Raw genomic sequence first — 120,996 nt, 5'->3', positions numbered from 1 at the left:
CGAGAGATATAATCTCTCCAGCGTGTCCTGGGTCTGCCCCGGGGCCTCCTCCCGGTGGGACATGCCTGGAACACCTCACCCAGGAGGCGCCCAGGGGGCATCCTTGTCAGATGCCCGAACCACCTCAGCTGGCTCCTTTCGATGTGGAGCAGCAGCTGCTCTACTCTGAGCCCCTCCCGGATGGCCGAACTTCTCACCCTATCTCTAAGGGAGAGGCCAGCCACCCTTCGGAGGAAGCTCATTTCTGCCGCTTGTATCCGCGATCTCGTTCTTTCGGTCACTACCCACAGCTCGTGGCCATAGGTGAGGGTAGGGACGTAGATCGACCGGTAAATTGAGAGCTTCGCTTTTACACTCAGCTCCCTCTTCACCATGACGGACCGGTGCAGCGTCCGCCTTACTGCAGCTGCAGCCCCAATCCGTCTGTCGATCTCCGGCTCCCTTCTCCCATCACTCGCGAACAAGACCCCGAGATACTTGAACTCCTCCACTTGGGGCAGGAACTCATCCCCGACCCGGAGTGGGCACTCCACCCTTTTCCGGCTGAGAACCATGGCCTCAGATTTGGAGGTGCTGATCCTCATTCCCGCTGCTTCACACTCGGCTGCGAACCATTCCAGTGCGAGCTGGAGGCCCTCACCCGATGAAGCCAACAGAACCACATCATCTGCAAAAATCAGAGATGAGATTCTGAGGCCACCAAAGTGAAAGCACTCCGCCACTTGGCTGCGCCTAGAAATCCTGTCCATAAAAATTATGAACAGAACCGGAGACAAAGGGCAGCCCTGGCGGAGCCCATCACCCACCGGGAACGAGTCCGACTTATTGCCGGCAATGCGAACCAAGCTCTTGCAACGGTTGTATAGGGATCGAATGGCCCGTAGCAATGGGCCAGACACCCCATATTCCCGCAACACCTCCCACAGGACACCCCGAGGGACACGGTCGAATGCCTTCTCCAAGTCCACAAAACACATGTAGACTGGTTGGGCAAACTCCCATGCACCCTCAAGTATCCTGGAGAGGATAAAGAGCTGGTCCAGTGTTCCGCGACCAGGACGAAAACCGCATTGTTCCTCCTGTATCCGAGGTTCGACTAACGGACGAACTCTCCTTTCCAGAACCCTGGCATAGACTTTCCCAGGGAGGCTGAGGAGTGTGATCCCCCTGTAGTTGGAACACACCCTCCGGTCCCCTTTCTTAAAGATGGGGACCACCACCCCGGTCTGCCAGTCCACAGGTACTGCCCCTGATCTCCACGCAACATTGCAGAGGCGTGTCAACCAGGACAGCCCTACAACGTCCAGAGCCTTCAGGAACTCGGGGCGGACCTCATCAACACCAGGGGCTCTGCCACCAAGGAGTTGTTTAACTGCCTCAGTGACCTCGCCCCCGGAAATTGGCGGGTCATTCCCCTCATCCCCAGACTCTGCTTCCTCCTCGGAAGACGTGTCAGTGGGATTAAGGAGGTCCTTGAAGTATTCCTTCCACCGCCTGACAATTTTCTCAGTCGACGTCAGCAGCGCTCCGCCAGCACTATACACAGTGCAGGTAGAGCACCGCTTTCCCCTCCTGAGACGTCTGACGGTTTGCCAGAATCTCTTCGAGGCAGTCCGAAAGTCTTTTTCCATGGCCTCTCCGAACTCCTCCCACACCCGAGTTTTTGCTTCAGCCACTGCCCGAGCCGCATTCCGCTTGGCCTGTCGATACCTGTCGGCTGCCTCCGGAGTCCCACGGGCTAACCAAGCCCGATAGGACTCCTTCTTCAGCCTAGTGGCTCCCTTCACCTCTGGTGTCCACCATTTGGTTCGGGGATTACCACCACGGCAGGCACCAACCACCTTGCGGCCGCAGCTCAATGCAGCAGCTTCGGCAATGGAGACGCTGAACATGGTCCATTCGGACTCAATGTCCCCAGTCTCCCTCGGAATGCTGTTGAAGCTCTGCCGGAGGTGTGCATTGAAGATCTCGCGGACTGGGGCCTCTGCTAGACGTTCCCAGCACACCCTCACTACGCGTTTAGGTGCACCAGGTCTGTCCAGCGTCTTCCCCCGCCACCTGATCCAACTCACCACCAGGTGGTGATCAGTTGACAGCTCAGCCCCTCTCTTTACCCGAGTGTCCAGAACATATGGTCGCAGGTCTGCTGATACGATTACAAAATCGATCATCGACCTACGGCCTAGAGCGTCCTGGTGCCACGTGCACTTATGGACACTCTTATGTTTGAACAGGGTGTTCGTTATGGCCAAACTGTGATTAGCACAGAAGTCCAATAACAGAGCACCGCTCGGGTTCAGATCAGGGAGGCCGTTCCTCCCAATCACGCCCCTCCAGGTCTCGCTGTCGTTACCCACGTGAGCATTGAAGTCTCCCAGCAGGACAACAGAGTCTCCAGGTGGAGCACCCTCCAGCACCCCCCCCCCCCCCCCCCCCAGGGACTCTAAGAAGGCTGGGTACTCTGAACTGCCACTCGGCGCATAAGCGCAGATGACAGTCAGGACCCGTTCCCCGACCCTAAGGCGCAGGGAACAAACCCTCTCGTCCACCGGGAAAAACCCCAACGTACCGGCAGCAAGCCGAGGGGATATTAGGATACCCACCCCAGCCCGCCGCCTCTCACCAAGGGCAACTCCAGACTGAGACAGAGTCCAGCCCCTCTCCAGGAGACTGGTTCCAGAGCCCAAGCCATGTGTTGAGGTGAGCCCGACTATATCTAGCCGGTACCTCTCAACCTCACGCACTAACTCAGGCTCCTTCCCCACCAGAGAGGTGACATTCCATGTCCCTATTGCCAGTCTTGGCAGCCGGGGGTCAGTCCGCCAGGGCCTCCGCTCCTGGCCGCCACCCGGCACACAATGCACCCGACCCCTATGGCGCCTCCTGCGGGTGGTGGGCCTGCGGGAGGATGGGCCCATGTCTCCTCTTCGGGCTGTGCCCGGCCGGGCCCCATGGACTAAGGCCCGGCCACCAGACGCTCGCCCTCGGGCACCCTCCCCGGGCCTGGCTCCAGGGCGAGGCCCCGGTAACCCTATCCCGGGCAGGGTAAACTGTTCCCTCGGTGTCCTTTTCATAAGGCACTAATTTGAGTATAATAAAATGTTATTGCAGTAAAATATGAAACCAATGTTACCTTCAAATCATCAAACCAATTCAAAACATTATAATTTCAAGAACTTCCCACCTCTACTCTTTTGTCCATCCACCTCTGGATGTCGTAAGAACTGGGGCAGGCAGAGCTAGTAGCAGCACCCCCCGCCCCGTTAAGTAGCAGATCGTGTGGAGACTCTTCCCACTTGAAAGGAGGCTGAACTGGGACGACATCCAAAGAATAAAATCCAAAGAACTGCAGGCCTCACTTACCTCAGTTATGGTCAGCGGAAAATAAGAAATATTGTGGGAAAATATTCTGTGTATACTGTGTAAATAAATTAAATTTTTATCTTGAAAAAGAAGGAAATTTGAACAAATGATTATGATTAGAAGACAGAACTGACAAGGCCCTGGGATGAGAGGAGAAACGCCTTCACAAAAAGTCCAGCCTCTTTCTCTCCAAGGTCCTTAGATTAGGAGACTGATGAAAGATTTTTAATTTTGTGAATTATGTTTAGTTGTAGCTTCATTTAAAGGAAGAAGAGCTTGTGAATTGGAACCACCACAGGAAAAGAGAGTGAAGCCATATGTGTAGAAGAATGCGGTGACATATGATACTACCTCCTGTGTTAACAGACAAGCTAACGGTCTCTCTCTCCTTTTATGGGAATGTCTGAATTTCTATACATACCAAGCTACCTCCTGTTTCAGCAGACAAGTGAACAGTTTTCTCCTTTTATGGAAATGTTTTTGTATTCTGAACATGCCACTCCTACTTCCTTGAAAGCTCATTTGAAGTATAAATAAAGGATGCTCTGAAAGCCCTGGGCGGTTTCCCTGTGTCACATCTGTTGTGCACACTTGGTGCAGAGCAGATTGGACCGTGACCGCCCATGCGCATGTAAAAAATAGATATCTGAGTTGTGAGTTTCTTTATCTTCTAAACAATTTTCTCCTCACATTTTCTTGGTCCTCCAAGCCGGAGAGGAAGCATCGGCCGCTGTGTCCTGACGTCGTGGAAACTGCACTGAAAGTCTGTCGACAGCCTCTTCTGGGTAAGAGTGAAAGTCCAGAGACGTGAAATTCGGGTTCTGGCCAGTGTCATTAAGTGGTCCACGACGTTGGGATCCAGTGGCTGACTTTCAACATAGCCAGAGAGTCTTGGGGAGGTAAAGAAACCACTCACTTACACTCGCGTAAAACGAACTTAGGTCTTATCCGCCGAAAGGATTTAATTAGTCTAATCCACTGCACGGATTTGTAAAATAAAAGTTTTAGGGCTAATCCGCCGAAAGGATTTCAAAATAAACGTTTTAGGACTAATCCGCCGAAAGGATTTCAAAATAAAAGTTTTTTAAGGATTAATCTGCCGAAAGGATTTCAAATTAGGAATTTTTAGGACTGACCTGCCGAAAAGGTCTGCGCGACTGTGTAAATGTCTGTGTAAATGTTTGTGTTTTCTGTGTGTTGAGAGTGAATTGATTTAAACAGCACAATACGCTGCTGAATCACTCTCATTGTTATTGTTATTTTATTTCCTGTCAGTAGCTGAAGTACAGGTGACAAAAGAGAACGGTTGAGTTCCGCCTCATAAAACTGACACCGCTCCACTAAATAGAGTGGAGTAGAAGGGCGTAGTCAGTAACCACTCTTTAAGTCTAATACCAGAGAAAGCTCTGCAGTTCTGTTTTAATGGGTAATCAGCCCACTAAGTTTACTGTTGATGAACAGTGGTTAGAAAAAAAATGTCCAGGCGCCGGACAAATTAGTGTGCAAAGATGGAGAAATCCTAAAAAGACCAAATATTCCACCTGGGAAGGAAAATGTAGCCCATCTGCACTATCACAACTTAAAGGAGCATTACTGAAAGAAGTAGAACAGACAAAAGATTTAAAGAAAAAAGGAAAATGCACGCAAGAATTAGAATATTTCCAAGTATGGAAGCGAGAGGCAGATAGACGATGTGAGAATAAACAAAAGAGACAAGAAAAGAAAAAAGAAAAGGCAGAAGTATCAAACCCCCCACCATATGCACCACTCCCTGGAGCAGCATCAATACTGAAGCCAACCCCCACTTCTGCTGCTGCAAAGCCAGCCCCCACTTCCGCTGCTGCGACCCCCCTTAAACTATCCTGTGATCTGTTTAGACCTCAACCTGGTCTTTATGCAGAGGCACAAAACATGTTAGATAAAATGGCACTAGGTGAAAATCCACAGGAAAAAATAGGAAAAGATCGTTACGGACGAGATATGGGAGGTGATGTCGATCCACCTGGTCCTCCCGGCATTTTTCCCATGATAGCAGTACCAAACCCCAGATATGGCCAACCCACAGGGGAAGGTGAAGCAGATAGAGAGGCACAACGTGATAATAACCCAAATACATTCGTGTTTCGGCCGTGGTCACAAAAAGATAGGCAAAATGTGTTAAAAGACGTTCCCCCTCTTAATGAAGGTTTCATACCCTGGAGAGATGCGGTAGAAATGATCAGAAGACAGTGGTATTTAAATGGTCATGAAATGTTCCAAGTAATACAAGACATACTAGGTTTAAAAATGGGAACGGTTAGGGGAGATTTCACAGGTAGCGCCGCTGATGGAACACCCTTACCAACTGTAAGTCAAGACCTACAAACCGCCGTCACAAATTTATATGATCGCATCAGAGTACGATTAGCTCCAAGGACTGACTATGGCAAAATTGGCGAAGTGAAACAAAAAGAAAATGAAACAGCGTCCGATTTTTTAGATCGCCTGCGTCCGGTTTTTAGGCAACATTCAGGAATGGATTATAATGAAGGTCCCGACGGTCCTTACCAACAGCAGCTAAAAAATGCATTCCTGAATGGCCTGCTACCCTCAGTGAAATCCCACGTTGAAAACACTGGGTTACAATGAATACGGGACCACTAGCCGACGCATTGCAACATGCCGAGCACGCTCTCCGTGTAATAAAGAAAAAAACTGCAAGCACAGGTACTTTCACATTAGATCCAGAAACAGGGTTTATCGCATTCTCAGGAGGATTTAGAGGTAACAGACAGGGACAGAGGAGAGGAAATAGAGGAAGAGGAAGAGGAGGATTTAGAGGAAAGGGCCAGAGATACGTAGGACAGACAGACTTACGCGAAAGAAGTGAAGAAAGAGATAATATGTGCTGGAATTGTGGCAAGGAAGGGCATTTCGCCAGAGATTGCAGACATAAAACAGACAAACGGCAATATTTAAATGAATGACTAAATGAGAAAAAGCCAAATGAAAATGACAAAAGTGATGCAGAAGTATTTAATGTCCATCAATTAGTTTCTGAAGTAGAAGGCAAACCTACGCTGACAGTATATGTGAATGGCAAGCCAGTGCAGATGTTATGTGATACAGGAGCTTGTAAAACCATTTTGAACAAAAAACCACAGGAAGTACAATTCTCAGAAGATACTTTAATAGTAAAATCAGCATCAGGTCACACTACAGTGCAGCGACTGACAAAACCTTTATTTTTAGTATTAAGAGACAGCGGCAGATCATGCAAAAATCAGTGCATCTATGACCCGTCATGCCCCGTGAATCTGTTAGGAAGAGACGCACTAAAAAAACTAAAGATAGGAGTAGTGCCAGGAGAACAAGGCATGCATGCAGAACTAATGCTAAATGATGAAGAAATAGAAAGCATCGAACCACGCCCAAATGGTTGTAAAGCGGGACCAGAGCCCCATTACTACTGGACCCTAGATCTTCCCTCACTAGAGCCATTACAACAAAAAGCCAAAATGTATTTGCCACCTACATCTGTTGTACTTCCTTATACAGAGTATCACAACACACTGCAATATAAATTAAGCCCAGGCCCAGATTCTCAATATGATGCACAGATCCACAGACTAGGCCCACAACGTTTAACACTGCAGCACCTCTATGTCACAAAAAGCGGAAATGCAGTGTGCTCAGTGATACAGAGCGAGAAAATTCAGGAAGTAAACAGGATGCCAAACCCACATGTGTCAGTGACTCATAATGATAACACAGATTGGAGAGACTTAGGGCGGGTCCTCAGAAGTGTAGAAACTGACAGATATGAGAAAACAGGGGAAGCTCAGGAGGGATGGCTACAAGGCAGAAGGACAAAATGCATGCGCTACACATTAGGATGGGTAATGACAACAATACCCACAACTAGGGATGGGTACCGGTGTCCGGTGCCATGATGGCACCGGTTCTGACATAAACGGTAGTAACCAGACCGAAAAGCAGCGCACATTTCGGTGCTTTATTTCGGTGCTTTTTTTTCCTGAGCTGTGATACACTTCTAGCCAATCATTTTACGTTTCCGAGGATAGTAGGCGGGGCCGGGTACGTACGTTCTGTTAGAGCAGAGCTACAGATTAAAAATGTCCAAGGCGAAGCGGTCAAAAGTCTGGCTGTACTTCACAGCAAAATATGCAAACTCAGCAGCCTGCAACAAGTGCTTTAAGCTGATACTGTGATACTGTCAAAGGAGGTAACACCTCAAATCCGATGAAACACCTGGCGACGCATAGCGTTTTTTTTAAAAAGCCCAGAAATGCGCCGTATTTGATAGCTTGCTGCGAGACCTCACACCGTGCACGTCGGGTGGGTTGCCAGTTATCGGACCCGGAGCAACATCCCCCAAAAACCCGAAGAATAGAGTCCTGGCCCCTAGCCCTGCCAGTGTAGCAGAAATGATGACGGATGATGATGCAGCAGCAGCCGTTCTTCTCTGCGTGAGTAGCTTCATGTTGTTCGTGTGTAATTTACGTTGAGTAGGCTAACCACGTTATTACATTAATGCATGTAAGGTGAACTAGCAAACATCATCATAGCTACATGCGGCTGTCTTCTTGTTTGATGGCAGATACTCCCTTCACCCTGGCCAAAAAGGCTAAAATGACCAAAGAAAAAGTGGAAAAAGTTTGTGTTTTTTCCATTGATTAAGCACTGCTTCCAGCCAAGAGTGATGCCATATATGCCCCATAGCTGCAGAAAAGGCTAACATTGTTATCTTTTTACAAAAAAAACCAGCTGAACATGAGAGGTTTTTGGACAAAGTTTGTGTTCTCCATTCTTTAACCCTTGTGTGGTGTTCGTATTTTTGTTACTCAGCCAGTGTTCATGGGTCTGGTGGACCCGCTAGAGTTTTGGCTTTCCAAATTAACACTATCAAACAATTTTATGTTAAATTACTCAACAGATGTTTACTTCATCCCAATTACAAGACATATGAACAGCAAACATGGTTAATTTTTTCCCTTTACCTTTGTTAGATCACATTTATGAATTAATGTGCTTCTCGTTTTTCTTTTATATAAAATGTTATAAATAAATCAGTTATAATCAAGTGGAGTGAGTGGAAAGACACAACACATTTACACGTGAAAAAATAATTAATTGTTTAATTTTTCTTTTGAAAAAAACTGAACACGGGTCTCACAGACCCGAACACCATACAAGGGTTAAGCACCGGTTCGAGCACCGTTTAAGCACCGGCACCGTTTCAAAAGTACCGATTTGGCACCGGTATCGGATAAAACCTAAACGATACCCATCCCTACCCACAACTCATCTATCGGGCGGTGCAAACGTCTGTATGACACAGAATGATAATGAGTGACATTCATTAACAATAGAAAAGTACCCAGAGCTAGAGCAATTGCCTGATGAGTTATGGTCTTCAGGTTCGACCGACGTAGGTTTGATAAAAAAATGCAGATCAAATAAGAGTGGAAACAACTACTTCACACAGACCTGTAAAACCACAATATCCATTATCTAAAGAAGCTATGGAAGGCATTAAACCTGTAATCGCGGATATGGAACAAGCAGGAATTTTAATCAAATCAGATAAAGTATCATGTAACACTCCCATTTTTCCAATAAAAAAGGCGAATACAGGAAAATTTCGTTTGGTACATGACCTTCGTGCTATTAATAGCATTACAAAAACGGTACCACCAGTGGTGGCCAATCCACATACAATATTAAATCAAGTGACACCAAAAGAACAGTGGTTCTCAGTGATTGACCTGTCAAACGCTTTTTTTTCTGTGCCCCTGCACCCTGACTCACAGCATCTTTTTGGGTTCACGTTTAATGGTGAAAGATACACATACACAAGGCTACCACAAGGGTTTCAAAATAGCCCAACATTGTATGCCGAAGCACTGAAACAATCTATGTCACTGTGTACATTACCTGCACCGGGACAATATCTGCTTTACGTAGATGACATCCTGATAACAGGGCACACACAGGAGCAATGCAAAGTGAACACCTTAACTGTGTTAAAACATTTGGCTGAACAGGGGCACAAGGTTTCACAACACAAACTGCAATTGTGGAGCCCAAAGGTTACATACTTAGGGCATACACTCACGGGAGAAGGAAAGAAACTACTAGATAGTAGAAAAGTGACTGTACAAAATGCCCCAAAACCTTTAACAAAACAGCAAATGATGAGTTTCTTGGGTCTCTGCAATTTCTGCAGGACCTGGATTCCAAATTATGCAGCTGAAGTTCAGCCGTTACAAGACGTGATTTATGGAAAAAACTTAGCATTAAAGGATAAAATACAGTGGACTCCAGAGGCAGAGAGGGCATTTATAGATTTAAAAAATGCATTACAAACAAACACTGTACTCGCTCTACCAGACTATGACAAACCATTCTACCTGCATGTAGATGGTGGAGCAGGGTACATGAAAGCTGTGTTAACCCAAGCCTTTGGCGAAAAACAATGCCCATTGGCATTTTATTCCAGTAAATTAGACTCTGTTGCCACAGGACTACCTACATGTGTACAGGCTTGTGCAGCAGCAGCAGAAGCAGTAAAAAAGTCAGCTGACATTGTACTAGGTCATACTCTAATAATTAGAGTACCGCATGCAGTAACCTCCATTCTGTTGCAAGCCAACTTATCATATTTGACTCATGCAAGACAACTATCCTATGTTGGCATTTTGTTATCACAGTCACATATACAGATTGAAAAATGCGGCCAGCTAAACCCAAGCACACTTTTAGCTACGCCAGGACAGGGTGGGTCACTGTTGTATAGAAAAGCTTGATGAAGACACCAAACCACGTGCTGACATCCACAGCACGCCACAACCTGGTTTCAGCGATATTTTTGTAGATGGTTCAGCATCTAAAAGTAGTACTGGCCAAAATTGCGTAGGTTATGCAGTAACTACAGCAGACAGTGTGATTGAAGCAAAACCTCTTACACCTTCACACTCAGCACAGAGTGCAGAACTGAAAGCAGTTATAAGAGCATGTGAACTACACAAAGGCCAATCTATAAATATTCATACTGATAGCCAGTATGTTTTCTCAGCAGTACACCATTTTGCGAGAATTTGGCAAAACAGAGGTATGGTCACATCCACAGGTAACCCAGTACAACACGGTGACCTACTGAAGACTCTACTGGAAGTGATCACCTTGCCAAAACAATTGGCACTTTGTAAATGTGCGGCACATCAAAAAGACAACTCTGTTGTCACAAAAGGAAATAACTTTGCAGACCAAACAGCAAAGCAGGCTGCACAACAAACGATAACGCTTCTAACATCCGAACGTTGTACACAAATACCACTTGACGTACTAAGAGACGAACAAAGAGCTGCAACAACCACTGAACAGAACAAGTGGCTGAAATGTGGAGCACAACTAAAAGATGATTTAATGGTTTGTGATGGAAAACCAATATTACCAAAGTCTCTACACAAAACAGCAGCCTTAGTGACCCATGGTATAACGCATGTGTCAACAGGAGGGATGTTAAAGATAATTAATACACATTTCTACACTATAAATTTTGAAACTTCAGCGAAAGAATTTGTAAGAACATGTCTAATCTGTCAAAAACACAACTCACAAGGAAATTTAAGACCTAAGAGAGGCCAGTTCCCCACACCACCTCATCCATTTCACACCATCCACATGGATTTTATTGAACTAAATGAATGTCAAGGATCAAAATATGCTTTAGTGATTATAGATGTGTTTTCAAACTGGCCAGAGATATATCCAGTAAAAAGGAATGATGCAATCTCCGTTGCAAAATGTTTATGTAATCATTTCATTCCCACTTATGGCATTCCTTCATTGATTAGATCTGACAATGGCACACATTTTGTCAACGAAGTTATCAGAAAAGTTTCAGAAGTATTAGATTTTAACATTAAAAATCATTGTGCATAACCATCCTCAGAGTGCAGGATTAGTAGAAAGAACTAACGGCACTATAAAACAAAGACTGAGGAAATGCATGGAAGAAACAAAAAGACCATGGCCAGAGTGCATAGGTCTAGTAAAAATGTGGATGAGACTAACTCAGGGCTCCCAAAAATTGACACCATTTGAAATAATTCATGGGAGACCTTTTCCACTACCAATAACAAGTGAACCAATAGATAAATCTGTTAGAGAGACAACTTTAGCAGAATGGATGGTAAAGCTACTAAAAAACAAGGACATTGTGTTGAACAGTAAACTGCTGTGTGATTCCTCTCCAATCTGCACTTAAAGGATCAAGAAGCCAACTTGCATAGAAGGGCATGGACATATGACAACTCACACCTGGCTGAAGTGACACAGGACCACATCCATCCCTGGATGAACAACGCCTGGTATAGATATATATATATACAATCGCACTGAAGGCAAAGATTGTTATATATGCTCACACATGCCTGCTACAACACAGCATGCTACATTATATGGCAGACCTATGAACATGACTCAAGTGACATGCGCAGCAAGCTTTGCCAGTCTAGGTTATCAATATTCAGGAATTGTCTTAAACCACAGCGACCCCCTGACTATTGGACTTCGAGATGGCACCTGTGACCAATTGTTTTGGGTTAACTTGAAGGTTAAACAAAGACATGAAGCACTGCATTTCCCGGTATTCCTAGACAATCCAATAAAATGGGAGCATATGAGATGTTATCGCCAGTGGCGTGTCTAGAAAATTTTTTGTTGGGGGGGCCAGGTAGGGGCACAGATTTGGAGAAGGGTGGCAGATGTAATTGGCAGATAATGTTTAAAAAAAGAATTCTACCAACCGTTCACCATAATTCAATAATCCTATAAACCTAATAACTGAATGTGCTTTTAACTCTTATTAGAATGAGATTTTAACCACTACGGTGCAAAGTTTTTAGATACTGCGTTGATAAAGTACAAGAGATACAATCAGTCAGTGTTTACTCAGCATTCAAGGACAGCAATATTTGCATAGTATTTTTACTGACATATAGTGCACATATGTTTTGGGCAAAAACATTTTTGAATATTAAAATACGAACATTTGTAACAAACAATTGACAAATTAACCAATGCCAATGTAAAACTTTATCTGCCTGTTAAAAAAAGAAGATAATCTTCTCACAAACTGGTGTTTGATTTTGAAACAGGAAAAAAGTGGGGAAACAACTGAAAAGACTAACATTTGAATAAAACCTGAAAGCAAGTAAATACTTTCTATGCTGCCTTATCGTAAACTTTGGTAATATTGATAAAGAACAACACTGGCTGATGATGAAATACAGTCAGCTGGCATGGTGACACTGCCAGTATTAACCTGCAGGGCTGGACTGGGACAGAAAATCGGGCATTTTGACTAGAGACCGGCCCACCAGGTAGTAAAGCCATAAAGCCTTTGAATGAAAACAAATACTGTTGTGACAGTGCCCATATGGAAAAGAAATAGTAAAAACTTATATGACTTAACTCATGAAAGTGGCCACTTTCTCATTACTTTCATATATTGTTTTAGTAAGTATCCAAAACATACAAGTTTCATTATATAATTTTTCAAGGGATCTTATATCTGTTTTTACTCTTGTATGCTTTTCATACAAGTTTCACACAAGACAGATACAAACTTTATAAGATTTATATATATCTTTTCCATATGTACACTGTCTTGTTGGTATATGTATGATTTCTATACATTTTATGTCAGATAAAAACTTTGGTTGTAAGATTTAGATAATTATTTAATAAAAGCTAGATATTTTAAATGAGAATAAGAAAGTATTTCCTTGTGCCCCCCTTTCCCTGTTAATGCCCTACATGCCCCCCTGGCAACACTTTGCTAGACCCGCCCCTGCACAGTTACCAGCTGTCAGCTACTTAGAAAAGGATCCTGGTGTTATTTGTCTCTCAGAAACAGTTCATAACTTCCCTTCAACTCATTCATGTCACCTATAAGGTAAACCTGTTTCTCCATCACAGCTCTGATGGTTCAGTAAGGACATCTCCTGGTTTCATCTTCATGTTTCCCTCTCACCACATATCCAAACCATCATGACCAGCAGGTTTACAGCTGTGGCTCCAGCAAACATCAGCTGATACTAGAAATTAATATTAAATAAATTCTAACAACAGCTGATCAAGCTTAAACGTGCTGCTGTTGTTTAGCGCGACATCTGCTGGTTTCCTCTTTCTGGCGCAAAGTGGGCGATAAACAAACCAGAGAGAAAACCTATCAGCTGATCATTGATCAGTTTCATGATTGAAGTAGCAACAGGAGAGGCAGGGGGAGAGAATGAGAGAAGAGGCCGCTGTGCAGCGTAACGACAGAATAACTCCAGCTTTGTGTCTTTTTTCCATTCTAGCTAAAGTTCGGGACAAACTGCGTCTCTTCTCAGCTCAATACGAAACGTGTAATATTTTCTCTGAATGAGGGACCATTCCATTTTTTTAAGGAGCCGTTGGCAACTCTACTAACCTTATGAATAAAATAAAGTTCACTATCAGTAACATCATAGCAACCGAACAGCTGTATAAAAACTCCGTCAAACTGGCTAGAACGCAGTACGAATTATTGCAACTGACGGTAAAAAGTCAGCACAACGAAAATAAACTCCACCTAAACTTGGTTTATATCTGACCCAGACAGACTGCAGGTCATAACTTCTTACCTGAAGTTCAGCTCACCTGACACTCGGACTGGCGGCTGCCTCGGGGCTCTCCTCCTGCCTCCCCTTCCCTCATCCACCTGCTGGCCTCTGTGGAAGCCCCACCATAGCCACCACCAAACAACTGAGTTATTTTTACACATCGACCTGCATCTGGCCAATCCACCACCTCTCATTGTTCATGCCATTACAAAAAAAAAAAATAATAATAAGTCACCGGGCATATGCCCGGTATGCCCGATGGCCAGTCCAGCTATATTAACCTGCAACCAAATCTGCAGCTCCATACAGCAATGTTACGACTTAGATTATATCTTATAACTCATAACTCTTATGTTAGCTCCCCTCAGTAGCATACTGTCTGTTGTATTCCACGGCTGCAATAATTCTTTAAGTGTTATTTTTTCTTTGGTATTCTAATTTCACTGAAGTTTACTAAACTCAACAAACTTAATATTACTTACCGGGACATTTATTCTGTCCTCATTTTCTTTCACCGAAAAATTGTTTCCTGCGGTGCCAGTGTTCCAGATCTACTGGCGTTTAGATCAACTGGCGTTGGTCGAACAGATGTGTGGTAGTCTTGCGTTTCAGGAGCTACTACCGACAAACCAGCAAAAAAACGCCAAATGTGTCATCTGTGACACTTGTGAGGTTATCTGAAACACACTCCGTCAGTCTTGATGCTGTTGAACAACAAAATGTATAAAAATGTGGCGAGTTTACCTGGTGATATCCTCATGCGCGACGCGATCGCGAAAACAGCAAACAAGTAATACCACGCCGATGTTGTTCACAGGACAGCTAGAGTAAACGATCGGGAGACTCTAGTCGTCATTATCGTTCCCCTCGCACGGTTTGTTTCTCCGGTTTCAGTGTTTTTGCTTCACAACTAAAGCGAACAGTTTACTTTGTGCACTAACATGGAGTCGAGTCAACCAGCGCCACCTCTGGCCAAGTGCCACAGCCTACAGCCAGATCAACTTGTGACACATCTGCAGCACGTTTGAATTCGTTTCATGCACAACACATTTGTACCTTTCAATTGTGTCTGTTTGTGCGTCATGCAAATAAACCTTTGAAATGAATGAAATGACACTAATATTTCACTAGTGTTGTAACATCACATGTCGTTAGTGTAGTCTGTCGGTGTCTTTACTCTGCGAACAAACATTTTAGAGTTGGTTGTTATATACAGTCTGTATAAGTGTGGTTAATCTAATAAACATTTGTAAGGAGATGGCAGTTACTGTGAATGTACAGCAGGCGATTAGTAATAAACAACTGTACACTGTTGTATAATAAGCAAGGGAATAATGTGGAAAACATATTTCAGATGGGGAAACTTTTCTTGAAGTATACTACGAGAGAGCTGTGCAAGAAGTATGATGTTTTTTTTTTTTTGTTTTTTTTTCAATCGTGGTGGAAACAAGACAGGAAGAGGGAATTAATGACAGTATTTATCAAATGTGAAGCGTAGTTTGGATCTTCTTTTGCTGCTGGTTCAGTTAATTTTGAATTTTGATTGGAGAGTGATGAAACCTGGAGCTTCAGAATCTGTGAGCTGTCTTTCAGAAAGCAATGGAGCAATCTCAGAGGACAAAAGAGCTCAGAAAGTTGTTGAACATTTTAGTTTCATTTCACAGTAAAATGAGTCAGAGCATCATCAGGACTTAATATTGTACTCTGATTCTTTTGAGAATAAAACACTTGAGGAAGAGCACTACGATTGCGATGAACATGCTAAAGATTATGTTATCATGAAATTTCTGTTGACTAAAGGACTGATGAAACTTTGTGCTATGGCCAACAAAGAGCACCAGGTTGGGGTGTCACTTTGAACGAGCTGGGTGTGGGATATGGGGGTAATGCACAAGCTTATTTATCTTTGGTTAAAAAGTCCCCGAAAATGCAGACAGTCTATGCAAATTCTAACTGATTTCAGCATTCATGGTTTCTGTCAGGCAATATCTTCCTTAAAGTTTTGCAAGGAAACCAAGGTCTCTCATTGAAATTAGCACGTAGAAAGCAACTGAATTGAGACAAGTTTTGCATTACACAAGCCCAGTTCTACTGAATAATATACCAAGCCAAATGTATAGATACTTTATACTGTTATCTGTATCTACAAGAATTCTTCTAAGTCCTGATTTGTATATTGATAACTGACTGTGATTATGCAGAGGATGTTTTGAAGCAGTTTGTGAAAGATTTTGCTTTGATTTATGGTCTTGACTTTGTTGGTTATAATATACATTCTTTAATACACCTAGCTCAAGATGTACGGAAGTTTGGCCCTTTAGACAGCATTTCCTGCTTCCCATTAGAAACCTTCCTTGGTGGAATTTATTTGGATTCTGGAAGCAGATTGGGAAAGGGAAGCGGAAAAGGAGGTAATTATGTTGAAAACACCTTAAAAGCAAAAATTTATTATTGAGATTATAAGAAGAAAAAAAAACTAACAGTTTCTTTAGCAGACCCTTGCTGCTCATCAGGTTCAGATATGATTTCAAAATAGCGCTTTATAACTTGTTGACTTTTAAAAATCTGTTTTAGACTTTTTTTTGATGCCATTATATACATTAATGTTTTTAGTTTGTAGGACTAACCAGTACCCTAAATTATCTGTTTGGATTATTATTTATTTGTGTGTGTATGTTTGTTGTATTTTGTTTGTTTGTTTGTTTGTTTGTTTTAAGGCCAGTGATCCCGTCGAGCTCTGATGAGGATTGGGACAACACTGCGGAACAGCCAGAGACCTCACCACCATCAGCAATGGAGAATAGACATTCAAGTGAAACTCACTTCCTGAACATCACTCATCCATTTGTTCAGCCACTACAACCCTCAACTCCTTCACCTGTGGTTTCACAACCAGTTCCAAGACAACTTCTACAAGCCACCAATACGAGCATGTTTGTACGTGTTCTAACCCTCCTGGAAGACATTAAGGACACTCAGAGGGTCCACAGTCGAATGCTACAGTCTCTCCTTACACAACGTGATGGACCAGTTGCTTCAGTATTACCCGCGGGTGCTGTATTTCCCATCCGGACAGTAGCAGATGTGGCAGCACTGGAGCAAAAACTGGCAGACCCTGTCTTCCTAAAAGAAGTGGTAAATAATAATGATGTGATAACAATATTCAATGATTAATGCCTCAATCAGTCTGTTTCATGCTAGCAGTTATGATCAAGGAAAGTTGCTGTTTGTTCGAACATGGTCAGTGCAATGAAGGAGTGGGAGGAGAGCTGAACAAAAGTTGCTATTTTTGTTAATAAAATAACTTCTCCAAACATTACCTAGTTATAAGTTGTGCCATGCCAAACCCAAAACTTAAGAAATTACTTTTGGTGAATCATTTAGCTCTTTGCATTCACATCAGACAGTGTTTGACTTTGACACCTAACTCTTTCTCAGTCAATTAGCATCAATATTATAGAGCCTAATTACTGTGTAGCTGTGCTTGCTTTCTTTTAGGTGTGACTGATGGTACTACTGTCAGTAAAATTATTGTCCTTGCGTGTCCTAAGGTTGCTGTTGTGGCAGAGATCAGAGGGAGCACTGTTGATGAAGCCACAAGAAGAATGATGGCCTTCATTATGGACAATGCTCTTTCCAGGCAATATAACTTCGTTGGGTGCCATGGAAAGCGGGAATTTCGAGGGCTTAAAGTTTTTGAAGTGCTATATGGTAAGTTCATTAGTTGTAAGATATTTTGTTGATGTTTGAATAACGGATGCTCACTACAGCTGCAGTCATTCAGAATCAACTTTTCTCTCCACCATTGTGAGCGCCTAGCTTCGCAATAACAGAAGTTTGACTTGATTGACGCGGGAATGTTCCCAGTTAGCCTAGCGGTCAGCAAGGAGGCTTCAGCGCTGCATTATGGGATCTGTAGTTTGTATATTATTAGCGCCTCATATCGCCGGGCCATGGATAACAATAATAGTACATCTATATAAAATGATCTTGCGGGCCGGATATAAATGTATGCCGGGCCGGATGTGGCCCGCAGGCCTTGACTTTGACACGTGGTTTAGATAGACTGTACAAATTGTGGAGATGAAACCATCAGCTCATGTTGTTCTGGAGGTTGGTGGCTGCTGGCAGGAATGACCACGTTTCTTTCTGGCTTGTAGCATACTTGAAGAAGTCTCTCACTAAACAGTTTTTTGGTTGCTCACAGAATGTGAATAAGCTCCAGGAACTCCAGAGCCAGCCTCTATTTTTTCCAGTGTAATTAGTAACACACTGATTTATCTGATGGCCCTATTTTTGATTTACATGAAAATTTACATGACATATTGACATCGTCTCATCAATCATTAGCTTACTATGCAAACATGACAAGTGAAATCATTGGCGCCCGCCTGGCACACACCTCAAGAAGTGGAATCTGTTTTCTCCTTGGTAGATATAGCCCTTGTTACATTTTACTATTTTGTTTTGTGTTCATTATGAGGTGCTGTACCATGCAAAAAACTGGTTAACCACTTGCCTGTTCTAAGCTCTGTGCCGATCACTGAGACAGCCCACAACACCAGTTATCATTGTAACTATGTAGACATCTTTTAAACATTTGTCTTAAATGTTTTAAGGTAAAATATTTCACATTAATTTAATTTTTGAGTGCCTACTTGGTAAATCATTTTGTAAATAGCTTTTCTGTTTCCATGAATACTCATGGTCTTCAAAGAGTTCAATGTAGGAGGTCAAACAACTTGAACAGCACAACCTCCAAAACAACTTCAGTACTATTGCAAATCTGATTTTGTTTTTTGAAAATGCACTAATTTTTTTATTTTATTTTATTTCTTTCAGGACCAATGGATTGGTGAATGAGTGAGAAGCTGTGGTTTGCTGCATTTGTTTTTCCTTTAAACTGTATAACATTTATTTGTTATTGTTTTGTGTATACTGTGGACATTTTTGTCAACATGTTCTCCAAACAAAAAATGTATTATATAAAAAAGCATACTGTTTTAAAATTTCATAGTAATCAGTATTAATAAAAAAGATCACCTGTACAACAAAGCCAGTTTATTTAAATTATAGCTTACTTACATTATCCAAAATGCCATCTGGGCAAACACACTTGGGGCCACCATGGAAACTGAGGACAAAAATAGCTGGGTCTCAGGTTGGTAACCCAAGTGGGCCCCAAGTATCAGACCTGCTTCTATCCATCTGGGCCCCATACTCATTTGTTGTCTGGGGCTGATTTGGGACCCATCATTAACCCATCTGGGAAAACACATTTGGGGCCATCATGGAAACTGAGGACAAAAGTAGCTGGGTGCCAGGTGGGTAACCCAAGTGGGCCCCAACCATCAGACCCGCTTCTACCCATCTGGGCCCCATACTCATTTGTTGGCTGGGCCTGATTTGGGGCCCATCCGGGTCCCATCAATAATCCATCTGGGCAAACACATTTGGGGCCACCATGGAAACTGAGGACAAAATTAGCTGGGTCCTAGGTGGGTAACCCAAGTGGGCCCCAAATATCAGATCTGCTTCTACCCATCTGGGTCCCACATATTTTTTTTGACTGGGCCTGATTTGGGGCTTATCTGGGACCCAGCATAAACCCATCTAGGAAAACACATTTGGGGCCACCATGGAAACTGAGGACAAAATTAGCTGGACCCCAGTTGGGTTTCCCAAGTGGGCCCCAAATATTAGCCCTGCTGCTCCCTATTTGGGCCCCACATATGTGTGTTGACTGGGTGACAATCTCATTCAATCTTGCAGACTGAATGCACCTTCTGTGGAAAGTGGTACCACACAGTGTGTGTGGACTTCCCCTGTGCAGAAGGCGACTACAAATATTGTGCATGCTAAATAAACAGAAAAAAGTGATCCCTGTTGTCTTTGCTTACTGATTGTTTTCAGTGTTGACAATCCACATTGCTGGCATTGCATCTTTCAACATGTTTGTGGGTAGATTTGGATGTACCAGGGGTTAGTGCAGCCACTCAGCCTCTACTCAATGTGATCATAGCAGCAGGTGCAGATGTGTCACAAGTTAATCTAGTAGTAGGCTATGGTAGTAGTGGACTGACCTCCATTTGAAACTGCTCCAGCTGCTGTGTGATAGTGGATCTGCTACAAATTGAAGATCATATGGAAGTTTTGGAAATTAACCCTTGTATTATGTTGAAAAACAAAAAAGTGACATTGATTTTGTTGCGGGTCATTTTGACCCGTACTGTGTAAATCCACTCAGAATTGTCAAGAAACTGCAATAAAACAATAGCAACTTTATTTCCCATCAGATAAACATGTAGAACACAGACATACAACAGTGACTTTCCATAACTATTTTAGGAACAATTTGGTTTTTCGTTCTTACAAACACATTTCTGTTGAACTTGCCCAACGTTCTCAGTTTTTCAATGCTCAACATTTTCGATTTTGTCCACATGATGGACAGAATGTAACTGTGTGCTTTCTGCAGATGTACTTCTTGCATTTCTCACAAAAAGTGCTTGTTTTCAAATAGGAATCTTCCTAACTAAGATTTAAAACAAAGGATTTCTACGTCTCCTCCAGTCTCACAAACAGATGACAAACCAAGCGACACACCTGAGTCACTGACTTTCTTAAATCCACTCACTCTCACTGGCTGTTTATTACTAATCACTGTGTAACTGCTGTGAATTCAAAGTAACTGCCATCTCCTTACAAATCTTCATTGGATTAACAACACTTATACAGACTGTATATAACTACCAACAGTGTTGGGAAGGTTACTTTTAAAATGTATTCCATTACAGAATACAGAATACATGCCCCAAAATGTATTCTGTAATGTATTCCGTTACGTTACTCAATGACAGTAACGTATTCTGAATACTTTGGATTACTTAATATATTATCATGCTTTTTACAACTACGTGAATGTACTATTGCTGTGTGATTTATTACTATTACTGAAGGTCCGCGACTCTGAACTGTAGTAAAGGGACCTCTGACTAATACGGCGGGGTCCCTGTCGGCTCGTAGCCGAAAAATAGCTTTACTTTGTTGTGTGGGTCAACTTTTATTGCGAGAGACAGAGAGAGGCGTTGAAAGGCTGCTCCAACGGAACTTATTGTTTTCGGAGGAAAACACGAACACTGTGTACAGTCGAGTCTTAATAGCTTACTTACAACTGGGCTCGTCAGGCACTCTTCTTGGCTGCAGTGGTTATTATTATATTTACATGTTTCCAGCTCCCGTTTTTCCTCGACGACAACTCGTACCTTTCCACTCCCCTTTTTCTCCCTCCTCGCGCTCACAGACCCATAACGTGTATGGCAGTCCATTCTCCCTGCAACACGGACTACACTGCCCATGATGCTACATTCTTTAGAGCTATGCTTGTAGCATTCTGCCTGTTAGCTTAGCACAACAACAACAACAACAACGAAAAGGCGCTCTCTCACCCAGGAAACACACAGTCGCAGAGAGAGAGAGAGATGTCGTGTCCAAATTCATGGGCTGCATTCTCCTGAGGCCGCATTTGTAGACCGATTACGTCACAGCGACGCGCTGAAGGCTGTCCAAATTCGTAGACCCCTCCGAATGCAGCCGACAAATGCGTGCTCCTTTTTCCGAATTTGAAGGATGGGTCGGGTGTGTCCTTCGTGGCCCACCATATCCCAGAATTCATAGCGCGGCCCAGCCAAGCTCCAGTTTCCGGCTAATGGCGGCCGCTACTAAGTTTTAAAATTACTCTTATTAATCTTTCTGGGTCACAAAATAAACTTTTAACATATTTTCAGGCGAGAAAGTAGCTGTGTAAACATCAAATATCTGCTCGGTTTATCAAGATATCGCATCTTTGCTAAAGTGCTTCGACGTTTTCGGAGACGTCTGCTACCCACCAGCTCGATAGCTAGCCGGGAGCTCGAGGGTTACTGATGCGGCCGAGAATGGCACAACTCCCGGCACATCATTTTCAGATCACCGCGGACTTTCGCTGCTCGGGTTAAACGTTGTCAGCCGGTGATCAGCTGTGATCAGCTGATCACGGGGCCGGGGTTAAAAGAGAGACGCCAGACATCATTCTCTTCGTGTCAGGAGCTCCGAAACTCTGCCGACGTCAGTCTCCGCCTGATTCAGCAACCGTGAGTGATTATCCCTTCAATCCTTTTTCTCTTCCCGGCTCCGCTCGCTCTCTGTCGGTAACGACCGTTCCGAAGCCACGCTTCGTGCACTGATCGTTACTAGAATAACTGCGTGCCTGCTCCAAACCCACCGCTAGCCTTCGCCGCGCTTGGGTCTAGCCAACACGCCACACGGGCACGCCGAATTACTGTGTGTAACCCGCCCGGCCGTGACAAACGTAATATATAAGTCACTTAGACAACCTAAAAATGTTATTGTTGGGCTTTTTTTCAGTGTTTTGTTTGTTCGTGAGTAAATCGGTTTGGCTGAGATTAAAGTTATTAGATTAGATAAAATAAAACTTTATTAATCCCCCGGGTGGGTTCCTCCTTGGTTTTTACACAGCTGACTAAACGTCAAACAGAAAACTGATTAAACAGAAGTGTGAGATGGCCGAGAGTTTACTCCAGTGTCCTGTTATATTTTAGACAGCAAGGAGCAGACGGCTGAGTTTATTAAACTCCACCGAGACAGCGGTGACGCTAATCAGAAGGCTAGACCGTCCAATTTCACGGCCGTTTACTTCCGGCCTACCCAATCTTCTGAGGACCCGGCCCACGTAGACCGCGAAGGCCGGGTCCTCGGGAGAATGTAGCCCATGAATTTGGACACGACCAGAGCGTCGCCCTGTAACCATGGCAACCGTAACGCTGCCGCCTGGAACAACAGAACATAGCTGTCAAACAAAACCCAAACAGTCCTGACCCGCAACAAAATGAAACAGGAAAGTACCGCAGTGTAATCCATTTATTTCAACAAAGTAACTGTATTCTGAATACCACCTTTTTAAACGGTAACTGTAACGGAATACAGTTACTCATATTTTGTATTTTAAATACGTAACGGCGGTACATGTATTCCGTTACTCCCCAACACTGACTACCAACTCTCCAGCCATGTTGATGGATTGCCTATATTGGCTGCACAGCAAAATCTCCAGTGTTAATTCAACTCCTATAGTGTTAAAGTTAACACTTTTCCAGTGTTTATATAATTCTCACTGGTTTAGAGTTAAAGTAACACTTTGCAAAGTGTTATTATTTTAACTCCATTGTAGTGTTAAAAATATAACACCCATAGTGTTAAAATTTCACTCTGTATGGTGTGAAGTGTCTTCACTCAGAGTGTAACTACCTAACATTTATAGTGTTGTTTTAGGACACTGATAAGTGTTCACTTTTACACTGGCTTGGGTTAACTCTTTTCACTGAGGGTGTTACTACACAACAACTATGGTGTTATTTATGACACTTTTAAGTGTTTATTTTCACACTGGATTGTGTTGACTGTTTTCACTTAGAGTGTTATTCTGTAACTTTTACAGTGTTATTTTGGCACTTTAAAGTGACATATATGAGCTTTTAAATACTAGTCTGTATTAATTGTCTGAATACAAAAATGCATTAAAGTGCAATTACTGTATGACTACTGTGTTACATTCAGTGAAAGTCCTTGTTAAGTCCCTTTACAGGATAAAAGGAGAAAACATAAAATTGGTCACATAAGAATTTTAATAAATATTAAATTCCAAGCACCATACAGCATACGTTCACAACAAAAATAATGGCACAATGTACAGACCATCATCATCACCATAAGCACTTTGCAAATCAAAGGGCTTGTATATTTCAATACAGTCTGCTTTAACAACATCTTTTTCATCAGTTTCAAACACTTTATAAGCATGGCAATGTTCACTGAAATTTTCAACCACAAGCTTCTGAACTATGAAGTAGGTGTGACTATTGACCAAAACTATTGTTTTTATTCTGCAAAACACCGGCATCTCATGTTCAGAACCACAACAAATGACCAATCCTGTTCTGTACTCAGTCCCATTAATGTTAACCCAATTAGCAGAGAAAGCCTCTTCTGCAACAGCAGGCAAGCCTAGGGAGATCATTTCACTATTTTCCTCACTATCAACATCAAATGATTTCAAGGGCCCATACTCAACATGGCTTAAAGGACATGTCTCCCACTTGTATGCTATGGATGTTTGATGTTTTTTGGCAAGTGACACTGTGATGTTCTTAAAGTTCTTAAGGGTGTCTTTGAACACCCTATGTTTAGCCTCACCTCTCATGCTCCATACATGCAATAATGGCCCAATTTTTCTGATGCAAGTTGGGTAGTGCAACATAAAGTGGTGTTTGGGAATCATGTTCCTACCTGGATACAACAATTTGAACAAGTCATGATGTTCCATTGTTAAATGTTTTAGAAGCACAGTCATGCCATGTGTAACAGATGGAGAGAATATGATGTTAATTATTTGCAACAATAGCAATAGCATAGTCCAGTTCTGATTTCCTTCTGGCACAATATCACCAAAAATTAAAGGAATGTTTCTTATCAGACAAAGAGTCTGAATGGAGTTAAGACCTATACTATTACCACTACTGTCTAAGTTCACCCTTGTTGGACGATTTTTGCTCTCCAAGTAGCCATAGTCAAAAGCATAGATCCGTGACAAAAGAGCAGGTTTCGGCAGAAAATTGTCTGACAGATATTCCAACAGTAACTTTATCTCATATTGTGCTACCCCTTCGAGAATATCATGCATAATGTCCAAGGAAAAGTTCTGGCAAACATGAAAGAATTGAAGAGTGTTCAGTGTAGAATTCTTTCTTAAGCCAAACACATGTAGCTTTTGAGGATCAGATTGCAACTCACTGCAGTGCATTTCAAAAAGTTCTTTCCCTCGTAAGATGATCTTTGGATCATCCTCAGTATACACACTCTGTGCATCCTGTTTTGCAATTAAACACAAACGACAAAAGTAACGTCCACTGAAAGACTCAACAAAACCCAAAATTGAGTGCATCCCCAAGTTGTCCCCAGTTATCTGACATATAGTGCCATGGACCTTTTCAGATGAGAAGGGTAAATCAATGCCATGGCTCTCCAAAAACTTTATGTCATCAATCAGAGGCTGTAAAATAGGATCAAAGCCGTATTTTTTCACATCTTCTGCATGAAACAATGCAACCAAATGAATGTTCATCAATGCAGAATTTAACTTTGGAGGCAGATTTCTGAGGACAAAATAGATTGCACCAACTTTGTGAACACCACGTTTGGAACCAAGTGGATTAGCAGTCTCAAAGTCATCATAATAAAGCTGAATTTGCAAAGAAGTCTGTGGTTTTGAAAACAATGGATGAGACTTATAGTAACTCCCATCACAAAAGTCTTCATATCTGTCTTCTTTTGATACACATGGTTTAGCAAGCAGCTCGCAAATATAAGAATTGCGACATATAAATTTGATTGTTTCCAAAATTGGAATGTACACAAAAGTGTCTTTTACTGGTACCTGGTCATAAGTGCCTGATTTTTTATTTAACCTTGTATCATAGCGTATTCCTAAAGTCTTTTCCACTGGATCCACAATTCCCCATTTTTCACGGAAATATGACTTTCTTTTAGCTTCAGTGTCGAACTTCTCAACTGGATTGTCAAAAGTCTCAAGACATTTTTCCACTGGAGATCTAACAGGATTTTCTGTTGGCACAACGTTCAGTACTTTATGTTTAAACTCACAGTGCAGTCCATCAGCAAAATCTTCCAAATCACAAACAAGTGATGACACAAAACTATTTGCCAAACCACTACCATTGAGTTTACCAATAATTTTAGTGCAAATTGCTTCAGAATTTTTTTTAATTCTTTGACCTGACCCATTGTTTTCAGAACACCCAACCTCTAGGCTCTGAGTAACACTTGTTCCTGCAACTGCTATGTCTGTATCTTGTAATCTGTCAAAATCAGCTTGAAATGACTCTGAGGGTTCTGCATCACCACTTTGACAACAATCTTCATCATGAACACTATTTAAATGTTTTTTTAAACCAGAATATGTAGTGAACTGACGGCTGCAACCATCTTGTGAACAAGCCAACTTAAATTTGGTGCTTGGATAAAAACTGTGACCTAGTCGCAAATGACTTATCAAAGCCTGACTGGTGCTATGCAGAGTTTGACAGATAAAACATTTAAACATGGTTCTCATTCAACATTTTGGCACGCAACTCACGAACACGTGGTGACTCATCTGTTGAGGTGGCATCAATGTTGAATATGGTGGTCTGCACAAAACTGTAGAGATGAACCAGTGACTCGTCGTAAGATAAGTTGAACACGTAGTGGGATTTGAAAAGTTCATCAAAAGCACTGAGTGAGCTGGTGGCTTGGCAGGGGATGAGCTGTTTGTCCACTGCGATGTAGAAGGTGTCAATGCTGTTCTGGGTTCGACCAACAGCGAGGATGTATGGTTGTTTACCATCTCTTGCTTGCAAGTGTTCATCAATGCTGCAGCATGACTAAAAACAAATGAGATATTGACATATAGGCCTAGCTTATACTTGCTGAGTATGAACCATTCATTCAGTTTGACATTATGTGCCTTGCTAACTTATTACAAAATACTAAGACACATACTTCATGGAGAGGAAAACTAAAAAGTGCAAAAACTGAAAAAGTGTTTTGTAGGATTTTAAAAAGTGAGACAACATATTTACCTTGTGAAAGTGCACCATTTTGTGTGCTGCATCAGTTGGACTTATTTTGGTTCTCCTCTTTCGTCCAGCTGTGGGTGGCAAAAGTTGAAGGAGTAGCAGCAGAGAGGCCATGTCACTGTCCCAGTCTGTGTATGGTTGAATTTATAAAACAATTTCAAAATGACAGGTAAAAATAAATATTATTAAAATCAAACAAGCATGGTGCGACGCCTACCATTTACATCACTCTCTGTTGGTTTCTCAGCAGCTTTTATCAAACGACACAGGTCAGTTGATTGAGTCAGCTGTTTGGCTTCTTTAATAACCTTTGGCTTGAATGACATGTCCCACTTCTCAAGCAACTTGGTGGCTGTTTCAGCACCAAACAGCAGCAGGAAGTCTTGATTGACCTGTTCATCATACACACAGGACATAAAGACAGTGCTCAACATTGTTTACATTGCAATGTGATTTTGACCAATATGGGATATAGCCTGACTGGGATGACCAATGATCACATCTTTTACTGTTGCCATCCACATCAGCAAAACAAAAAAAAAAAGGATTAACAGTTGAAAATATCAAGTGATTTGACTTACTAGTCCTTTGACATCCAAAAAGCGTGGAAATGTTTTGAAGACATCTGCAGTTCTTTGTGGATCATGCACCAGATCCTGGCGATGTTGGAACGTCATTTTCATCTTCTGAAATACACTTGCTTCATCAGGAGAGTGAACAAGAAATGAGATGGCCTCCTTGCAGGCATCTCCATCAAGTTGCTGAGGCAATGTGGTTGCTAATCTTCTGCGCTTAGGCCCTTGTTCTTGATGCACTGGGACTTCCTTCACTGGCCGTTTGGTTGTAGACCTGGACATGGTTTTGAGGCGCCACGCTATATATCCAGTGCCTTTCACTCCGTCGTAGAAATGCTCCTGTCACATTTAAACATAGATGAAAAATAAACATCAAATGCGATCTTACAGACTTTGCAGATTCAGCAAAAAGAAACCCAAGGACTATTATCATGTAACAGGTGCAATACATGTTAAACAACATCCACAATTTCAATACAGTTTTATGACAATAGTTATTACGAAAGAGGAATTAAGATTTTTCTTTTAAATCATTTAGCTGATGTAATTATTCCATGATGAAAACTAAATAATGTGCTGTTTTACAATCACTGCATGACTTACATAGCCGTTTGAAGAAAATGGATCCTTCAATGAGGGAAAGAGTGTAATTATTCCAAGGGCATATTTCTCCTTTTGCTTACGGGAGGGAATTCTGCTATAGAGGAAATACAATTGACAATGTTAAATCAGAAGTATGTGTCTTTACTGCAGTATACATTACAAGAATATTCCATATGGCCCATCTTTACTTTTTTATTAGGTACTATTACTCTTACCCATGTCTCTCAGTCATATCACTTGCCAATATGTTAACAAGCTGCCGCCGGGTGCGGTGGCTCAGTGAATTTTCGGCATTGTATTCTTCAAGAATTTCCTCTCCACCAGGTTTCCTAGTCAAGGCATTTTTAACCATCTGCTCATATAAAAGGGAAAATAATAACAATAAAAACTTGTTTGTCAGTAAAGGTGAAAGTTTAGAGGAATGTCAACAAACCTGTGAAAGACATATCTAGCAAGAAGCACTAACTTCTACTAACATTTTTTCATACAGGGCAAGTTGGGAACCACCATGTTTTGAATTTCAATTTGTATAACAATCTACAGTATAAATGGTGTCAACTCAAAAATACAAAAGACATTTTCTGTTCTCAATTACCTCTTTTGCAGCCTCTGACACAGAAACATTTGGTGCAGAACTGTCTTTGCTGGATCTACTGCGGCCTGCAGGAATGCCCTTTTCCCTGAGGTCACTGTCACTTGATGAAAGTGATATAGTGTCCGTGAGGGAAGATAATGTATCCGAGGAGGATGGTGTGGAATGAGCTAAAGGACAAAAATCTTTGGGAGAGATGATTTGGTTAACTTTCTTTAGGCTACTCCACAATGCCATTAATAACACAATTTCAATGTTCATGTTCAGACAACATTCTATACAAATATGACCCAGCCCTGTCCACTGTCATGTATATTGCATGAAGACAGGTCAATGTCATCTGCATCAAGAGCAAAAGAACTTGGCTCTACATTGAGTGGGCTATACTCTGAAAATTTAAGTTATGATAACATTTACCTTCATCTGAAATCTTTTCACGTATTGTCAGGCATAGGTCTGGTTGGGCCTCCAGTAACTCCAGAAAAATGTCTTCTTCGACAGCTGTGTCAGTTTCATCGAAAATATCAAGGTCAGCAGCATCCGGAAGTCCAAACTTGGTTTTGGCTTTACAAAAAGATAAGCATAATGTCACCTAAAACGCCTGAAAAACTTTTTTAAAAACTAATTTTGACTTTTTTATTTAGCTAATATTTATTAACAGCTGTTTTACCTGTCTTTAAAATGGTTAAATTAGACAAGTCTGCAGCAACAATATAGGCCTAGGCCTACTGCTCTGTACTGTTTTTAATGTCACACATTAAAATAAAATGTGTTAACATTTAATTCGTTTTTTAAATAGATGAGATGCAAACATGATGAACTGATACATGTGCAACAAATTTTGTTCTGCCAGGTTATCTTACCTTCACTGATGAATTCTAGATAAGTGAATCCTGCGTGCAATTTAATGTACTTCTTTACATTGAGGTATTTCACTTTCAGCAACATGTCTTACAACAGCACCTGGTGGAGAGAAGGGGGCACAGAATATTTTTTACCATATATTTAAACCATAGCTTAAGTGGCAACAAATCCGGACAACTTTAAGAAAATATTAGGCTATACATTGTGTGATGATCTGTGAAGGGGTGACAGACCACTTCAACCTCAGGAACATAATTTGGCTTCCCCCTGCGCACTAAAATAGCTGAACTTGGGTACACAGAAATAGCATCCAATGAATTATCCACCCATCCACATGTTTATAAGACGACAACGGCGATCTTCTCGTCTGCACGCAGGCTAGATACTTAGTTCTGCTATGTTGCGAGTAAATCGCTGTAGCCTACTTGGGGAAAAGCATCTCTGTTTAAACCATGTCAGGATGATAATCCACATAAAATTTCCTGTTGAACGCACACCTGCCTTCATCACGCTTTCACTTATGACAACAAATATCCCTTATACTGTAAATTAATGAGTGCAAGTCTTACATTTATATCGGGAGTTTCTGACACATGCACAGCCGTCTGGCTAGTTGCTACTTTGTGATGGTTGTTTTGTGACACGACATGCTAGGATTATCAGTGGAGGCGACGTCAACGACCCTCAGTCGTTATACCGCTTTGTCTTAAACACTGGATGGTAGCCTATTTCACTAAAACTGTAGAAAAGGGGAAAATGTTCCCTTAGATTAGGCCTACTACAACATAGGGCTGCTCGATTATGGCAAAAATGATAATCACGATTGTTTTCACTGAAATTGAGATCTCGATTATTTGACGATATTTATTTAACAATAACAATGTATTGAATAATGACTTTAAAGATTGTCAAAAAATAATATAAAATAGTGTGCAAATACTGATAACAGTGCAAATGTTTGCAATATAAAAAATAAATGAAAAATGTAAACATCTATGTTTAGTGAACGTTGCAGTGTTGCTCTGTGGTGCAGCTACAACACTGTAGCAAAGTTTACACACTATGTCTACTTGATCCACGTCTGACTCCGCGAACCCATAATGTTTCCACACCACTGAAGTTTTTTTTACCTCTCTTTTCAACCAACGGCAGTCACTCTCCTCTCCAAATAACTTCTGCTTAGCTTTCCGAGCTTCCCTCGGGTCCTCTTAATTGTTGTGACACGTGTTCGAAATGCAGAGAGGTGCGCTCGATTTGCCACACGGAGCAGCGCGAGAGTAAAGCACGAGGGAGGGGCTAATAATCGGCTCAGTCATTTTTAATGATCGTTGAAAGCCCAGATCGTAATCGTGATTAAAATTCGATTAATTGAGCAGCCCTACTACAACATGTATGATATATCCTAACCGTTAGCAAGCAACCCATGCACAAACGCAGCGCGCCTTGCTTGGTCACTAACATCTAACAGAATTCCATAACCCCCTGCCACTTCAAAGATTTGTAGGCTAGGCTACTGCTAAACTCGCTGGTAGCACGTGTAATTAGCCTATCTTGACGCTTTCCAAAACTTGACTTGAACGTCTCCATGTGATTGTTTAGTTCACTTTTAAATAGGATATTTCTGAGGCGAATGTTCGCTTCCCTTAAAAGCAGTGGGCTAAACGCATTTGTCTTAGCTGCCAGCTAGGCTACCACAAATTCAAATTTTAACATTACATTTAACATATCCAGAGGATAGCTAACTCCTCCCTCGTTTCATTTAATAAGCATTGAACACTGGAAAGCATTTCTCTTATGACATTAGAACTAACTAGAATTGAGAATTATATTAAGCACGCATTTATTTTCGCTGCAATATTAACTTGTTATAGAGGATAGTTTAGCTACCTAAGCTAACGAATCCCATCTCTTACCGCAGATGAATACACTCCACATTAGGAAAATATTGCATGCTTCTGATAAATAATGTTATAGGCTAGTTAGTTACAATATTTAATAATGATAAAATAACATAGGTCTTGTTGTATAGTTCTTACCTGAACAACCTCCTCGATCTTGACAGCAAACTTCTGGCGGACTCCTCATGCCCATGAGCGCGAAAAACCCGGATGTGGAAATCAACTCCAAATGAGTGTTATAGTATTGACTCTTTGAAATAACTCCGGCTACAGAGCTTTTTCAGCACCGTTAGTGTTACTGTAACTCTCAAACCAACACTTTTCAACTCGAAATTTTTAACACCAGTAATTTTAACTCACATCAACACTTCGGATTTTGCTGTGTGGAAATATTAATTTCCAGAGAAAGGACACAGACAAACGATGCTTACAGGATGTGATGTGACAACACTAATGAAATATTGACGTGTCATATTTGTCCAAGGCGTATTTCATTGTTATGGAAAAAGAGAATATCAAAATCATGATGACCAATTGGAGTGGTGATGTCTATGACTTTGTGTATATAATTTGGAATTTTGTACAAATGTAGGCCAATAAGGAATATATGATATCATTAGGGTTAGGGACACAAACAGACACAATTGAAAGGTACAAATGTGTTGTGCCATCCTCATCCATCCTCATCCGCTTTGTCCGGGGCCGGGTCGCGGGGGCAGCAGCCTAAGCAAAGAGGCCCAGACCTCCCTCTCCCCAGCCACCTCCTCCAGCTTATCCGGGGGAATACCAAGGCGTTCACAGGCCAGCCGAGAGACATAATCTCTCCAGCGTGTCCTGGGTCTGCCCCGGGGCCTCCTCCCGGTGGGACATGCCTGGAACACCTCACCCAGGAGGCGCCCAGGGGGCATCCTTGTCAGATGCCCGAACCACCTCAGCTGGCTCCTTTCGATGTGGAGCAGCAGCTGCTCTACTCTGAGCCCCTCCCGGATGGCCGAACTTCTCACCCTATCTCTAAGGGAGAGGCCAGCCACCCTTCGGAGGAAGCTCATTTCTGCCGCTTGTATCCGCGATCTCGTTCTTTCGGTCACTACCCACAGCTCGTGGCCATAGGTGAGGGTAGGGACGTAGACCGACCGGTAAATTGAGAGCTTCGCTTTTATACTCAGCTCCCTCTTCACCACGACGGACCGGTGCAGCGTCCGCATTACTGCAGCTGCAGCCCCAATCCGTCTGTCGATCTCCGGCTCCCTTCTCCCATCACTCGCGAACAAGACCCCGAGATACTTGAACTCCTCCACTTGGGGCAGGAACTCATCCCCGACCCGGAATGGGCACTCCACCCTTTTCCGGCTGAGAACCATGGCCTCAGATTTGGAGGTGCTGATCCTCATTCCCGCTGCTTCACACTCGGCTGCGAACCGTTCCAGTGCGAGCTGGAGGCCCTCACCCGATGAAGCCAACAGAACCACATCATCTGCAAAAATCAGAGATGAGATTCTGAGGCCACCAAAGCGAAAGCCCTCCGCCACTTGGCTGCGCCTAGAAATCCTGTCCATAAAAATTATGAACAGAACCGGTGACAAAGGGCAGCCCTGGCGGAGCCCATCACCCACCAGGAACGAGTCCGACTTATTGCCGGCAATGCCAACCAAGCTCTTGCAACGGTTGTATAGGGATCGAATGGCCCGTAGCAATGGGCCAGACACCCCATATTCCCGCAACACCTCCCACAGGACACCCCGAGGGACACGGTCGAATGCCTTCTCCAAGTCCACAAAACACATGTAGACTGGTTGGGCAAACTCCCATGCACCCTCAAGTATCCTGGAGAGGATAAAGAGCTGGTCCAGTGTTCCGCGACCAGGACGGAAACCGCATTGTTCCTCCTGTATCCGAGGTTCGACTAACGGACGAACTCTCCTTTCCAGAACCCTGGCATAGACTTTCCCAGGGAGGCTGAGGAGTGTGATCCCCCTGTAGTTGGAACACACCCTCCGGTCCCCTTTCTTAAAGATGGGGACCACCACCCCGGTCTGCCAGTCCACAGGTACTGCCCTGGATCTCCACGCAACATTGCAGAGGCGTGTCAACCAGGACAGCCCTACAACGTCCAGAGCCTTCAGGAACTCGGGGCGGACCTCATCAACACCAGGGGCTCTGCCACCAAGGAGTTGTTTAACTGCCTCAGTGACCTCGCCCCCGGAAATTGGCGGGTCATTCCCCTCATCCCCAGACTCTGCTTCCTCCTCGGAAGACGTGTCAGTGGGATTAAGGAGGTCCTCGAAGTATTCCTTCCACCGCCTGACAATTTTCTCAGTCGACGTCAGCAGCGCTCCGCCAGCACTATACACAGTGCAGGTAGAGCACCGCTTTCCCCTCCTGAGACGTCTGACGGTTTGCCAGAATCTCTTCGAGGCAGTCCGAAAGTCTTTTTCCATGGCCTCTCCGAACTCCTCCCACACCCGAGTTTTTGCTTCAGCCACTGCCCGAGCCGCATTCCGCTTGGCCTGTCGATACCTGTCGGCTGCCTCCGGAGTCCCACAGGCTAACCAAGCCCGATAGGACTCCTTCTTCAGCCTAGTGGCTCCCTTCACCTCTGGTGTCCACCATTTGGTTCGGGGATTACCACCACGGCAGGCACCAACCACCTTGCGGCCGCAGCTCAATGCAGCAGCTTTGGCAATGGAGACGCTGAACATGGTCCATTCGGACTCAATGTCCCCAGTCTCCCTCGGAATGCTGTTGAAGCTCTGCCGGAGGTGTGCGTTGAAGATCTCGCGGACTGGGGCCTCTGCTAGACGTTCCCAGCACACCCTCACTACGCGTTTAGGTGCACCAGGTCTGTCCAGCGTCTTCCCCCGCCACCTGATCCAACTCACCACCAGGTGGTGATCAGTTGACAGCTCAGCCCCTCTCTTTACCCGAGTGTCCAGAACATATGGTCGCAGGTCTGCTGATACGATTACAAAATCGATCATCGACCTACGGCCTAGAGCGTCCTGGTGCCACGTGCACTTATTGACACTCTTATGTTCGAACAGGGTGTTCGTTATGGCCAAACTGTGCATACAAATGTGTTGTGCATAAAACGAAATCAAACGTGCTGCAGATGTGTCACAAGTTGATCTGGCTGTAGGCTGTGGCACTTGGCCAGAGGTGGCGCTGGTTGACTCGACTCCATGTTAGTGCACAAAGTAAACTGCTCGCTTTAGTTGTGAAGCAAAAACGCTGAATTCGGAGAAATAAACCGTGCGAGGGGAACGATAATGACGACTAGAGTCTCCCGATCGTTTACTCTTGCTGTCCTGTGAACAACATCGGCGTGGTATTACTTGTTTGCTGTTTTCGCGATCGCGTCGTGCATGAGGATATCACCAGGTAAACTCGCCACATTTTTAAACATTTTGTTGTTCAACAGCATCAAGGCTGACGGAGTGTGTTTGAGATAACCTCACAAGTGTCACAGATGACACATTTGGCGTTTTTTTTGCTGGTTTGTCGGTAGTAGCTCCTGAAAAGCAAGAATGCCACACATCTGTTCGACCAACGCCAGTTGATCTAAACGCCAGTAGATCTGGAACACCGTCTTTCGTGCTTGGCTCTCCTTCCTTTGCTAACGTGATGCACATAGCGCAGAAGCCGATGCTGCATTCACTTACACTCGGATATCTGAGCTTCATCGTGAAAACATAATCGGACATTTGATATTTGATTGAATTTTATTGTTTTGCCTTTGGGGTGGCACCTGGGGTGGCCAGTCTGGTTGGGGGGGTGGCCTGTGCCCCCCCAGGCCACCCCGCTGGACACGCCACTGGTTATCGCCAGACGATAGGAACCATCGATTTAGGGACCACCAGGAACTGTGTAGGAACGTATACACATGCACTTGGTGGCCCAGTGAAGAACAACGGTCCATCTAACGGTACCTATTGGGTACAGGGAATGGCATGGTTATGTGGACAGCGTGCCTATTTCGTACTCCCAGAGCAGTGGACAGGCACATGCGCTCCTATATTCATCTCTGACCACACATTCAAGATAACGGCAATCAAGAGCTTCCAATCTACGAGAAGGAAACGAGAAGCCCAGCAAGTGGAGCCACATGATTCCGTGTGGGGCACTGACGTACCGAAAGAATTTAAAACATGGACTACTGGAAATATTGTCCATGCAATATTTCCATGGATTGGAGTTGGAAAACATGCCCGAACTCTAGATTATCGTTTTGGGCTGTTTTTAAATGCATCGACCACCATCAACAAAGAGCAAAATCAGGAAATTGATGCCATAAGAATAACTGTTATGCAACACAGAGTTGCTCTGGACATGATCTTGGCAGAAAAGGGTGGACTGTGTGTTTTGTTCAATACAACTTGTTGCACATATATTCCAGACAATGTGCATTCTGATAATGTGACAAATGCTCTACAATTACTTAGAAACGTTCAACAGGCACAGGTAACCAATTGGGCAAATTCACAAAGTAATTGGTGGGATTGGTTTATGAGCAGCTCATGGAGAACATTGATGTTTAAGGTTTTGATGTTTATTGGCCTAATACTTATCATGTTTTGTATCTTTACTACATGCATTATCCCCTGCAATCCCCTTATCCCCTGTAAGAGGAATGGTATCAAGAATGATATCTCAATCTCTTGTTGCATATGTCATTGTGCCAGACGAGGAAGAAGGAGAAGACGATGAGTATGAAACTAATGTGATGAATGATTATGTTTGAATGATACACATTTTATGACGACCAGACTGAAAGCACTCACAATGTAGGGTCTGTGTCTGAAACACATTGATGTATCTTTTTAATTTCAGCTACAAACAGGAGGGAATGATGAAAGATTTTTAATTTTGTGAATTATGTTTAGTTGTAGCTTCATTTAAAGGAAGAAGAGCTTGTGAATTGGAACCACCACAGGAAAAGAGAGTGAAGCCATATGTGTAGAAGAATGCGGTGACATATGATACTACCTCCTGTGTTAACAGACAAGCTAACGGTCTCTCTCTCCTTTTATGGGAATGTCTGAATTTCTATACATACCAAGCTACCTCCTGTTTCAGCAGACAAGTGAACAGTTTTCTCCTTTTATGGAAATGTTTTTGTATTCTGAACATGCCACTCCTACTTCCTTGAAAGCTCATTTGAAGTATAAATAAAGGATGCTCTGAAAGCCCTGGGCGGTTTCCCTGTGTCACATCTGTTGTGCACACTTGGTGCAGAGCAGATCGGACCGTGACCGCCCATGCGCATGTAAAAAATAGATATCTGAGTTGTGAGTTTCTTTATCTTCTAAACAATTTTCTCCTCACAGAGACATTATTTAGGAATGCATGGCTCGAGTTCCCTCACCTCTGTCTTCTCATTTGGAGTCATTTGGAGTGTCATGCAGAACATAGTAAAATGTTCTGAAGTGTCGATTAACGTCTAGAAATTGACCAACTGATTAACTCATGTGTCACATAATTACCCATTTGGAAGCAGCCACGCCAGCACTTAGCTTTACTGGTATCACCATAAATGCATCCCATATGGAAAACATATATATAAATCTCGTAAAGTTTGTATCTGTCTTGTGTGAAACTGTGAAAACTGCGAAAAGCATACAAGGGTGAAAACAGATGTAAGATCCCTTGAAAAATTATATAAATGAAACTTGCATGTTTTGGATACTTACTAAAACAATATATGAAAGTAATGAGAAAGTGGCCACTTTCATGAGTTAATCATATAAGCCTTATATGATTCACTATATGAAGTAGGCCACATCTTATGCAAGTCTTTAATAAGTTTTTACTATTTCTTTTCCATATGGGATATCTTGCTGGATGCTGGATAAAGGGGTCTTTAGTCATGCGAAAGTGGATATTTCCCTTTACTGTAGTGTGTCAAAGAGCTCTGTTTACACTTACACTTTTTCCTAGGAAAAAGTCTCATGTTATGCTTCTCATCAGACTCCTGATGACGCGGTGATCCTGGCAGATGTTCCTGTTTTAGTGGGAAGCAGATACAGTGACTGACTCCCCACCAATCAGGAAACAAGTGGAGGTTCCTACACAAAGATCCTTTCTTACTGAACCACAGCTCTCACACTTCCTGTGAGTGGGCGAGTTGTTGTGATGTACTCCTACTCCTCACTTGTCTCTCCTCCTGATGCATTTCCTTTCACTTTTTCTCACTTTTCTCACCCATAAACAGTCCAAATAAGACCAAACAGGCCCTCATGTCAGGTATCTGTTGTGCATCAGGTGTCTCGCTAACCTCGACTCCTTCCAACACCACTGTCTTCTTGCATGTGCTCAGTGTAATACAACAGCAAAAGCCAACATCGTGCTGCTGGTCAATGGCTCCTGGAGTGTTGGGCGCATCAGTGTGTTTGACATCAACCCTGACAGAGTCCAGATCGGTAAAGCTTTCACAGCTGTTACTATAACAACAAGAGTCACATGGAGACTTGGACAGCTGCTGATTTGGTCACAGCCATCTCTCAGTCCTATAGTTTCCAAATACAATGGTGTGAAAAGTGTTTGCTCCCTTCCTGATTTCCTATTCTATATATATATATATATACAGTATATATATATGTGTGTGTGTGTGTGTGTGTGTGTGTGTGTGTGTGTGTGTGTGTGGGGCAGTGGTTTTTATCTTGAAGCTCTGCCATGCAGGCCATTTTATGGCCATGTTATGGTGGAGTCATGAACACTGACTTTCACTAAGTGAGGCCTGTAGTTGTAATGAATGTGAGCTCTTGTACTATCTTCATAAGGACCACGGCAGCCCTGCAAGATCACATGGCCGTGTCAAAAACTTAAAGTGTGAGAGCTGCAGTTCAGTAAGAAAGGATCTTTGTGTAGAAACCTCCACTTGTTCCCTTATTGGTGGGAATTCAGTCACTGTGTCTGATTCCCATTACAATTGGAATTTGTGCCAATGATCAGTGAATCATCCAAGTTTGATGGTAAGCAAAACATTAGACCTTTTCCTAGGAAAAACAGTTTTTTGTGACAACTGGCCAGTTTCTGTGAAAACATTTCACCTCTTAATCAAGAGTCTTCTCCAGTTCTGTCTGTTGTTCAAATTTCCTTCTTTTTCAGGATAAAGTGTTTGTTTTTGCACTGGGCAAACACTTTTTCACACCATTGTATTCCTTATTTATTTAGTCTGATCAGTAATTGAGAAATAAGCCAAGTCAGATCATTTGTATTTCTCATTTAAAAAGCAGATCAAAGTGCTACACAGCCATCAGCTGAGACTCAACAAGCTGCTTCAATGCAACTTTTTCCAGTTCTGACAGATATTCTGGCTTAAGATATCTGCTGATACAGAGTACTGATCTCATATCAGTGTTAAATTAATAAGAGTGCGATTAATTCCTTAATGTGTGTGACAACATCAGGCTTGATTTAAACCTTGCTTTAAGGTTACATCCAATAATTTAAAATGATATTAATAAGATAATAAATGACAATCAAGAATTTTTAAGCAAAAAGGAAGTTTGGAGATTGTCTTATAATTACCTAAGAGTTCTGGATCAAGTGATGACTGTTTAAGTAACGGTTTAACTACTGCTAGCTTGAAGGCCTGTGGTACATAGCCAATTATTAGAGAGAGGTTGATCATATTTAAGATTGAAAGATTAATTAGTGGTAGGACTTATTACTGTAAGAAGTTATTACTGAACTTAACGCGGATCAATTGGAGAAAAAGAGTAAAAAAAATGATAATGAAAGTAGCTGTACATAATGTTATGTCTGTGAGATGGTTATGAGTAATTTTTTTTCACGTGGTTAAAATTTGCACAAGTTAATCTCAGTACAAAGGAGAGCAAATGCATCCTTTTTCCTGCTTCTCATGTCTCTCCCCAGCTAAATGCAACACTGACAACAGTGACTGGAAACTGTTGGAAACTGGAGCTCAAAGAGCAGAAACGCTGGCTTGAGGGAGCCGAGGATCCATTAATAATTTGGTCAGAAACAAAAAACATAAACCTCGCTCAACTCAAAGCCACCAAATGACTGAACACTAGACACACCAGGTGGGCTTTCTTCTTCACCTGCTTTAACTTTGTGATCACTTACAGGTCTGGTTCCCAGAATGTAAAACCTGATGATCAGTTCTGCCAGTTTTTTCTGGAGAGGAGACGACAATCCTTCCTCCAGGTACAACTGTAGTGAACTAATTGTCCAATCATTGGTCTTGGGTTGACTCTGTTCAGATACTAGATGCCCCTGGTGATACAAAAATATATATACAGGAGAGGTATGCTGTACTACTGTTGCTGTCAATATTTGCCTGTTTATGTGTTTCTACTCTCATTATGACCTGAATCAGAGCACAAGAAATAAAAGCCTCCCAGTGGGATTCAGGTAAACCGATCCTGGTTCAATTCTTCAGGTGATATCGGATGATGATGATGATGAGAAGTAGGAGGTGGGTGTGGTTACTGTCTGCAGGTATGAAGGCAAAAACTGATATTACCTGCTTTCAGTACTGAGAGAAGCTCTCTGGAGTGAATTTCATTGATACAAATGGAGCGTCTCCAGGTGTGGGGCATTTTCAGCCTCATCGTTCTCACCGCCGCCCAGAAAACCACAAACGGGTAAGCACACAGGCTGAACTACAGGACTCACCTGGACAGTTTAAACTGCTTCTTCATGAGTGTTTTTCCTCTTCTGCTCATCTGTGTATCTACAGTTTTTAAATATATTTTCCTACATTTTAGAAAATAAAAAGTCAGTTCAAAACTGCAGGAGTGGTGTTAAAAATTCATTGAATCTAAGCTGATTTTTCATTATTTTTACAAACATGTTTTATTGCCTTACAGTCATTTTTGCACAAGTTGATTAAAAGATATAGATTTAAACTAATGTAAGTACATATTTTTATAATAAATTAGTTCCAATAAAATAATAAATGTTCACAGTGGGGAAGGTTTCTGTTTCCATTCGCCCTTTCAGGTTTTCTACACCAACTTGTTATTCTTAATGATGTTTTTTTTGGGTGTAAACAAATATATTTATATATTATGGGTTTTTTCCTCAGCCCCCACCCTCAGCCCTCCTACCTGCTCCTTGCTCCCAAAGCCCTCCAACATGGAATCCCAACATCTATATCAGTCACCATCCTGATCCCTTCACCGGTCACTGTATCTGCTCACATTGTTCGTGGAAACCTAACAATGGCCTCACAATCTGTTAAAGTTGAAGGGGGTAAGTATCTGCCACTAACAATTAATTTACAATTAATTAATTATAGCTCTAATCTCACTGTGAAATTCTCTTTCTAAAGGTTCAACCACACTGCTGACTTTGCCGCCTGTAAGTAAGAAATTCCTCTGTAACAAATACAAAGGTCAGTCTTTGTAAAGTCAGTCTGAGCTTTCTACAATTCAAGTCAGTTTTATTTTTTGTTTGCACTTACTGTACTTGTTTACTATGTCCCACTATGCTAATAAGTGCCTTATTTCTTTTTAAATATGACACACAATCATTAGAAAATAAACAATAACACTTTGGACTACTTTTTGAAAACAGGATATTTTACAGTTCAGCTTTAAAATCATAGCTGAAATTGTGGGTTTTGATGCCCCCTTGTGGCCCCTAAAAGCAACTTCCTGGTAAAAGTTCAGAGCCCAGAACAAAGGCCAGTTTTCTGTTCTGAGAGCAGGTCGGCGAGGAGAGGCTTAACTCTGATTCTGTAGAGCACAAACAGACACCATCAGGTAAAATTCAAATGGATGTTGAGCAGATTTTGGCTAATTCTCTCATCTGGACCACAGGCGAGCTCTCAGTCCTCCACGGTTCAGATTACACCCGAGAAACTTTAAACTTTAAACTTGGAGCGTTTTCAAAACCTGCTCTTTCTGTATGCCAGATTAAATTTGTTAAGATGATAATGTGACTGTTTGTCATTTAAGTGTTGATGAATTTCCTTCCATGTTGAATTCTTGCAGATTAGTGACAGCGAGCCCAATCACTGGGAGGCCTACATACTGGAGGTCAAAGGTCACAGAGGAGAAGTCCAGGTTTTCTCCAGCTTCACAAAGCTCCACTTGGATGTTGAAGATATCGCCACCTTCATTCAAACAGACAAAGTAATGTACTTACCTGGGCAGGCGGTGAAGATCAGAGTTGTTTCCATTCACTCTGATGGGAAGCCCTTCATCAGCCCCGTGGACATCATCATCAGGGTAAGAATGATGTTATTGTACCAAAACCATGGAAGAAAGAGAGGACAAGAGGGCAAGATCAGAGACTATTTTTAAAAGATCTCAGGGGAGTTTTACTTGGACAACTTCTGCGTCTGGTTGATTGGATTATGAGTTAATTCTATTACACATGCTTCATATTCATATCAGCATCATTTTAATTAATGAATTTCCAGCCATGAACTTTGCACTAGCATTCACTAGCATTCGTCAGCACTGGTGGCTAAATCAGTCACTTGCCTGTAAACTTGCTGGACGTTTTTCAAAGCACAAACTGAAATTCTGAAAATCGTCTGATCAGCATGTTTTTTCTTGGTCCAGGATCCGAGGGGAAACCTGCTCAGGCAGTGGCTGGCTGCAGACAGCGTCCTTGGCGTTGTGTCCAAAGAGTTTCAGCTGTCTGAAAACCCTCCTCTGGGTCAGTGGACCATCATCGCTACAGTCAAAGTAAGTCCTTTAGCAGGTGAACCTCTGCAGGGTAATTAAGCTGGACAGGCCTCTGATAATTCAATCTAATCCACCTGACCACTGATTGCTTCTGCCAAAGTCAGATCTTTTGTGCAAAGACATTCATGCGGTCAGTGGCACTAATCTGTTTGACAGGAAACCTATAATTAATGCACAGTATGAAAAATGTCTCACCTCCACATCTCCAGGTTTGCATTAAAATATAAGGCTGATTCCCTAACAAGATATATTAAGACATTTAAAAACATATGGAATCATTTCCTTTAACTTATTCATCTTTGCTTCAAAGAGTATGTCAGTGTTGCTCGTACCTGATTTACTCGTAGTTTTGATTTATACTAACCTTCTCATCACTGGTGACCCTAACCCTTTGTTTTGGAGACAAGCAAAAGTACAAAATCTAAATATTTTTTGGTTCTTGGATATTTTTATTTGATATTTGTGCGTGATTTCTGGTCAGAGAAATCACTGCTGCGTTTTTTAAATGTATTTGATCTTGCGTGATTAAAGACGAGAGTAATCGGACCTCTCTGCAGTGGATAACTCTGTAACAGGGCAGATTCCATCGGAACAATTGAATGGATAAATAGCAGCACAGGCAAGAGTCCCTTTCATAAAAAAAACTCTTAAGTTTCAGTAACTCACAACTCGTGCTGTGAATGTGAAGGGGACTTCTGTGGCTGTAACATTTATACACACCAGTTAAAGTCAGACTGAGTGAAAGAATGAAGGAATAGATTTTCCTTATAAAAAGAACAAAGAGAGATGATGTTATAAAGATCCTCTGTGTGTTGCAGGACATTTCAAGTGTGAAGTACTTCACTGTGGCTCAATATGGTATGGATGTTTTCTCTATCCAGCATTACATGAACAGCTTCCTCCTTTTGAAGAATAAAAACACATATTAATTTTGTGTGTGTGAGTGTGTATTCATATCTTTGTGGGGACCAAAATAGGAAGTTTACTATACTTGTGGGGACCAACAGTCCTTATGGGGACCAAACTCCTGGTCCCCACAAGTTTGAAGGCATTTTTGAGACTCAAAATGTGGTTTTAGTAACAGGGTTACAATTGGGTTAGGGTTAGGCATTCGTATTTCATTAGGGTAAGCAGCTCGGGAAAGCATTATGTCAATTAGATGTCCCCACAAGATATGAATATCCAACATGTGTGTGTATCTTTTGGTTGCAGTGCTGCCAAAGTTTGAGGTTTTGATCGATGCTCCGGATGTCATTTACCGTGAGGACCCTCTGGAGGGCTCCATCACAGCAAAGTGAGACTTGGCTTTGATCCAGTTTGTGTGTGAATGAAGTTGCTCCTCAGGATTATTTATGATCTTTCCATCCACAGGTACACTTACGGGAAGTCCGTTCAGGGACACCTGAATATGACGTTCATTTATCACTTTCACGGTACTGTCGAGTTTTACTATGAGGACAGAGAGGTTCGTATGTCAGTGGAATCATTGTGTAATTATTCCTTTAATATTCAGCTGTACAGTTATCATTATAGGCTCTCCCACTATCTGAACTTGTTTATTTTCTTTATTTAAACTATTAAAATAAAATTACAGACTGAAAGCATTTTTAATTACATTTTTTCTAAATATTAAGTTTTCTACACAGTGAAAAATATCTCTAAATGTAGTATAAACATACATTTATACTGTCTCGTAAACTAATAATGCAACATGCATGATATATGTAATATATCACACTTAAGATTACTAATTACCTTCTCTTTATATTGATTAAATCATTTTTGACTGAAGAACTCCTGTCCTGATTAGAACATTTGAGAATATACAGTTTATTTAAACTTAACCATCATAGATTTAACACATTAACAGTGTTCCTTTTCATCAGATTGATGGTACTGAAAGCTTCACATTTGATGCTCCTGATTATTTCCAAATGAGAAATGATTCCAAAATGATGTACTACGAGGGAAACGCTGAGGACGTAACAGTTGTGGCTCATGTGACTGAATACCTCACAGGTAATTCAGATTTTATTTATAAATGTTAACTTGAAATACCAAAAGATTGGTTGTACAGATCAGAAGTGACAATTTACAGCTTATTTCTTTACTTTTTGTTATGTTATGTATGCATGTATTTCATATATTGTTTTAAGTAGTTCTAACTTCTGAGTTTCAGCATTTCCAGGTGTAGAGTTTTATTCGAGGCAGTGTCCAAGCTCATATTTTTGTGAAATTAGTGTGTATTACAATATTTACATTATTTACATACAATTAAAACATCATTTTCTCCCCCAAATTGTGCACAGAATATCCCGTAATGATAAAGTGAAAACATTTGCTTGAAAATTCTGCAAAGTTTTTTTATTCTTTATTAAAAATAAAGACAAAAATATGACATGTACATAAGTATTCATAGCCTTTGCTTAATACTTTGTTGAAGTGCATTGAGTCTTTTTGGCTATGGTGCCACATGCTTGGCTCACCTATTTCTGGGCAGTTTCTCCCATTCTTCTTTACAGAACCTCACAAGCACCATTAGGTTGGATGGGGGGAGTCGGTGTGCTCATTCGGACCTTCAATACTTTTTTTCCGTACCCTACCCCAGATTGTGCCTCTTTACAATTTTAGAGGTCTACAGACAATCTCTAGGACTTCGTGGCTTGGTTGGCCTGACATGCACACACAGCTATGTGATGCATAGTGTTAATGGGACCATTGCACGTTTTGAATATCACGACATACGATAAATTTGCCAGAATTTTAAGCAAACTTCTTTCACTTTGTCATTATGTGGTGTTGTGTGTACCTCATAATGACAAGGTGAAAAATGAATTTAATCTATTTTATGATAATAAGGCTATAACATGACAAAATGGGAAACAAGTGAAGCGCTGTGAGTATTTTTTTCCCCAGATGCATTGCATTTGCTCTCTACTGTGGGACTTTAAACTGCTATAGTTTTTTTTTAATTACAAAGTCAGGGAGATAGTCTACATTATTTTTTGGAATCTAACCAGCTTTTGTTCTTGTTTGTGGTGCTGACTCCTGTGACTACGTCTCATTTTTCAGGCATTACATATAACAGTACGGCAACAGTAGGTTTGTCAAAAACCAGATATAAAGTCTCCTTTGAAGAATATCACAAATTATTGAGGCCCTCTTTAACCTTCAGCGCCAGGGTAAGAAGGCAGCATTTAAGTGAAATGCAGAGTCTGAGCTGTACAGATAACAGATATTCCAGTGTTAATGTAAAACAATTATGCTAATTTTTTTTTCTAATTTTGTAGCTGAAAATATCTACATACAACAATCAGCCACTGTCACTGGAGGATCGCCAAAGCTTTGTTGAAGTTTCAGTGATTCAGCAAAAGCAAAGATTTTGGGGTTGGATCGGAGACATGGTGATAGACACGGAGCCTAAAACATCGAACAGTTCAGGAACTTCAGAAAGTCCAAAGGAGATGCTACCTAAAGAAATGAAGTTTCCTGTCCCTGCAGATGGACTCATACCTTTCAGCGTTAAAATCACGAGTGAAACAGACATGCTCAGTATTGATGTAAGTTATACAATAATACCCTCATTGACTAAATATTATAAGACAGATTATTTCAAAATTTGACTTTAAAATGTCTGGATGTGGGATTAAGTAACAAGGCCTTTAGTTCTGTTAAGAAATCTTGAAAATTATTATTGTTTTACTTTATCTGTTTAGCCTTTGCTTTCAGACACAGCTTATTTCTTAATTTAGGATCCAATTTTGGAAAAAAAAATTACAGAATTAGTACTTTCAATTAACTTTTAATTTTATATTTAAATTTTAATTAACAAATGAGTCACTGCACAGCTAAACATATGATTTCAAATGTACTGGTCAACATTAAATTGAACAAATATACTCTGTAGATAGATCATTGACATCTGCTGATATTTTTTCAATATTATGTATTTATATCGAAAGAAATGGCAAAATGCATTAAAGTCTTAGGACATATTGCACTACGCTGAAATATAAATTGGTGTCTCATCTGCATAGAAGAGGGACAAAATTATGTGTTTACCAATTCAGGGGCCAACTGAAAGCTAATTTAATTTCAATTCTAAGTTTAATTTAGAAAATAGGCTAAGTATAACTTGTGAAAAATTTGGAATATATGTCTTTATTATATCAGGGTGTTATGATAATTCTGAATATCAACTGAATTATGTGATTTTTAAAGATTTATTTTGCATTAACTATATTCATAACACAAAACAAAATTTTAAAGGTAACTGTATAATGAAAAATGATTTTATCATATTTAATATTTAACAAGAAAAAGCACAACATGTTTGTTTAATATTGTTTATCTTGTGTGGGTTTTTTTTGTGATATTATCATTTATTTGCTTAAATGTATTTTTATTTAGCAGCAGGATTTTACAACTCACATATTGTACCTAAAAAGCTAAAGGCTTATTTTATTCTGTAGTTGCTAGGTGGAGAGTGCTAATAGCTACAGGCAAGAATAAAGTAATCTACTGTGAAAAATCCACACCTGACAAGAAAATCACGTACAAAAGAAATTACACTTGAATAGATAAATAAATTAATATGAAAAATATTTACGTGTTAACTAAAACAGAAATTAAACCCAAAAGCATGATCATGATTTCAAATTACATTTAAAATCTTTGGTATCTCTTTTTCTTCTCAGGCTTCTTTTGAGGACAGCCATAGCAATCTATATATACAGCGAAGCTACACATCCCCCAGTGAGAGCTACCTGCAGATTCAGAAACCCTTCACACCTCCAGAGGTAAAGCTGAAGAATACAAGGAACTATTTAAAATTACCTTTGTGTCAGCATTGTAAACATGCAGGTAATATGCCAAAATAGTCTATGGTTACCTTAGATGTCCTTTCAACACACCTCAATCACATGCACTGAGTTCATTATAACAATTTGTTTCATTTACATTTGCTTAGTAATTATAAACATTCAGTTTTTATGTCCTGCCTATGATTCAAATTAAAGTTAACTTAGTTAATAATAATAATAATGGATTGCATTTTATATAGCGCTTTTCGGGGCCCTCAAAGCGCTGTACAATGCTTCCAAGTGACTGCTTGTGTGAAGATGGTGAGGCTTCTAGAATGACTCGTCCAGTGTAGATCTTCAAAAAACAGATTTACAGCCAATTACTGACTGTGGTTGTAGAACATTTATACTCATACGTAACGTCACCATTTGACCTTCTTTCAGGTTGGTTCGCCCTTTCTGCTGCACATTGAAAGTAATTTTCCATTGAATGAGGTTCACTACCTGGTATGAAAAAAAGCATCAAATATTATTACACTTTGTCAAATTTGTAGTTAATTTGATTAATATTTAAATAAAGCACATTTCCAACTGTTGAAAGTTGTTTGTTTTCCAGTAGTGGTGACAAGAAGTTTTAAGTATTCAGTTTATTGCTGTAAGCAAAGAAAGACGAATGTATGCTTCCAGCTTCTTATAAGACCTTCCGTCTGTATCTTGTGTGTAAAGGTGAAGTCAAGAGGACAGGCGATTTCTGCCGGGAAAGGCTCTCCTGATCTGACTCTGGTCCCAGAAGTCTCCTGGGCTCCTCTGGCCTGCATCATCGTTTACTGTGTGCACCCCAGCGGAGAGGTCATCAATGATGCAATCCAGCTGCCAATCAGGCAGTTTTTACAAAACCAGGTGATTTTTTCATTCTTCATTTTTTTCTTTGAAAAATAAACTAATTTGTCTCTTGAATTGTGTGAATATGAGGTTATGAAGTTGGAAAAAACGGTGAAGAAAAAACAATCCAAGTTACATGATAATAATTTCCCAGCAAACATTTCAGCAGTGAGTAACCGTCATCTTTTCTCAATGTCTAGTCTTAGTAAAAAAAAAAAAAGAAGAAAAAGAAAAGAATAGTTGAATGAAAGTTGTGTCAGTGTTGGAGAAATACGTTTGCCCTCTGCCTGGTGTCCTTCTTTGACTATCTAGCAATTAGAAAAACAAGCAAAATATTGTATTTTGTGAAAAAGCCTAAAAGCTCATGAAAAGACAACAACCTGCAAAGGTAACATGAACTGGTGTCTTCTTGCTCTGGAGTCCATTTCTTATCCCAATGAGGTTTATATCTTCTGCTGCCCTGTGCCATAATGCTAGTGTGTGTCTCTGAACATCCTGTGACTATCTGTTCACAACCAGGAATAATATTTCTTTATTATATTATTGTGAATATATTTCTTATGTTAAAAGATGGTCTGACTGGACCTTTATACGTAACTCCTAAATATCCTAACTGACTTATTCCCTGACTTTATTAAAGTTCTAAATAATTATTATTATAATTATTTTTCTTAAACTGGTCTTGCTTTTAGCTTTTCAGGCTGACTTTGTCTAATTAGTAGGCAGGACGTTTGCGCCTAAGATGACCACATTTGGCACATTATTTTTCACTGATTTCATACACATCAAAGAGTTGAAAAAAAAAAAAGCAAACAAAAAACAAACCTCAGAATTTTGAAATCTCACATTTTTGCTCACAGAGATGACTTATTTTTACATTATGGTTTAAAATTTTTGTGCACGTTTAATATGAACATCCACCATTAGAGCAGGACATATATAACAGGAAATAACGAGTAAAATGGTACTTTTGCAAATTTGTGACTAATCAACCTGTGATTGGCAGGTGTCGCTTAGTTGGAGCAGTGTTGTAAAGAGGCCAGCTGAGACTGTGACCCTGAATGTGAGTGTACTGGAGCCCAACTCAGTAGTCGGGATCCTGGTGGTTGACAAGGCGACGCAGAGGGCGGGATCAGACAATGACATCACCACGGAGACGGTATGTAAAATGTTAAGATAAGAACTGTATGTATACATCTCATGTGAAAATAAAAGTTTTGACAGTAAAACTACGTTTCTTTTTCTAACTTCGCTCGGTGTTTCACTATGGGAATCGCCTCGGCGTGACCAACTACGGAAGCTCCAATGACACCACATCTGTCTATGACAGACCTGTCGAGCCGTGCTCAGGGCTCCGCCCCCTCGTACTAACACGGCCGACCAGCTCCTCCTAACTCATTCTCGCTTTCTTCCCGTGAGAAACTACTTTGAGCTCCCTCAGCGCATCCAGGCTAACTTGATTAGCTGCTTAACAGTTCTCAGGCGTCCCGTGTAGGAGTACGTCGCCGAACGCAGTTTTTCCGGTTCCAGTTTGGATCGTGCTGAGTAAGTCCTTCGAAAGAAGTGTACTTAGAGTTGCACTGTGGAACAGCAACCGCGTCAGGCGAGCTGTCCCAGCGGTTCCTGGTTTTAGTTAGCGAGGTAGCCGACGTTGTGTGACTCGGGCTAACGCATTATGGCGAGCTGTTCGTTCAGTGTCCGGCTAGCATTAACTTGTTAGCAGGCCACGAACCACATTAGCGTCTCACTAGCATTAGCTTGTTGGTCGACCTAGGGTTCGGTTAGCATTAAGTTGCTAACGATATTGGCTAGCGGAGTGCAGCTAACGTGTCACGACGAGCTGACTCCCGCCACGACTAGATCGGATTTATCACACGCTGCTAGTCCGAGCTACTTACGGGCTAACGTGTCGAGACGAGCCTGGTGTAGCCTAGTCTCACCCCTTTCCGCTAACCATGTCTACAGCTCCTACTCCCGCCAAAAGGTCGGAGCCGAAGGCTAAAGAGGCTGCATCCCGCCCGTGCCCCGCATCATGCGGTGCCACCATCTCGGGCAGGGACCCTCATCCAATGTGCATCGTCTGTATGGGTGCCAAGCATGCTCGGGCTTCACTGGCGGACCCTCAGGGATGCCCACACTGTGCTTTGATGCCAGAGAAAGTCCTGGAAAGGAGGCTGAGAGTAGCAGTAACGAACAGTCAGGACCCCTGCCTGTCGGCTGCTACTGCTACGAGCGATATCCGTCATCCGCGAGCCTCCACAAGCTGGGCGGACATGATGGAAGAAGAGTCCCCGCTCATGCCCCCATCGTTCGAGGACCTCCTCGATCAAAACGTGGGCGAGCCGGGTGGCGAGGACGCGGAGGGCGATGCCGACTCCGACCTCCTCGACCTGGAGGACATGGATGAGGAACAGGAGGATGACTCTACCTTTCCTCCCCAGCAGTCCAGGCCACCGAGTGGGGCTGAAGTTGCACCCCTGGTGGACAGCAATTTGTACGAGGTCTGCAAACGGGTTGCTGCCAAGCTAGGCATCCCATGGCCAGCCGCCCAGGATGCCGAAGGGGCAGAACGCGACCTGTATGATGGCAAGAGGCTCCCACCAGCCTTGCCGCCATCAAAGCAGCTTCTGCCAGCAGTCCCAGCCTGCATGAAAGAAATGAGTCGCTATTGGTCAAGCCCTTTTAAAAGCAAGCTTCCGACCAAGGGCTGCTCTAAGCTTGAGATCCAGGGGATGGGTGAACTGGGGCTGACCGAACCCCCAGCAGTGGAGCCTTCAGTGGCGTATCACCTTCACCCTAACCGCAGGGCAATCTCAGCTTCTTCTAGCATTTCTTTGCCCAACAAGATAGATCGCCTCACGGCATCTATTTATCAAAGGATGTACAAATATGCTGCACAGTCAGTATGCTCGCTTAATGCAGTCACACTGCTATCAGCATATCAGGCAGAAATTCTGGAAGACATGGGCCGTCAGCTTGACTCGGGTTCCCCGAACCCAGCCCTCTGGGATGAAATCTGCGTGGTTAATGATCTCATTCTTCGCTCCTCCAGGGGAGCAATCCAAGGGTGTGGTCGCGTTATGGGCCTTGCAGTCTCGGGTGAGAGAGCCTTGTGGCTAAACCTGTCAGGCCTAGGTGATGCTCAGAAGGCTGAGGTCATGGATGCAGCCTATGACCCAACCAAGGGTCTCTTTGGCCCAGCCCTGGAGAGAATGAGAGAAACAAGCACCCGCAGAAAGCAGGAGGGTGAAGCATTAAATCTCTGCTTACCCAGAAAACCTAACTCTCAGCCCCAGCAGGTGCCAAGAGCTGGCTTTGCAGCAACAGCAGCAGCTGCGAGAGGGAGACAGAGTGGGGTCAGAATGCAGAGAGGAGCAGGAGGCCAGCAGGGTGCCCACCAGGCCAAGGTAGAGAACCGAAGACCTTGGGGCAAGCATTCCTTTGCAGCAGTTGCTGCAAAGAACAAGCCGTTACACCCGGTCAGCCTAGCACACCTGCAGCATTCTGTATCACCCCTCTTTTCTTCCCCAAATAGAAGGAAGGTGTTAGAAGGGGTAACCAAATCACTCCAAAGTTCAGGGTCTCCGGAAGTTTCCAGTTCACCAGGAGCACCCTCTCAGTCTCCTCCTCCAGTTCAGGGAGGACAGACTTGTGGACAAATGGCGCAGTGTCACCAAACACTTCTAAGCACTCTGTCTGTGTCACCAAGCACTGCCCAGAGTCATCAGACACTTCACTGTGGTTTGGGGGTAACAAAAGAAATAAAACGTGCATTTCTGCAGCCAGGCAGTTTGCCAAGGGCAGAATATCCCCCCAGTTTCAAAATAAAAACAAAAGAAAATCACTGCAATTTGTCTTTGTTCCCAGCGGGGTGAGCTTACGCTCTTCCCGAGGGGGAGAGCCCCAACTCCTTCCGGGAGACAGGGGTGACGTCACGCTACCGCTTCTTCAGAGGCCCGCTTGCAGCGCGGCTGGAGCAGTGGCGCGCATGCGCAGTTCATCCCTGGGTCTTGTCAACCATTTCCCATGGTTACAGACTACAGTTTGCGGCAAAACCACCGAGATTCGGCAGAGTGTTAGCTTCTGTGGCCAGTCGCGATTCAGCGAATGTGCTGGAGGAGGAAATATCCTCCCTGTTACACAAACAGGCGATCGGAGCGGTTCCGAGCGAAGAAGCTCAGCAGGGCTTTTACTCCCGCTATTTCCTCATCCCGAAAAAGGATGGAACGTCGCTCCGTCCTATTCTGGATCTGCGTGTGTTAAACAAGCATTTGAGAAAGTACACGTTCAGAATGCTCACACACAAGACGCTTTGTCGCTCAATTCACACAGGCGATTGGTTTGTTACAATCGACCTATCAGACGCATATTTTCACATTGCCATTTATCCTCCACACAGGAAATATCTCAGGTTCGCTTATCAGAGCGTAGCGTACGAGTTTCAAACTATCCCATTCGGGCTATCCTTAGCTCCGAGGGTGTTCAGCAAATGTGTGGAGGCAGCGCTGTCTCCGTTAAGGAACAGCGGCATCAGAATATTCTCTTACATAGACGATTATCTAATATGCTCACGATCGCGCGAGCAGGCGATCAAAGACTCCGAGGTGGTGGTGAATCACCTCACGGAGCTTGGGTTCACTATCAACCTGGAAAAGAGCCACTTGAAACCCGCACAGTTTACAGAGTATCTGGGGCTCAGAATAGACTCCATCTCTTATCGTATCGTACTTTCAGAGCGGAGGATCGCATCCTTCACTCACTGTCTTTCCCGTTTTCAGCTGGGGAAAGTCGTGCGGTTCCGACTCTGTCTCCGCCTCCTCGGCCTCATGGCTTCGGTGATATCGGTGGTACACTTGGGGCTGCTTATGATGAGAGATTTTCAGCGGTGGGTCGCTTCTCTGCAGCTGTGCCCTCGCCGACATCTCAGTCGTGGTGTAAAAATAACGCAGCCATGTATCGCGGCTCTCCGGCCCTGGAGGAGCTCGACAGCTCTCGCGGCGGGGGTACCGCTCGGGGCAGTATCATCCAGGGTGACGCTGACCACAGATGCATCCCTGTCAGGTTGGGGTGCAACTATGATGGGCAGAGCAGTGAATGGCGTTTGGTCACAGAGACTCACTCTGAATCACATAAATGTGCTGGAGCTCCGTGCGGTGCTCCTAGCCTTACGGCATTTTCTGCCGTATCTCCGGGGTCAACATGTTTTAGTGAAAACAGACAACTCCACTGTAGTTGCTTATATCAACCGCCAGGGCGGCACCCGTTCCTGGCAGCTACACAGGTTAGCCAGGGAAATAATTATGTGGAGCAGCACTCGGCTCCTCTCCCTTTGGGCAACTCACGTGCCAGGAATTCTGAACAGGGGGGCGGACCTCCTGTCCAGAGGAAATTCACTGTTCGGAGAATGGAGGCTTCACCCACAGGTGGTGGAGCAGATACGGCCGGGCTGCCGTAGATCTCTTCGCCTCGCGAGAAAACACACAGTGCCCCCTGTTTTTCTCCCTGTCAGACGCACACGCGCCACTGGGCGTGGATGCGCTGGCCCATCCATGGCCAAAAACTCTGCTGTATGCTTTCCCTCCCCTCAGCCTGATCTCCCCAACACTGATCAGAGTGAGGGATCAGGGGCTGTCTCTGATTTTAATAGCTCCACGGTGGCCATCCAAACACTGGATAGCAGAAATCATCCAGCTTCTGGTGGACGAGCCATGGCCACTCCCCATCTGCAGGGACCTTCTGTCTCAGGCGCGGGGGGAGATATACCATCCCCATCCAGACCAGGTTGCTCTCTGGGCCTGGCCCGTGAAAGGTGGAATTTGAAGGCAGCAGGCATGCCTCCGAAGGTTATTGAAACCATTCAGAATGCCAGAGCCTCCTCCACTCGTTCCATTTACAGCAGTAAATGGCGTGTTTTTGAAGAGTGGTGCCATGAAAAGCAGATTATCCCTTTTCAGTGTTCAGTGGTGGAGCTGTTGTGTTTTCTTCAAGACTTGCTGGACAAAAGGAAAGCTTTTTCCACTATAAAGGTCTATTTAGCAGCTATTTCAGCCTGCCACGTGGGGTTTGGTGATAAACCTGCTGGGCAGCACCCCCTTGTAGGTCGCTTCATGAGAGGGGCGCGTCGAACGCTCCCAGTTTCTAGACCACTGGTCCCTTTATGGGATCTGTCAGTCGTTTTAGACGCCCTCTCCCACCACCCCTTTGAGCCTATTGGGGCAGTGGGGTTGAAGTTTCTCTCTCTTAAAACCACTCTGCTGTTGGCTCTAACCACAGCCAAGCAAGTTAGTGAATTACAGGCTCTGTCTATTCACCCCTCTTGTCTACAGCTGGCCCCGGGACTCACTAAAGCACTCCTGAGGCCTAACCCAGCCTTTGTCCCTAAAGTGTTGGAAACATCATACAGGTGCTCTACAGTAGAGCTCCTAGCTTTTCACCCCCCTCCATTCTCTTCCGAGAGGGAGCAGAGGCTGAACACTTTGTGCCCTGTCCGGGCCTTGGGGACTTATGTTGACAGAACAGCTGGATTCAGGAAGTCGGATCAGCTGTTTGTTTCCTGGGCCTCCCCTCACAAGGGCAGGCCCGTATCACGCCAGAGACTAGCTCATTGGATTGTAGAGGCCTTGGCTCTGGCTTATAGCTGTAAGGGCTTGCAGGCCCCCCCGGGACTCCGAGCACACTCCACTAGGGGTGTGGCCACATCCTGGGCGTTGTTCAGAGGTGTATCAGTCCAGGATATTTGTGCGGCAGCAAGCTGGGCTACGCCGCACACGTTTGTCCGGTTTTATCGGCTGGATGTTGCACAGTCATCCCTGGCTCAGACGGTGCTGGATTCTGGTGCCTCAGGTTTGACCTGAGATCCTGGAGTAGCACTGGAGAGTAGCTTCGGGAGCTGGCGCAATCTGGGAGTGGGCCATATCTCCCATAGTGAAACACCGAGCGAAATTAGAAAAAGAACGTTGGGTTACTTAACGTAATCCCTGGTTCTTTGATAACAGAGTGAGGTGTTTCACCAACACTTCCCTCCTTGCTTAGGCACGGAAAGAAATCTGCTTGGAATGAGTTAGGAGGAGCTGGTCGGCCGTGTTAGTATGAGGGGGCGGAGCCCTGAGCATGGCTCGACAGGTCTGTCATAGACAGACGTGGTGTCATTGGAGCTTCCGTAGTTGGTCACGAGGCGATTCCCATAGTGAAACACCTCACTCTGTTATCAAAGAACCAGGGATTACGTTATCTCACGATTAAATTGCTTGATTCGGTTCTACTTTACAATTTTGCCTCATTTAATCGTAATTTTGCAGGTATGCATTTATGCACAGCTCTCTTAATGTCCCAACACAGCATTTCAATTAGGTTGAGGTCTGGATGCTAATTGGCCCATTGCAACACTTTGATTCTTTTCTTTTTCAGTCATTCTGTTGTTGCTGCTTTGCTTGGGACCATTCTCCTGTTTGTTTTTGTGCCAAACTTTAGCTGTCAGACTGATGGCCTGAAATTTGACTCTAGAATTGGTTAGCATACAGAGAAGTTCAGGTCACAAGCGCCTGGTCCTGTGATTACAAAACAAGTCCAAACCATTAACCCTCCACCACTGTGCTGACAGTTTTTATGAGTTGTTTGTGCTTATATTCTGCGTTTGGTTTTCCCCAAATGTGCTTTGTATTTTGACCAAAAAATCTCCACTTGGGTCTCATCTATCCAAAGGACATTGAAGTCTTGTGGTTTGTTCAGATGCACCTTTGCAAACCTAAGCTGTACTGGCATTTTCTATTTAAAGAGAAAACGATTTATCCTGGCAGCTCTTCCAAACAGCCCATTCAGTGGCTTGCAAAAGTATTCGGCCCCCTTGAACCTTCCCACCTTTTGTCCCATTACAGCCACAAACATGAATCAATTTTATTGGAATTCCACGTGAAAGACCAATACAAAGTGGTGTACACGTGAGAAGTGGAACGAAAATCATACATGATTCCAAACATTTTTTACAAATAAATAACTGCAAAGTGGGGCGTGTGTAATTATTCAGCCCCCTTTGGTCTGAGTGCAGTCACTTGCACATAGACATTGCCTGATGAGTGCTAATGACTAAATAGAGTGCACCTGTGTGTAATCTAATGTCAGTACATACAGCTGCTCTGTGATGGCCTCAGAGGTTGTCTAAGAGAATATTGGGAGCAACAACACCATGAAGTCCAAAGAACACACCAGACCGGTCAGGGATAAAGTTATTGAGAAATTTAAAGCAGGCTTAGGTCTGCAAAAAGATTTCCCAAGCCTTGAACATCCCATGGAGCACTGTCCAAGCAATCATTCAGAAATGGAAGGAGTATGGCACAACTGTAAACCTACCAAGACAAGGCCGTCCACCTAAACTCACAGGCCGAACAAGGAGAGCGCTGATCAGAAATGCAGCCAAGAGGTGACTCTGGACGAGCTGCAGAGATCTACAGCTCAGGTGGGGGAATCTGTCCATACGCAAAGTTGGCCTTTATGGAAGAGTGGCAAGAAGAAAGCCATTGTTAACAGAAAACCATAAGAAGTCCCGTTTGCAGTTTGCCACAAGCCATGTGGGGGACACAGCAAACATGTGGAAGAAGGTGCTCTGGTCAGATGAGACCAAAATGGAACTTTTTGGCCAAAACGATATGTGTGGTGGAAAATTAACACTGTGCATCACTCTGAACACACCATCCCCACTGTCAAATATGGTGGTGGCAGCATCATGCTCTGGGGGTGCTTCTCTTCAGCAGGAACAGGGAAGCTGGTCAGAGATGATGGGAAGATGGATGGAGCCAAATACAGGGCAATCTTAGAAGAAAACCTGTTGAAGTCTGCAAAAGACTTGAGACTGGGGCAGAGGTTTACCTTCCAGCAGGACAACGACCCTAAACATAAAGCCAGGGCAACAATGGATGGTTTAAAAAAAAATGGCCCAGTCAAAGTCTAGATCTAAATCTAGACTTTGACTGTGCAAAGCACTGTATTTTTCTAAGTGCGCTGTCATTAACTTTTGCATTTAACTTGCTAATCGATGCTTGCAGAGTCTCAGATGTAGCTCTTGGATATCTTGCAGTTTCTCTGAGCATTGCACAGTCTGACCTTGGAAGGAATTTACTGGGTCGTGTACTCCTGGGATAACTTTGGCATTGTGTTAACACATACCCAGCACGCTGCTAAAATGTCTTCTTTTACAGAGGTGCTCACAACTGATGACTGATGAACTGATGGCAACTCATTGACTTTTGATAATCAGCACGTTGGCTGTTCCTTATCCTCCTAATTCGTATGGAGGCAATCAGGGTTTACTGAGTATTGTTCAGAAGACTGCATTGAATCCTATGAAAAATGTTTTTAAAGTGAATAGGTTAAGAGATATGTGAAGAAGATGAGATGTTTTCCTCGTACATGATAGGATAGTTTGTATAAATGTAATTCAGCTTCTCAAACTAAAACAATTATTGGTTTCTTAAAATGTTAATAATTAAATATCAGCATGTGAGGCAGCTTGCTTACTTCAATCTGATCCTTAATTTGAGAGATCAAACTTGGAGCCTTGACTCATCTGTTTTTCATTCGTACTGACTGTTGTTGATCACATAACATGCTTTATTGTTTACAACAGTGTAACCTGTGAATACTAGAAGCTTCCATATCTCCTTGGGGTCCTCTGTAGTTTATTGTTTTCCAGCTAAATGTTCTCTGCCTTTTATAATCATATGCTTCCTGGTATATGATCCCTTTCATGTTCACCTGGGAAAACAAACCTGCCTCCCCACCCAAGTATCAGTTTATTAGACATGTTTCTGTCCCAGTTTCCTTTGTTCGGTTTTATGGGGTGTAACAGTAGCAGCTCTTATATTGCTGGTGATATTTTCAGGTGATGAAGCAGATGAAGGAGTTTGGCAATTCCATGGCTGACGGCAACAATGAAACGCCAAAAATGGGGGATCCACACTCTGTTTTCAAGGTTAGCCTCCACAGAGAGACATCGCTTCTGTTTATTTAGTGACTCTGCTCATTTTCAGCTATTCTTTGACTCAAGAAGCATTGTTTGAATCACAAAATAATCCTTACTTATCTTATAACAGGCTCTGACATGGGAGGGCCTTCTGTGATCATTGTGTGCCCTAGATGCTCATATTTACAGATATAATATCAAACAGATCCAAGAGTAGAAACAACTGTGACCCTGAGTGTTCAGAGCAGTCGGTGCCTGAGCTTTTAACTCACTTATACCTACACTAAAGCCATAATTCTAATATTTTGACATGTGTAATATTTCTGTAATTACTTATAACTCATAACATAGAGTTTTGGTTTGGTTTTCCTCTTTTTCACTGAGGGAAGATGGACAGTCTTCACTTTATTTCAAAATGAATAATATGTAATGATAGTTCTGTTTTTTTGTACAGTCATGTGATCTTGTGGTTTTCACTGATGCCAGTTTGAAAACGTATCAAATAATGCACGACTTCCGTAAGTGTTAAACAGTATCAAACATTTTAAACATTGTGGATCGGTAATGCTAATGTGACTGATACTTTTTTTTTTTTTTAAACAGCAGGGGAGATAATGTTTTACACTACTGCGACAGAGCATTTACGTGGAGAGCAACAAAAGGAACGTGTGCGTTGGTACTTTCCAGAGACCTGGATCTGGATGGACACAAACACCAGGTGATATTTCAGTGTCAGACTGTAGAAACAGTTGCCTCCTGCTGTTTCATGTGACCTTTACTCTACATATTGAAAAATAGAGTTTAAACAAAAGTTTTCAAATTTTATGTAAATTGTAAGGCTGCAGCACACAGACACCAGAATTTCACACACGCAAAGCACAATTTTCTTGAACAGTTGATATAAGAACACAGGTCACATTATTTTGGAGACAGTTGCATTTAAAATACTGCAAAAGGCAATATCAAGGCAGTTTATTTTCTTCACACCGAGTGCCACTATGTACAGGTGAAGGAAAGGGATTTGGGGTCTCTAGGGGTCACGAGGGCAGTGAGGGGAAAACGCACACGGTTAATTCAGACACAGGACTTCTCCTCCCAGGGATTCCTTTTCGCGCTCACACCGCACCAACACACCACATTCACAACAGATCAGTAGCAGGTCCTCGGGTGGGGCATGCAGAGTCAGGCATGAAAAGAGGAGATTGGTATCAGAATAGCACTTCAAAGAGAAACTTGAAGAAAGCTGCTGAATACAGGAAACACTGACGAAGGTTACACAATAATCCAGCGACGAAGCATTCCCAGTGGCTGCCTTAAGTAGAGGTGGACCGATTCGATATTACGTATCGGTCCGATACTGACCTAAATTACTGGATCGGATATCGGAAAGAAATAAAAAATGTAATCCGATCCATTAAATCACGAAAGCGCCTCACAAAACTTGCGACACGCTGTAACTCGCCTCATAACCTTAGCACATTGAAGCAGTATTCATCACGTGATAGAGCGGCTGTGGCGTGCGAGAGGTGTCGGTGGTCTGGTTCAGCATTTGGAGCCTCGCTACCAATCTATATAGTAACTGTTAAGTCTAATATACCCTAGTAAGCTATAGTACTTTTTCCTTTGGGAAGGCTGTGCAGTCTGCAATTCTGTTGAAGAAAGATGTTGAATCTATTTAATATTTCTTGAAAAAAAAAAAAGATTTCTGTGCATTCCCCCCCCCCACACTGCATCAAATTAAAGTTGATTACGTCAATTAAGCATCATGAGGTGGAGGGTTCCCTTTTTCTTTTTTTTCTTTTTTTCTTTGTTGCTGGGAGTTGAAACCCTATTAGTTAGGTACTCTAATAGGGTTTCAATAGGCACTTAAGTACTCTTTAAAATACCAGAATAGGGAGGATGGTGTAGGTTTAAGTTTATTAGATTGATCAGTATTGCTGAACTATGAAAACATTTTTTGCATACAGGTATAACAGAATAGCTTTAGTGTTGTTGTTTTTTTGTTTTGTTTTTTTAAACTTGAGTATGAACTTAGGCAAAATGCAGCAAGATATTTAAAAAACAGTTTTATTGATTAAAAAAACACTATATCGGATTGATATCCAAATTCATCATATCGGTATCGGACATAAAAAAGTGGTACGTGCCATCTCTAGCCTTAAGTAGGGAGCCTGTGAGAGTGTTGGTCAGATGATTGTTTGCAGGTGCGGGAGCCATGGGCGGGAGTCACAATGAACTCCGCCCCGGTAGTGCGCAGGGCGCGAGAGGGGAGGGAGAAGGGGCAAAATATACAGAAACACTTGTAGCCATACTGAGTCTGCCGAACAGGCACAGAGACCATGACAATAGCAGGAGTAAAACAGGTGGAGATGTTGAATTCAATCAGTCCACTTAGCAGAAGTGAGGCCAAGAGGCTGTCAAGAAATGCAGTTCCTCTAATGTCCAATAAATCCACAGACCCCAAAGTTAACAGCAGAAATAAACATGTTTATAGTTTGGGAAAAGCCTCTACTTTTGTTCTCTGTGAAGGTTCTCATTCATCCAGGTCAGGGGTCGGCAACCTGCGGCTCTTTAGTCCTTATAGTGCGGCTCCGCGTGGTTTGGGAAAATAGAAGTATTTAGTTGAAGTGTATTTTATTTATGTTAGTTCTTTTTTAACTTGTAGTTCTAAATTGGAAGATTATTGTGATATTGAAATATAAGAATACAATTATATTCTATTATTTTTTTCATCGCTCAAAATAAGCGTCACACTCGTGGAAGCTGGTATATCCGCTGAAACACCACGCATTTATCGAGACTTTCAGCCCCAGGTAGGCCAATTATTGACCTTTGGTAAACTATGTTAAAAACAAACACTGCTCATGCCTCACAGATGACAGCTTACAATCCTGCGTAAAGATGAAAGTGACTTCGTACAGCCCCGATTTGCAGATGCTGTGCGCAGACATTCAGGAGCAGAAGTCCCATTGTACCATGGCAAGCCTGACGATGTTTGCATGAACACGCTTTTCAGCATCTCTTTATTGACCACTTTTCACACACGGTTGCTATACACAGCCCGACACATACCAACACAACAGCATAGAGAGCACAGACGTTCAGGTGGCGAGGGGTGATTGCGGGTGCTGCTCAGGTGCGTCCGACTCCCCTGTAGTGGCGCTGCAGACCACGCCCCGCCACACACGTTAACCAGGTAAATTACATATTTAGGCAGAATTTTGCAAATATCTATTTTTCTTTTCTTTAGCAGTATAGTGCTTTTTTTTCCAATTATTTTTTTAAAAGCCAGGTCAAGGCTCCAAAAGCTCAAAGGCGAGTAGGGTGGCAGCTCACAACAGTATTTGTTTGCTACATGGATCATTTTAGTTCAGTTGGGCGTCTTTCCTTTTGTTATATTTCTTTAAGAGTGTTAATTACATAATTAAATGTAATTTTCTCTGTAGCACTTCATAGATTTCATAAGCAACACACCTTAGTTGTTCACACAAAGCATAAAAGTAAAAAACAATAATTACAGTGTTATCTTCATTTTAGATGTCAAAAAGCATTTGCGGCTCCCAGTGTTTTCTTTTGTGTGGAAACCGGGTCCAAATGGCTCTTTGGGTGTTAAAGGTTGCTGACCCCTGATCCAGGTAATTGTGGTCTAAGTTTGGAAAGAAAAGCGTCTGGGCGTCTTTAAGTTTTCTTGAAGATGCTTCACCTCTAATCCAAGAAGCTTTTCAGTTCCAAGAGTAATTGGTGGAGAGTCCCAGATTTTAAACCCCATGGGAGTGTCCCCCAGAGGGTCTTGGACCCCCTATTGTTCCTCTACCTAATCACACAGCCAAGGTGTGAAAACTGTTTTGGCTCACTGTGGTGGGACGTGGTCTGCGGTGCCGTGCAGGGAGGGTGGATGCCGTGCATCCTTAATCACGCCCACCGAGTTAAAACATGGGGACTCAGGGGTCGGTGTGTATTGTGGTGTGATGAGATGTAAATAAATGGCTCATAATTGCGATCTGTGGTCCCGTCGTGCCATATTCACACCACAGTCACAATCAGCCAAGGTTTTGGGTGAACCCATTGTGAATCCTAGCCTCACTCTATCATGTGATTTATTGAGGTTAAATGGCCCAGGATGTGAGTGGGTGTTATTTTTGCTGTTACCTTGGCATATAACCTTAGGAGATGATGTCCCATATACATTCATATTTATGAAATGATAAAAGATATTACCAAGCTAACGCTGAGTAAGCTGTGGTGCAAAACAAAGGCTCAAACAACACAAAGAAGGTGAAGCCACAAACAGTCAGAGATCTCATAGATAATGGTCAGGATCTAAGTTTTTAAGAACTTTTTTTTTTTCTTCTCCAAATAACCATTCTCCAACCTGCAAAGACAAAAGACAACGCACCTCCAACACCTAACATTTTAAGTCAGTAAGCAAACATACTGTTTGTAAGAAAGCTGATGACCTGCACGGTATGATTCTTCAGAAACCGTTGGGTCAGATGCAGTTTTTTAAAATTTAAAGTTCTCTCTCTTCTTTTTTTTTTTTGCCGTTGTTGCAGTAATTCAAACACAAAGGAAATGGCGCTAACTGTACCAGACAGCATCACAACCTGGATTGCCACTGCCTTTGTGATGTCTGAGAATCTGGGACTGGGAATTGTAGAGCAACCAGCAGAGGTATTAAGGTTTATATATTTAATTCATTTTAATTTTTAACCCTGTATTATTAAATTTATTCACAGTATGGCTTTTTGGCTTATTAATCTGAGCAGTAGCTGTTAGCATTAGCATCTCTTGTAACCAGGTTTTCTATGCAACCTTCCTGCAGCTGACAGTGTTCCAGGATTTCTTCCTGTCCTTAAATCTTCCGGCCTTCATCATCCGGGGAGAGGAGCTGCTGCTGGAGATCATTCTGTTCAACTACCTCCAAGAGGACCAGAAGGTGAATCTGCTTCTCCTCAGACACAGGCAGAGTGTACATTAATATAAGAGTCTGCCAGCATTAGACAAATGGGTCATTTTTAACCCTTGGTACGGTGCTAAATTAGCTTTATTATGGAGACTGCCAAAAATAAAATTAAACGAATAAGTTAGAAAAAAGAAAAGTACATGTTTAAAAATAAAAAATGTTCAACTGTGTGGTCTAAAGAATGTCCTATATTTTATATATAGGAATATAAATATGGACATCAAAGAATTACTTCTCAAAGTATACTGTAAGAGAAAACCTTTTCTTTAATAGTTAAACAGCTTTTGACCTTTGGAAAATTCTTTATTGTTTTTATTTATTTTATCGGTTGTTATTTTAAGAGTGTGTGCTTTCTTAAGTTTTGATCATGATAACTTTAATTTCATTTTGTAAAGTTTTTTAACTATTATTTATCTATTTGTGGGATTTGAGGCAATAAGAAAACAAATAAAGAATATTAAGTCAGAAATATACATTTATGTCAAATTTATAGATTAATTATTTCCCATATTTATTTTTTTAAATAAAATATTTATTTTTATTACATGTAATCATAATCTGTATGTATTTATGTAATAATAAATTTTGGGCATTTAATTAATTGTTGCATACTTATGGCAGCTTCTGCCTGCCATACATTATTAAATCACAATACAGTACAGCAGAGTTAGACTTTTGTAAGATGCTGCCACCTAGAGGAACCATAAGCAGACAGTATAATAGAAGGGTGGCTGCTTTTTAGTTCAGTGTCCAGGATCTTGGTGGTATCAGTGGTGAGTTTCTTTGTTTTCTTTGAACCGAGAGTGTTGAGAACACTTAAAATGTGACCTTTCCCACACATATCTGCGTCTTTTTAAATGCGAAATTCTGTTTAACCAATGTATATTGGGGGTTCTTTACGTGTCAAGTTGCCATAATCTAAGGTGGCATCAGTATTTCTGAAAATTGATATGTTCTTTAAACCCTTCATGAAAGAACAGGCCTCTTTGGTTTCCTCCGACTCCCTTTGTGCCACGTTAAATGTGATCACTCTGTGCCTTTGTCGTTAGGTCACCGTCACTGTTGCACAGAGTGAGACCTTCGAGTTCGTCTTCCCAGACAACGAGCAGCTCTCCACGCCCGGTGTTCATCCGGTGTTTGTGAAGAGTGAAAGCGGAGCCACCGTCCTCGTTCCCATCAGGCCGCTGGTCCTCGGGGAGATCCCCATCTCTGTGAAAGCCAACTCGGATGCAGTGTCCGACTCTGTCCACACAACAGTGTTAGTTAAGGTGCGCAGTGAAAAATTTCCACAGTCCTAAAACAGTTCAAATAATTAATTTGGCTTAAAAATACATTTATTTGTTGTTTTTGTAGAACTTTAACTCCCATGCTTAGATTTTATTATCAATATGAACTTCTGTTATTATCAAGCCTGTTATAAGACTACTACATTGTTAGTCTTTAGTCTGACTAGATCTTGTTATGGGGTTACTGATTGGTCTCTAGGCCTGAGGGGCACCAAATCTCTCTATTAGCTTTTACTGAGAAGGAGCATTTTCCAGGTTTTAACAGATAACAAAATAACTTGTGAAATTGTGACAGTGGAAGTTGAACGTGTATATCCTGTTTGTAAAGTGCCTGTCAGCCATCTAAAGCACAAACAGGCAGGGAACTCTGCTAACGTTACCAATCCTCGCCATCTACTCCACTGTAACTAAAGAAATGTTGACCTGGTTTCACAGCTCTGCGTTTCCCATTTCTTACTCACCATTTTTGTTTGCCTTCATCTTTTGCATGTCCATTCATCCTGCAGGCCGAAGGTCTTGAACAGTCATTTTCCACCTCCCTGCTGCTTGAGCTTTTACCAGCAGGGATGAGCCTGTCTAGAAACGTTACGTTTACCTTCCCACCAGATGTTGTGGAGGGCAGCGAGAGAGCTTCAGTTATGGCTGTCGGTATGTAAACACACCAGGGAGAAACCTTGAGTAACAGATTCAGATCACCTGAGATTGCAGGCTGATTCATGGTAAACAACAAAACAGAAGACAATAATTCCTAAAAATAAGGTTTACTGAAGTTGTTTTCACACACAAACTTTGGAAAGTTTGGAAATATTCCACAGATGTCCTTTGTCACGTGTAGGACTTAGCAGGAAATGGTTTATTTCAGACGGCTTTTCATCAGGTGAGGGAAGTACCTGGATAGAGCGTAGTGTATTATCGTAAGAAAGTACTATCCTGAACTTACAAAACTATGGAGGCGCCTTTTTGACTGAAATTTAGAAGATGAAAAAGACAGTGGAACAATCACCACTTTACCCATATCGTGGTGATATGCTCTTTTAAAATTTACCAATTTCTTTCCTTTTTTAAAGGGTTCTTCCAGTAAGTTATCAAAAAACAGACTAAGCATCCAGGGTACCAGTGATTGTTTTTGTTCCTCTTCCTCATAAATATTAAATTACTGCAGATTATTGTTATTATGATTTAGATTGTCAATCTTGGAATAAGTTACATTTGCATATGTTGGTTTTTGCAGTTTTTAACAGAGTTTGAATACATTTTTCAGCCCTAAAATTGTCATGTGGATATCTCCTGGACATATGATTTTCTAAGAGATTAAAAATGCTGAAAAAAATTTGAATTAAAAATGCATAAAACTCCAACCCTCAATAGTTTACTTCAAGGGCCTGTAAGCTCAGAAAATTACAAATAGAATCAAAGTAAAATGGCCTCATTTAATATGCTAATGTTCATTAAAAAAAAAATCTGCTGATTCTGATCAGGTAAGAGGCACCAATTTCCTTTGCAGCCTTTACAGCATGTACAGAGATAACATCTAAAACCTTTTACTGATCCCTAAGTAAAAAAAAAAAAAAAAAAACTAACTTCAAAATTTACCCCACACCTATACATACATAAAATTTTGAGATTTTTTTTGTTAAATGCTCCCTCCAGGGTAAGCTGACTGTGGTAATTTTAATATTAATTAACGCCACTGTTCCAAAGTACTACAGAAATAATTATCCCACCTTTCCTCAAACTTCTAACATGCATCCTGCTATACTGATATGCACTATGCAGTTATATTTAGTAAGTAAAATTTATTTATAGCACATTTCACAGATAAAAACCACAAAGTGCTTTACAATAAGATCAGACATACAAGTTAAAATTAATTAAAAGCCTGTTTGTATAAAAATGTCTTCAGCTGCTTTTTAAAGGAGTCAGTAGAGTCTAGACAGCGTAAAGACAAAGGCAGAGAGTTCCACAGCCTAGGTGCCAGTGCCTGAAAAGCCCGATCCCCACGTGTTTTAGACCTAGTACGTGGGACCACCAGTAGCCTCTGACCTGAAGACCTAAGTGCTTGGGATGAAGCACGAGGTTTCAACAGGTCAGAGATATACTGGGGAGCTTCACCGTGCAGAGCTCTAAAAGTTACAACTAAAATTTTAAAATGAACCCTAAAATTTACAGGCAACCAATGAAGAGAAGCCAAAACTGGAGTAATGTGTGACCTCTTGTTTGCACCAGTTAAAAGTCTTGCCGCTGCATTCTGTACAGACTGAAGGCGATCCAGAGCTGATTTGTTGAGACACGTAAAAGGACCGTTACAATAATCCAAACGAGAAGAGATAAAAGCATGAAGAATCATCTCAAGTTCTGCCTTTGACGCCAGTAGTCTGAGTTTAGAAATGTTTCTTAGATGATAAAAACAGTTCCGGACAAGTTGTTTAGAGTGTTTCTCAAGAGACATTGAACTGTTTAACTCCAGTTAAACGGGAGTATGTTTCTCTCGTTTAACTGTTGCTAAGTTGAGCCCACTAATATTGGTTTGATGTGGCAAATCTTTTTTTCTTCATGGCGGAAAATGTCTTATACTTATAAGTATCCATTATTGTCTTCTATTCTTTTTAAATGCAAGAAGTTTAACTGGAAATTTTGCTGCTGATATGAAAAGCATTTGTGGATTATACCATGTAACTCCTCAAACCAAAAGCTACTGTTTGAAAATTTTAATTAAAATGACTCACCTGTGCTCTGTTTTTCCATTAAATACAATTTTTTTTTCTTTTTCTTGTTTCCATCTCGATGAAGGTGATATCCTCGGTCCATCCATCAGTGGTCTGGACTCACTGATCCAAATGCCTTATGGCTGTGGGGAACAGAACATGATTAACTTTGCACCAAACATCTACGTTCTCCAGTATCTGGACGCCACAGGACAGGATAGCCAGAAAACCACAGACCAAGCCATAAACTACATGATGCAAGGTAGAGCAACAAGTCATGCACCATGTTACATTAACATGCCACAGAAGGATATCTGACAAACGTGTGGCTACTATTTCTATATTAGTTTTAGCTTTATGAGGATGTTTTCAAATCTGTTAATTAAAAAGGTCAAATTCAAGATCAAATACAGAAAATGTTCAGGTTGGAGATTCATAGTGGGACCCACACTCTTTTATTCCACTTAGTATCAACCCTCTTTAACTTTTATTTTTTAAGGTTTGTTTTTAATACATTTTCTTCCTTGATACATACTTAAAGCTGGTTGTAAAAATGGGGGCTTGTCGGGGATATTCGAACCAAGGTTAGAACTTTAGCCTTTGTTAATCCCATCTTTGTTTGAAAATTCTGAACTAATTTTCTTGTCAGTAAAGCTGTTGGTGTTCCCTTTCAGTCGATTCTCTCGGCACAACACATACAGTGGCTTGCAAAAGTATTCTGCCCCCTAGAACTTTCCCACATTTTGGGACATCTCTTGCACATAGACATTGCCTGATGAGTGCTAATGACTAAATAGAGTGCACCTGTGTGTAATCTAATGTCAGTACAAATACAGCTGCTCTGTGACGGCCTCAGAGGTTGTCTAAGAGAATATTGGGAGCAACAACACCACGAAGTCCAAAGAACACACCAGACCGGTCAGGGATAAAATTGAGAAATTTAAAGCAGGCTTAGGCTGCAAAAAGATTTCCCAAGGCTTGATCATCCCACGGAGCACTGTTCAAGCGATCATCCAGAAATGGAAGGAGTATGGGACAACTGTAAACCTACCAAGACAAGGCCGTCCACCTAAACTCACAGGCCGAACAAGGAGAGCGCTGATCAGAAATGCAGCCAAGAGGTGACTCTGGACGAGCTGCAGAGATCTACAGCTCAGGTGGGGAAATCTGTCCATAGGACAACTATTAGTCGTGCACTACACAAAGTTGGCCTTTATGGAAGAGTGGCAAGAAGAAAGCCATTGTTAACAGAAAACCATAAGAAGTCCCGTTTGCAGTTTGCCACAAGCCATGTGGGGGACACAGCAAACATGTGGAAGAAGGTGCTCTGGTCAGATGAGACCGAAATGGAACTTTTTGGCCAAAATGCAAAACGCTATGTGTGGCGGAAAACTAACACTGCACATCACTCTGAACACACCATCCCCACTGTCAAATATGGTGGTGGCAGCATCATGCTCTGGGGGTGCTTCTCTTCAGCAGGGACAGGGAAGCTGGTCAGAGTTGATGGATGGAGCCAAATACAGGGCAATCTTAGAAGAAAACCTGTTGGAGTCTGCAAAAGACTTGAGACTGGGGCGGAGGTTCACCTTCCAGCAGGACAACGACCCTAAACATAAAGCCAGGGCAACAATGGATGGTTTAAAACAAAACATATCCATGTGTTAGAATGGCCCAGTCAAAGTCCAGATCTAAATCCAATCGAGAATCTGTGGCAAGATCTGAAAACTGCTGTTCACAAACGCTGTCCATCAAATCTGACTGAGCTGGAGCTGTTTTGCAAAGAAGAATGGGCAAGAATTTCAGTCTCTGTGCAAAGCTGGTAGAGACATACCCTAAAAGACTGGCAGCTGTCATTGCAGCAAAACATGGTTCTACAAAGTATTTACTCAGAGGGCTGAATAATTACGCACACCCAACTTTGCAGTTATTTATTTGTAAAAAATGTTTGGAATCATGTATGATGTTTGTTCCACTTCTCATGTGTACACCACTTTGTGTTGGTCTTTTATGTGGAATTCTAATAAAATTGATTCTTTTTTTTTTTTTTGGCTGTAATGTGACAAAATGTGGGAAAGTTCAAGGGGGCCGAATACTTTTGCAAGCCACTGTACAAGAGGCTTGTATGCTTACAAATGGCGAGCCTTCGAGCAATGGTGCCAGGACTGCCACACTCTCCCATTTCAGACCACTATTGTGGATGTTTTGACATTCCTGCAGGAGCTGCTGGATAAGGGCCTTTCATTTTCGACAATTAAGATTTATTTGGCAGCTATATCTGCTTGTCATATTGACTTTGACGGGGTGACACCAGGCGCACATCCCCTCGCCATACGTTTTCTGAAAGTGGTTTGCCGGCTGAGACCTGTGCTTAAGTCCAGTGTCCCTGCTTGGGACTTGTCTTTGGTGCTGGAGGTCCTTTGTAGCCCACCGTTTGAACCCATTGAGTCTGTGGATATGAAATTTCTTTCATATAAGACTACATTACTTCTCGCTTTGGCTTCGGCACCTGATGGCCACAAGGTCATATTGCGTCCAAATGCTGCCTATTTTCCCAAGCTCATGCCTGCATCTATTAGCTCAATGGAGTTTGAGTTGCTGAGCATTTGTTCCCCTCCTTTTGCATCTGAGGAGCAGAGGAGGATGCATTCTCTTTGTCTAGTGCGTGTGCTATGCACCTACATTGAACGCACTCAGAATGTGCGTTTATGTGACCAGCTGTGTGTCTGCTTCGCTCTGTCTAAACAGAGGCTGTCTCACTGGCATATGGCACCAGAGGTCTTGCTTTGTCCCAGTGGGTGAGAGCTCATTCCACCAGGGGGATGGCAACCTCGTGGGCTCTTTTTAAAGTGGTGCCTGTAGCTGATATTTGTGCGGCAGCTAGTTGGGCATCACCACTCAAAATTTTGCGGTTTTATCGGTTGGACGTTACAGCCCCTTCAGTGGCTCATACCGTCCTTTCTGCTGGGTCTACCGCTCACTAAGGATGTGGTGGTCCGATTCCGGTTTGGTGGCTGCTCTGCAGGGCGTGTATATGGGCTGGGTTTCGTCACTGATTTCTAGAATCGATTTGATTCCGATTCACAAGGTCCCGAATCGATTCGATCCACGATTCGATTCAGTTCAATTAGATTTGAATCTGGGAAATTTTGCCTCAGACAGTCAGAAATATTATAATTCAGATCAGTACATTTACATATTTTTGTATCTATAAAAAAGGAGGCTGACACTCGCAAGACTTTATCAAAGGTGTAAGCATCACAGCAGATGCCTTTGTGTCAAAGTAGCTGAAGATAAAACGCAGAAAAACATGAAGGTGATTTTCCTGGCCTGGGATTTTATAAAAATATTCTGCAGTACATCAAAAACGAAAGAATCAACATACGAACATTACCTCTGAAGTTACAGAGGTTTTATTAGAGACACGGCTAAGCATGTTGCATAATTTAAAAAAGTTTACATTTGTTCAGAAGCCTATTGAACAGCAGAAATTAGGTTTTCTTTTCGGAAGTAAGGAAAAAAAACAGCAGCCAAAAACGGTAGACCTGTGCGTAACAAGCAAGCGAATAATGCAGAAAACAGATTTTTAGACAGGAAACTGTTCTTGAAGTACACAGAGAGCGAGAGCTGTGCATGAAGTGTGATTTTTATCATGTTGGAAGCAAAACAGCAAAAGTAAGAGGGAATTCATGACGATGTTTATGTGAAGTGTAGTTTGGATCTTCTTTTGCTGCTGGTTCAGTCAATATAGTTTGGAGAGATAAAACTAACAGCTTTAGAATCAGCGCAAAAAGGGCGTAAACACAAAGCGCGGACCCGCCGAAACATCAGAATCGGTGAGCTGTCGGCTTTCAGCCCCGACCATGTCCGTGCCATCGGGTGAGAAAGGCGACATCTCAACACAAGGTGGCCCCACTGAGCAGTTTGGCTCGGTGAAGAGCGGCTATCGAACTGAGGGATGACTATGATGACAGCGGCTATATTTGCAGGCGGGGCCGTGCGCATGTCATCACACGTCATCTGCCTTAAAGGCGTGAATAAAGGTTTCTTCAGCCAAGACACACGAGGGCATGATATCCCATACTTATGTGTTTCACCTCCTTCCTCTCCTTCAGGGAACAGAAGTTATAGACATAACTATTTGTTTTCTTTTAATCAGTTACTTTACAAGCATTGGGGTTTTCATGTGAGAAGTGATAACAACTGTAGTTCCTACTGTGTGTGGTTTCCAGACCCATTTCTTTGATGTTTTATTTGTCTTTGGTTACACCTAGTTACTCTTGTTTGCATATGTTGCTGTATTTCCCTTATGGTAGGTTCAGTTTTCTTTTCGTCAGGTTTGATTTTGCAGCATCTGATCTGAATAGGAGACCAGTGAGGTTCGTGTTTTCACTTTGGCATGACAGATTGTGGAGGTAGACACAATGTTTTGGGAACATTTGGAAACTTACCAGAGGATAGGTTTCAGTTGCTATACCAGTACTGATGTTTTTAGCCCTGTCCTCAGTACTGCAGCAACACAAAATTTCACGAAAAGGAAATTAAACACACTAAATTCTGCTAGTCATGGTAGTGCTTACGAAGCCTTTTTGATTACACAAACCAGGTCTGAATTCTCATAGGAAAAAAATATGAAAAATCTTTTTTTTAAATCTCTATAGAATACAAAGTAGCTTGATCTTGGAGTCATTATATATTCTTTTCTTTCTTCCTACTTCCTTGATTCAATAATTCCCTCTAGGAGCTTCAGAGTAGTCCCTAGCACAAAGCCTTCCTACTCACCTTGTTCAGCCTCCAACTGTCACTGGCTGTGATGCTGCTTCTCCGAAAGATAGCTAGCCACAAAGAAAATGGTAACACTGTTAGTAAAAATGTGTTCTTGTTTGCACATTAAAGACCTTAGCTTCCTTAAAAAGTAGACTGTGCTCTGTCCTTTCATGCAGACAGCTTAATGTCTAGTGTTCAAGTCTAAATCCAGGTATTTATAGCTTGTGCTTGGTCCATAGTGTTAACATCTTTACATCTTTCACTAGATAGTAATGGTTTTTAATTTAAACCTGGCCCTGCTACATTTCTTTCTCCTTTATCTTCATCATCTACATCTAATTCAGTGGTTTCTTTTTTTGCTAGGTTCCCCCTTTGTTTTACAAGAAAATCTCCCCCAGCACAAACACGTCCTCCAACCACACACACACACACATATATGTTTTCAAACTCCATTTCAGTTTATTTCGCACCTCAAACATTTAGTAATAAAAGTAAACTGCAATAAATTACAGGTAGCAATAAAATAAACTACTAACTCTTTTACGCTACATCCACACCTACATGGTGTTTTCATAAAGAGGCTGATAAAGCATGCGTTTGACCCGTCATCCACACATAATAACTCCTGTCAAGTTGGAGATTTTCGAAAACTCAGTTTTTGCGGAGTGCGCACTCCAATCTTTTCCGGATGAGGGGCTCAGAGTAGAGCTGCTGCTCCTCCACATCGAAAGGAGCCAGTTGAGGTGGTTCAGGCATCTGATAAGGATGCCCCCGGGCGCCTCCTGGGCGAGGTTTTCCCAGACATGTCCCACTGCACCCTAAAAAATTATTCAGGGGCTTAGTAAATATCATTATAATTCTAAGTTAGATGACCTTGATTAAATCTTTGAAAATCACAAAAGTGTTATCTTGAGTTGAAAATACTGAAAAGAATGCTTAAATTTTCAACACCAGTTTTTGAGTTGAACTGAGCTCTTTTGTTCAAGTTTATTTAAAAGAAAAAATTCTGTATTTGAAACACAGGGTGCATTATTTAAATCTACTCAATATATCTCATAGAAAGTACTCATAATAACTGAGACACTGGTATTCATACTTATCATTGTCTTTAACTTTAATTATTAATGGTTCAAAAATCAATATAATTTTGTCCCCCAATACTAACTTAAAACTTTGAGTAAGACTAATGACCTTTGGCATGTACCGCACGCGAGGAGCATGGCCTCATGGGAGATTTTCTGCACGTTGAACGAGACAGACACACATCCACTGCAGACTTGGTAACGTTTTCAGGTAAGTGACCAATTCTTACATTAGCTGTCTTTATCCACACCGTTCTTTTATAACATGTTCTGAAGAAAGCGTTTGTCATGGTGGCTCACTTTTCGCAGCGTGTTTGTGCACGTTAATTTAAGTTTTCAACCCGTCTTCCAGTCAAGGCGGCGGGAAACCGCACCCTTTTATCCTTTTACGTTCTGAGTCGCTATCTGCGTTCCGGGTAATTTGACCGGAATGTCCCGGTACCAGCGACCTGACCGTTTAATTGGGGGCATTTTAGGAACCACGTGAAAGCAGGTGTGCTCAGACATTTCTAGAAAATGGCCCTGTTGAGTCGCGGTGCGGGAGCTGCGGTAGTCACGCGGCCTGACTCACTCTGTCAGGTTGTTCAGGAGGAGATGAACAGACGTCATCAATGGCTTTGGTAACTAAGAAGACCTGCCCGCGGAACAGTTCATAGCAGCAACCATGCTGCTTAGCTTTCTTGTTCTATGTGGGGTCTTTCAGAGCATATAAGACGCTGCTTTCAGCTTTGTCCCGAACAGGGCCAGTTTTTGAGAGAACGCTGACAGGACCGCCCGGGTCAGCAGATTACCTCATCCAGGGCCGGTCCAAAGTACTATGGGGCCTTAAGTAAATTTAGACTGGGGGCCCTACTTCCTTTCAGATCCCAGAAAATAATGAAAAAAAAAAAGCTTTGGTCCTTTTGGTCAAGCCAAAAGTACCATCATTTCCAGTATAGTTAGTATATAGTTAGTATAGTATAGTTCCAGAAACACTCAGTTTATTTAAATCCAGGTTGAAGACTCACCTATTCTCTGCTGCATTTGAATAAAGCACCAAATCCACACTTTTAAGCTTAAATTTCAAAACTTACATTTAACTACTGATTTTATCTACTGTTGTGATTTTATGTTTTGATTTTATATACTGTTTTGTTTGTTAGTTTGTTTGTTTGCTTGCTTTAATCAATTTTAAATCATGCTTTTTATTTGTTTTTGTTTCTCTGTAAAGCACTTTGAATCACCTTGTTGTTGAATTGTGCTATACAAATAAATTTGCCTTGCCTTGCCTAGTTACTCCCAATTTACATAAATAAATGTTTATTTCAATCCAAGCTAAACTTTCTTATAAGAGATTGGTGTTATGGCAGATTACTCAGTGACATGTTTTGTAATGATAAAGTTTTGATTTGTATTTTTTCAGCACCATCTTCACCACCAGGAAAAAAATCTGCATCAACTACAAAGTAAAGCAGGTAATTTTACTCAGAGGACTTGATGTGTTAAATTTTGGAAGGATATGATATTGTTTTATACAAGCTGAGTAGTGGATGGTGATACCACCTAAATATTTATACTGGTTTTGTGGTGGGTTATTTTAGTCATACAAATGCCAAATCTAAATTTTGAGAATTTTTCAGTTCGGTAAATATATTGATGAGTTCATGGCCTGTCATCCAGTGTCACCATGTGTATAGGCGCAGCCCTTTAAGTGGGTATTCCCCTTGTGCGCGCAGCACTGAAGTATTTTAGTCCACGCCCACCTGCTGTGTGGGCCTCACCCTGGTCTAGTATAAGTTACGGTGAGACCAGGAAATCGGCTCTACCGTTTTTCTTCAGCCAGCCAGAAGATGTCCAGCGAGACCATCCGTCTGTGTCCATCCTGCCAGACCGGCTACATCATGTCGTATGACCGACATGCCGTCTGCGTGGGCTGCCTCGGTCCTCACCATGCGGACCTTGCCCTCACACCTTAATCCTATTGCTGCTCCTGTTAGCTCCTCCCGCCAGAGGAAAAGCAGCGGAGGTCAGCCTTTTTCAAGGCTGATGCTGAGGAGGCGTTCCCACTAAGAGAGGCACTCGCTGGAAGAAGCCATCGAGTTCTTCGATGGTGGGCCGGAATTGGATGATTCCACCCACCGTGAGGAAAACGGCAGTGGTGGCAGCTCCACTGCCTCCCAGCTGGGCAGCCTGGTGACAGAAGGGTGGATGAGCCGACGCTCATCCACCCCTGGCCTTCACATGTCGGCAAGGACGCCGCTCCCAGTTGTTGGTGCGCTGCTCCTGGATCTGCCTGGCATCATCCAGGAGGCAGCTGGTGAGAAGGAACTTCCCGTCCCTCAGCCTGCTCCACCCCCATCTGATGATCGTGGCTCAAGAGTTGGGAGTTCGCCTTGTAATCGGAAGGTTGCCGGTTCGAGCCCCGGCTTGGACAGTCTTGGTCGTTGTGTCCTTGGGCAAGACACTTCACCCGTTGCCTACTGGTGGTGGTCAGAGGGCCCGGTGGCGCCAGTGTCCGGCAGCCTCGCCTCTGTCAGTGCGCCCCAGGGTGGCTGTGGCTGTGGCTACAATGTAGCTTGCCATCACCAGTGTGTGAATGTGTGTGTGAATGGGTGGATGACTGGATATGTAAAGCGCTTTGGGGTCCTTAGGGACTAGTAAAGCGCTATATAAATACAGGCCATGATCTGGCGGGAAGGTATGGCTCCACTCACTCTCGTTGCCCAGATCCCATCTGGCCTCAGTTCCCAGGGATGATGACCAACCTCTCTGAGGCAGCAGCAGAGCCAGCGAAGATTAGAGCGCCGGTCTCTACCTAGGGCTTCACAGAGGGCTTCACAGACCGGAGTTTTCCGCCTGTTCCCCCTCTGGAGCCGAGCCTCGCTTCAGTTTTCGGCACCAAAATGACCAAGGTCGTTGGACAGCGACTGGCCCATCCCGCCAAACTTGACCAGCTGATAGCAAGGTTCACTGATCGCGCACATCAATGCACTGTTCAGTCAGCTGCATTGACTAACAACACTGATTTGCTAGCGTTTGTCATCTCCAGGAAGGTGGAGGAAGCAGAGCTGCCAGAGGAGCTGAAAGGCTTTCTCTGTAAAGCCGCTGACACGATTCTGAATATGTGCGCCACTTCAGCGGTGTGTTCCTCTCGCATCGCTGCCTGGCAGACGATGGTTCAGAGGGCAACCTGGCTCCGCCTCTTCCCTCTAAGATTATACAATCTCACAGGGAAATAGTGCAAGCAATTCATAACATAAAATTTAGAAGCTTAGTGGAAGATAATACTTTATGTTGAGGGTTTAGTCTGCATACTGAACAACTCCACTTATATGGATTTATGTCTGGATGTGTAAATTAATCTTTTGCATGTTAGAAAATAAGGTCCAGGTTGCAAAAAATGGTAGATTTTTATTTTTTTATTTATTTTTTTTGATTGAATCAGAATTTTGGCCTTCAGATTTTTTGTCCTCTCCCATCCAGGTCAGTGCAGCGTTTCATAGGATCACGACCCTGAACCTTGAACCAAAGTTCATGTCATCGTTGGACTTGTATTCATCCAAACTCCTGTCCTTGTTTCAAGCCAAGAAAGGTGCTGCTGGACAACGCCACAGGGCACAGTTAAACCTTCTGCTTCAGGTAAGGAAGATTGCATTTTCTAACCACAAAAACGTTCCAACACAGCATTGAAGAGGCCCTTCCACTAAAAACGGCTTTTCTTAGGTTTCTGTTCAATATTTTAGCTCCACAGGTGTTCTTACCTTGATGGTGGGTGTGAAAACAGGTCAACAACAGAAAAAAAAATAGTTATGTTTAAGCTAGAAATGGTAAGTCATGTTTTAAATGTGCAAATTTTGCCTCAGTTGAGACTTCCTGTTTTACAGAGTGGAAATTCCATCGAGAAAAAACGAGAAGTCATCATCAGATGTTTCATTGACCATCTGGGAGAGGATCCAAGTGCCTTAATCAAAACCTTTGAGGTTGGTGCAATAAATCTGTTTTAGGAATATTAGTACCGTATTTCCCGGACTACAAAGCGCACCTGAATATTAGCCGCACAAGCTAAAATCAGGGGAAAATCCTGGTTTGTACATACATTAGCCGCACCTGACCAAAAGCCGCAGGTGTTTCAATGTTGACTTATCATATGTAAGAGAATATGCACAAAGGGAATTGTCAGGAAAGAGATGGCTGTTTGGAGACACACCCCTTTTATTAATATCTTGAAAAACAAGTTATGGGTACATATTTGCATAACTTTTTAGGTATATGTACAAGTAGCGGTAATTACAAGTAGGACACATGTGCTGTGCTTCATAAATGAGTAACAAATGTAGTACATAACAATAACCTGCAGCACACCAGAAAAATAGATTCAGACTACCTTTTAGGCTCAGGTGCAGTGACACGGCTTTAACAAGAAGAAAAGTCAGTCATTCACCACCATCTTTCTCTTCTTCCTGCGCACTGAAACCACCAAAGTCCTCTTCTCCAGTGTCGGAAACGAACAGGCTCAGGATGGCTTCGTCATCCACTCTCCGCTTCTCTCCTTCGTTGTCACTTTCAAAACCAAAGAAATCCTCATTGTCAGTGTCAGAGTCGAACACCCTCAGAAGGGCCGTGGCGGTGTCCTCCTCTCCATCATGCAACAGTCCAGCCCTTCAAATCCGTTGGTGATCGTGGATGTTTTCACACTTTTCCACGCTGTCAGAATCCACCGGTGGAATTGAGCATAACTTGCTTTTCGCAAGTTTATCACCGCTCGTCATCCACGCCTCCCGCTGAACGCGTAGCGCTACTTTGAAGTTTGTTTTTCGCGCTACTTGTACGGCACTGTGTTGCCTGGCGGATGGACATGTGACCAACATACCACTCTTGAACCCCGATACTGTGTGTCTGATCACATGCCCTTCCGCCAGGCAACAGCGGAACAAACAAAACAAATCTTACGATATGACAAAAATCATGGACAATCCAGAGAAAAGCCGCACCTGACTAAAAGCCGCAGGGTTCAAAGCTGGTGCAAAAAGTAGCGGCTTATAGCCCGACAATTACGGTAGTTTATTTTAGCTTGTGAGATCATAGAAAAGTTTTAAGATACTGTTCTAAAGAAAAAAAAACACTTCAAAGCATACAAAAGAATAGCATTTGCATTTGCTATTGCTATAAGATTTTGGAGCACAGTGTCTACATATTATGAGTACCGGTGATGTCATACAAATGAAACTTTTTGTTTCAATGTTTGGAAATATGTGAGCTTAAAACAGTTGTTTCTCTTTTTAAAGGACGGTGCTGATGCTGTCTTTGTTGAAGAGGCTTTGGCTGAGGAGGTGATGAAGATTTACCTGCTGCAGAATCAAGACAGGTCAGGCGAACCTACTGATGTGGGTATTGTTATTGAAGGCGTTACTGTTCTGGGCAAACTTGGGAATCTGAGCAAAGCCTGTTGCTATCTTTTGGGACTGTGCTATGCTCTGGATCTGAAATACCCCAAGAATTTCAAATGCACATTTGAAGCATTTCGAAAAGTGTTCATGGAGCTGGATCCAGGAAACCTTTCTGTCAAGGTTCAAAGACTGAAAAATGACCTCTGTTCATTGTAGACAAAATTTCACAGGGCTGTTCTTAAAGTGTTAGACTTGTTAAGTGACATGTAATGCTCATCAAAAGGTTCAGTTGCGACATTACATTGTTTTGACATTCCTGTTCATAAATAATGTTTGTACCATAAACTGTGTTTTTGTATTAACTTTCCAGATTCACATTAAGGTGTAAATGGTAGAGTATCATTATGGATGTTTTTTGGTCACTCTTTAGTTATAATCTTCCCAATTTTTTGGAATCAAAATAAGATGTTCAAAAACTATGTCACAGTGCAAATGTTTTTTTTTTCAGGATTTATATCTTTTTGGGATCTTAATTTTATTTTTGTCATTTGACCTTTTCTGAAAAGGTAAAGCACTGCGTTCACTTGAGCCACTTTTATTCTTTGTATGGCAGGTACATTTTTCTTGTTGTTAGCATCAATATGCCAGTTTTACAGAGTTTTATCAAGCATGCCAATTTGGATGCAATTTTATTATATAAGGCTGTTGTGACTGAAATTTTATCCAAGTTTTATCCACTGAATGTAGAACAGATTTCAGCTCACTGTGTTCAGAGAAGGAATCTGCTAAATGTGTGATTCACAAAAAAGCTGTTTAAAATAAATCATTGTGAACAATGTTGAATTGACGTGGTTCTTTTTTCCTGTGTGTGTGTGTGTGTGTGTGTGTGTGTGTGTGTGTGTGTGTGTGTGTGTATAAATAAAATAAACACTTAATTGTAATTAACGTTTTTGCTTAAATTAACTTAAAAATATTAAGTAAATTGCACCATTATTTAAAAACAAATAATTGTAATGGTGTAGGTTAAATGTGCCAAGCATTTCAGCATTTCCTAATTAATATTTTATGTAGTTTGAACTTTTGGTTACTGTTGTTTTAACTTAGATTTTCAATTGTATTTACTCAATTTTGTATGTTACTGTAACATCTTTAATTGTTCATAACAACTTATTCCATTTTAGTTGGATTTACTCAATTAATAAGGTGTATTTAAGAGATGTGATTGTTTTTGCATTTACTCATTATTTTTGAGTGTAAAAGTGTTGCACCAAAATATTTAAGTAATTATCAGTTTTAGTTCTTAGAGTGTGGGAGGAGGCCCCGGGGCAGACCCAGGACACGCTGGACAGATTATATCTCTCAGCTGGCCTGGGATCGCAGGGCTGGATAAGCTGGAGGAGGTGGCTGGGGAGAGGGAGGTCTGGGCTTCTCTGCTTGGGCTGCTGCCTCTGCGACCTGACCCTGGATAAGCGGAAGAAAATGGATGGATGTTAAATGTTCAATCTAAATATTATATTTAAATCTAAATGTTAAATCTAAATGTTACAGGAAACTAAATATTTAGCTAACATGCAAATTTATTGTATGGCTCAACGGAAATACCAAAATAAAAGCTTTATGAAAAATTCCAGTGCAAAAGTGTGCCGGTAGTGGTCAGATTGTGTCTGCTTTCCAATGATGGTCACTTCTCACCGCCATGAGCTGCCTCACTTCTTGTCTACCAGGACATCCAGCGATTTAGCTGAAAACATCCAAAGATCCGTTTTGTCAGCCATCCAAAGGTTCAGCAGTAGTGGACTCTCGGCAGCTGCAGTCTCCACTTCACAATCACTGCAGCACATGTCCAGCCAAAATCGCTGGACATGTTCATGCTAAATGTTGTGAAAAATGACTCAAAAAACATGTTTTTGTAAGGTTTTGAGTTAAATGTGGAAAAATGTTGTCGTTGATTTCAGCATGTTTCACTTTACAAATGGCGCCCCACATACCTTGGCACTTGTGCAGGTGAAGCCAAAGGCAAGATATGTTTCATCAAATTTTCTAGTCTTTGACTTGGAAGAAAGTTGGTTTGGAAACATATTTGGCGATGCTTCATCTGCTTTGCGTTTGTGTGGAGCCCTGTCAAATACCGGTCCATTACGTGAACAGTGTCCATGAGTTTGGTTTTTTTTTCTTTTTTTTTAATTCATTCATACCCCAGGTGCCTCACACTTTAGGAACATCTGATCACACCCTGTTGAATAAACACATTTAAAATGCACATCTCATTTATTTCTCTAGGTTAAGAACCTCTAGATTTGTCATTTGTCTTTGCCTTTTTTCCCATCATCTGATGTCCTCTTCACCAGGTTATGAGCGGGAGCTCACCTTTCAGAGAGGAGATGGCTCCTTTAGCGCCTTTGGAGAGCAGGACTCATCTGGAAGCACCTGGTATGTGATAAATATACCAGGTCTGTCTAAAAGAAAACATCAGTAACATGCTCATATAACTGAAAAACTCAGGAAAACTAATAGCAGGTAGTCTCTTTGCACAGGCTCTCTGCTTTTGTGCTGAGGTGTTTCCTGCAGGCACGGCCCTTCATCAACATTGATTCCAACGTGCTGCACAGTGTGGCAGCTTGGATAGCCAGCCAGCAAGGGCATGATGGGAGTTTCTTGGAGCCCGGCAGGGTGATCCACACCGAGCTCCAGGGAGGCCTGGACGGGCCTGTTTCTCTCACGGCCTACGTCCTCATCGCCCTGCTGGAAGACGCTAGCGTCAAGGTGAGATGCCATTGTTTAGGCACACTTTCCAGGGACATTTTGAGAGATTAGTGTGGGTCCGCCTCTCAGACTGAAACATGGGGAGCAATTTTATATTCAGCTTTTCCTTTGCTGAGTTAGAAATATTTTTAATATTTAATACTTATTTTAGTTTTAGTTATTTGATTTTTGATTGGCTTTTAACTCTTTAAGATTATTTTTCTGTCATACCTATTTTATTGACCTATGTGTCTCCTTATTTAAGTTCCTTTTTATACATTTTCTGTTTATTATGGTAACTTTTAACTGTAGTTACAAAATAATTGCTGAACTTTAGGATAAACAAAATATTGTGTTAACTTGTGACACATGTTTGGGTGGTGACTCATATTTTGAAGTCAAAACTTTCCACCTGCAGTCATTTATATTTGGAAGCAGCAAGCACATAACAGAGCAGGCATAAATGGAGAAGATATGCCACAGAAGTCTTAAAAGCATAAAAATAATGACCTGGGGTGGAGATGGGTTGCAAAGTGCCTTGCAGAGTGGCTTGCAGATGCAGTAGCAACAATGGACAGGCTGAAGAAGCTTAAACAGTGTTCACTTTATAAGAGTTACCAAGTAGACGTACAAAAAAACTTCTTGTGCATTTTAATTATCTAGGCTTCTGTAGTATTTTTAATGTAAAAATCAATTTAAAAACCAAAACTGACCATGCCTTATGGTTATTATCATTAACCAATCGATAAAGAGAAAGTCTCTGTTTTCCTCACATTCATGGGTAAGATCTAATTTGGCCTGACATTGTTACATGTGCCTGTACCAACCTGTCGTCTCACCTACTGCTGCCCTATTCCATATCTGTCAGGCTCTGTATGAGACCAAGGTGTCTGCAGCCGTGATGTACCTGGAGACCCATCTTGCTCTTGGTGTCTCCAGCAACTACAGCCTCAGTCTACTCACCTACGCTCTGGCTTTGGCAGGGAGCTCCAAAGCCCAATCAGCACTCAATAATCTGACTGGACGAGCTGAGATAAGAGGTACAACAGCAGCTGTGTCTTAAAAGCCAGTTTAACATTTGGGGGACATAAGCTTTCTCTGGGGGTTGTTATAACTTCATGCACCTCATTCTCATAGTTTCATGCAAATCTACATTGTTTGATTGTGAACAGAACTGTTACATTCAGTTAAAAACATTTTTGGATCATACAGTGGTTTTACTTGAAGAATGGTGTCCTTTAGTCTTTGTATGATTAATTAGTCTGTATAATAAAAATCACTATTATAAATAATTATTTCTTATTTTGAAAAGTTCATAGCTAGAAAACTCTGTTGTAATGGTAATGTGGCAGACAGCTAGACAGGACCAAGCTCCAACCTCCAGGTCAGTTTGGTGAGGCCTAGAAAACAAGCCTGTCCCTATGCCTCACCTCTGGTAATTTTAGTGACTGAATCGGATGTTGTTTCTTTTATTGGTGTCTTTCTCAGCATTTTAATTGAATTATCTGAGAGTTAGCATGGCTGGAAAAATAATCCACTTCTTGGCTTTGACTTTTAGCTATTTGTGGGAGTCTTTACCCCAGATATTTTTTGATCATCTTGCTTCTCTTTTTAAAAATAAATCATCTGAATTATGCCCTGTCTTTCTGTGAGCAGACGGTGTGCCGATGTGGTTCTCCCTGGATGACGGCCTGTCCTCATCGTGGCAACCTCGTTCATCTGACATTGAGATGGCGTCCTACGTGTTGCTGTCTCATTACAAGCTGAACTCAATCCCAGAGGGTCTGAACCTAATGAAGTGGCTCAGCCAGCAAAGAAACCACAGAGGAGGATTTGGAAGCACTCAGGTCAGATCTTAACTCCAAACAGAAGTACATGAATGTAATCTTCAAATTATTAAGATTGTACCAATCCTTAAAAAAAAAATTTTCACGTCATTATAGAAATAGGGGTGACATGGGTCGCGAGATTGAGACACAGGCATTAGAGTCTCTTCATGCGTGTTTTTTTTATTTTATTTTTTTATTTTTTTTATTGGTTTTTCATGTGGAATTACCAAAAATAGAGAGGGTATAGCCTAACATTTGAAACAGGAAAAGACCGCCGTGTAATCGATTTATTTCAACAAAGTAACTGTATTTTAAATATCACCTTTTTAAACGGTAACTGTAACGCAATACAGTTACTCATATTTTGTATTTTAAATACGTAACGCTGGTACATGTATTCCGTTACTATATATATATTCATTCCCCACTCACCTCTGTGGGCGGTTAATCCCTCAAGCTCGGGTCCTCTACCAGAGGCCTGGGAGCTGTCCTCCATGTCTGCAATGTTGCCCTCTGGTAGTTCGATCCCCTCAGTTCTGACTACCTTCCCTCTCTTTGTTATCATCTGACTACACTTGTCAAAAACTACATGTGTCAAAAAGCAGAGCTCATGCAGAACTTAATGCATTGTGTTTATCTGTGCCATGGAGCTCTATCATTATCCAAAAATGATTAAAAAGACATCAGTGGACAGGGCTGCCCTGTTCCTTTAACACCATAAACAGACTAATTGTAGTTTATTTAGATTCAATCCACCTTCCTGCTGGCCCGAATTGTCACTGGAGCCACAAATGTTGGCATACATCACTGACTGTGATTGTCTTCTTTCCAAATCTCTGCAGTGGAGTTTGGGAGAGTAAAGTTCACCTGAGCCACAGGGACACAATAACCACATGATAACTACAGACATGCGAGGATGAAATAAACCAGAACAAAGACGTCAGGGGGGGAAAAAAAGCTACACAGGCTTTTGATTTCTGCATCATCTTCTTTTTAACACCAACAAAACATAAAACAGACTTGTTGGCCCTGTCAACTCTAAATAAAGGACTTTTTCTCTACTGATTAAACTGGATTCATGTTTAAAAAAAAAAAGTCCCCAACTGTGGTTATATGTCACATCAGAGGGCAACTGTGGCCGTCTGGGTATGTAGTGACTAAAGACTTATTAACCTCTTAGCACACATGGCCACTCGTACATGCAGAACATGCGAGGCAGATGGGGAAACTGCCAGTAGATCCGAATACAGCACAGTGAGTAAAGCCCAGTGAGGCGTTGTCTGGCAAAGATTTTCTCTAAAACAGATGCACAGACATGTGCTGAATAGCAGACTCCCATCCTCAGCTGTAAACAGGAAATCAGCAATGAATATCAAAGCAAAGGATCATCAGGGATTGAAATCCCCCACATCACAGACACACGTTTGCTTACGTGTACCATGTGACCGCGAGTCTCGTTTTTTCTTTCAGGACACAGTTGTGGCTCTCCAGGCTTTGTCTATGTTCGCGGCTCGCATTGGGTCGCACGACACTGACGTCACAATCAGGGTGGACATCGACCCTTCGACCACTGTCGCCTCCTTCCAAATCAACAACGAGAACTACCTGCTCCATCAGAGCCAACAGGTACACAGATGAGCCAGCGTTATCGGAAAACAGCGGCTGAAGTATTATCCAGCAATATTTGTGGGGATGAGTCAGATATCGGCTGGTTATTGAAGGCTGTCAGCAACTGATCAGAGCAGAGTTCATGGAACAGTGAAACAAATGATTACATCCAGCATGTAATATTATACAGATAATTCAGCTCTGTCATATTCCCTCATATTGAAAGGAAAAACGTGGAACTATATTATATTTCCTAAAAATGCCCTAAAAGATTTACTGCTTGGTGTGAGTCAGTCTTCTAAAAGGAGTTGCCTACTCCTTTTAGTCCAGTTAAGGACTTAATTTAGTTTTTAACAGTTGTTTAGTGCACAGCAATAAAAAAAACTGCAATAATCTGTCAATAAAAACATAGAGATTGTTTTTTATGCTTTAGATTACTCCAGAAGAAAGTTTAATCCTGCAGGTGACAGCAGAAGGTCGTGGACTCGCCTTGTTTCAGGTAACAGGACATGTCACTCGTGTAATAGCACCTCCTGCTGGTCTGTGTTCAGTCTGCTGAATGGTATAATAGTAAGAACAATAGTTGTTCAGATTATGTCAAAAACAAAGCCACTTAAATTGTGGTAGTTAAAAAGTTAAAGAACAGAAGCACATATGTCAGACTGCCCACTGGGTCAATGCTGCAGAAAGCTTTAGTGAAATTCTGCAGAAGCTACTTACAGCAAGTACTTTTAACTAAAGAAACAATAAAGAAGCTGCATTTTTCCTTTAAACCTCTGTGTGATTCTCATTCTTATTCTGTAAATTTGGTTCTTCTCTTCCTTCAGCTTAACGTTTTCTACAACGTCAGGAACAAGGAGATGAGGAGAAGGAGGCGAGAAGCTGGCGAACAGGAAGCGTTTGAGTTGTACGTCAAGCTGGTCGACAGCGAAGTAAACTGTGCACATCTGTACATCTGCACCAGGTGAGCGGGTCGGCATCTGTTTCTTCACATGCCAACAGCTTGATGCAACAGATTCATCAGCACAGCAATCAGCAGGATGTGTGAGAAGCGTTTCCAGCGATCATCGTCTGTTTACAAACAATAAAACATAATCAGCCAAAAGCACCAGATGTCAGTTTGACAACAGACCCGAGAAAAACTGAAACATTTGTTAGAAATAACCTTTTTGAAACCAATACATCTCCAAATATATTTATTCACTTTTGGAAAGTGCCTAAAACAATACACAGATAACTTCTAATCACTGTGGTTATTTGGTCTTTGCTCTGACAAGTTTGCTGAAACATTTAAATTAATTTCTGTTCATCAAGAAATTATTTTTTATTGCTCCTTCTTTTTAAATAAATGTATCATTGTCGGTAAATTTCACCCTAATTATGTTTATACTCTTGAGAAAGTTCCAAAGATAAATAAAGGAGTACTTTATAGCAATTAAATTTATTATTTTAATTTACAAGAAACTTAATACAGGCTAAGAGTCAAATAAAATTTGATTTGATTAGAATAACATTTAAATGTTTTTTTTTCTTTTCCTTTGTGTGGTGTTGTGGTCCTCTGCAGGCTGGTGTATGGTCTGGGCCTGAGTGCAACGGGAATGGCCATCATGGAGGTGGGGCTGCTGAGTGGCTTCAGTCTGTCGCCGGTTGGCATCGAGACTAACGACGTTGTAAAGAAAGTGGAGACGCAGCTGGGAAAAGTCATCCTGTACCTGGACTCAGTGAGCGGCTCACAAACACTGATGTGTCTGAGTGTAAATACTGAAGCTTAAGTTATAAATTTATTTCCAGGTGACAACGCTGGAGATGTGTGTCCAGATTCCTCTGATTATTGAGTATAAAGTTGCCAAAGTCCAGGAAGCTACGGTCGTCATCTATGATTACTACGAACCAAGTAAGACTTCGCTCATATGCTTATATTAATGGATAATCATTTTACTCTCCCCTGCAAATACTGTGTTTTGCCCAATAAAATCAAAGAACTCTTATTTAAAATGATATATAATTATAACACAAAAGACAAAGTGTTGTTGTAACAACATGGTGGAAACTCTCTCAAACGTATTCATTCGTTGTATACATGTGACATTGTTTCAGACTGAGAATGAATTGAGGTGCAAACTATTTTAACTCTTTCCCTTATAAACCAGCTCTATTCTGATTAGTTGTCCGCCGTTAATGGAAACTGGGAGTGGGGGGCTTCTGTGCAACTAGCCAAAGCAGTGTGGCAGGGATGACTGTATTATCTTAACAACATCATAAATAGCAGAAAGTAGAAAAAATTGCCTGAAACAGAGCATTTAGAGCAGTCTGAAGGCTGAGCTGGATCCTATGGCTCACAGAGATCACTTCTGTGTGTACTCAGCTCATTATATGAAGCTTATATGAAGACCACATTCAAGTTCATGAACAAATAACAATTAAACAGTATACTGTTTGCACAGGGACACAGTTGTTATCATTTTTCCCTGAAAACGAGGGACTGTATAAAACAATTCCTAAACAGTTAATGCAATATTGTAATTAAGCTCATTAAAGTCAAAGTGAAAATCAGCACTTTAACCTCACTGAGGCTGTTTGATCCACTGTGGTAGTAAACGGAAGCAAAATGACACAATAAAATGCACGATTGTGTAGAAATATATGGACCTAAAGCAGAACATGTCCACTTTTATTTTTTTACTTTCAGTTTTGATGTTTTTATAATCTTGTATATGGGGAAAATGCATGCAGTATGATCCAAACCAGGACAGCCTGTCATGTCCATGTAAACACACCGAGGACCTCCACTGACGTTTTATGAGTTTTTTATGCTTTTGTTTAGCAAGAGTTTAGCACTGTGTGTTCACCCAATCACGCGAAAAACCTGTGATTAAACAAAATGTATTGGCCTGAATGATTGCTACAAGCCTTTTTCTCTAGAACAGGGGCGTCAAACATAAGGCCCCAGGGCCATAATGGGCCTGGCAAAGACTCCAATCCGGCCTGGATCAGGAAATCTGGAAAATTTGAAGGAGTGCACACATTTTTGAAGTTTTAATTGTATTTTAAAGCTTTTCCTATTGATGACCCCCCTCACTCCCATTGCCCATCACTCTACACTAGGGGTGTGCAAATCCAGGCCTCAACGGCTGGTGTCCTGCAAGTGTTAGATGTGTCCTTGATCCAACACAGCTGATTTAAATGGCTAAATTACCTCTTCAACATGTCTTGAAGTTCTCCAGAGGCCTGGTAATGAACTAATCATTTGATTTAGGTGTGTTGACCCTGGGTGATATCTAAAACTTGCAGGACACCGGCCCTTGAGGCCTGGAGTTGGACACCTGTGCTCTACACCAAAACAAATAAGTAATAGATGAACAATTAAATGACAGAAAGTTCTACATTTTTAATGTCTAAAAATGTACACTTTTATACAGTGGATTCAGAAAGAAAGAAGAAGAAATTTTCTTTGAATGAACCAAAAATGTGTATTTTATATAATTATAGGACAGTCTGGGCAATGAACCAACTTTCTCTGTAATTTCACACATTTATCATGTAGTTTTGCTGCTCCAGCCAACTTGAGATAAAAGAGTTTTGAGTTTGACATTACTGCTTGTGAGGTAATGAAAAAACATTTACATTTTAATTTAATAATACATTTTTACATGCTTTGTGATAAAACAATAAATTGGGTATCAAAATAAGGTTTAAAAATATAAAAAGCAGAAGTATATAAGAATGATTTTCAGTTTAAAATATACTGCAAAACTGAAAATTCACTGATAGCCGCCAAATTTTACAGTTACAGTGGTCCCTCGCTATCCGGTTGTTCAGTGATGACGTGACGAATCCTACTTCCGGGCCTAAAGTAGTCTGCGTTTAATATGGCTTTTGTGTTGTTAACATGTTTAATGTTTTTTATTTTATTCTATTTGATCTCAAAAAGCTCCTAAAACAGTCAGTGATCACTGTTGACCTCTCTCGGCTTTTATTACCGCTAATCATTTATTTAAGCTCAGTTTTTAAAACCTTAGTATGTAACTACAGCCCAGCCCATGCAGCAGTACATGAATGACTAACCTCGTATTGTGGATGGATTATCTCAGTTGTTCTCCTGGCTGAAGTTTGGTCCTTTTACAGCATCCTGCCATGCGATTACATTTGTTCCTGACCACCGAGAACACTCACATTAACTTTTATCGAGTGGAAAAAAAGTTAGCTTGTTTATATTATGCTAACATAGCTGTGTCACTAGCGGTCACGTAGCACATCATTATATACCAGCTAGCCCAACTTCAGTAACCCTACAAACGTCACTGCTGTTTAGTTTTCTGTCTTCATTTATGCTGGAAGTGATAACAGAGCTGTACGGTTTAATTTGTTTCCAAAACCCCGCAGTCAGGACATGCTATATTGCAGAGGTGGGACCAAGTCATTGTTTTGCAAGTCTCAAGTCTTTATCCTCAAGTCTCAAGTCAAGTCTCAAGTAATGTCAGGCAAGTCAGAGTCGAGTCTCAAGTCACTGGTGTAAAAGTCCAAGTAAAGTCACAAGTCTGAAATTTTGAATTTCAAGTCCTTTCGAGTCATTAAAAAAAAAACGAAAAAAAGAATGTTGCAGTTATATGATAAATGTAAATATTAGACCATGTAATTTTTAAATCTGTGTTTTTCTCAACACATGACAAAATAGTGAACTTAGAAAATATACACAAATTGTGAAATTGCACCTCTTTAAAATGCAGCTCAATTAAACCTAGCTCCAAGAATAATTTTCACCGACAGTTCTGAGATAAGCTGCATGTTATTCTTGGATGCGGTTGTAGGACCAGCTTTAAAATCGCATGACAAAAATATCATACACATTAAAAAAAACTGTATCACCAACGTAGCCTGGAAAACATTTGCTAGTTAGATGAAGTCAGCTATCTCATCGTAGCATATTTATATGCATATTTATAATTATACGGATCTTGGAGTGAGTGCATACACTCGTGAAGTTTAGTAACTTCCGGTCACTGCAACAAGCCCAGGTACAGTTTACCGACGGATGGGTACAGGACCTTGAAATGCACCGTGTAGAACGAAAGACCATCATACGTATCATAAGTTTACCAGTCTCACAAATCGTCTTCATAAATACACATTCATTAACCGTTTATTAATAGGATCTTTGAGCTCAACGATAATTAATTAGTAGTGGAAATAATTTCTGGTAGCATCACAGAAATGTAGCAGTGACAATAATACTGTATGCTGTAATCGTACTGGGCAATTAGTGATACAAAAAACCTGTTTTATCCTGTGAATAAAAGTATATGTTTTTGTCAATGTACCATAATAACAGAAGCGAAACGCAATATTGTGTCAGGACAATTTACTATTTATGCACAATAAATAAAGGAGCATAGCGCGACAATTTCTGTTCAGCGCCAGACTTGCTTGTAACCTATATCACCAATTATGTTATGAAAATGACGTATTAACTACTACAAAACACTGACCTTTGTGTAAATGCTTGGAGCAGACTAACCTGTGAGCTGGAGTGTTCTGGGACGTTATATTTGATCTTTGAATGGCTGCAATCCAGGCCATCCGTCGCGTCTTTGTTACTTCGGAAACATGGCTTGAACAATTTCTCTTCAACGACGTAATCCGATAACAACCGATCTCTTTACCCGTCGGCTTCCCGTGGCTGTCATTCGACCGGCTATTGCAGTTAATAATACAACAGCTTCTTGCCATTTTTGTGTTTCTTTTTATCGCTGTATAACTGATTTCAATTGAAAGCCTGCGTGCGCTAGTACCTCTTGCCACGAGTTCCCAGAATCCTTTGCGGTTCTACCCGTGAATGACGTCACATTTTCAATCTCTATATAATATGCATGTTAAATTTTATATTTGGGGTAAAATATCAAGTCTTTTCAAGTAAACCGGTTCAAGTCCAATTCAAGTCCCAGGTCATTGGTGTAAAAGTCCAAGTCAAGTCACAAGTCTTAGAACATTTTTTCAAGTCAAGTCTAAAGTCATAAAATTAATGACTCGAGTCTGACTCGAGTCCAAGTCATGTGACTCGAGTCCACACCTCTGCTATATTGTATTTAGATAGAAGCTAGCGAGCTAACTCCCTGCTAACTTCTAACTCCAAATGTCATAAATTCCGTTTTCATGGATGCCTGGATGTTAAACTCAATTGTTACACCTGGTAGAGCAGAATGCTGATCATTTTATTAAAGATGAAAGACTTTAGACAGTTTTTCAACTCTCAGTAAAGCCATAGTGGTGACATGTAGTGTGCCTCAAGGGTCGGTTCTAGGCCCTGTACTTTTTAATTTGTATATGTTGCCTCTCGGCAGTGTCATCAGGAGGCATGGAGTGAACTTCCACAGTTACGCTGATGACACGCAGCTGTACATCTCCGTGTCTCCTGATGACACCAGACCAATGGATGCCCTTTTTAACTGTATCTTGGATATAAGATCTTGGATGGCAGAAAACTTTTTACAGCTTAACCAGGACAAAACTGAAGTTTTAATTGTCGGTCCTGAGGCTCAGAGAGAGAAACTCTTGTCTAAATTAGAGGCATTTTCACTATGTCCTTCACTACAAGTGAAAAACCTGGGTGTTATTTTTGACTCTGAGCTTGGTTTTATCCCACATGTTAAACATGTAACCAAAATTGGATTTTATCATCTAAAAAATATAGCCAGAGTCCGCCCTATTCTCTCTCGGGCCAACACGGAGATGCTGATGCATGCTTTTATTACCAGTCGCATTGATTACTGTAATGCCCTGCTCTCTGGTCTTCCTAAGAAGAATATTTCAACTTTACAACTCTTGCAAAACTCGGCAGCTCGTGTGCTGACGAAGACCAGAGGGCGGGCCCACATTACACCGGTTTTAGAATCGCTGCACTGGCTCCCCGTGTGTTTCAGGATCGATTTTAAAGTTCTTTTATTGGTTTTTAAATGTCTTAATGGTCTTGGGCCTTCTTATCTCTCAGATCTGCTTTTACCATACGAACCCTCGCGGACCCTGAGGTCCTCTGGTACTGGCCTTTTGATTGTCCTTAAAGTCAGGACACATACTCACGGAGAGGCAGCTTTTCAGTGGTATGGTCCTCGTCTGTGGAACAGCCTGCCGGAGGAGCTCAGGGCCGCAGAGAACGTACATGTTTTTAAGAACAGGCTCAAGACCCACCTTTTTAATTTAGCTTTTACTTAGCGTTTATTTATTTTTTATGCTTATTTATTCTATCCTGTTATTCTATTATTAATTTAGGATTTACCTAATATTTTTTTGATTTTATTCTTATTCATTTTTTAATCTTCTTACTCTATTTATATTTATATTTATATTGTATCCTGTTCTTATTTATTTTATCATTTTACCCTGTATATATCGTATTGCGTCATATCTCCAGTGTTTCCTCGGAGGGCGCTCTCTGCACCGGGGCTGTTATTGACCGTGGCTGCTGGGTCTCTGGGGTCCTCTCAGCCTGGCTGGGGGGCTCCTTGGCCTCCCTCCTGCTGTGTGCCCAGCCCGGAGGCTGCGGTCTGTGACCGGCTCCCGGTGCAGACGGCTCCTTGTTATAATGTTTCCTCACTTGGCTCATGCGAGCCCAGCCCAATTTTTACTCTTTAAGTGTGCGCGTGTGTGTATGTGTGTGTGGGTGGGGGTAGGGGGATATATGTGTATTGAGAGTGTGGGGAGTGAGTTGGAGGGTGGGGTGGGCTGCTTTTAACTATGTAAAGCACTTTGTGCTACATTTTTTCTGTATGAAAAGTGCTTTATAAATAAAGATTGATTGATTGATTGATTGATTGATTGATTGATAGTGATCGTTTGATATATGGACCTGCAGCGGAGTTTAGACCCAGACACGGCTAGTGACGTCAGACTGAACAACCGGATAACGTGGTTCACCTTTGCGGCCATGCTGTTTTGCAGATTTTTGGGGGGCAATTTTGCATGCTTTTATTTATTTGTTTATTTATTTTACAGTGCATTTTGTTCTGCGTCCTGATCGGTTGTAGACCGTTGTCAGTCAATCTTGTGCCGTGGTCCTGTACAGTACAGAATGCGTTCAGCTTGTCAAATTTACATAAATCTTCGATCGCTAGCAGACTCTGAAGTGCTGTACTGTATGTTTGTAAGTTTTCAAATCAACGAACACAACAATGTCGATGAAGTGTTTTGCACCGTCAAAGGAACCTGTGGTAGCACCCAAAAGGCAGGGGAAGATGCTACCATCGCATAAAAAGTTGGACTTCTGGACATGCTAAAGGAAGGTAGATGTTTTTCGGACCATAAGGCACACCGGTTAAGCAAAGCAAAATAGTCAGATAAGTCAAACTTGATTCAACTCATTCTTCTTGCTTCCCTTACTTTCGTACAATTGATCCATTAATGTTCAATTCTCTGGCAGCTGCTCTATTCCCATGTTCTGGACCTGAAAACAGGGTTTGATCTTTGGTTTCATTCCATAATACTGGACTTATTTTTCTATGAAGATTTGAACTTTGAGAGTTTTTAAACAAGAGAGAAACGTGTGAAAATGTTCATGCCCGTCTGAGAAAAGTGTATAAAGTGTGTAGTGAGGGGGTTTGCAGTCTTAAAACATCTATAATAATTGTAAAAAATAAAGTTGGCTTCTTTGCAGGTTTCACCTATCGCAGGTTATATTTAGAACGTAACTCCTGCGATAAACGAGGGACCACTGAAAATAAAAATCATTATTTTTATATATATATAGATATCTATATATCTATATATCTATATATAGATATATAGATATCTATATATCTAAAACTGGTGATTTTGTTTTCATCCTTCCCGTCTCAAACATCCTCCATCTTTAATCATTAAAAAGAAACAGCAGAAACACAAAGGCAGAAACTGAAACCGTTGATCTCTAAACCTTCACGTCCTCCTGCAGGGCGGAGGATGGCGAGGGCATACACGTCGCAGTGGAGGAGCAGCATATCTTCCTGCTCACTCTGCGGGGACAGCTGCAGTCAGTGCAACGTAAACGGCGACTTCATTCCCGACGAAGCCATCTTCAATGCATCAAACAGGAACAGTGTCCACTTCAGTCTGAGTGGTTTTCTGCCCATACTGCTCCTCCTCTTCATCATCTTTGAATTGTAAACATGTCTAAACAAAAAGCTGCACATATAAATCTGTCAGGCTCGGTTCAAGGTTGTGGGGTTCTTATTTTGTTTCTGACTAAAATAGAAAACTGTGTTAGAGATGCAGAAAGTCACAGGACTCTTCTTTGTACTGTCCAAAAATAAACGTGACTGATAAATTTTGATTTCCGTTGCAGGTTTTCTTCCCTTTGTGTCCTCATTTTAAACTCCCCTACACTCACCGACTTCAGCTGTGCTGAAGAAGCGTGCATGTACCTGTGAAAGAAAGCTGGTGCGTGTGACAGGATATGAAAAACACTTGGTTCACAATAATGTTAGCAGCTGGGCGTTTCTTTTGTCTGTAGAAGCAAACATTTAAATATGATTTTGAGGTGAAGTCCCCCATTAAAAGCTTATACAGGAACATGTTTTGGTCCAAACAGAGATCATTCAGGTTCAGAGGCGTGCTCAAAAAGTCAGAGTTTTCACTGTCACCAAGGTCGCGCTCTTTCAATTGAACTCCTATGAACTTACAAACTGCTCTGCAGGAGGCTAACTTCAGAGTTTGGTTTAAATCGGCTCCACATTTCACTGATTCTGTTACTTACAATCTGTAAGTGTGATATAAGTGCTCAGGGGTATTTTACTATCTGCAGCACAAACTGCATGTCCTGGCAATTTATTGAGTATGTATTTAGCTGGTGATGAAGATATTCTATAAATGTTTTCACACCTGGTCCTAATCTACTGCCAAGACTGTACACTGCTGGAACTGCAGTAATCGAGTACAGGTTACATGTATGGTATTTATCATGGAAAATATTCAGTGAGCGAATCAGTGAGGTTATTCCCACACCTCCTTTATGATTTATGTTATAAAGAAGCATCAATCGCTCAAATAAAAGTATAAACTCACGAATTCACAAGATGTGATTTTTCTCCTGCGTTGCTCTCTTGGCTTTGTGGCAACACCAGTGTTTCATTTTGCTTTTATACTTTATGTTATTTACCAGCTCAGATCTGATAATGTGTTTGACTGAAGTTGATGTGCTCAGCTGATTATTTTGTGCAGAAGAAGAGTCAAAAGATTATTCATGTTTTAAAGAGTGAGCACAGAGCCTGAAGCACAAAGTGTGGGTTCATAGAAAACAAGCAGTGTGAAGGTAAAATATCCTTGACATTGTGCATATTGTGGATTTAATTAAAAGTGACCATAAACAGAAAGTAATGAGCGCTTTTATATCTGAGATCAGAAAAAACTGCAGTATTTGGGCTCTAACACCTGTATTCACCTTGATCTCTAATTTATTAGATGCTGCTGCCTCAACTCCACTCTCCTCTTGCGCTTCCCTCATTCCTCAGCTCATTGCTGGTGGATCAGACTGATACAGGGATGTGTATTTAGGGACATGAAAAGGCTATAGGATAAAGGATAGCAGCCTTTGAGAAATCTGACTGGACCCAGGAAACTAACGAGGGTGAGACCAATAATGAAAAGAGGGAAGAGAAAGGCAAAAATCCCTGAGACACAAAGAACGTGAAAGAAAAGAACAGAGAAGACAAGCAGCCAGGTGAACACTAATGACCAAGAGTAAGAATATTTAGTAAAAAAACACAAAAACTCAAATGCAAGGCAGGAATCCATGGGTGGGGGAGCTGGAGACTATCCCAGCTGTCATAGGTCACAAAAATGTGTTTGACTCCCTCCACCTGCATGAACTTAACTGCAGCAGAAACATGTTCTTATCGTCATCTAAGCAAAAACTTCATCCTCACAGTTTAAGCGTCTCTTTGATCACTTGAGTTTTTTGAGCGGCTTGCCGTTTCCCCACCACTAAAAGATTATAAATGACGGAAAATGAAACATTACATTTAAATTTATTCTGCGGGCATTAAACGTGTCTGCGATGAGACAAACTGAAGCAGGAGGTTGAGCAGCACTCTGAGGCCTTTCATAAATCTACACACTAAAGTAGGTACGATGCCACGGCAGCACCATAAATCTGTGCGACAATCAAAGTGACCGAGGCATAAACATTAACGACAAAGCCTCTATAAAGTTTAAAGCCCCGCCGATGATGAGCGCTCCGACAGCGAGGCAGGCTGGAAATATTTGACCCACGTGTGCACACGAGAAGCAGCTGGGATCGATAATATCTGCCTTTTCATGGCCTCATTACAGCTAACCTCCACTCAGGGTGCACCATAGCGGTCACTTGAGAGTTAGACGTGATCAGGGCATTTCTCAATCTTCAAAATTATAACATAAACTCTGAACACAAAGTAAACATTATTCAAAGTGACAAGTGAAAAAAGCCCCAGAAGGTCAAACTCATCGAGACACTGATCGGACCACACCGTGGGGTTATAATGCTGACGTCAGAGCGCAGAGAGGTTATGTTTACATCAGTCCAAGAAAACAAAGTTCACTATGAAAAAATGAATAAAATAAAATGATTTCTAAAGTGCTGTTTGAGAGTCAAAAATGGGGTCCAGTAATATTACGTGGACACTGCGTGGCCAAACTAGTGTATATTTCTCGCTTGGAGGAGACGTCTGATTGGGTGTCTATTGGACGTACAAACAAGGCCAACATCTGTGTGTTTACGGCTTTGCTTTTGCAGTCTATTTTCAGTTCAGTTCAGTTCAGTTCAGTTCATTTTTATTTCAAACATTTCAAACATGTGCCTTCACAATCATTACAAAATATCATTCCATTATTTGTTTGAAAAGGAGTAGGCTGAAGTATTTACTTATTTTCACGTGGGAAGATACAGAGTCTGTTCCAACACCATGTTTACTAAGAGTGAACACCATGTTTACTAAGTGGGAGTGGAAAATGCTTAGAAAAGCTTTTATTATAAACACATATGAAATGGAAAAGATTTTTTTAATCTTCCAGGTGAGGATGACAGAAGTGCAACTGATGAAAGGCTTTGGTTGTCAGTGAGTCTGCATCTCTCTCTTAACTAACCGTGTAAGGAGTGTGAAAGGGTCTCTGAATGTCCTTCCAAAGTTTAGCAGCAGTCCAGCGATCTTTGAGATATTATAAAGTAAAGGGGAAGCCCAACGGAACGACTTGGTAATCCCTGCAAACAGCTGGCCTGAAAACAGGATGGCACATTCCTTGTATGTTCAAGCAGTATTCCCTGTCAGAATCTGTGCTGTCATGATAAAACAAAAATTTCCTAGTTGGAAAAGCAAGGTGTGAAAGTCACACTTTCTCTGTGGAAAGTAGAAAGTTTGAACCACAAACACAGATGAAAACTGTTCTGCTGGAACGGCCTGCATATTAATCAGCCATGACACGGTGTATCAGATCCTGTCGGGATATAAACACGACCACAGAGGGAACATGTTTCCTCCAAACACCGACCCCACCAGTGCATCATCTGCCTGCACAGCAAGAACACTACGTTCAATCAACACGTGCGCTGCAGAGCTCATTCTCAGTGTGGGAGCTTCACGATTGCACAGCACCAGCGCTACCATATTTTAGGACAAAGAAGAGACGAGTCAGTCCATCATTCTGACATTGGAGACATCTGGGTTCAATCAGTGGCGGAGGTTGGAGCAGAAAAGTTGTTTCTATTGGACAAAAATCTTACATTGCACTCGCATCCTCAGGGGAGCTTCAGTTCCTGAACAGAAATGTGGCGAGATTTCATTTGAGCTTGTTGAGTTTTGCATGATAAAAAGCAACAGATCTTTTGAGTTGACTCTCAAAATGCTTCAAATTACCCTGAAATTTGAAGTAAGTTCTCTTTAGCTCATGCCAAAACCCATTAAATCAATCAAGGAGGACACTCAAACCCCCTCACTTGTTTATAACCTTTACCATCAGCGCAGTGGGGGAAAAAAACGTAGAATTTTTATTAAAATCCGTCTCTGCTATAATCAGATGTTTTCACTTTCTGCCTAACTGAAGCTCTCCTCTGGACTCAGTGCACACTTCACTTGTTTTCTTCAGTGGCTTCTTATGTATCTCTACGCTGTGCCTGATTAGCTTCCTGACAGCGTTCATATACAAAAGAATGAGTGATTGTGCTGTGATTGTGTCTTTATTCTTTCAGTGCTTCATTACCAACAAATTCTCCTCAAAGCATCAACCTGTCATGGGCCATTGACCCAGTGGTTTGAGTTTTGTGGGTTTATAATTTATTTTTGGGTTCTAGTTTTATATTGTTTCTTTTTTTCAGTATGGTATTATTTCAGAGCACTTTGGAGTATTGCTTTTGTGTCCAGTTGGTCCCGGTCTCATCTCTGTATTTAGTCAGTCTTGTCTCTGTGTGTTTCCATTTCTGTTCTGGTCTTATGTTATTTTCTCTTTTATTTTAATCGTGTCTCATCTCGTGCGTGATGCTGAGGTTTGCTTTCCTCGGTTCATTACTTGGATTGTGTTCAGCTGTGTTTCTCAGGTGCTCTGCTTTGCCCTTACCTTGATATGTACTTTAGTCCTCAGTTTGCTTCTTTTCTCTGTCATGTAGTTCTTCGTTCTGCTGTGCTGTATGGTTTCCTGCTTTGTGTTCCCGTTTCTTTCGATGAGTGTACCCCTTGGTTTGTGTTTTCTCTGAATCACTGTGGACTCTTTAATTTTAGTTCAGCTAAAATAAAGACTCACTTTTCTGAGTCCAAGTTCAGAGTCATGCATATTGGGCCCAAGACCTCCCTATCACAGCCCTTCACATATAAGACTGTTCCCACACATACCCTCAGTCTTAATGTAAAAGTGATAAAAGCCATCTTTGAACCACCAGGGCAGTTACTGAGCAGTTATTTTGAGCAGGCTTTGGGTCAATAGAGAGTGAGAGCCGTAAATGTCATTTCAGTAGTCACATGGGACACAAAAACTACACAGAGACTAAACTTAAAAAATGCTTTAAACGTTTGTCCCTAAGTAATTAAGTCTCTTTTCCCCTTTTCTTCGAGCAGTCTTTAGGAACAGTTCCTGTGGTACATTCAAAGCTCTTTAACTGTCTTTTCTTTTGCCCTCTGTCAGGATGATCCTGCACTGCAGCAGATTCCAGGCACAAAATCAGAGGTCTCTGTCCAGAAGCGTGCACCATGAGGAACCATTAAGATCCACTATGCAGAACCCTCAAACGCCCACACCTCTGGTAGAGGACCCGAGTTTGAGGAGCACACACACCACCATCTGAGTGGTTGAAAGGGATTTTTTATTTTTTTTTATTTTTGAGCAGTGACTCAAGACTGTATTTCTGTATTTACACAAAACGTTCTATTAGCCTTGCAGCACTGGTGGGGCGGTTCATGTACAAAATGAGAAGCTCTGGCAGGACACAGACACATTCATGCTTTATAATGAAATCATATATGAAGAAGTGTAATGCATGGATAGTTTTGTACATATATAACTGTCAGTCAAAAATATGCACACAGAAAAAATGCTTCTATTGTTCCCATCTCCACCAGTAGGTGGCAGGATTGCCTTAGCTAAAAAACAACTCAACGCCTGCCCCCACCCCTCTCAAAATTTGCAACTTTCCATGACACAAAGGTATCAACGGGAAACTTTTTATAGAGGCTTTCACATGAGCTGCGTACACCGAGGCCGTTTGAGCACAGAGCCTCTCTGGCTGTCACCGTTAATGGGAGGCAGATGGACCTGGCTCGAAACGTTTCAGACTAATGAGGGAAATATGGAATCAGTGGAGGTTTCACACAAGCAGGCAGACGTGATGCTCATTGTATATTTTGCTTTGTAGCTGTCAAATTGTGTGTGTGTGTGTGGGGGGGGGGATCCAGTTATTCTGCTCAGATTAATGTAGCCCGACATTCTGAGAAAGATAAGTTACACCACAACCAACAACAACAACAACAAATCTTTGCATTCACCGAGATTTAAAAGGTGACAGTCTCACTTTCGAGCACATAAATGCACTCAAAGCCATTTTTATTATAACCCGTTATTGTTTCAAAGTGAAATTCCAAGCAAAATAGCCTTGGTGTATAATTATATGCTCATGTTGTCTGTAAATCCAGCTGCTTTTTTTCTCCCTTCTTCTTCTTTTTAAAGCTTGCTTTGCAGTGTGAATGCACATTCAACAGGCTGAGGTCCATGTAGTGGCCCCCCGAGAGGATGAGGTCAAAGCTAAGAAAGTTGTTATACATGTGTGAGCCTACAGTCTGGTGATGAGGACGCAGAGGACGACTCACACTTGTCATTTCTCTTCGTGCAGCATTCCAAGCAGCAGCCTCTCCAAGAAATCTGTGCTTCAGTTATGCAGTGTGAAATTCTACAGTTTTATTTGCCTGATATTTAGCTCTAGTTAGCAGCTATCCAACCTTGTGTTTTGGAGAAGTACAGTTTCTGGATGTGGCTTGATGAGGGAGTAAGTACGTTTTACTTAAAAAGCCCCTTACAAGATAAAATCACAAGGGGCAAAAAATGGAGAAAAAGACTGAGTACAAAAAAATGCCTGTTTAAAAAGATGAGCTTCAGCTGAGGGCTGGTGTTTTCCACACAAAGAGGGCAACTATTATAAAGGCTCTACCACCTCTAGTGTTTGTTGTCTATATTTGGGGAAGGACAATAAACTCTGATCAGAAGACCTGACAATCCTACTGGCGACATATGGCTTTAGAGGGTCACTGGTGTCCTGGGCACCTCACGGTGAAACCAGAACTTAGAGCTCAACTAGCTAGCATTAGCTCAAAGCACCTCTGGCTCCAAACAAGCAACACTGCAGCAAGCAGAACACCGACATCTTGGGCGAGTCCTCAAAATGTGGTTTCTAGAAACCTTTTGGCCTCGCAGTGAAATGCTTTCTAAAGTTCGAGTAACTTTCAAGGTGGGGTTTGCAGAACTGATCAATTTCCCCTCATAGACTTGACCTTTGGAACATTTGCTCCTGAAAACAGGTTGTTCTGATTGTAGTTTGAGGCCAACAATGAGCCAGAAAGATTTTATGAGTAAAGGCTCAACAGGCTTTCAACATTTTTGCAAAAAGAATGTATAAGTATGATCAGCAGGATAATTGGCTTAATCTTCACAGGGCTTTGGTCCTGCTGCAGGAAATGTAAATCACAGTGCTACGGAGCTGTCACATTTGGCTTCATGCTTAGGGGTAAATTTGTAACCTCAGACACCCTCTTTGTTGTCAAGCTTGTGTTGTAGCCAGTGTCTGCTGGCTGCTGGAGTTGGCTAACAGAGCGCCGGGTAGTTCCTGCGTGACCTGGATCTGACCAACAGTCTGATGACTCTCTCAGTCTGATCTATGGTTTATTTTGTTTGGTCTAAATCAAAAGTGGTTTTCTGGGTTTCTTCAGCTTCACACTGACCAATTAGGAGTTGTAAATCAAAATGACATTTGGCTCACTATATCTGGCAACACATCATCCTGTCTGAATGGAGTTTTTGTTAGCTTGACATAAATCTGATTACTCTTCTTCTTAGCCATAGATCATAAACTGACTGGGGGAAAAAAATTCACCAATCAGTCCATCGGCAGCACCTCCCAGCATCCGTGAAAATAAAAATAAATAAGCTCTTTTCAATTTAAATGTAGAACTTGGATCTATAGTTTGGAAACCTTTCAGTGGTTCATTTATTAGTATTTGAAAAGGGATGACAATGCATCAATTTTCTGCTGCCAATATATGGGCAGCATTCCTCTCCTACCTGGGAATCTCCAGATATTCTCAGGATAGATTTTCTTCTACCAAAAGGAAGTGAAGGAAAACTACCAAGAGTGATTCACTGACATCCAACTTAAACATTATCTTGAAATTAAAATGTAAAACTATATATTTTTAAATATATCAATAAACACATTTATTTGACCAATAAAGAGATGTACATTTGAAATCATCCACATACACACTGCGGTTTTTCTTATTTTATATATCCAGATTTGTGCAAGAGAAAAGGAAAAGAAACAGAAAGCCACATTTTAGACTAATCCTACAACATAATAGTGATGGGATTTCCGGCTCTTTTTAGAGAACCGGCTCTTTCGGTTCGGCTCACTAAAAAGAGCCGGCTCTTTCGGCTCCGAACCGGCTCTTCAGGTTGTTTTGTTGCGTTAATTTATTATTAAAAATAATATAAAATTATGCACAAAATGAATTACTAATGTAAAAAAAAGTGGTTTTATTTATATATGTTTATATATAAATATATGTGGTGGCCCCTAGAGACAAAGCACATACAAACTCCAAAACACATTCCTAGAGTTAACTGAACTTCCAAAACAGAGCTACCTAGATCACTTAAATTACACAATTGAAAGCATATGTGTATGGTTTGTGTATTTATACACAAGCACTCATATATATTCAAATAATAAAAACAAATGTTCATTTACACCAAATCATGTCGTTGGTACTTGCTGGCTTGTGTAGCTACTAGGTAACTAAAGCTCAACACTGCGCCTAGCATCCTGGAGCACTTCTGTTGTGTTTTGTACGTGTTTTGAGTTTTTACGTGTTTTGGAGTTTGTACGTGCTTTGTCTGTAGGGGCCACCGTAAATATACTTTTATTTAGTCACTCCACATAAAATGTAATAAATAAATCATATAATACAACAACCAACTAGTCACAGTTCAACTTTTAACTATTTAAATTTTCAGCTTTTTCCATTTAAACCAATTTAAAGTGAAACAACACAAAACACTGCAAACCACAACACAATTAAATATAAATTACAATATGAAAACAAAAAGAAGATGCATATTCTCTGTCATATGCGCCTGCATGAATAAACTTTCTGAATCCTTTAGCATCTGCAACTGAAAATAGTTGTGGATGATTACTATACCTTTCTAATGTGACGTTGTTGTCCCTGACTCTCTTTCTCTCTCTCTCCCTCCCGCTCTGTTCCCGTGCTAGTGCGAGTGTAACTACCGCCCCTCCCCCCTCTGCTCAGCGCAAAGCACAACGCTCGCATGCTGAGTGAAGCGGAAAAAAAGTGCGAGAGAGGGTGAGAGAAAGAAAAAAAACCCCACAGCTCGCGATAAGGAGCCGGCTCGCGTGGTTCACGTCAAAGACCCGCCTCTAAGAGCCATTTCGTTCGCGACTGACACATCACTATAACATAATAATAACACTGGAGCTCTTCAGGCGGTCAAAATAAATTAAAGATAAATGTTAAGTGTTACTTTAAATTAGTGGAAAATAGAAAACCTCAAATCTAAAGAGCTCACCACTCACTTAAAATATAATTTAGCATTTATTATTGGGGGAAAAAACAGTAAATGCAAAACGGCAAATAAAATCCTCCTAATGACTGATTAAAGAAGATGACTCATGTGTTCTGCAACGTCTTAATCAAACTCATAACGTGAAAATGTGCTGATGAATCAGATTAAAGTAGGACAAGCACAGACGTATTATTTGTTTTGGCAGCTCTTCAGTCACTAAAGAGCTGGGTATAGGGTTGCCAACTCCCTGAAAAATAAATAAGGGACACCTCGTGGCCAGGGCCGGGCGACCCAGTTGTCTTCACCCTTCCCAGTGTGGTGAATTTTCTAGCTCTTTTTTTGTGTGTGAAATTATTTTTTTAACCATTTGACTTGAAGTTGATTTAAGTAGATGCATATTCTATTCTTTGTGATATGAACACATGTAAAACAAATGATCATTTAGCCATTTATTTTTAGCTCAAAATGACAACATTAACACAGTAAAACAGGTCTCTTTCTTAAACAGAAGCCTGTCATGCTTAACTTTTGAGAATATAAGTAAATCTTTCTTTAAAAGCACTCTGTCCTGCTTAACTTAAAATAATAGAAAACAATAGAAAGAAAAATATTCTTGTAACAGTGCACATTTAGTGCATTTAGTACAATTGGCTTCAGTTGAGGTATTATTTCAGCTTTTCTAATGCTAATCAGCTGCTCCCGTTTGTAAACCCGCTTGTTCCCATGATTACGCATCATAACTCATCATCATTATTCATCTATGTATTACTTTTATGTATTAGTCATCAATTTGTTGTAATCATCTATCCTTGCAGTTGTTTATTACACAAAATAAATTATATTATCACACTTCTGGCCACATAGCGCTGATATTCACTGCACATGCCCATATTAACTTTTTCCAGCCAGGTGTTTTCCTTTTCCCATTCTTCCCTTTCTCTGAGGGGAACAAACATTGCTGCTCTAACGCTGGGCTTACACTGTGCGATTTTTGGCCCATTTTGAGCCGATTTTTGAGTGATCGGACCGATTTTGGCCTTCATCGTGCCTCGTGTAGTATACGTGGGGTAACGAGAAGTGATTAACACCTCACGACCAGCTCCCGATCATCAATCGCTCGTGAGGGTGTCACCACAGGCGCTCACACTGCTCACGCGCAAACGTAAACGTTGGTGAAAAAGACGGCGCAGCACGGCTGTGCAGCGTGTGATCTGGACACAAGCGATGGAGGCACAACTTGTAGAACTTTGGAAAGCTCATCCGAGCCTTTTCGATGTGGCATCACAAAATTATCACGACCACAACAACCGTGAAAATAGTTGGATTTACACTGCTGCTCAATCACAGCTGCCCGATCAATGTTTTTCATTAGCAATTTAGCAAAGTTGATGGTGGTGGTGTGTCTGTGTGAGTGAAAGACAGAGAGAGAGAGCGACAGATTTTCTGTTATAACCTTCATGTTATGGAGGCACAGTGTGAGCACTCAGGTCGCATCAGAGCATCGGGCGGTATAGTGTGAGAGTACATCATGACATACGAACTTCTAACCCCTGCGAGTCAATCGTGCAGTTTGAGCAGGAGCTGAATAACGTGACTGAAAAAAATCGCACAGTGTTTGCCCAGCTTTAGGTGTACTGTCATCCGAGACTTGCACCGCAGAGTTGGCGTTTGTTCCCCTGTTGGCCATGCTTCTTGTTGTGGTCATCTGTTGTCTTCCGGTATTTTCTCCGCAAGCGACCTTTCCTCGACCAATGAGATGAGCGGTAATCTGAATTGTCATACTCGAATTGTCATAAGTGTGCTGTCAGCTCATTGGTCACAAAGCAGGAGAGGGGCTGGAAATTATGTTTTCAAACAAAGTGTTAATTCCATAAACATTTATAGACTACTTTTGATTCTCACTGTATTACGGGACAAAGTGCGTCCCTTATTAGCTCAATACGGGACGTGTACTTTTGTTTCGAAATACGGGACGATTCCGTATTTTAAGGGACGGTTGGCAACCTTAGCTGGGTATAATGTTTTCCAGCAAGTAAACCACTTTGCATTAAGTGTTGCACACATTAACACTTGGCTGACCCTTACGCAGTAACCACAGCAAAGTCTTATTACTTTATGTTTATGTCACAGTGATGCGAGGCGCTCTACGGCTGTCTTCGGCTTTGAGATCAAATGAAACATTTATGATTTCCTTATAAAATCAGAGCTTTCGTGTTTGCTGAGAACATTTGACCAAAGGGCACAATGAATTGGTTCGTCGAGATCTCCAAGAAAAGAAGCGTTCGGACGGAGAAGTGATTCATCGTGCGGCAGCTCAAACATGGTCTGAAAAGCTCAGTCTGGCTGGAAGGAGAGTAACTAATGATTTATGTGGTGAAGGTACTGAATTGGAAATGATTACTCTGCATTAAGTTACATAAGTCTGCAGGGGAAGAATTCGTTTTCAAGCTGCAGCGGTCGGAGGACAACAGCATGAACGTTTCATCTGCCAAGCTGGCTGCTAACAGCAAAATCACATGAAATCTGCTGAGAGTTCAAATATTCTTAAAAAAACATTTTCATTTCTGTATAAACATTCATTCATTCATGCAGTGTCTTTGTTGGCAGGTGTACTGGGGCTTTATTACTTACTTTATATGAGTAGATTTACATATAAAAATACAGTTAGCTATTAAAAAATATGATGCACTCTTACAAAGTATACTGCCAGATAGATGTAGCTTGACTTCAAATTAGGCAGTTCATGCAAATTAGGCATTCGCTCATTCAAGCTTATGCTGCAGTCACATCTGAGAAAACAGAGGTTGGAGAAACCCAAATGTTTGTGAGCATGTGCAATGACCTTCCAGTCTTGTTGCCTCTGAAACGGTTGCTTCAAAGACAGGGTTTACAGTTACTCGCAGACAGGCGCTTTCTCTGTCACTTTTGCACGGCAACACAGCGATAAAGAGGCAGTAAGGCAGAATCAGGTTGGCAGTTACATGCAGTCGCTTTGTGATGTTCGTGTCACAGCAATTAACTGTGATGAACTGATGAAAATCACAAATCTGTTGTCTCCATACATAGACATTCACATTAGAGCCCACACAGAACCCAGAATCTGAAAGAGAATTTCAGACATTTCTCCATTGACAATACTGTGTTTGCTTACTTTATCCATGACATCCGTTAATTGCCATTGCCATTTTGAAAGTGAATACAATGAAAGACGGCTGGATCTGACAGAGGAACCAAAGGACACTGCAAGCTCAGACTTGCAATTCTCATGTTGTTAGCTAAGTTGCTATACCCTGGTTTATCCTCCGGACTTGTACAATACTCATATTTCACAAAATGAACTTCGTATTTTATTCATTAAAACTTGAAACAAAAACTGAGCTCATCAGGAAATGATGATGAGGTCACAAAGCGAGTGAGTCGAGGGCTGTTTCCCCACAGAGTGAAAGGACTGTAAATTTATTTTTATAACCATAGGAGTCGCCCCCTGCTGACCATTAGAAGTCATGTTTAAGGCACCTGCTTGCTAGTGTGGTGGTGCGAAGGAGGGATAACCAGGGACGGTGACTAAGGGATGTTGACAACGCCACCTGGGGACAGAGTTACACCCCAGGAAAGATTTTTATAGCCAATGTAGATATTACACTAGCTACCAAAGCCCACAGGCTCATTATTAACAGCAGAGGTGAGGCAGAATTTATTAAGAAAAACTACTAAAAGCATAGAACTGTAAAATCAGAGATGTTCTTCAGGTAGCAGGGCTGAGTCTGCAAGACAGTTTATTAAAACACTTTATTAACAAACAATGATTAAAAGGAAAAGGCTCGCTGCCACCCGAGTAAAACACCAACTTGATAAAATAACTAAACAAAGCGGTGGAGACCGGCCCTACAGAGAGGAGTACCCAAGGGTGCCACCAATTACTCACCATGTAGTTCCACTGCAAACCTCACTGTCACTCACACTGAAATCTAAATGGTGCAAGCTACCTATGCCCGGTGTGTACACTGTCATGCATCGGGGAGGGGATTCCACCTCACGTGCCTAGCCCCTCAACAAGCGGCCACACCTCCACTAAAGCAATAAAACAACAACCATAAAACGTTAAACAAATTAGTAAAAGAGATATACATAAAACAAATACACCCTAAGTTACAGTTCTTTATAAAACCATGAGTCAGTCAAGGCCAGTCCATAAACGTTTGTAAGATGACAACAGGCCACAACAAAACAAAACAAAAGAGCACAAGACATCTGGGGCCCGTTCTTCGTACGTCGCTAAGTAGGTTAGCTGGATTTGATTGTTGACGATTTCGCGTGATCCTGGATCGTTCGGTTCCCCGAAGCTCATCCGGGACTTGCTGTCATAGCAACAGAGCCGTAAGCGTAAACCTGCTTGGGAGCAGGCTTACTTTATGTAAACAGGATTAGATCGCGGCCACTCAGTTATGTCCGCCTCATGTATACGAAAGCAACAGCGATATCCGACCACTGTTTCACCAGAAATAGACATCATCAATGTAACTAAAGATAATGCAGCACTTGATACTGTTATTGATGTCACACAGGTCATTTCCTAAAAAAGGGAAATGCACTATTAATCACGCTATGTCATGTAGGTGATCACGCCAGATGCAACTCATATGTCAGAGTAGTAACAGCAAATTACATCGCGTAATCAAGATGGGAGACCACGGCTATAAAAGCGAAGGTGGAAGTGGGAAGTCTGTCGCAGCCATGTCCTGTCCGTTTGTACGCGAGCCACCCATTGCGGAAGGTGCAAGAGTGATAAGGAGAGTTTTCAGAATCCAACGTATATTGCGGGATAGACAGGATCCTTTAGCTCAGCACGACAGTGTGCTCATAGAGAGATACCGATTTTCCCGTGAGGGTATCATCTACCTAACCAACTTGCTGGATCCCCATGTTAAGAGTACCACTCACCGTAGTCGGGCATTAACAACTGCACAAACTGTGTGCATTGCCTTGCGGTACTTTGCGAGTGGCACGTTTCTGTACGCTGTTGGAGACGCAGAGAACGTTGGCAAAAGTGCTGTCTGCCGGGCCATTCGCAAAGTGTACCTGGCACTCAAGCATTTCCTGGGTGCGTTTGTGGTTTTTCCAAGCCACTTAAGACCACAGGTTGTCAAACAGGGCTTTTTTGCCATTGCAGGTACAGTAAATTCGATAGTGAATGTGATGCAATCATGACCTATGTCGGTAACTGTAGCTCGATTGTCCGCAGGCTTCCCGAATGTGATTGGTACCATAGACTGCACACACATTGCGATCAAGGCCCCCCCAGGCCCCAATGAAGGGGATTTTGTCAATTGAAAGGGGGTCCACAGTATAAATGTGCAGGTGAGTAATACTAACATTCCAGATGGCAATATATAATGGGAGGAGTGTGTTCACATATAATGTAATCTCCCAGATGGTGTGTGACTCTATGTGCCATATCACAAATGTGGAAGCTAAATGGCCCAGATCAGTGCATGACTCAAGGACCTTCAGAGAGTCAGGGTTATGCACATTATTCGAGCGTGGTAAGAAAAAGAGGCTTATTCTGATATTTCACACTCATTTCGGGCCTAACATAACAGCATTTCTCCATTACACAGGGGCCTACGATGGGATTCTCCTCGGAGACAGGGGTTATGCATGCAGGCAGTACTTCATGACACCGTTCCCTGACCCCAACCCTGGGCCACAAACCCACTACAATGCAGCTCTAGCCAGGACAAGGGCACGCATTGAAATGACCTTTGGGCAAATGAAGGAACGATTTCAGTGTCTGAAACGCCTGAGGGTTGCACCTGACAGGGCATGTGACATTATTGTTGCATGTGCCGTACTGCACAACATTGCCACCATCAGAAAAGAGAGGACTCCCATGGTGGAGGTGCAGCCTGATGATGACCTCCAGCCAGTGCACTTGGACCAACCTAGTGGCAGAGCTGCACGGGACAGAATTGTGCAACACTATTTTGAATAATTAAATCATGACATAACATATTTTCTATTGACGTTTATTTGAGCATCTTTGTCTGTCTCATCACACACAAGCCAGTCATCAGTTGCCTGGAAAAACAAATCATATATACTGTGTCACGCAAGGTCACCAATAGTGCTCCGTATGAAAGTGTATTCTTACTTACTCTGAAGTTCCTTTTGAAGCAACTCGATTTCCAGTTGAAGTTTCTGCCTCATTAGAGCTTGAAGTTCGAGTTCACCTAGGAGCTTTTGTTTCTTCAGCTCAGTATACTCCATTTTTTGCTGGAGACTTCTCTTGTAGAGCAGACGAATGTCACCCTGTTTCAATTGTAGTGACAACATTTAACGGGAAAATACATGTCATATAGGCAGTAAAATTAATCACAACACTGCCCACCTCTGTATCAGCAGGCCTCTCTGCCGGCCTCTTGGCCTGCAAATCATACTGCAGTCAGACACACATGGCAGTGCACAAGTAGATGGCAATTCAGGCCAATTCATGCATGTACTCACAGGGTCTTCCTCCAAACCACAGTCATCTGACAGGGTTGCGTCACTGTCCTGTGCAATGGAAACACAATGGTGTTACAAAGGGATGTGGTACAGCCTATTGGTCTGTACAATTGGGTGGGGACAGATATATCTATATCTAGATATATCTATATATATCTATATCTATCTATATCTATATCCATCTATATCTATATCTATATATAAAAATAATCTCCCAACTTACTATGCATGCTCCAGTCACCCCTTCCATGGGAACAGGTAAAAGTGATGGAGTGTCATGTAACACTGCACACAAAGAAAACCCACAATGCCAATGAATGTCAAAGTACGAATAGCATTTTCATTAAGGCAACAATCAAATTTTTTGAATCATGAGCCCATTCACCAGTTATGTAGGTGCTGCTGCTACTGCACCCCGGCTTCTGGTCTGTGGAAGAGCTGCCCCCAGGGATGCCCTCAACAATGGGTCTGGTGGCATTCAACCTTAGGGCCAGCTCCTCTGCCGGGGTGTGACGAGGGGGTGCAGGACCACCACCTGTCTTTTGTTGCTCTGCCCTTTTCTTGGTTGCTGTTATACACAAACACAGGGATTGTTTCAGGGTGTCTTTTCAAGAGACTGACAGCAATATGAGTGATAGATATTACCATTCTGTAGAATGTTCTTGTATTTCACTTTTACTTGTTCCCATGTTCTGGTGGGTCCTGTTGTGGCTCTAATGTGTAGGAGGATATGATTTGATATGATATAATATGATATGGTGTCATGTAATATGTTTAATTACTTACGCGTTTAATTTGTCAGCAACTTTCTGCCAGCCCTCTCTCCTTGCTTTTGCAGCCTTTGCAGTGTTCCCTCGCGTTCTGATTAAACTCTGGAACTCCTGAAATCCCTCACTCAAGAGTTCTTGCTCTGCTGCCGAAAATTACCGAGCGCGCTCCTTCGACATTTTCGCCGACCAATCAGAGGGTTGCCGATCAATGTTTCTACTATCGATGCGTAGCCCCTTTTACGACACCCAGTGATCTCACATTACTTCATCCAGCTGTACTAATCGTCAACAGCAGGTGTGTTCGGAGAACCGGATTAGTGAGCTCACGGTTAGCGCGATGATTTGGTCTTGGATGTGTCATTTGATCTTGGATGTAGTAAGCGACGTACGAAGAACGGGCCCCAGCAGTACAGCACAATCCACTATCTAAAGGGCAATACTAAAATGAGCAGCTTTCCTCAAGTTTCTTGTCTTCTTGTGTCAGATCCCACTCAGTGCTCCTACTAACAACGAGCCACCGACCAACAAAATCCCCTCTTTGCTCAAACCCTAAGCCACTTGCATTCACAATCACCTAGGTCTTCCCCCTGGTCAGTTTCCTCCCCATCTCTCCCCAGGAGAGGTACACTGACTTCATAACAAAATCTGTCAGTTTCCAGACTCAAAAGTCATGTTTGTCTTTGATAGATATGGCATGATTGATACAGCATTGATATGCTGCTGTGTGGTTTCTGGAAAGGTTTCTTAATGTCCACATTGAAATCTCAGTCATCTGAGAGCGATTATTTCTGAAGCATTCAAATATTTGGTGGCTGGGACACGGGCTACGGCATTTTTAAAAACTTAGCTTAAAGATGTTCTACAAATGAACAACAAGTGCAAACATTTAAAAGATCGCGCTGTTGCTTGAAATCAGTATTTCGATTAGTCAGTAATACCGAGAGAAGTTGATGAGTTCCTATTTGTTTAGTGGCTTTGTTTTGTAACCATGAATGTTAATTAGAAGGTTTTTGTCAGGCTATGTGAGTCATCTAATGTCCAAAGAATTATAAATGAAACACTACAACACAACATTACTGTAAATTACAGCTATGTCATAATAAACACAGAATTTCTCCTGGAAGGAATTCACACACACATGTAAACTGTTCGGAGATCTAATGATTAACACATGTTTGCAGTTTGCAAATTTACAATTTTACAGTCCAGTGCAAAAGAAAAGAAGACTTTCTTTAACCAAAATGTTGTAATACGTGAGCAAAGCCATTTAGCAGGCAGCTGTACCTATAGTCCCAAAGTCATCCCAGGACATTCAATGCTGGGTAACATGATGGGTTTTAAATTTCCAGCTGTTATTTATATGCAAACTAAACTTGCAGAGCTTTTTCTGGGAAATAGTATTCATACAATCAGTTGACAGCAAAACAATTATGCAGATACTGTTGAGATGGAAGGGCTACAACATCAGAAGACCATCAACATAAACACCAAATCTAGACAGATGGCATTATGAATTTGGTATTAACCGAATGAAATCATGGACAAATATGTCCACGCTGCTTGACTGCGTAATTGGGTGTTTGTTGGCACACTTTAAGACTTTTAACATGGACTTTTCCAGGATTTTGTTTTGAACTCAGGTGGCATGATGGGGACGAAGAACAAAGCAGTATCTCTCCGGGAATCACAGTTCAGTCATTTTCAGTCAGTGATTTTTTATGGGCAGCACTGCGGCCTCATAATGAATACTGAACAGCAAGCGTTTAACTCTTTACTTAAGCTGGAGTGTCAGTGCCTCACAGACTATATAATTGGTCAGATAACCAAATAAAAGTGAGGTTCTTTAGATGTCGTTCTGGGTTCTTCTGTGAGCTCCTGGTTGAGTCGTCGACGCTATCTTGGAATAATTTTTGTAGGCTGGCCGCTCCTGGAAAAGGTTCGGCACCGTTCCGAGTTGTCTCCATGTTTCTTCATAATGGCTCTCAACGTGGTTCACTGGAGCCCCAAAGCCTGAGAAATGGCTCTGTAACCCAGACTGATAGATGTCAATGACTTTGTTTCTCAGCTGTTTTTTTACATCTTGGTGTGATGTACTGCTCTCGAGATCTTTCAGCCTGCTTCACTTTGCAAGACAGCTTCTATTTAAGCGATTTTCTGGATTCAGCAGGTCTGGCAGTAATTAGGCCCAGGTGCGGCAATGAAATAGTTTCAGCTGTCCAAAAAATGTGGGCAATCGCTGTTAATTCATGATTTAACAAGAGGGGCAATTACTTTTTCAAACTTGGCCTGGTCAGATTGGCCAGCTTTTCTCCCTCAATAAGTAAAATCATCGTTTAAAAACTGCATTTTGTAATTACTCAGGATATCTTTAAATATTATTAAACTTTGTTCAATGATCTGAAACATGTACATGTGACAAATATGCACAAAACTAAGAAATCAGGAAGTGAGCACATCATTTTTCATAGCAATGTATGTCCTGTTCCAATGTCACATGTGGGCAAAGCATCAAAGATCTGCAGACGTACAAGTAATCCATGTGAGCCAAAATCTTCCTGCATTAAACACTGTACTTTTTTATCATCCTTGGTTTTGTCTGATGTCATAGAGACTGTGAAACCTTCTGTTTGACATGAGGGCAGCCATATGGTGCTATAACCGCTTGTTTCAGAAGTGAGGGCCAGTAGAAGATAAGGATTATTTTGAACTGTGAGTCATTCAAAGCTACTCTAGTAGATTTCAATAATTAAAAAATGGAGTTTGAAATGAGCAGAGTAGGTCCTCTTAAACACAAATGATTCTTATTTTTAATACAGGAGTTCAAAAATGGTGATGATGTGTTACTGCTAATTTCCCTGTAGTATTCTATTTGAGTGAAAATAACTAACCCTCTAACGTCCACCTTTTAAACAGGACAAAGGACAGATGCATCTGTACACGCTGAACTGTGTGTTTATGACATTACTTCAGGACAGATTATCTCTCCTATTCGTCAGAGCCTCAGTCACTGCCAGACGACGGAAACTGCTGGAGAGCCCCTGCTAAAGCCAAATACCTATTAGCAGAAGAGCTGGCGTTTATATTCAGCTCGAGCCCAGCATGGGTTTATATGTAGTCAGCTGCCATAGACTTACTAAATCACCAGTTAGAGTAATGAGAAGCAGGCTGCAATGCTTAGTTTCAGAGTCACGTGTCTCCAGTTTCCATGCGAGTGTGAAAACGGATGGAAAAAGTGAACGCTGCTGAATGAAGCTCCTCGCAGACAGCTCGCTGTCATTCAGAGTGAGAATGTGTAGAAAGTACAGGGGAAAATAAAGCTGTACAGCTTCACAGAGAGGCCTCGATCAGTAATAGCAGGGAACATAATTAAGTAGGATTTTGACAACATTAGCTCCATGTTTCCCAAAACTGCTGTTAAAGAATTAACGATTCCATTTATTCAGCTGTTTGCCCAGAAAAGTGTTTAAAAGCGAAATGAAACTGAGAGAGCTCGCTGTGGTTCTCTCGGTAGCTATAACTTATAGTGTGAAAGCAATAATTCAAATCTTATTGTTGTTTAATCTTGCTGGACAAAACAGAAAAATAAGAGCGTAGAAATGCAGTGAAACAGGTGGACGTTTCAGTCACCCAGACCCACGTCACTCCGGTGAAACAAGCCTGCTGCAACCGAGCAGAGACGAGGAGAAAGAGGCTGAACGCACGGTTTATGAACTTAGGTGTGGCCAAGAAGGCTCAGTAGAAACAGGCTTACATGGTTCCAATCAGTGTTGCCAGATAATTATCATATTTGTATCATAATTAAGCACGTTAACAGAGATGTAATCACATTTTTTAGGTTAATTATCTTTATGATGAAACTGTTTTTGATAGTAAGCTATTTCTGAGTCCTAAAACTTCTATACTTCTCAAAAGCAAAAAACACCCCCAAAAAAACAAAAAACAGTGGAGTCTCATCATTTCAACACGATGGTGTTTTGTCAGACACCTCCTGCATCCACCCATGAGGTACAAAGTTTTCTTTGCTTTTGGTGTCTTGGTGAGCTCTACGTAATCCAGATTAGAATAATGGAGAGGAGGTAATGGTCACCCAAATCACAGGAGCTCATATTTGCACCATAATATGACCATGTTTTCCCTTTAGATTGGTTTGTTTTTCACTTCTTGGTAAGTTTTAGGAACATGAAACTACCAGGTTAGGCTCAGTTATGAACTACTTGGTTAAGATTCTAAAAATAAAGAACCTCATCGTCCCCCAGTGTCCCCTTTGTTTTACAGAACTGAAATACTGTAATTGATGCCCTGGGGATGAGAACAGGCTGAACAAATACTACAGGAGAACTGGTAATGTTACAGACAGAGCTTGTAAGAAGGTAGCATTATGGGTAATGTATTTTTTGATACAGTTTTACTTTGTGGAGATAGAAGGATCGCCCCGTCTGCCTGTGTGTGTGTGTGTGCGTGTGGGTAGCATTGGCAGTATGAAGTTTAATGGAGTGTGTGAGGTTTTGATATTAGTAGATACAGCAGTCCCACAGTGTTATCGGTGACTTTATGTTGTCAGCAGATCCATGACAACAGGATTTGTGATGTCACAACATGAGTGCTGCCACTTCATGGTTAGCTCATGTAAACACAGGCAGCACAGGGCATGTTTTCAGAAGTTGCAGGAAGAAATTGTCATAAGTAAAAGTTCACATTGATCATCATCACAGCAGGAAGATGACACCAAAAAAGGAAACTTGAGTAATCAGAGAAGATCTAGGGGAATTATTCCTCTGTTTGTTACCCTCCTGATCTCTTGCAGGGTTTTGCACATATTACTGTCTAAATAAAAGGCCTCTAGTTTGTAAGCTCAGTCCTGCAATTCTTGTCCACATTAAAACCTAATACTGATTAAGTCCTTTAGGTTTGTTTGTCTTTTTTTTTTTTAACAGTGAAGCCAATTTATTTCTGCTAATGCATGCTGATTGGTCTGTTAGTGATTCAGCTTTCTTGGATAATGAGGTGTTGTTTGTCCATGTGAGGTTCTTAGTTCTTAATTATGTGCATACCGAGAAACAATCACCACAGCAGTGTCATTAGTGATGAGTACGGCATATTTTTCTGAATTCTCTTTATTGTTGTTGAAGCTGAGACACAGATTGTTGTCTCAGCACTAAACTGAGAGCAGTTCCACCTACTCTGTGTGCTGACTCGTCATTGCTGCATACCAGTCCCAGGGGAATCATATAATCCATGAACCTGATGATGTGGTTGGTGTTGTGCGTCGCTGTGCAGTCAAGGGTCACCACACTGGCCCGCAGAGCTCCTGTGTACAGAGAGATGATGTAGGAGGTCCAGCCGTTCTGAGAGACTGAGGTTCTTCAATGAGAAAATTCAAACTCCAGTTACGGAGAGTGTTTTGAAAGTTTTTTGAAGCTCTTTTGAGAGTGTGAGATGATCCCTCACACAAGTTTAGTCATGAATACACTTAATTATTTTCCTACCAATAAATCATGATCTTGGGATTTTAAAAGTTTTACCTAATTTCTCGCTACATGTGAATAGTGCTGATTAAAAGAAAAAAAAAATCAGCATTGTGGCCTTTAAATTGTTGACTACTGTCAGAAAAGACACATCCAACCTTATCTTTTATTGAATGAACTTTCTCTGAAGTTCTCTGGTTGAAGTTGATAGATTCAGTGATGAACCTCAGGCAATGATTGTTCTCTGAAATGAATGCATAATTCTGGAAACGAGCTCCTCGTCTGAACAAACATGCCGTAAGACCAATTAGCTTTCACTGGCTTTGTGTGACCTTTTTAAAAGCCATAATTGAAAGCAGTGCTTTGTGCAAATGGTATCAATAAGCAGACATATGCTTGTTGTTTTATATTCTTTTAGAGAGTCAGAGCAGAGGAGTAGGAGGATGAAGAAGAGCATCAAAACAATACCTCATTTTAAAACCACAATGAAGTAATGCTTACAAAGAAGCTGCGAGTGGAAGATTTGGTGATTTTTTTTTCACATTGAAAGCGTATCAGTGATCAGAAGGTAAAACATTTACGGTGTTTACTTGTACAGATTTCAGTGTATTATGATCTTAACATCTGCTCACTGACACAAAGTGCAGCTACTGTGAGCCTGATGTGAATATCATTTGCTTACTTGATCAGGCTCGATGGAAAAAATGTTCAAGTCTCAGAAGGAAAAAAAGGTGATCATTATGATGTTATGTTACACTTTATCCACACAAAATGATCCCTATGAGCGCCACAGCGTACAGAGATATATTATGATGATATATAAACCTTAAACAGCAGTGTTATTACTATTTTTAATGTAATATATTATCATTTCTCATATGACTTCACATTAGCGCTCTAAAACTTAAATTTAATGTCACACAGCCTAATAACCCATACGGAAAAGAAATAGTAAAAACTTATATGTGATTACTCATGAAAGTGGCCACTTTCATGAGTAAATCATATAAGGCTTACATGATTTACTCATGAAAGTGGCCACTTTCGCATTACTTTCATACATTGTTTTAGTAAGTATCCAAAACATACAAGTTTCATTATATAATTTTTCAAGGGATCTTATATCTGTTTTTACTGTTATATGCTTTTCATACAAGTTTCACACAAGACAGATACAAACTTTATAAGATTTATATATATCTTTTCCATATGGGAAAGGAGACATGGAAATCGCTTTAGTTTGTCTGTAGATCAAGGTGAAATTATCTAAAGGTATCCTTGGTGTTTCTTGCAGTAGCTACAATTCCAACAGTGTAAAAGAGACATAGCAGCAGATTAGAATTAAGAATAAAAACATTTCCTATTTTCTGCACTTTCTGGGTGCTTCATGCCAACTGTGTAGGTGTGGGACCTGACTGACCTGAGGAGCTGACCCCAAATCTTATAACCAGTACATTTGCATGACTGAAACCAGCCCACCGAAGGAACAATGGGCTGGGAGGTCAGTTCCTTCATCATAATTATGCAGTTATGATGTTCCCTCAGTGGGCTGGTTTCAGTCATTATGGGGGCGACTGTGGCTCAGGGGGTTGGGAAGCGTATCTGTAACCGGAAGGTCGCCGGTTCGATCCCCGGGCTCTCTGTCCTGGTCGTTGTGTCCTTGGGCAAGACACTTTACCCTACCGCCTACTGGTGTTGGCCAGAGGGGCCGATAGCGCGATATGGCAGCCTCGCTTCTGTCAGTCTGCCCCAGGGCAGCTGTGGCTACAACCGTAGCTTGCCTCTACCAGTGTGTGAATGTGAGAGTGAATGAATAATGGTGTTGTAAAGCGCTTTGGGTCCCTTGAAAAAGCGCTATATAAATCCAATCTATTATTATTATTATGCAAATGTACTGTTTCCAAGATTGGGGAAACCTGCAGTCAGCTGAGACTGAAGAAGTCACTTGGATGAGTGACGAAACGTTTCTCCCAATGAAAACGTTACGTCCAGATGAACAGAATCAAGACATCTCTGTTCTAGTGATCTTTTTTTTAAATTCTCTCATTTCTTGGGTTTTTTCTATGTTGTTCATTTTTTCTTTCACTGTTCTTACAGGTTTCATTTCCCTTTTTGTGTGTCCTAATGTCTTTTTGTCCTCACAGGCTCCTTGTTAGCGTGGCCTCCAAATCTCAGTATTATTTGCCTTTCGGTCCTGTTTTCACTTAAGTCAGCGTTCTTTCATGTCTTAATTTAACTTTCCTTTTCCTTGCTTTGTGATTACCTTCCCATGTGTTTAATGACTTTTATCTGACTTATCTTACCCGCCCACTGTTCCAGATGTGTCTTATTTCATATCACTTTCCTGTGTATTTATAGCAATGCCCTTTCTTTTGTCATTACCTGTTTCCTAAGCTTTCGGTCTTCGTTTTTCTCATTATGTTTCTCGTGCCGTGAGTTTTTTTCCTCTCGGTTACTAGTTTAACAGTGTTATCAGTGTCTTTGTGCACATTTGTTTTCAACCACGTTTAATCACAACTGGAACATGAACTTGATGTCCAAATGTGGGTACAAAGGAGACATGGATTGAAGCAGTTACTATTGAAACTATGATAGTGATGCTCAAAGATGATCATGAAAAAAAAACGGAGATGGACACATGGTAAACATGAGGATGTTTCTCACTCAGGTTATTCCTGATGTCGCACTCAGTCAAGCTTGGCATACCTGCATCAGGAGAGTCAAGGGTTTGATCAACTTGACTGTCCTATTGTATTGAAGAGTTTTACATTTGGACCAAGTGTGCCACAGAAAGCATGAAACTTACATCCACTTTGTCAGTGATGGCATATCGACCCCGTTTCTCTTGGCGTGCATGAGCTTCTCGTGTTTTTAATGTGCTGCGGCGCTTTGTCCCTTGTGTCTGTGTGTGGGTGGGCAGGAAAATTCTATTGTCTGACAATTACTTACAAATTTATGTGTTGAATCACACCAGATAATATTCAAGGGAGACAAAGTTACGGGAAAACAGAGAACTATTACAAAACATGAAGTCCTGTGCTTCTTTCTTCATGAAAACTGTATTTTTTAAACGTCCAAGTTTGAATTTGATTTGATGTTCTCTCGTTCTTCAGGGGTGAACTGCTCTAGGTGTAAGTCCTGTTTGCACCTGCCATCTACAGAAGGCAGGGCAGTCTAATACTAACAGAGAGAGAAATCCAAAAGCTCAGACTCATCCTTCCCCTCTTCAGAAGATTCCGGTGGGGATTTTCTCTTGTGGCTGAGGATCACAGATCATCACCTGCCTCACACATCTATGCCAGTCCCTCGCCACACTTACACTCTGCCCTTTCCAAAACATTTAGCATTTTCCAGAATCATCCAGTTAGGCTCAGAGCTAAAGGTTAAGTTGCACTTAAGTTAATTTGAGAAAGTAAACTCCCCAAGGGAAATAAAAGCTTCAGGTGGGTGGCTTACACCCAAAGGGTAAAGTCATGCTTTGGAATAGGGTGGAGTGGCATTATGCACTGGTTGCTAGTCTTGAAACTAGAATTTGAATCTTTCACAGTTTCAAATGCGTGCGTCAGATGTGGTTTTATTTTAGTTTCTGCAGGGCTGCAGTTTTTAAAAGTCAACTTGAAACATTTCACCACTTCCAGCAAAGCAACAAAGGTGACCTCATCAATCTGCCTGCTAGAAGGATTAAATGTGCTCATGTAGCCCGGCAGCCATTTGAACACTATATACCTGCAGCACATGGAAAACCAATCATCATTTCGGTGTCATACTTTTCCCTTTAGATCGAAACTGTTACTGGTTTTGGTGAAATGTGACGGTTCGTAAACATTCGGTTACCAGAATGACATGAGGTAATTTATTTCTTAAATGGATGTGACTGATGTAGTCACTCTTCATATAAATTATTCACTTTATGGAAAAAATGTGTGAGAGTAGCTCCGGTCCTCCCCCTTCAGACCCTCTAATTATGATCAATGCGTTTTACTCTGATGGAGGAAAGGCTCTCTTATTAATACACCAGCGTGGAGTTGGTGTCACAAACGCTGTTGGGTCTGTCTTTCTGTTTTTATGCCGGTGCATTCCTGAAATTATTACAAAATAAATAGCATTCACTTTTCTAGAAAACCCTTTAAAAACACAATAGAAGCATTTATGGGTCCAAAACTCATCTGAGGTCTTCCCCTTTTCCTTCTGCCCGCCAGCTCCATCCTCAACATCCTTTGTTCAGTATGTCCACTCCACCTCCTGTGCACACATGCCCACCTCAGCCTTTGTCTCCTAAACGCTCTACCCGAGCCTCTTCCCTCTTACGTGTTCATTTCTGATCTCATCCACCCTCAAGTGAAATCTTGACAGCTTCAGTTTTGCCTCCTGTCTTTTTTGTAACAGACCTACAGACACAGTCATGGTTAAGAGAGCTGAGTGGGAAGGCAGACACGGTGGCCATGAGCTGTTGGTAATGATTGAAGGAGACTGTGGATACTGTTTCAGCCTGTGTAGATGGGATGAGGACTCAGACCAGATTCACTGCTGCTAACGTGGAGCATCTGCAAAAAACAGCATTTCTACATGTATGTGTTACTATAAGATCACTGTGGTCTAACTTTGATATGAAGCTCTTTGTGTTGGTTTTCACCAGCTTTACTGAAACACTTAAATACCTGGTAACACACCTTAGACTACAGTCTCACTCACTCACGCTCAAAACTGTTGTGGTCAAAACTAGAGATGGCACGATACCACTTTTTTATGTCCGATACCGATACCGATATCATAAATTTGGATATCTGCCGATACCGATATGAATCCGATATAATGTTTTTTAATCAACAAAACAGTTTTTAAAATATCTTGCTGCATTTTGTATAAGTTCATACTCAAGTTTAAAACAACAACTACACTAAAGCTATTCTGTTATACCTGTATGCAAAAAAAAATATTTCATAGTTCAGCAATACTGATCAATCTAATAAACTTAAACCTACACCATCCTCCCTATTCTGGTATTTTAAAGAGTACTTAGCATAAATATTAAGCAACCTAACTAATAGGGTTCCAACTCCCAGCAACAACAAAAATAAATAAATAAAAAATAGGGAACCACCCCTCACGCTCCACCTCATGATGCTTAATCGACGTAATCAACCTTAATTTGATGCAGTGTGAAAAAAAATGCACAGAAATCAATTATTTTTCAAGAAATATTAAATAGATTCAACATCTTTCTTCAACAAAATTGCAGACTGCACAGATGGTACCTTCCCAAAGGAAAAAGTACTATAGCTTACTAGGGTATATATATTAGACTTAATAGTCACTATATACAGTAATTGACTTCTATTCATTTTACATCAAATTAAAACTTTGGGTGTCAGATAATTATTTATTAAAAGCTAGACATTTTAAATGAGAATAAGAAAGAAAAGTATGTCTTTGTGCCCCCTTTTCCCTGTTAATGCCCTATCGGCCCCCCTGGCTAAACTTTGCTAGATCCGCCCCTGCACAGTTACCAGCGTCAGCTACGTAGAAAAAGATCCTCGAGTAGAAAGTAATATTAAATAAATTCTAACAACAGCTGATCAAGCTTAAACGTGCTGCTGTTGTTCAGCCGCTGGTTTCCTCTTTCTGGTGCAAAGTGGGCCAAAAGCAAACTAGAGACACGGACTCGCGACAGAAAAGCCGATCAGCTGATCGTTAAGCAGTTTCATGATTGAAGTAGCAGCAGGAGAGGCAGTCGCTTGTTAAGCTTAACGCAGGAATGCTTTACAAACATTCAGAGATGGACTTACACACTTGCTTTACTTCTCTCGGGGATAACTTTGTCGGAGATGAAATGCCGGGTTGCTAGCGAAGCTCCACATGCTATCCAGACCACCGACAGGTCCCGCATGCCACAGCCGCTCTATCACGTGATGCATACTGCTCCGACGTGCTAACGTTCTGAGGTGAGTTACGGCGTGTTGCAAGTTTTGTGAGGTGCTTTCGTGATATTTAATGGATCGGATTACATTTTTTATTTTTCTCCGATATCCGATCCAGTAATTTAGGTCAGTATCGGACCGATACCGATACGTAATATCGGATCGGTCCA

General features: G+C 41.7%; 4 protein-coding genes and 1 pseudogene across 7 annotated transcripts; 4 read left to right on the top strand and 1 right to left on the bottom strand.

The window, feature by feature from the left end:
* The first annotated feature begins 16,101 nt into the window (after positions 1-16,101).
* Positions 16,102-19,005, top strand: LOC147313181 (uncharacterized). 2 transcript variants are annotated; one of them, XM_086265149.1, is made up of 4 exons: positions 16,102-16,429; positions 16,736-17,153; positions 17,570-17,729; positions 18,861-19,005. In XM_086265149.1, the coding sequence occupies exons 2-4, from the start codon at positions 16,812-16,814 to the stop codon at positions 18,875-18,877; spliced, it is 519 nt and encodes a 172-aa protein (XP_086121275.1). In that variant the 5' UTR covers positions 16,102-16,429; positions 16,736-16,811; the 3' UTR covers positions 18,878-19,005. The 2 variants fall into 2 exon arrangements, with proteins under 2 accessions (XP_086121275.1, XP_086121276.1); XM_086265150.1 differs by lacking the exon at positions 18,861-19,005 and having other exon boundaries at positions 16,287-16,429; positions 17,570-17,761.
* Positions 19,006-23,761: 4,756 nt separating this feature from the next.
* Positions 23,762-31,441, bottom strand: LOC147313180 (uncharacterized). 2 transcript variants are annotated; one of them, XM_086265147.1, is made up of 10 exons: positions 31,381-31,441; positions 29,344-29,443; positions 28,898-29,044; positions 28,484-28,665; positions 28,104-28,240; positions 27,889-27,982; positions 27,292-27,624; positions 26,928-27,102; positions 26,714-26,838; positions 23,762-26,515 (listed from the first exon to the last, which is right to left on the bottom strand). In XM_086265147.1, the coding sequence occupies exons 2-10, from the start codon at positions 29,426-29,428 to the stop codon at positions 26,189-26,191; spliced, it is 1,605 nt and encodes a 534-aa protein (XP_086121273.1). In that variant the 5' UTR covers positions 29,429-29,443; positions 31,381-31,441; the 3' UTR covers positions 23,762-26,188. The 2 variants fall into 2 exon arrangements, with proteins under 2 accessions (XP_086121273.1, XP_086121274.1); XM_086265148.1 differs by lacking the exon at positions 31,381-31,441 and having other exon boundaries at positions 29,344-29,729.
* Positions 31,442-39,729: 8,288 nt separating this feature from the next.
* On the top strand, positions 39,730-93,852 carry cd109 (CD109 molecule). The gene is made up of 33 exons (XM_086265146.1): positions 39,730-39,851; positions 40,295-40,461; positions 40,541-40,569; positions 41,205-41,441; positions 41,781-41,906; positions 42,725-42,764; positions 43,119-43,200; positions 43,278-43,371; positions 43,793-43,925; positions 44,979-45,088; positions 45,197-45,466; positions 46,604-46,705; positions 47,153-47,215; positions 47,435-47,608; positions 48,597-48,749; positions 57,465-57,554; positions 58,000-58,063; positions 58,149-58,263; positions 62,099-62,216; positions 62,368-62,481; positions 63,558-63,776; positions 64,301-64,442; positions 66,585-66,761; positions 80,063-80,144; positions 80,249-80,477; positions 81,325-81,496; positions 82,113-82,303; positions 83,756-83,911; positions 84,327-84,392; positions 84,721-84,857; positions 85,458-85,614; positions 85,685-85,787; positions 92,814-93,852. Exons 1-33 carry the CDS (start codon positions 39,781-39,783, stop codon positions 93,023-93,025), a joined length of 4,395 nt encoding a protein of 1,464 aa, XP_086121272.1. The 5' UTR covers positions 39,730-39,780; the 3' UTR covers positions 93,026-93,852.
* LOC147313179 (uncharacterized) lies at positions 52,155-54,444 on the top strand (annotated as a pseudogene).
* On the top strand, positions 72,112-78,557 carry LOC147313178 (uncharacterized). Of its 2 annotated transcripts, XM_086265145.1 has the most exons (5): positions 72,112-72,559; positions 73,751-73,802; positions 75,811-75,966; positions 76,212-76,307; positions 77,613-78,557. In XM_086265145.1, exons 3-5 carry the CDS (start codon positions 75,862-75,864, stop codon positions 77,928-77,930), a joined length of 519 nt encoding a protein of 172 aa, XP_086121271.1. In that variant the 5' UTR covers positions 72,112-72,559; positions 73,751-73,802; positions 75,811-75,861; the 3' UTR covers positions 77,931-78,557. The 2 variants fall into 2 exon arrangements, with proteins under 2 accessions (XP_086121271.1, XP_086121270.1); XM_086265144.1 differs by lacking the exons at positions 72,112-72,559; positions 73,751-73,802 and having other exon boundaries at positions 75,383-75,966.
* Positions 93,853-120,996: the final 27,144 nt, after the last annotated feature.

Source organism: Aulonocara sp. 'chitande type north' Nkhata Bay, linkage group LG15, assembly GCF_057382095.1.
Source record: "Aulonocara sp. 'chitande type north' Nkhata Bay isolate Kocher_YH1m ecotype deep benthic linkage group LG15, A_spYH_male_GT1.1, whole genome shotgun sequence".
Taxonomy (NCBI): Eukaryota; Metazoa; Chordata; class Actinopteri; order Cichliformes; family Cichlidae; genus Aulonocara; species Aulonocara sp. 'chitande type north' Nkhata Bay.
The sequence above is the reverse complement of the archived record's forward strand: the minus strand, read 5'-3'. Positions and strand labels throughout refer to the sequence as shown.

Excerpts from the sequence above, each read along its gene's own strand:
- LOC147313181 (XM_086265150.1), top strand. The coding sequence starts at position 16,812 with ATGGAGAATAGACATTCAAGTGAAACTCACTTCCTGAACATCACTCAT. Across the intron at positions 17,154-17,569 it reads CTGTCTTCCTAAAAGAAGTG|GTTGCTGTTGTGGCAGAGAT; the intron begins GTAAATAATAAT and ends GCGTGTCCTAAG.
- LOC147313180 (XM_086265147.1), bottom strand. The coding sequence starts at position 29,428 with ATGTTGCTGAAAGTGAAATACCTCAATGTAAAGAAGTACATTAAATTG. Across the intron at positions 27,103-27,291 it reads TTTTGGATGTCAAAGGACTA|GTCAATCAAGACTTCCTGCT; the intron begins GTAAGTCAAATC and ends TATGATGAACAG. Across the intron at positions 26,839-26,927 it reads AACAGAGAGTGATGTAAATG|ACTGGGACAGTGACATGGCC; the intron begins GTAGGCGTCGCA and ends AACCATACACAG.
- cd109 (XM_086265146.1), top strand. The coding sequence starts at position 39,781 with ATGGAGCGTCTCCAGGTGTGGGGCATTTTCAGCCTCATCGTTCTCACC. Across the intron at positions 40,570-41,204 it reads CACTGCTGACTTTGCCGCCT|ATTAGTGACAGCGAGCCCAA; the intron begins GTAAGTAAGAAA and ends GAATTCTTGCAG. Across the intron at positions 58,064-58,148 it reads TCAAATAATGCACGACTTCC|CAGGGGAGATAATGTTTTAC; the intron begins GTAAGTGTTAAA and ends TTTTTTAAACAG.
- LOC147313178 (XM_086265144.1), top strand. The coding sequence starts at position 75,676 with ATGTGTAAATTAATCTTTTGCATGTTAGAAAATAAGGTCCAGGTTGCA. Across the intron at positions 75,967-76,211 it reads AGTTAAACCTTCTGCTTCAG|AGTGGAAATTCCATCGAGAA; the intron begins GTAAGGAAGATT and ends CCTGTTTTACAG. Across the intron at positions 76,308-77,612 it reads CCTTAATCAAAACCTTTGAG|GACGGTGCTGATGCTGTCTT; the intron begins GTTGGTGCAATA and ends CTCTTTTTAAAG.